At 42.9% G+C, this 144,179-nt stretch overlaps 2 protein-coding genes across 6 annotated transcripts; one reads left to right on the forward strand and one right to left on the reverse strand.

Moving 5' to 3' along the window:
- The first annotated feature begins 20,060 nt into the window (after nucleotides 1-20,060).
- BOC (BOC cell adhesion associated, oncogene regulated) lies at nucleotides 20,061-97,487 on the forward strand. 5 transcript variants are annotated; one of them, XM_075848339.1, is made up of 19 exons: nucleotides 20,061-20,188; nucleotides 52,529-52,682; nucleotides 55,204-55,473; nucleotides 65,077-65,223; nucleotides 67,070-67,213; nucleotides 67,344-67,637; nucleotides 67,739-68,011; nucleotides 68,137-68,420; nucleotides 68,854-69,016; nucleotides 69,103-69,213; nucleotides 69,298-69,504; nucleotides 69,841-70,022; nucleotides 70,192-70,297; nucleotides 70,528-70,650; nucleotides 70,924-71,136; nucleotides 72,578-72,786; nucleotides 73,371-73,444; nucleotides 73,782-73,957; nucleotides 96,455-97,487. In XM_075848339.1, the coding sequence occupies exons 2-19, from the start codon at nucleotides 52,568-52,570 to the stop codon at nucleotides 96,598-96,600; spliced, it is 3,237 nt and encodes a 1,078-aa protein (XP_075704454.1). In that variant the 5' UTR covers nucleotides 20,061-20,188; nucleotides 52,529-52,567; the 3' UTR covers nucleotides 96,601-97,487. The 5 variants fall into 5 exon arrangements, with proteins under 5 accessions (XP_075704454.1, XP_075704452.1, XP_075704456.1 ...); XM_075848337.1 differs by lacking the exon at nucleotides 20,061-20,188 and adding an exon at nucleotides 23,335-23,526; XM_075848341.1 differs by lacking the exon at nucleotides 20,061-20,188 and adding an exon at nucleotides 23,335-23,526 and having other exon boundaries at nucleotides 70,948-71,136.
- A 31,650-nt stretch (nucleotides 97,488-129,137) lies between these two features.
- Nucleotides 129,138-130,686, reverse strand: LOC142707600 (uncharacterized). Its single transcript, XM_075848342.1, has one exon. It carries the CDS (start codon nucleotides 130,547-130,549, stop codon nucleotides 129,242-129,244), a length of 1,308 nt encoding a protein of 435 aa, XP_075704457.1. The 5' UTR covers nucleotides 130,550-130,686; the 3' UTR covers nucleotides 129,138-129,241.
- Between the last annotated feature and the right edge of the window lie 13,493 nt (nucleotides 130,687-144,179).

Genomic DNA, 144,179 nt, shown 5'->3' on the forward strand with positions numbered 1-144,179 from the left:
GTCCTAAGCGTAAGAATGCAGCCAGAGAACTTCCGCGCCTAAGTGATCATCGGGGAGGTCACTTGGGCGCACAGGTATTTCCCGTAAATATGAAACGTAATAAAATCTTGCTTCCCTTTCAGGTCTCTTTTGGTGGTAGGTCTGCTACCGGCAGTGCCTTCGTGGATTCAGGGTCCTCTACTAATATTATGTCTGTGGAATTTGCTATGTCTCTAGCTATGCCATTGATTGATTTGCCTAAACCTGTCCCGGTAGTGGGTATCGACTCCACTCCTCTTGCTAATGGTTATTTTACACAGCATACCCCTGTTTTTGAACTCCTGGTTGGCTCCATGCATTTGGAGCAGTGCTCTGTACTGGTGATGCAGGGATTATCGTCCGATTTGGTTTTAGGCCTTCCCTGGTTGCAGTTGCATAATCCCACGTTTGACTGGAATTCTGGGGAGCTAACCAAATGGGGTAATGAATGCTTGACGTCATGTTTTTCTGTTAATTCTATTTCTCCCCCTGAGGTGGTGAACACGCTACCTGAGTTTGTTCAGGACTTCGCTGATGTTTTCTCTAAAGAGGCCTCCGAAGTGTTACCTCCTCATAGAGAATACGATTGCGCAATTGATTTGGTACCAGGAGCTAAGCTCCCTAAGGGTAGGATATTTAATCTCTCTTGTCCCGAACGTGAAGCCATGAGAGAGTATATCCAGGAATGCCTGGCCAAGGGTTACATTCGCCCCTCTACTTCTCCGGTAGGTGCTGGCTTCTTCTTCGTAGGGAAGAAGGGTGGTGGTCTTAGGCCATGCATTGACTACCAAAACTTGAATAAGGTCACTGTAAGGAACCAGTATCCCCTTCCTTTGATTCCTGATCTCTTGAATCAGGTTCAGGGGGCCCAATGGTTCTCTAAGTTTGATCTACGGGGGGCTTATAACCTTATCCGCATCAAAGAGGGGGATGAGTGGAAGACTGCGTTTAACACGCCCGAAGGTCATTTCGAATACCTCGTCATGCCCTTTGGGTTGTGTAATGCTCCCGCGGTCTTCCAGAATTTCATAAATGAGGTTTTAAGAGATTACCTGGGGGTATTTCTTGTAGTGTACCTTGATGACATACTGGTGTTTTCCAAGGACTGGTCCTTCCACATTGAGCATGTCAGGAAGGTGCTCCAGGCTCTTCGGGAAAACAAACTGTTTGCTAAGACCGAAAAATGCGTGTTTGGGGTGCAGGAGATACAGTTTTTGGGTCAAATCCTCACTCCTCATGAATTCCGCATGGACCCCGCCAAGGTCCAGGCTGTGGCGGAATGGGTCCAACCTGCCTCCCTGAAGGCGTTACAGTCCTTCCAGGGGTTTGCTAATTATTACAGGAGATTTATTGCTAACTCTCGATCATCGCTAAGCCTCTTACGGATCTCACTCGCAAAGGTGCTGATCTCCTCCACTGGCCTCCTGAGGCTGTCCAGGCTTTTGAGGTCCTTAAGAAGAGCTTTATCTCGGCCCCAGTGCTGGTTCAGCCCAACCAAATGGAGCCATTTATTGTGGAGGTTGACGCATCCGAGGTGGGAGTGGGGGCTGTCTTGTCCCAGGGTACCAGGTCCCTCACCCATCTCCGTCGCCGTGTCTACTTCTCCAGTAAGTTTTCGCCCACTGAGAGTAACTATGATATTGGCAACCGCAAACTCTTAGCCATTAAATGGGCATTTGAAGAGTGGTGCCACTTCCTGGAGGGGGCTAGGCACCAGGTAACGGTCCTTACCGACCACAAGAATCTGGTTTTCCTAGAATCTGCCCGGAGGCTAAACCTGAGACAAGGTCGATGGGCGTTATTTTTTACCAGATTCAACTTTTTGGTCACCTATAGGGCTGGGTCTAAAAATATTAAGGCTGATGCACTGTCGCGTAGCTTCATGGCCAGCCCTCCTTCGGAGGAAGATCCTGCTTGTGTTTTGCCTCCTGGTATAATCATTTCCTCTATGGATTCTGATTTAGTCTCTGAAATTGCGGCTGATCAAGGTTCAGCTACCGGGAACCTTCCTGAGAACAAGCTGTTTGTTCCCCTGCAATTCCGGCTAAGGGTACTTAGGGAAAATCATGACTCCACACTATCTGGTCATCCAGGCATCCTGGGTACCAAGCACCTCATTGCCAGAAACTATTGGTGGCCTGGGTTGCCTAAAGACGTTAAGGCCTACGTCGCCACTTGTGAAGTTTGTGCTAGGTCCAAGACTCCCAGGTTCCGACCAGCGGGCTTACTATGTTCTTTGCCCGTTCCCCAGAGACCTTGGACCCATATCTCCATGGATTTCATCACCGATTTGCCTCCATCTCAAGGCAAGTCGGTGGTGTGGGTTGTAGTAGACCGCTTCCGTAAGCTGTGCCACTTTGTGCCCCTCAGGAAACTACCCAATGCCAAAACGTTGGCTACCTTGTTTGTCAAACATATCCTGCGTCTCCATGGGGTCCCTGTCAATATTGTTTCTGACAGAGGGGTACAATTTGTTTCTTTGTTTTGGAGAGCCTTCTGTAAAAAGTTGGAGATTGATCTGTCCTTCTCCTCTGCCTTCCATCCTGAAACTAATGGCCAAACCAAGAGGACTAATCAGTCTCTAGAACAATATTTAAGGTGTTTTGTCTCTGACTGTCAATATGATTGGGTCTCATTCATTCCCCCACGCCGAATTTTCCCTTAATAACCGGGTCAGTAACTCGTCAGGGGTCTCCCCCTTTTTCTGTAATTTTGGGTTTAATCCACGGTTCTCCTCCGTTTCACCTGGTAGTTCCAACAATCCCGAGGTAGATGTCGTTCATCGGGAACTGTGCACAGTCTGGGCCCAGGTTCAGAAGAACCTAGAGGCGTCCCAGAGCATACAAAAGACTCAGGCAGATAGAAGACGTTCTGTTAACCCCTTGTTTGTGGTCGGGGATCTGGTGTGGCTATCGTCAAAAAATTTGCGCCTTAAAGTCCCGTCCAAGAAGTTTGCTCCCCGGTTTATAGGGCCATACAAGTCATTGAAGTCCTTAACCTTGTCTCCTTCCGACTGGAGTTGCCACCGTCTTTTCGAGTACACGACGTGTTTCATGCCTCCCTCTTTAAACGCTGCTCCCCGTCCTTGGCTCCCTCGAGGAAACCTCCGGTCCCTGTTCTCACCCCCGGTGGGGGGGTAGAATTCGAGGTGGCCAAGATTGTGGACAGCAGGATGGTCCAAGGCTCCCTCCAGTACCTGGTCCATTGGAGGGGATACGGGCCTGAGGAGAGGACTTGGGTACCCGCCCGGGATGTTCACGCTGGGGTATTGCTCAGGAGGTTCCACCTTCGTTTCCCCAATAAACCAGGTCCACCTAGAAAGGGTCCGGTGGCCCCTCAAAAATGGGGGGTTACTGTAAAAGATCTGCCAGACACAACTTCTGTGTCGACGCCCATAGTTAATCAGTCTGCACCTGCTTCTATGTCTGTGAGACTGACTCCATCTTCCACCACTCAGGGTGGCAGGCTTAGGAGTGGGAGAGCCTATCACAGCCTGGCCAGACGGAGCTAGCTCCCGCCCTCTGTCTATTTATACCTGCCTTTCCTGTTCCTCCTTTGCCTGTGATTCTTCTCTGTTTGTTTCCTGGCCCTGCTGCAGCTTCTTGAACTTCTGATCCTCTGCTTGTGATTGACCTTGGCTTTACTGACTACTCTTCTGCTCTGCGTTTTTGTACCTCGCTCATCTCCTGGTTTGACTCGGCTCGTTCACCTCGCTTGTTGCTCACGGTGTTCCCGTGGGCAACTTCCCCATTTCCCCGGCTTCTGTGTACCCTTGTCTGTTTGTCTGTCGTGCACCTATTGAGTGTAGGGACCGTCGCCCAGTTGTACCACGTCGCCTAGGGCGGGTCGTTGCAAGTAGGCAGGGACTGAGTGACGGGTAGATTAGGGCTCACTTGTCTGTTTCCCTACCCCAACATTACAGATTCAGTATCAATTCGCAGCTTGCCAATGAATAGTCCGAGGTCTGAGGTTTCTTAGAGACCGCCAACATGCCCCAATCGTGATCTATAGATGTATAAAGACTTGCAACATCGAATGAGGCAAGATATACCCCATCTGTATCACCCAGATCGACCTCTCCCAATTTATTTAGGAAATCCGTTGTATCACGTATGAATGACTTAGTTTGTGAAGCAAAGATCCCCAATGCCTTATCCAAGAATATAGCGATGCGACTCAAGATCGAGTCACATCCCAATACCATCGGACGTCCCGGAGGGTTATGTAAGGACTTATGCACTTTTGGAAGGATGTAAGTAACCGGAGTCACCGGATTCTCAACTGTCAAAAACCTACACAGATAATCATCAATGAGGTAAATAGTTTTGGCTTCATTCAATATAGATTTAATCCTACATGCAATTTCGAATTTGGGATCACATGATAGTTGTCTATACACATTAGAGTCACTGAGTGGCTGGCGAATTTCGGACCCATACATGACCCTGTCCATGACCACGACCGCACCACCCTTGTCAGCAGGTTTGATGGCAAGATCGTGGTCATGGACCACGTACGCAATTCTCCCGATCTCTTCTCGTTTCATATTGGGTTGTTTAAATCGACCAAAATCATGGTTCTCCCTCAAATTATTGATTTCATTCCTAATTATAGTCATGAATGTATCAATTGCCGGTGCAGTGGTGGGGGGTACAAAGTTACTCTTGTTATAAAGGCCAAATCGTTTCAATGTTACACCAGTACACAAATTTCTATCAGGGATGTCCCGTTCAATGGACCAAGTTTTTAGTTTAATCAATCGAAAAAATCTATACAGATCAGTTTCTATATTGAACCAATTGGTTCTAACATTCGGATAATATGCCAGTCCCTTATTCAGTCCATTTATTTGTGGTACGGTTAATTGTTTAGAGGAGATATTTACCACTAGATCTTTTCTTTGCTCCTCAATTTGGGGGTTCTGCTGGAGTTGTATCTGCTCTTCTGATTTTTGGATCTTACGTCTCCTGTTGTGTCTTCTCCCACCGCGTCTTGTAGGTTTGGGCTTAAATCCGCCGCTCCACCTGTTGCCCCTAAAAAAGGAGCCTGTCTCGTTCTCTGGTCCCGTTGTTCCTGTTGATATTGGGGTTCAATTTGTTTACGTCTCCGAGGTAGTCAAATTCCTATTCCCCGGGTCATCCATCTGCCAGTTGTATATCTGACCTTGCTGGTAGTCATCCAGATCCCGATACCACTTATTGCGTTTGGTGTCCTCAATCTCTGGCCGAAATTTCTGCAAATAAACTGCACAGCCGTCTTTGCATTTTCCATATTCTTCATTAGACATCACAGATTTTAACATTTCATCGGTGCCGTGCAATTTGTGTTGGACTTTCAATGACTCAATATGGAGGTGTTCAATATTTAAAGGCATCACATCCATGGCTGTATCGATTTGGTTGCAGGTTCCGTCTCATCCCCCTAGGGATTCTTTTCGCTTTGTAATATTCACCCAAGGTTGTAAGATGTAACGATAGATTAATATGTCTTCTAGACTCAACCTCATACCTTCTTCTCATGGCATATTTAGGAAGGAGGCGTCTCGCTCCAGGGTCCGCAGGGTTCGATGGACACCCTCCTCTGCATGAGCTGCTACACGGGGCGAAGGAGAAGCGCTGCTCGTAGTAAGGAACGACATGTTCTCAGGTAATAGCGCAACCTCGTAGATCAAACCTAGAAAAGGCAAAGGCGAGCAGCACTTACCGGCTCATAGCCCTAATAATGATTCATAGGGTGCAGGTCCCGGGACCCCGACCAGGATATATAGAAAAACAAAGGCGGGCAGCGCCCCACACAAGCTTCTCCACCGGGAGCCACGTTTTTATATCATACACGTGTCTGAGAATCGGTATATTTGGACTTTGTTCACTTTTATGATTATAATTATGTCATTACATATCGTATGTTATATAAATCACATGACACACATTATTACTGCTTGAGGAAGGCCCACGGCGGGGTGGAAACGTTGCACCGCTAATGGGCGGATAAAATGCTATTTTTCACTTGAAAGAATAGGATTAGATACATGGCTCAGCAGACAGTATCACACATGATAGGATTAGATACACAGCTCAGCAGACAGTATCACACATGATAGGATTAGATACATGGCTCAGCAGACAGTATCACACATGATAGGATTAGATACACAGTTCAGCAGACAGTATCACACATGATAGGATTAGATACACAGTTCAGCAGACAGTATCACACATGATAGGATTAGATACACAGCTCAGCAGACAGTATCACACATGATAGGATTAGATACACAGTTCAGCAGACAGTATCACACATGATAGGATTAGATACACAGTTCAGCAGACAGTATCACACATGATAGGATTAGATACACAGCTCAGCAGACAGTATCACACATGATAGGATTAGATACACAGTTCAGCAGACAGTATCACACATGATAGGATTAGATACACAGCTCAGCAGACAGTATCACACATGATAGGATTAGATACACAGCTCAGAAGACAGTATCACACATGATAGGATTAGATACAGTGGCTCAGCAGACAGTATCACAATGATAGGATTAGATACAGTGGGTCAGCAGACAGTATCACACATGATAGGATTAGATACAGTGGGTCAGCAGACAGTATCACACATGATAGGATTAGATACACATCTTATCAGACTGTATCACACATGATAGGATTAGATACAGTGGCTCAGCAGACAGTATCACACATGATAGGATTAGATACAGTGGCTCAGCAGACAGTACCACACATGATAGGATTAGAAACATCATTTCAGCAGACAATATCACACATGATAGGATTAGATACATCATTTCAGCAGACAATATCACACATGATAGGATTAGATACACTGACTCAGCAGACAGTATCACACATGATAGGATTAGATACACAGCTCGGCAGACAGTATCACACATGATAGGATTAGATACACAGCTCAGCAGACAGTATCACACATGATAGGATTAGATACACAGCTCAGCACACAGTATCACACATGATAGGATTAGATACATCATTTCAGCAGACAGTACCACACATGATAGAATTAGATACAGAAGCTCAGAAGACAGTATCACACATGATAGGATTAGATACACATCTCAGCAGACTGTATCACACATGATAGGATTAGATACATAATTTCAGCAGACAGTACCACACATGATAGGATTAGATACACATCTTAGCAGACTGTATGACAAATGATAGGATTAGATACACAGCTCAGAAGACAGTACCACACATGATAGAATTAGATACAGTGGCTCAGCAGACAGTATCACACATGATAGGATTAGATACACATTTTATCAGACAGTATCACACATGATAGGATTAGATACACAACTCAGCAGACAGTATCACACATGATAGGATTAGATACAATGGCTCAGCAGACAGTATCACACATGATAGGATTAGATACATAATTTCAGCAGACAGTATCACACATGATAGGATTAGATACACAGCTCAGCAGAGAGTATCACACATGATAGGATTAGATACACAGCTCGGCAGACAGTATCACACAGGATAGGATTAGATACACAGCTCAGCAGACAGTACCACACATGATAGGATTAGATACAGAATCTCAGAAGACAGTATTACACATGATAGGATTAGATACAGAGGCCCAGCAGACAGTATCACACATAATAGGATTAGATACACTGGCTCAGCAGAGAGTATCACACATGATAGGATTAGATACACAGCTCAGCAGACAGTATCACACATGAAAGGATTAGATACAGAGCTCATCAGACAGTATCACACATGATAGGATTAGATACAGCAGCTCAGCAGACAGTATCACACATGATAGGATTAGATACACAGCTCAGCAGACAGTATCACACATGATAGGATTAGATACATGGCTCAGCAGACAGTATCACACATGATAGGATAAGATACAGAAGCTCAGCAGACAGTATCACACATGACAGGATTAGATACACAGCTAGCAGACAGTACCACACATGATAGGATTAGATATATGGCTCAGCAGACAGTATCACACATGATAGGATTAGATACAGAATCTCAGAAGACAGTATTACACATGATAGGATTAGATACACAGCTAGCAGACAGTACCACACATGATAGGATTAGATATATGGCTCAGCAGACAGTATCACACATGATAGGATTAGATACACAGCTCAGCAGACAGTATTACACATTATAGGATTAGATACAGAATCTCAGCAGACAGTATCACACATAATAGGATTAGATACACTGGCTCAGCAGAGAGTATCACACATGATAGGATTAGATACACAGCTCAGCAGACAGTATCACACATGATAGGATTAGATACACAGCTAGCAGACAGTATCACACATGATAGGATTAGATACAGGGCTCAGCAGAGAGTTTCACACATGATAGGATTAGATACAGTGGCTCAGCAGACAGTATCACACATGATAGGATTAGATACACAGCTCCACAGACAGTATCACACATGATAGGATAAGATACAGAAGCTCAGAAGACAGTATCACACATGATAGGATTAGATACAGAGCTCAGTAGACAGTATCACACATGATAGGATTAGATACACAGCTCAGCAGACAGTATCACACATGATAGGATTAGATACACCGCTCAGCAGACAGTATCACACATGATAGGATTAGATACACAGCTCAGCAGACAGTATCACACATGATAGGATTAGATACACAGCTCGGCAGACAGTATCACACATGATAGGATAAGATACAGAAGCTCAGAAGACAGTATCACACATGATAGGATTAGATACAGAGCTCAGCAGACAGTATCACACATGATAGGATTAGATACACCGCTCAGCAGACAGTATCACACATGATAGGATTAGATACAGTGGCTCAGCAGACAGTATCACACATGATAGGATTAGATACAGAAGCTCAGCAGACAGTATCACACATGATAGGATTAGATACACAGCTCCACAGACAGTATCACACATGATAGGATAAGATACAGAAGCTCAGCAGACAGTATCACACATGATAGGATTAGATACACAGCTCAGCAGACAGTATCACACATGATAGGATTAGATACACAGCCCAGCAGACAGTATCACACATGATAGGATTAGATACACAGCCCAGCAGACAGTATCACAATGATAGGATTAGATACACAGCTCAGCAGACAGTATCACACATGATAGGATTAGATACAGTGCTCAGCAGACAGTATCCCACATGATAGGCTTAGATACTTTGGCTCAGCAGACACACAGGATTAGATACACCGGGTTATTAGCGCTGTGCTACCACCCAGGGAGCTGGCTCCTTCTCTATATACATATCTGATATCTTGATGTTCTCTGTGTATTATATAATGTGTCTCGGTGCGGGGTTCGTTACACTGGGTTATTATAACCCGGCTCTCTCTCCGCCTCCGCTGGGAGATCCTGGCTGGGGCACGGATTATACTAGTGCGGGAGCGGAGACACATTGTAATCGGCCTGGAATATAAAGTGCGGCTCCGGCATGGAACGTTCCTCCTTTTATGGGTCTCTCCATGTCTCTCGCTGTCATTAATATCAGACAAGTCGCTGGCAGAGCTGGGTCCTCCAGACTGTCCGAATCCACCATTGTCTACAAAATCTATCTTTATCTGGGAAAGCTGGGGAACAACCAATAGCTTGTCAGCTCCCACACGGGTTGTCATCCAGCTTTTTCTGACTACTGAAAAGCAAATCTGTCCAATTATGACGCAATACAAGGCGGGGATGTATGACTAGGTGCGTCAGTCACAGTTCTCATCTGTCATCCAACTTTCCAAGAGTCCTGAATGGCTCCTCATCCTTGTTATGCAGCAATGGTACCAGGAGAGGAGAGACATTCGTGCTGTTGCTGTGTCTAGCGGCACCTTCACTTTCTTGCGTGTTGCAGGGATTTCATTATTCCCGATGATTAGTGACGAGGATTATGGCTGCGTTCTCTACAAATAAACGTTTGCCTTTCACTGTCATCCTGGCATTAATCCTGACAGCCGGAAATGTTATACCAGGCTGTGCCCAGACACTTTACCTGTCAGTGACTGTAACACCCCCAGGACTGGGAGAACACAACTGCCACAAAATCAGTATAATTATCTATCAACCACTGCCTTCCTATATAGTACCCATAATCCAGCATATAATCCCAGCGGAGTTATCATGTCCCTGCTTATAAGTGGTAAACAGTTCCTAATTAATACCACCAACCAAAATAACAATACTATACAGAGCCTAAATAATACCACCATACAAAGTAACAATACTATACAGAGCCTAAATAATACCACCATACAAAGTAACAGTACTATACAGAGCCTAAATAATACCACCATACAAAATAACAATACTATACAGAGTCTAAATAATACCACCATACAAAATAACAGTACTATACAGAGCCTAAATAATACCACCATACAAAATAACAGTACTATACAGAGCCTAAATAATACCACCATACAAAGTAACAATACTATACAGAGCCTAAATAACACCACCATACAAAATAACAGTATTATACAGAGCCTAAATAATACCACCATACAAAATAACAGTACTATACACAGCCTAAATAACACCACCATACAAAGTAACAGTACTATACAGAGCCTAAATAACACCACCATACAAAATAACAGTATTATACAGAGCCTAAATAATACCACCATACAAAATAACAATACTATACAGAGCCTAAATAATACCACCATACAAAATAACAATACTATACAGAGCCTAAATAATACCACCATACAAAATAACAATACTATACAGAGCCTAAATAATACCACCATACAAAGTAACAGTACTATACAGAGCCTAAATAATACCACCATACAAAGTAACAGTACTATACAGAACCTAAATAATACCACCATACAAAATAACAGTACTATACAGAGCATAAATAACACCACCATACAAAATAACAATACTATACAGAGCCTAAATAATACCACCATACAAAATAACAATACTATACAGAGCCTAAATAATACCACCATACAAAGTAACAGTACTATACAGAGCCTAAATAATACCACCATACAAAGTAACAGTACTATACAGAACCTAAATAATACCACCATACAAAATAACAGTACTATACAGAGCCTAAATAATACCACCATACAAAATAACAGTACTATACAGAGCCTAAATAACACCACCATACAAAATAACAGTACTATACAGAACCTAAATAATACCACCATACAAAATAACAGTACTATACAGAGCCTAAATAATACCACCATACAAAATAACAGTACTATACAGAGCCTAAATAACACCACCATACAAAATAACAGTACTATACAGAGCCTAAATAACACCACCATACAAAATAACAGTACTATACAGAGCCTAAATAACACCACCATACAAAATAACAGTACTATACAGAGCCTAAATAACACCACCATACAAAATAACAGTACTATACAGAACCTAAATAACACCACCATACAAAATAACAGTACTATACAGAGCCTAAATAACACCACCATACAAAGTAACAGTACTATACAGAGCCTAAATAACACCACCATACAAAATAACAGTACTATACAGAACCTAAATAATACCACCATACAAAATAACAGTACTATACAGAGCCTAAATAATACCACCATACAAAATAACAGTACTATACAGAGCCTAAATAACACCACCATACAAAATAACAGTACTATACAGAGCCTAAATAACACCACCATACAAAATAACAGTACTATACAGAGCCTAAATAACACCACCATACAAAATAACAGTACTATACAGAACCTAAATAACACCACCATACAAAATAACAGTACTATACAGAGCCTAAATAACACCACCATACAAAATAACAGTACTATACAGAGCCTAAATAATACCACAATACAAAATAACAGTACTATACAGAGCCTAAATAATACCACCATACAAAATAACAGTACTATACAGAGCCTAAATAATACCACCATACAAAGTAACAGTACTATACAGAGTCTAACTAACACCACCATACAAAATAACAGTACTATACAGAGCATAAATAACACCACCATACAAAATAACAATACTATACAGAGCCTAAATAACACCACCATACAAAATAACAGTACTATACAGAGCCTAAATAATACCACCATACAAAATAACAATACTATACAGAGCCTAAATAATACCACCATACAAAGTAACAGTACTATACAGAGTCTAACTAACACCACCATACAAAATAACAGTACTATACAGAGCATAAATAACACCACCATACAAAATAACAATACTATACAGAGCCTAAATAATACCACCATACATAATAACTGTACTATACAGAGCCTAAATAACACCACCATACAAAATAACAGTACTATACAGAGCCTAAATAATACCACCATACAAAATAACAGTACTATACAGAACCTAAATAATACCACCATACAAAATAACAATACTATACAGAGCCTAAATAACACCACCATACAAAACAACAGTACTATACAGAGCCTAAATAACACCACCATACAAAATAACAATACTATACAGAGCCTAAATAACACCACCATACAAAATAACAGTACTATACAGAGTCTAAATAATACCACCATACAAAATAACAGTACTATACAGAGCCTAAATAATACCACAATACAAAATAACAGTACTATACAGAACCTAAATAATACCACCATACAAAATAACAGTACTATACAGAGCCTAAATAACACCACCATACAAAGTAACAGTACTATACAGAACCTAAATAATACCACCATACAAAATAACAATACTATACAGAGCCTAAATAATACCACCATACAAAATAACAATACTATACAGAGTCTAAATAATACCACCATAAATAATAACTGTACTATACAGAGCCTAAATAACACCACCATACAAAATAACAGTACTATACAGAGCCTAAATAATACCACCATACAAAGTAACAATACTATACAGAGACTAAATAATACCAACATACAAAGTAACAATACTATACAGAGCCTAAATAATACCACCATACAAAATAACAATACTATACAGAGCCTAAATAATACCACCATACAAAACAACAATACTATACAGAGCCTAAATAATACCACCATACAAAATAACAGTACTATACAGAGCCTAAATAATACCACCATACAAAACAACAATACTATACAGAGCCTAAATAATACCACCATACAAAATAACAATACTATACACAGCCTAAATAATACCACCATACAAAATAACAATACTATACGGAGCCTAAATAATACCACCATACAAAATAACAGTACTATACAGAGCCTAAATAATACCACCATACAAAATAACAGTACTATACAGAGCCTAAATAATACCACCATACAAAATAACAATACTATACAGAGCCTAAATAATACCACCATACAAAATAACAATACTATACAGAACCTAAATAATACCACCATACAAAATAACAGTACTATACAGAGCCTAAATAACACCACCATACAAAATAACAGTACTATACAGAGCCTAAATAACACCACCATACAAAATAACAATACTATACAGAGCCTAAATAACACCACCATACAAAGTAACAGTACTATACAGAGCCTAAATAACACCACCATACAAAATAACAGTACTATACAGAACCTAAATAATACCACCATACAAAATAACAGTACTATACAGAGCCTAAATAACACCACCATACAAAATAACAGTACTATACAGAGCCTAAATAATACCACCATACAAAATAACAATACTATACAGAGCCTAAATAACACCACCATACAAAGTAACAGTACTATACAGAACCTAAATAATACCACCATACAAAATAACAATACTATACAGAGCCTAAATAACACCACCATACAAAATAACAGTACTATACAGAGTCTAAATAATACCACCATACAAAATAACAGTACTATACAGAGCCTAAATAACACCACCATACAAAGTAACAGTACTATACACAGCCTAAATAATACCACCATACAAAATAACAGTACTATACAGAGCCTAAATAACACCACCATACAAAATAACAATACTATACAGAGCCTAAATAATACCACCATACATAATAACAGTACTATACAGAGCCTAAATAATACCACAATACAAAATAACAGTACTATACAGAGCCTAAATAACACCACCATACAAAATAACAATACTATACAGAGCCTAAATAACACCACCATACAAAATAACAGTACTATACAGAGTCTAAATAATACCACCATACAAAATAACAGTACTATACAGAGTCTAACTAACACCACCATACAAAGTAACAGTACTATACAGAGCCTAAATAATACCACCATACAAAATAACAGTACTATACAGAGCCTAAATAACACCACCATACAAAATAACAATACTATACAGAGCCTAAATAATACCACCATACAAAATAACAGTACTATACAGAGCCTAAATAACACCACCATACAAAATAACAATACTATACAGAGCCTAAATAATACCACCATACAAAATAACAGTACTATACAGAGCCTAAATAACACCACCATACAAAATAACAATACTATACAGAGCCTAAATAATACCACCATACAAAATAACAGTACTATACAGAGCCTAAATAACACCACCATACAAAATAACAATACTATACAGAGCCTAAATAACACCACCATACAAAATAACAGTACTATACAGAGTCTAAATAACACCACCATACAAAATAACAGTACTATACAGAGTCTAACTAACACCACCATACAAAGTAACAGTACTATACAGAGTCTAAATAATACCACCATACAAAATAACAGTACTATACAGAGCCTAAATAATACCACCATACAAAATAACAATACTATACAGAGCCTAAATAATACCACCATACAAAATAACAGTACTATACAGAGCATAAATAACACCACCATACAAAATAACAATACTATACAGAGCCTAAATAATACCACCATACAAAATAACAGTACTATACAGAGTCTAACTAACACCACCATACAAAATAACAGTACTATACAGAGTCTAAATAATACCACCATACAAAATAACAATACTATACGGAGCCTAAATAATACCACCATACAAAATAACAGTACTATACAGAGCCTAAATAATACCACCATACAAAATAACAGTACTATACAGAGCCTAAATAATACCACCATACAAAATAACAATACTATACAGAACCTAAATAACACCACCATACAAAATAACAGTACTATACAGAGCCTAAATAACACCACCATACAAAATAACAGTACTATACAGAACCTAAATAATACCACCATACAAAATAACAGTACTATACAGAGCCTAAATAACACCACCATACAAAATAACAGTACTATACAGAGCCTAAATAATACCACCATACAAAATAACAGTACTATACAGAACCTAAATAACACCACCATACAAAATAACAATACTATACAGAGCCTAAATAACACCACCATACAAAATAACAGTACTATACAGAGTCTAAATAACACCACCATACAAAATAACAGTACTATACAGAGTCTAACTAACACCACCATACAAAGTAACAGTACTATACAGAGTCTAAATAATACCACCATACAAAATAACAGTACTATACAGAGCCTAAATAATACCACCATACAAAATAACAATACTATACAGAGCCTAAATAATACCACCATACAAAATAACAGTACTATACAGAGCCTAAATAATACCACCATACAAAATAACAGTACTATACAGAGCCTAAATAATACCACCATACAAAATAACAATACTATACAGAGTCTAAATAACACCACCATACAAAATAACAGTACTATACAGAGCATAAATAACACCACCATACAAAATAACAATACTATACAGAGCCTAAATAATACCACCATACATAATAACTGTACTATACAGAACCTAAATAACACCACCATACAAAATAACAATACTATACAGAGCCTAAATAACACCACCATACAAAATAACAGTACTATACAGAGCCTAAATAATACCACCATACAAAATAACAGTACTATACACAGCCTAAATAACACCACCATACAAAGTAACAGTACTATACAGAGCCTAAATAACACCACCATACAAAATAACAGTACTATACAGAGCCTAAATAATACCACCATACAAAATAACAGTACTATACAGAGCCTAAATAATACAACCATACAAAGTAACAATACTATACAGAGTCTAAATAATACCACCATACATAATAACAGTACTATACAGAGCCTAAATAATACCACCATACAAAATAACAGTACTATACAGAGCCTAAATAACACCACCATACAAAATAACAATACTATACAGAGCCTAAATAATACCACCATACAAAATAACAATACTATACACAGCCTAAATAATACCACCATACAAAATAACAGTACTATACATGGCCTAAATAATACCACCATACAAAATAACAGTACTATACAGAGCCTAAATAATACCACCATACAAAATAACAATACTATACACAGCCTAAATAATACCACCATACAAAATAACAGTACTATACATGGCCTAAATAATACCACCATACAAAATAACAGTACTATACAGAGCCTAAATAATACCACCATACAAAATAACAATACTATACAGAGCCTAAATAACACCACCATACAAAATAACAATACTATACAGAGCCTAAATAATACCACCATACATAATAACTATACTATACAGAACCTAAATAATACCACCATACAAAATAACAGTACTATACAGAGCCTAAATAATACCACCATACAAAATAACAGTACTATACAGAGCCTAAATAATACCACCATACAAAATAACAATACTATACAGAGCCTAAATAATACCACCATACAAAATAACAGTACTATACAGAGCCTAAATAACACCACCATACAAAACAACAGTACTATACAGAGCCTAAATAACACCACCATACAAAATAACAGTACTATACAGAGCCTAAATAATACCACAATACAAAATAACAGTACTATACAGAGTCTAAATAATACCACCATACAAAATAACAATACTATACAGAGCCTAAATAACACCACCATACAAAATAACAATACTATACAGAGCCTAAATAATACCACCATACAAAATAACAATACTATACAGAGCCTAAATAATACCACCATACAAAATAACAATACTATACAGAGCCTAAATAATACCACCATACAAAATAACAATACTATACAGAGCCTAAATAATACCACCATACAAAATAACAATACTATACAGAGCCTAAATAATACCACCATACAAAGTAACAATACTATACAGAGCCTAAATAATACCACCATACAAAATAACAGTACTATACAGAGCCTAAATAACACCACCATACAAAATAACAATACTATACAGAGCCTAAATAATACAACCATACAAAGTAACAATACTATACAGAGTCTAAATAATACCACCATACATAATAACAGTACTATACAGAGCCTAAATAACACCACCATACAAAATAACAATACTATACAGAGCCTAAATAACACCACCATACAAAATAACAGTACTATACAGAGCCTAAATAATACCACCATACAAAATAACAGTACTATACACAGCCTAAATAACACCACCATACAAAGTAACAGTACTATACAGAGCCTAAATAACACCACCATACAAAATAACAGTACTATACAGAGCCTAAATAATACCACCATACAAAATAACAGTACTATACAGAGCCTAAATAATACAACCATACAAAGTAACAATACTATACAGAGTCTAAATAATACCACCATACATAATAACAGTACTATACAGAGCCTAAATAATACCACCATACAAAATAACAGTACTATACAGAGCCTAAATAATACCACCATACAAAATAACAGTACTATACACAGCCTAAATAATACCACCATACAAAATAACTGTACTATACAGAGTCTAACTAACACCACCATACAAAATAACAGTACTATACAGAACCTAAATAATACCACCATACATAATAACTGTACTATAGAGTGCCCAAATAGTAACAGCATACAATGCCAAAGAACTGTCCTATATATTCTTCAAATAATACCAATAGTCATTGCCTTAATAGTACCACCATATATTTCCAAAATTCTCTCATACAGTCCGTGCATAATAGTACAGAACAGTGAATACATACCAGTGTCGTTTCATGCCCAAATATCACTGCTTTACAGTGCTCAGATAATACCACCATACAGTGCAAATAACAGTACTAGAGATTGTCCACATAATAATGCTATCAAATTATTGCAGAACAGTATTCTACAAGGTCCAAATAATACCGCAATTCAGAGCCTAAAAAAACATGCAAAATAATGGCAAATTAATACCCCATATACAACTAATAAATAATACCACCCTACAGTGCCAAATAACAGCACCATAGAGAGTCCACATAATACTGCCATGCATATAATGGGGCAGACTTACCAGTCAGAAGATGCGCCAAATTTTTCAAATTGATCAATCTGGTGCATCTAGATAGACATGCTAGACACGGGGGGTGGGGGGGTTACATTTTAAGCCACCCCCCTTTGCAGTAGCCCATGCCTCCTTTGCTGCTACACCACGCCCCCTTGGCAAGCGTGTCAAAAAAAGTGTTTAAAACAGTTAGTAAATGTGGTGCACGGCATGTACGACAGAATGCTGCCTCAATTTAAGAGAAATGGAACATTTTAAATGCTAAATCTGCCCCACTGTATCCCCCAAATCATGCCAGTGTACAGTGATGGCGGCATGAGATACATTCAGAAGAACCCATTATGACCAGAGGGATTGTGGGCTGGGCACTCATTTTTGGCATGTAGGGGTTTGGTATAAAACTTTAATTCTCCCATGGGGGAGAATCCTTTGATAATTGCTCTTTAACGACCAGCGTCCGGTCAGAGAAAAATTGTCACAGCGCTGCTCAAATTGGGGCAAATGTTCCCTAGCATGTCTGCAAGAGGGGGCAGTAAAGATCCATATACACTCTTATGTACCCCATATAATATACAGTATAACAAATCAAAGTGAAACAAAAATGACAAACGAATAAAAAGAAAATGTAAAAATACAAAATTGTGAAAATACAAAAAAAAAAAGAATTTCAAATGCAAAAAAAATAAGAAAATGTAAAAATACAAAAATGGAAAAATACCAAAATGTAAAAATGCAAAAAAATGTAAAAATACAAAAAAAATGTAAAATACAAAAATGTAAAAATACCAAAATGTAAAAATGCTAAAAAATGTAGAAATACAAAAAATTTTTAAAATACAATGTCAAAATACAAACATTTAAAAATACAAAAAAATTTTACAATACAAAAATGTAAAAAGACAAAAATGTAAAACTGCAAAAAAAAGTAAAAATACAAAAATGTAGATACAAATTTTTTTTTAAATACAATAATGTAAAAATACAAAAATGTAAAAATACAAAAAAATGTAAAAATACAAAAATGTAAAAATACAAAAATGCAAAAATTTAAAAATACAAAAAAATTTAAAAATACAAAAATTTAAAAATACAAAAATTTAAAAGTACAAAAAATGAAAAATACAAAAAAATTAAAAAATACAACGAACAATAAAAATGAACACTGCAAACAACGTAATTTAGAAACGAAAATCTAAAAAATAAAATAAAAAGAAATGCAATATTCTAAACGAGACACAGTAAGCATCAAACCTGATATTTCGGCTTCTTAAAATTATTGAAAATTATTCATTTCTGCGCCCATTTTCAGCGCCAGACTTCAAAATGTTTTTGAATAACTGAAAATTAAAAAAGAAACAAACTGATATTTTGTCAACTATTTTGACACATATTATTTTGATACATATGTTGCATATCACCGAAGCGGCCGAAACTTCAAAGTGGGCGAAACTTCAAAGTGGGCGTGGCTTATGCAAATGTACGTTTATGGGAAGTATTGAACGGCAATTTTTCCTACAAGTTTGCACCATTTTTATATTTGTAAAGTTTGTACATTTATTTTTTAGGCTCCACGATGACTAAATGGCCGCGATAATGGCGTAAGATCGCAGTGTGATGCCCCGGCTCATGTATTCCTGTGGAGTCGCATGAAATCCCATGTGTACAATATTCAGAACAATTGGTAAAAATAAACAAAAAACAGGTAAAAAAAAAAATCGCCCCTCCCCCTCCTCAGATTTGGGACAACTGGTGGGATTTGTGCCTGGAGGTAAATTGTTAATTAACGCCGTTCTGTGTTAGTTTTGTTAAGGTAATTATGATGTCAATGCTAAACTGATAGCAGGACATCCAGCCGACAAATGGCCCGAAGCCCCCAACCCCTCCCCCCCCACTGATAACATTTACTATGTGTCATTTGCATGTTTATAAGGTAGAGAAGAGGTGACACAGATTATGGGCTCAATGAATACGTTTAGATTGCAAGCTCTTGGGATTATCCTGTATACAAATCCTTGATTCGTTCTCTTCTGTAAAGACGTTCAAAATTGTATTTCTTAGGGAAATCTGATTCTGGGAAAGCTGGGTGACAACCGATATAAGTGCGGTTATAGCTGCCACAGGGGTTGTCACCCACAATTCCTACAGAATCAGCAATGCCGGAGCCAAAGATAGATAATTGCATGACCAGGCCGGAATTATGGGTCTGGGAAAGCGGGTGAGGGGCCCTGAGGGTTGTGGTGATGGCCGAGTTGGTTGTTGTCACTCAGCTGCCTCGGAGTCCTGGTGGTATAATGGGACAACTGGTCAGTTTTACACCCCCCACCCCCGCATGACTTTCAGTGACTTTGCTAATATTTTGCTTTATTGGTTTTGTTTTTTTAGTTATTTTATGTCTCTTTCTCCAGTTACATCAAAAGCTGTTTTAAAAATTATAGTGGTATTACGAAATATACATGACATTATTACTTATCCTACACTGATCCTGAGTTATATCCTGTATTATACTCCAGAGCTGCACTCACTATTCTGCTGGTGGAGTCACCGTGTACATACATTACATTACTTATCCTGTACTGATCCTGAGTTACATCCTGTATTATACTCCAGAGCTGCACTCACTATTCTGCTGGTGGAGTCACTGTGTACATACATTACTTATCCCGTACTGATCCTGAGTTACATCCTGTATTATCCTCCAGAGCTGCACTCACTATTCTTCTGGTGGTGTCACTGTGTACATACATTACATTACTTATCCTATACTGATCCTGAGTTACATCCTGTATTATACTCCAGAGCTGCACTCACTATTCTGCTGGTGGACTCACTGTGTACATACATTACATTACTTATCCTGTACTGATCCTGAGTTACATCCTGTATTATCCTCCAGAGCTGCACTCACTATTCTGCTGGTGGGGTCACTGTGTACATACATTAAATTACTTATCCTGTACTGATCCTGAGTTATATCCTGTATTATACTCCAGAGCTGCACTCACTGTTCTGCTGGTGGAGTCACTGTGTACATACATTACATTACTTATCCTGTACTGATCCTGAGTTACATCCTGTATTATCCTCCAGAGCTGCACTCACTATTCTTCTGGTGGAGTCACTGTGTACATACATTACATTACTTATCCTGTACTGATCCTGAGTTACATCCTGTATTATCCTCCAGAGCTGCACTCACTATTCTGCTGGTGGGGTCACTGTGTACATACATTACATTACTTATCCTGTACTGATCCTGAGTTACATCCTGTATTATCCTCCAGAGCTGCACTCACTATTCTTCTGGTGGAGTCACTGTGTACATACATTACATTACTTATCCTGTACTGATCCTGAGTTATATCCTGTGTTATACTCCAGAGCTGCACTCACTATTCTGCTGGTGGGGGTCACTGTGTACATACATTACATTACTTATCCTGTACTGATCCTGAGTTATATCCTGTATTATACTCCAGAGCTGCACTCACTATTCTGCTGGTGGAGTCACCGTGTACATACATTACATTACTTATCCTGTACTGATCCTGAGTTACATCCTGTATTATACTCCAGAGCTGCACTCACTATTCTGCTGGTGGAGTCACTGTGTACATACATTACTTATCCCGTACTGATCCTGAGTTACATCCTGTATTATCCTCCAGAGCTGCACTCACTATTCTGCTGGTGGAGACACTTTGTACATAGTTTACATTACTTATCCTGTACTGATCCTGAGTTACATCCTGTATTATACTGCAGAGCTGCACTCACTATTCTGCTGGTGGAGTCACTGTGTACATACATTACATTACTTATCCTGTACTGATCCTGAGTTATATCCTGTATTATACTCCAGAGCTGCACTCACTATTCTGCTGGTGGGGGTCACTGTGTACATACATTACATTACTTATCCTGTACTGATCCTGAGTTACATCCTGTATTATACTCCAGAGCTGCACTCACTATTCTGCTGGTGGAGTCACTGTGTACATACATTACTTATCCCGTACTGATCCTGAGTTACATCCTGTATTATCCTCCAGAGCTGCACTCACTATTCTGCTGGTGGGGTCACTGTGTACATACATTACATTACTTATCCTGTACTGATCCTTAGTTACATCCTGTATTATCCTCCAGAGCTGCACTCACTATTCTGCTGGTGGAGTCACTGTGTACATACATTACTTATCCTGTACTGATCCTTAGTTACATCCTGTATTATCCTCCAGAGCTGCACTCACTATTCTGCTGGTGTGATCTTCTACAAGTTCAGGACGTATATTTTTGGAATTGTTTGAATGCCCCCCCAATACTCCACCCCAGCATAGCAGAGCTCAGTATCCTGCACTCACACAATGTCTGCACCAACTTGCTGCTGTGACCAATGAGTAAAATGTCATGTTTTTGTCCCAAGCAGCTGCACGGACCCCTCATGAATAGTGGGCGGATTACAGGTTCTTTCAGCCACCCCACAAAACACTGCGGGGGGGGGGGGGGTATCCGGCCTTCCATCTTCTCTCCCCCCCCCCCCCCCCCACCACCACCACAGGCTGCAGAACATCATTATCATTACTCTCCCTCCACCTCAGCCCCTTCATGTGGTTTCATCTGCAATTTGCAAAAACCATAATTCTCAAGTCTTGGGAGTGAAGTGGCCACTTGCTGGATTCCTGCTCCCCTCCACTCTGATGCAGGAGAAGAAGTTGTGTGTTTTGGTACAAGCCTCCTCTCCTGCGCCTTCCCTTCCCCCTCCCCTCCCCCTGCTCTCAGAGGGGAGGCTCCTATCCTGCTAAAGAAGGGGATTGTTTTAGGAGCCAGTCATCCAAAAAGAGGCGAGATCCCAAACACAGAGCAAATCTCAGCCCAGAACATGCTCACTGCAAACTTCCTCTAAACTTCCCTCAAACCCAACGAGCTCCACAATCAAACTCAAGGAGGGCCCTTTAAATCTGCAAAATTCCACCTATCTCCATGTATCAATAGGGAAGACGGATTGTTACATTGTGAAGAATTCTGCTACAATCTCATCCGGTAAGTGAAACTTTTTATTCCTTCCTTCAAGATTCCTTAGGGAAGAATCCTCTGTCTGGAGAGAGAAAACCCATAAAGGTCTTACAGTAAATCCTCGGGACATTGGATTCCTTAAGGTTTCCCCCAATTCTTGGAATCTGGGGAGAGTTTAGCTCCGGAGGTTTTCCAGGCTGGGCCTAGTTGTCTGTGGCTGATCCCGGTGTTCTGCGTCCTGAATGTTTTCATTCTGCCGGAAAGATGTGGCCAATACGAATAAGGAGAAGAAATTGGAATCCAAGTTTTTGGAAAGTTCTTTATGATGTTCGGTGACATTATGGGGTACGACGGGGGTGTCGGTGCTAGAATTGAGGTTGTTTTGGGTGATGTTGTGGGATGTTTTTCTGCAGAGACCTCCATCCTATATCTCCTGTCATCCATAGATTATACTACAAAAATATACAACTTTTTAAATTATTTTTCTACTTGAACTTTTTCAATTTATTTAAAATTGATTTTATTTGGTATTTTTTTAAAATTGAACTTAATTTCGAATGTCAAAAACAATAACCCCGTCAATACCCCAGTGGTCTGCTACATGAAATATTGTATATACCGTGTGTTATAGGACATATAAACCTGTAAAAGTCAGCAAAATCTACAAAAAAAAAGTTCAATATAACAATATAATTTATACATTTATTTACTAATGGAAAAAGAATTTCAATAAAATCTAAAATATTTGAAAACGATCTTAAAAATTATAATGATTAAATATTTATAAAAAATGTATTTAAAAAGAACAACAAAAAATATTTTATAGAAATTGACCCGATGCATGTTATTTTTTGTGGTTGTTTGTGAGGATTACGTGACATTATATTATTATTATTATTATTTATTTATTAGTTTTTTTTTTATTATTATTATTTTATTATTATTATTATTATTATTTTTTTTATTATTATTATTATTATTTTTTTTTTTTATTATTATTATTATTATTATTATTATTATTTGTATCATTGTCTATTGGGAATATTGACAAAGTCCTATGAAAAAAACGACACACACACATTTTCCGGAAGTGTAATAATTGGTCTGGGTATACGAGTGTGTACTGGGCTGTATATGGGATTGCATTATATAAACTTTACATGTAAATATCTACTTGACAATAAAACATTTTGAAAAAATTGAATCTTCAGGAGTCACCGAGGAGATTAATAATACATAAAATAGAACCGAAAAGACTCATCAGGGACCTGGATCCCCGTAATGTGATTTCTGCCTATTTTTTAGCTGTTTTTGGATTTTTCTAAAAGTTTTTGGTCACTGATAGTATCTGGTTGATGAGTCCTCCCGTACAGTGTCACCCCATTATTTATACCCCACGCTGATGTGCCGGACCCTGAGGTGTCATGACGGGGCCCAGTTCTGGAGTTTTTAGATGTTTTTGTGGCATTTTTGTTCGTGTGATTTTTGTATTGGATCTTAGTCCCGGGATTTACTGACAATTCTGGAGTTTCATTTTGGGTTTAGTGTTGGATCTTCTATTCTGCGCTGATGCCAATATTGGGGGTCTGGTCCTGTGATATTGGGGGTCTGGTCCTGTGATATTGGGGGTCTGGTCCTGTAATATTGGGGGTCTGGTCCTGTAATATTGGGGGTCTGGTCCTGTAATATTGGGGTAGTATCTGGTCTCCCTTTGTCACCCCTCTGGTTTGGATTGTTATTGGGTATTTTTGCGGGTTGCTTTATTTAGTCCTTGCTGTGGGTCGTGTATGAAAATCTTTTGGACGCCATTTTTGGTGGTTTGAGGAATTGGCCCAATTTTGTTTTAAACCGTGAGACATCTGTCCAAAAATTAAGGACCAACATTAAGGCCCCATGCACACGACGATTGCGGGCACGGCCGGCCGCCGACTGACAGCCACATTTTCGGGCCGTGCTCACATACAAAGTATGGGAGCACGGCCCGCAAAATGCGAAAGAACGGACATGTTCCATAATTACCGGAACATTTCCACGGCACGGACACCCTTCCGTAGTGCTACGGAAAGGTGTCAGTGTTCAATGAAAGTGAATGGCTTCGTTTTTGCGGACCGCAATTGCGGTCCGCGAAAACGGAGGTTTTTTGCTGTCGTGTGCATGGGGCCTAAGAGAATATGGCGTCCAGTATGTATGTGTGTGTGTGTGTGTATATATATATTTATATATATACCCAACCCGGGGCTCTGTAGTGGTTCCAGTGGTCACAGGTGGCACGTTCGTGTCCAGATAAGAAAATTGGTGTTATCTTCTACATGCCATGGATGGGTTAAAGAGTTATGACAGGGTCCTCAGGAGCAGAGCTGAGTTTGTCCAATGGAGCAGAGCTGAGTTTGTCCAATGGAGCGGAGCTGTGTTTGTCCAATGGAGCAGAGCTGAGTTTGTCCAATGGAGCAGTTGTGTTGATCTAATGGAGCAGAGCTGAGTTTGTCCTATGGAGCAGAGCTGAGTTTGTCCAATGGAGCAGGGCTTAGTTTGTCCAATGGAGCAGAGCTTAGTTTGTCCAATGGAGCAGGGCTGAGTTTGTCCAATGGAGCAGAGCTGAGTTTGTGCAATGGAGCAGGGCTGAGTTTGTCCAATGGAGCAGAGCTTAGTTTGTCCAATGGAGCAGAGCTTAGTTTGTCCAATGGAGCAGAGCTGAGTTTGTGCAATGGAGCAGGGCTGAGTTTGTCCAATGGAGCAGAGCTGAGTTTGTCCCGAAGGGGCAGAGCTGCCTAGAAAATATAGCAGAGCTAGGTTTGTCAAATGGAGTAGAGCTAAGTTTGTTGGATGGCGTAGAGCTGTTTACTAAATGTAGCAGAACCAGATGGGTCAGATGGACTAGAGCTGAGTTTGTTGAATGGAGTTCAGTTTGTCAGATGAAGAAAAGCAGAGTTTGTCCAATTCTCGAATAGAGAAAAGATGAGTTTGTCAAATAGACAGAGTTGAGTTTGTCTGAACGAGTAGAGCTGTTTGCTGGATGGAGACGAGCTGCCTGTAGGTTTCTTGGATGGTACAGCACTAAGTTTGTTTGATGGAGTAGAGTTGAATTTGTCAGATGGAGAAGACAGATGGTGTAGCGTTAGGTTTGTCGGATGGAGCAGAGTTAGGTTTGTCGGATGGAGCAGATTTGGGTTTGTTGGACTGAGCAGAGTTGATTTGGTTGGAAGTAGCCACTTACCAGATGTAGTGGATGGACTACAGTGGGTCAATTGGAGTTTTCATTTTGTGAGATGAAGCAGAGCTGTTAAATTTGTCAGATGAAACAGAGAAGAGTTTGTCATTTGTCACATTTCATGGTGATATCTCAAATCCCGGCAGGAAAAATCACTATATTAACAGTACTCGAGCGTTATCACTCTAGAGCCCCATTAAGATTTAAGAGGCAGCTTCAGCTCTGCTACATCTGCACATACTATATGTCTGTATGGCTGAATGTATTACACAATCCAAGAAGCTGCAACTCCTACACAAGTCACATACCTGCCCAGACAGCCCCACATTTTAATATCCTACAGGAGATGCGGCGGTGACAGGTGAAGTCACCGCCATATTGTGATGGTTCCATATACACACGTACCTGCCGATCGCCGCGTCCCCGTATACATCAGTTCAGGGTGGAGTTGCCCTTTAATGCCCCCCCCCATGGCCGCCAATAATCTATCCTGTGCTGCAGCAGCATGGACTGTATTACCTGTCACCCATGGAGGTGTTAGCAGTGTGTTACCATATGGTGCTAGCTGGTGGAGCAGACCTCGGTGTGGTGGAGTCCTGCTCTGTGTCATGGGTTTATGGGGGACTCAGAGGTGTGGGAATAGACTACAAAGCGGGCGAGGTGTATCACCAGATGCCGCCCGCCGCTGGTTTAATGGCTGTAATGTTTTCCCTGGGCTATTCCAATGCTTCTCTATGGGAAGTCCGGCCGTCACGTTCCAACATGGAGGCACATGGCACCTCATGCCTCAGCAGTGTCACTGGTGAATTATGGGTAAATGTGTAGGGAAGCTACTACCAAATCAAATCCCGGCTGGCCAAGATGGTTTTAAGGGCAGCAATTGGCACCTATTAATTGGGCACATTTGTTCCCGCTGCCCTATAAGGGCATGATATAACGAGTCTGTCCCTTTAATTAATAATTAAATGAATAATCACATTTACGTTAAATATTAGGTCGGCGTCCCTTGGCATTTAGGGTCATATAAAAGAAGTCACGTGACCACATATAAAGATCTTCGCTCACTAGGAAATAAGGAAACGAGCGGTGCCTGGAAACGAGCGGCGCCGCTTCATCCCTATAGGTAGAGATTGAGTGGCGCCACTTGCTGGTGGCAGAGCCTGTAGTGGGGTCTGCTGGAAATCGCGGCCAGATCTTCTGCCTCTTGTGCTTTAGGCCCTGTTCACACACCGTTTTTTTGCAGGCAGAAAAAATCTGCCTCAAAACTCCTTCAGGAGACTTTGAATTGCCTGCACGTATTTTTCAGCATTTTTTATTCCACGGCGATTTTTGCTCGCGGCCATTGAAGCTAATGCAAGGACCGCGGGCAAAAAAAACGCAGCGAAAAACCGCTCAGAAACAAGCGCCGTCGTTTTTTTCTGCCTCCCATTGATTTCAATGAGAGGTCAAAGGCGGAAACGGCGGCAAGAAAGGACATGGCAATTTTTTTTCGCGAGCAGCCAAAAGCCTCCCAGTGAAGTCAATGGAGGGCGATTTTGGCCGTTTCCGCTGATTCCGACCAGTTTCCGCATCAAAATCAGCGCCAAACGTCTCGGTGTGAACTGACCCTAATCATTCTGTGCCACACAATGTCGTTACATTGAGTCACAAAATACAATGTTTCATTTCTGTAATGAGAAGATACCAGAGCGCTGTTTAATCAGGGAGGGATCTGGTCACAAGAGCTTACAATCTAAACTTCTCCGGAAAGGCGTTACGTGAGCGCGCTTTATGGCGCTGAGATTCAGGTGGGTCCCGATTCTGTTCTCATGATGTAGAACTTTCCATCGTCGCTCCGATCAGAATTTATGAGATGATTTCAGCCAGAAGTCAAATGAGGACAGACGTGTGATTAACTATTCATGTGCCGGCAGCCAGTCATGGCGCCCATACAGCGATCACACCTGGGAAACCATTCACTGACTGAAATCTGACACTTTCCCGTTTGTTCGTGTTTATTTTCTTTCCGTCATTAAATTCAAGATTGACAGAAGACACTTTTTTTTTTTATATTTGTCAACACAGATGTAGCAGAGCTGAGTTTGTCATGTGGAAAAACAACTTTACAAACAACAATTCCACCTGCGGCCCCAAATATAGCAGAGAAGTAGCGCTATTAGATTCCTGTTGCAAAAGTCTGCGGCGGACGTGCCATAGAGCTCCACGGACTGGGCCGTTGTCACTTCCCTTCCCCCACTCGACTCTGCAGTTCATTCGTAATGTATTACAGGGGGCAGCACTGAGCACAGGAGAAAGCTCCTCCCACAAAACTGACCCCAGTCACCAATCAGGCCTGATGCCTGTGGCTCTATATGCAAATGAGTGGGTGGAGCAAAATTCAGCTGCATTCCAATAGGGTAAAAAGAGTCGTCACCATTATAATATTTGCCCCTGACCTGCTCAGAGCTCCAATATTTTTCCCTAAATACCCCCCAACATTTGGATCCCACCCGAGAACTCCCTCAAAGCTGCTTAAAAACGGTCCCTCTTTATGCAAATCTACATAAGCCCCGCCTCTTGGCTGCCCCATTCACGGGACAGTCCTACAAAAAAGGGACGCTGGTTCTTAAAGGGACATACACAGGAAATATGGGAATAACTTTCCATCGTTCTTTTAAAAAAAGGATCCACTTGTTTTTTTTTATGTTTCAGCGGATTTTATAAGGTCTTTTTGCGTCACGCCGATTGATCGCCGTTCATTATAATTGTAAACAAATCAAATATAAGCGGGGGCGGGATTACTATTTCTAGGCATTGTGTAGAGTTTCTATAGGGCCCAGTTTGTATTTATTAGTGCCGGACGCTGACGGTATTTTTACCGCTTGCAGGTTTATAAATCGCGTTACGTAATTGTGCAAACATTGCGCGCATTAAAGAATCGTCTAATTGCGTGATTTGATTGTGGCTCTTAATACGGCCGCCGTCGCTTTGGTCTGAGTGTTTCTCGGCTGAGATTTTAGGATTTTTTTTCCCTATCGCTAATTCCGTACAAAGTTATTTCACCAATTTACGGATCAGTGGGGGGCGGTTTTATTGCGCCCGTTGCGTTCACATCAGACGGCGTTAGAGGTGCGGAGTAGGGGAGCGGGTTTCCTGTAAGTTTCATTGTACTCCATGTTAATAATGGAATGGAGTCATTTACTGCGGCCTCCAGCTGTGGTTAATTAGAAGCCGGTGCGAGCGCGGGATAAAGGACGGGATTGTTCGCGGCGGCAGGTTATAATGTGTCGCCCACAAGTGCCTCCTATAATATCCCTCTTACAAGTCCACTATAGGATGCCCTATAAATGTAGGGTCCAGAATAGAAGATCCCAAATTCCTCCGCTCGCCCCCTCCCCCGCCTCTCCTCTGGTGACAGCTTTGGGGTTTTACAGGCTGATTTGCCTCAAGGGCTGAGATGCCACAAACCTTAAGAAAACAAGAGGTCGGGTCATTAATAACATCCCCCGGTCACCTGAAACCTCAAACCCCAAACCCCAGCGCCTCAAACCACTCAGGAGAAAAGTCAACGTCTCAAAAACTCCAGACTGCGCTGCGCGCCGGGGGGGTGAAGGAGCCTCCAGACCAATGAAGGAGCCTCACCGCTTATAATAGGGGCCATATATCTTTACATTGATAGAATTTACCTTTAAATTCCTTTAATCCGGCATCTAATAATTCAGCATCGACCCGTTATTTATTTTGTGCCTATTGTTTTACCCTGTAGTTCAGAATTTCTGCTAATCCGGCAATGGGTAAAAATAGTCCCAATGTTTGATAACCTGGAAATGGTCTGATAATCCGGCATAGTGACGGTTCTGCTCTATAGGGTCCGCTCTGACGAGAAGGGTGAGGGGTCGGGACCTCTGTAAATAGAGGACCTGGTTGCTGAGTATATTTCCACATTAAGGTAATGTCCTCTGGATATTTTTAGTATTTTTGATAATCCGACGCCGCGGAGGGAAAATTATAGAAGAGCAAATACTCTGAATATAATCACAAATGTCAGATAGGAAACACAGTTATTTGTCCACTGGATTTGCGCATGATATGGCAGTATAATTTATTCACTGTATGGCAGTATTATTTGGGCTCTGAATTGGTGGTATTATTTGGGCTCTGTATGGTGGTATTATTTGGGCACTGTATGGTGGTATTATTTGGGCATTGTATGGCGGTATTATTTGAGCTCTGTATGATGGTATTATTTGGGCACTGTATGGTGGTAATATTTGGGCTCTGTATGGTGGTATTATTTGAGCTCTGTATGGTGGTATTATTTGGGCTCTGTATGGTGGTATTATTTGGGCTCTGTATGGTGGTATTATTTGGGCTCTGTATGGTGGTATTATTTGAGCTCTGTATGGTGGTATTATTTGGGCTCTGTATGGTGGTATTATTTGGGCTCTGTATAGTGGTATTATTTGGGCTCTGTATGGTGGTATTATTTGGGTTCTGTACGGTGGTATTATTTGGGCACTGTATGGTGGTATTATTTGGGTTCTGTATGGTGGTATTTGAGCTCTGTATGGTGGTATTATTTGGGCTCTGTGTGGTGAAATTATTTGGGCATTGTTTGGTGGTATTATTTGGACACTATAGAAGTATTATTTGGGTGCTGTATGGTATCATTTGGATACTCTATGGGGGTCTTATTTTAGCACTGTAGGGGGATACTATGTTTTGACTGTATGGCGGTATTGGGTGCTGTATGGGGTTATTAATTGGGCACCATATAGAGTTATTTGGAAATTTTATGGTGATATTTGGGCACTGTATGGCAGTATTATTTGGATACTCTATGGGGGTATTATCTGGGCACTGTATGGTACTATTTGCATATGATATGGCAGTATTATTCAGTCACTGTATAGAGATGTTAGTTGGGCACTGTCTGGAGGTGTTATTTGGGCCCTCCATGGGGGTATTGGATACTGTATGTGGACATTGTAGGGTACTGTTATTTGCGCATGATATGGCAGCACTATTCAGTTGCTTTATGATGGTATTATTCAGTCACTATATGAGGATATTATTCGTGCACTGTATCGTACTGTTATTAAGGCATTATATGGAACTGTTATTCTTTGTCATTTTATGATATGGTGGTATTATTCATTCACTGTATGGGGATATTATTTGGGCTCTGTATGGGGATATTATTTGGGCTCTGTATGGTGGTATTATTTGGGCTCTGTATGGTGGTATTATTTGGGCTCTGTATGGTGGTATTATTTGGGCTCTGTATGGTGGTATTATTTGGGCTCTGTATGGTGGTATTATTTGAGCTCTGTATGCTGGTATTATTTGGGCACTGCATGGTGGTATTATTTGGGTTCTGTATGGTGGTATTATTTGGGCACTGTATGGTGGTATTATTTGGGCTTTGTATGGTGGTATTATTTGAGCACTGTATGCCAGTGTTATTTGAGCTCATATGTTGCCATTCTATGAGCACTGTATGGCGGTATTATTTGAGCTTGTATTTTGCCGTCCTATAGGCACTGTATGACGCTGCTGTTTGGGCACTGTATGGCGGTATTATTTGAGCACTGTATGCCAGTGATATTTGAGCTCGTATGTCGCCATTCTATGGGCACTGTATGGTAATATTTGGATGACCATTGTTATTGTTTGCGATCTTGTAGTTTAACAATTTTATTTAGCCCAAAGGCCTCCAGACTGTGACCCGACCCCGTATGTTAGCGCTATATAAAGGACTATAATAAGGAAATATTGTGTGAATTCAGGGAGTCGGTGTAGGTCAGAGATTGCACCGCGCACAAGAGCTCACAATCCATGAACAATATACTCTCTATATCAGGCAGAAACTAGGCCTAAGCTGTAGCTTCTTCGAGGGACCTGTTACTTTGTGAGAAGTCCGTGTCAGTCCCCTCCCTATACTGTGATTAACCTCCAGAGGTAGACGAGGCGTTCTATCTATATACTGTATACTATAAGCCGCCATATTGTAGCGTTGTATCCTTGGCTGGGATCAGAGTTCTGGTATATTAATAGCCTGGTACTGTCTGTGAGGGGTCGTCCTATCGATCTTCCAGGATGGCAGAAGGAGAAGATGGATCAATGATTCGCTCTCTTCCTGAAGTGAAGTTCCGTCGCATCGAACACGCAGCCGGCAGAACTTTTAATAACTCAGAAGGGAAGTGTCACAGACCCGTCTTCTACATCAAGTACATGGATGCCAAATATTCAAGGACAAACGCTGAGCAATTTGACAGATATTTTGCTTTATCTTTTGCTACAAAGCTAATACTCCAGTCACATCCAGAGCTGCATTTTCTCTGGTTTCTTATATATCTAGTTCTTATATCTCATTGCTGCTCCCTGCTAGTTCAGTGACTATGCAGAGTTGGGTCTGCTGTGGCGTGTTTCAGGAAATCTTATGTTGGAAAACACTATATCTCCCGCAATGCAATGTACCATGATCGAACAGGAACAGGAAGACTAAGGTCCACGTGTCAGAGACCACTTATGTGTAAAGATTCTATAGAACACGCCATCATTATATAAAGTGCATGCAATGTCATTGGCAAGTTGTGCAAGGTCAAGGAAACTGGAATAATGTTTGCATTGTGCAGCTTTGGATGTGACTAGAGTATAAGATATAAAATAATGCAGGATCACATGAGTGATGATGTCTTCTATAGTGCAGGGGTTATATATAATATAATAGAGTTACTGGCATTGTACTGGCAGTGTTAGGGCACCGTGTTGGCACAGCTGCTGTAATTCTAGAGTCCCCGGGTGGTTTGGTAACTGGAGATTCTCTGGGAGTTCGTCTTCTGCCCGAGTTTTGTAGCTTGGCTCTTATTTATGTTATGACTCAGAAAATTCTTCTTTTTTCCAGTATGTGGGCACAGATAGTCACCCACATAATATATATCACTGCCGCATTGTGCGCAGTAACCCCTTCATTCCCGGTATGCCAACTCCTGTCATTCATCCTTCTTCTGCAGCAATCAGATAATCAAAGTCCTGACCTGATGTTATCAGATAGAAATGTTAGATACACAGCTCAGCAGAGAGTATCACACATGATAGGATTAGATACACAGCTCAGCAGACAGTATCACACGTGATAGGATTAGATACACAGCTCAGCAGACAGTATCACACATGATAGGATTAGATACACGGCTCAGCAGACAGTATCACACATGAGAGGATTAGATACAGTGGCTCAGCAGACCGTATCACACATGATAGGATTAGATACACGGCTCAGCAGACTGTATCACACATGAGAGGATTAGATACAGTGGCTCAGCAGACAGTATCACACATGGTAGGATTAGATACACAGCCCAGCAGACAGTATCACACATGATAGAATTAGATACACCGCTCAGCAGACAGTATCACACATGATAGGATTAGATACACCGCTCAGCAGACAGTATCACACATGATAGGATTAGATCTACAGCTCAGCAGTCAGTATCACACATGATAGGATTAGATACAGTGGCTCAGCAGACAGTATCACACAAGATAGGTTTAGATACACAGCTCGGCAGACAGTATCACACATGATAGGATTAGATACACAGCTCAGCAGACAGTATCACACATGATAGGATTAGATACACAGCTCAGCAGACAGTATCACACATGATAGGATTAGATACACACCTCAGCAGACAGTATCACACATGATAGGATTAGATACACAGCTCAGAAGACAGTATCACACATGATTAGATACACAGCTCAGCAGACAGTATCACACATGATAGGATTAGATACAGCGGCTCAGCAGACAGTATCACACATGATAGGATTAGATACACAGCTCAGCAGACAGTATCACACATGATAGGATTAGATACACAGCTCAGCAGACAGTATCACACATGATAGGATTAGATACACTGACTCAGCAGACAGTATCACACATGATAGGATTAGATACAGTGGCTCAGCAGACAGTATCACACATGATGGGATTAGATACACAGCTCAGCAGCCAGTATCACACATGATAGGATTAGATACACGGCTCAGCAGACAGTATCACACATGATAGGATTAGATACACAGCTCTGCAGACAGTATCACACATGATAGGATTAGATACAGTGGCTCAGCAGACCGTATCACACATGATAGGATTAGATATACAGCTCAGCAGACAGTATCACACATGATAGGATTAGATACACAGCTCAGTAGACAGTATCACACAATAGGATTAGATACAGCGGCTCAGCAGACAGTATCACACATGATAGGATTAGATACAGTGGCTCAGCAGACAGTATCACACATGATAGGATTAGATACAGCGGCTCAGCAGAGAGTATCACACATGATAGGATTAGATACAGCGGCTCAGCAGACAGTATCACACATGATAGGATTAGATACACAGGTCAGCAGACAGTATCACACATGATAGGATTAGATACACAGCTCAGCAGACAGTATCACACGATAGGATTAGATACACCGCTCAGCACACAGTATCACACATGATAGGATTAGATACACAGCTCAGCAGACAGTATCACACATGATAGGATTAGATACATGGCTCAGCAGACAGTATCACACATGATAGGATTAGATACACAGCTCAGCAGACAGTATCACACATGATAGGATTAGATACACAGCTCAGCAGGCAGTATCACACATGATAGGATTAGATACACAGCTCAGCAGACAGTATCACACATGATAGGATTAGATACAGGGCTCAGCAGAGAGTATCACACATGATAGGATTAGATACATGGCTCAGCAGACAGTATCACACATGATAGGATTAGATACACAGCTCAGCAGACAGTATCACACATGATAGGATTAGATACAGTGGCTCAGCAGACAGTATCACACATGATAGGATTAGATACAGTGGCTCAGCAGACAGTATCACACATGATAGGATTAGATACAGCGGCTCAGCAGAGAGTATCACACATGATAGGATTAGATACAGCGGCTCAGCAGAGAGTATCACACATGATAGAATTAGATACAGCGGCTCAGCAGACAGTATCACACATGATAGGATTAGATACACGGCTCAGCAGACAGTATCACACATGATAGGATTAGATACACAGCTCAGCAGACAGTATCACACATGATAGGATTAGATACAGTGGCTCAGCAGACAGTATCACACATGATAGGATTAGATACAGTGGCTCAGCAGACAGTATCACACATGATAGGATTAGATACAGCGGCTCAGCAGAGAGTATCACACATGATAGGATTAGATACACAGCTCAGCAGACAGTATCACACATGATAGAATTAGATACACAACTCAGCAGACAGTATCACACATGATAGGATTAGATACAGTGGCTCAGCAGACAGTATCACACATGATAGGATTAGATACACAGCTCAGCAGACAGTATCACACATGATAGAATTAGATACACGGCTCAGCATACAGTATCACACATGATAGGATTAGATACACAGCTCACAGACAGTATCACACATGATAGGATTAGATACACGGCTCAGCAGACAGTACCACACATGATAGGATTAGATACACACCTCAGCAGACAGTATCACACATGATAGGATTAGATACACCGCTCAGCTGACAGTATCACACATGATAGGATTAGATACAGCGGTTCAACAGACAGTATCGCACTTGATAGGATTAGATACACGGCTCAGCAGATAGTACCACACATGATAGGATTAGATACACAGCTCAGCAGACAGTATCACACATGATAGGATTAGATACACCGCTCAGCTGACAGTATCACACATGATAGGATTAGATACACAGCTCAGCAGACAGTATCACACATGATAGGATTAGATACACAGCTCAGCAGACAGTATCACACATGATAGGATTAGATACACAGCTCAGTAGACAGTATCACACATGATAGGATTAGATACACAGCTCAGCAGACAGTATCACACATGATAGGATTAGATACACAGCTCAGCAGACAGTATCACACATGATAGGATTAGATACAGGGCTCAGCAGAGAGTATCACACATGATAGGATTAGATACACAGCTCAGCAGACAGTATCACACATGATTGGATTAGATACAGGGCTCAGCAGACAGTATCACACATGATAGGATTAGATACACGGCTCAGCAGACAGTATCACACATGATAGGATTAGATACAGTGGCTCAGCAGACAGTATCACACATGATAGGATTAGATACAGGGCTCAGCAGACAGTATCACACGATAGGATTAGATACACAGCTCAGCAGACAGTATCACACATGATAGGATTAGATACACAGCTCAGCAGACAGTATCACACATGATAGGATTAGATACACAGCTCAGCAGACAGTATCACACATGATTGGATTAGATACAGGGCTCAGCAGACCGTATCACACATGATGGGATTAGATACACAGCTCAGCAGAGAGTATCACACATGATAGGATTAGATACACAGCTCAGCAGAGAGTATCACACATGATAGGATTAGATACACAGCTCAGCAGACAGTATCACACATGATAGGATTAGATACGCAGCTCAGCAGACAGTATTACACATGATAGGATTAGATACACAGCTCAGCAGACAGTATCACACATGATAGGATTAGATACACAGCTCAGCAGACAGTATCACACATGATAGGATTAGATACAGCGGCTCAGCAGACAGTATCACACATGATAGGATTAGATACACCGCTCAGCAGACAGTATCACACATGATATAATTAGATACAGTGGCTGAGCAGTCAGTATCACACATGACAGGATTAGATACACAGCTCAGCAGACAGTATCCCACATGATAGGATTAGATACAGTGGCTCAGCAGACAGTATCACACATGATAGGATTAGATACACATCTCAGCAGACAGTATCACACATGATAGGATTAGATACAGTGGTTCAACAGACAGTATCGCACATGATAGGATCAGATACACAGCTCAGCAGACAGTATCACACATGATAGGATTAGATACAGTGGCTCAGCAGACAGTATCCCACATGATAGGATTAGATACACGGCTCAGCAGACAGTATCACACATGATAGGATTAGATACACGGCTCAGCAGACAGTATCACACATGATAGGATTAGATACACAGCTCAGCAGACAGTATCACACATGATAGGATTAGATACAGCAGCTCAGCAGACAGTATCACACATGATAGGATTAGATACACGGCTCAGCAGACAGTATCACACATGATAGGATTAGATACATGGCTCAGCAGACAGTATCACACATGATAGGATTAGATACAGTGGTTCAACAGACAGTATCGCACATGATAGGATTAGATACACAGCTCAGCAGACAGTATCACACATGATAGGATTAGATACAGTGGCTCAGCAGACAGTATCCCACATGATAGGATTAGATACAGTGCTCAGCAGACAGTATCACACATGATAGGATTAGATACACAGCTCAGCAGACAGTATCACACATGATAGGATTAGATACAGTGGTTCAACAGACAGTATTGCACATGATATGATTAGATACACAGCTCAGCAGACAGTATCACACATAATCGGCTTAGATACACAGCTCAGCAGACAGTATCACACATGATAGGATTAGATACACAGCTCAGCAGACAGTATCACACATGATAGGATTAGATACAGTGGCTCAGCAGACAGTATCCCACATGATAGGATTAGATACAGTGCTCAGCAGACAGTATCACTCATGATAGGATTAGATACACGGCCCAGCAGACAGTATCACACATGATAGGATTAGATACAGGGCTCAGCAGACAGTATCACTCATGATAGGATTAGATACACGGCTCAGCAGACAGTATCACACATGATAGGATTAGATACATAGCTCAGCAGACAGTATCACACATGATAGGATTAGATACACAGCTCAGCAGACAGTATCACTCATGATAGGATTAGATACGCGGCTCAGCAGACAGTATCACACATGATAGGATTAGATACATAGCTCAGCAGACAGTATCACACATGATAGGATTAGATACACGGCTCAGCAGACAGTATCACACATGATAGGATTAGATACACAGCTCAGCAGACAGTATCACACATGATAGGAGTAGATACAGAGGCTCAGCAGAGAGTATCACACATGATAGGATTAGATACACAGCTCAGCAGACAGTATCACACATAATCGGCTTAGATACAATGGTCCTGTGAACACTATTTGTAGATGGCACTGATATGATGTAACTTCCAGAGAGTCGTCCCATCCGCATTGTACGGGTTGACTCCCTTTGTGTCAGTGTATAGTGGGGGGGGGCATGGTCCTAAACATCTAATTGTTCGGAGGTTAACGCCATCTCAGGACCCCCGCGGAGGCGATGGGATAAGCGCACTTGACTACAGCAAACTTCCAGATTACGGCCGTCTTTCTTTACTGTGTTTTTACGAGGGATTTAAAGGGCTTATGAGCCATGAGCGAGCACATCACCGCGATCCAGGGGTTGTTTGCGTCCTATCGGGGGGAGCCCTCTGTGGTCTGAAAGCCGCTTTATAAGGTGCGGTCGCCCTGCGAGTGCAGGCACGGAAATCGGAATGCCACATCCTGTTTGGGATAAAAATTTGTGAATTATTCGAAAACTCAGTCGTTAACCATTTTCTGACTGCGTAACTCGTGAATGGATAGGCTGCATTCTCAGTGATGTCACCGCTGCTCTCTAGTGAATGGATAGGCTGCATTCTCAGTGATGTCACCGCTGCTCTCTAGTGAATGGATAGGCTGCATTCTCAGTGATGTCACCGCTGCTCTCTAGTGAATGGATAGGCTGCATTCTCAGTGATGTCACCGCTGCTCTCTAGTGAATGGATAGGCTGTATTCTCAGTGATGTCACCGCTGCTCTCTAGTGAATGGATAGGCTGTATTCTCAGTGATGTCACCGCTGCTCTCTAGTGAATGGATAGGCTGTATTCTCAGTGATGTCACCGCTGCTCTCTAGTGAATGGATAGGCTGCATTCTCAGTGATGTCACCGCTGCTCTCTAGTGAATGGATAGGCTGCATTCTCAGTGATGTCACCGCTGCTCTCTAGTGAATGGATAGGCTGCATTCTCAGTGATGTCACCGCTGCTCTCTAGTGGATGGATAGGCTGTATTCTCAGTGATGTCACCGCTGCTCTCTAGTGAATGGATAGGCTGCATTCTCAGTGATGTCACCGCTGCTCTCTAGTGAATGGATAGGCTGCATTCTCAGTGATGTCACCGCTGCTCTCTAGTGAATGGATAGGCTGCATTCTCAGTGATGTCACCGCTGCTCTCTAGTGGATGGATAGGCTGCATTCTCAGTGATGTCACCACTGCTCTCTAGTGAATGGATAGGCTGTATTCTCAGTGATGTCACCGCTGCTCTCTAGTGAATGGATAGGCTGCATTCTCAGTGATGTCACTGCTGCTCTCTAGTGAATGGATAGGCTGCATTCTCAGTGATGTCACCGCTGCTCTCTAGTGGATGGATAGGCTGCATTCTCAGTGATGTCACCGCTGCTCTCTAGTGAATGGATAGGCTGTATTCTCAGTGATGTCACCGCTGCTCTCTAGTGAATGGATAGGCTGCATTCTCAGTGATGTCACTGCTGCTCTCTAGTGAATGGATAGGCTGCATTCTCAGTGATGTCACCGCTGCTCTCTAGTGAATGGATAGGCTGCATTCTCAGTGATGTCACCGCTGCTCTCTAGTGAATGGATAGGCTGCATTCTCAGTGATGTCACCGCTGCTCTCTAGTGAATGGATAGGCTGCATTCTCAGTGATGTCACCGCTGCTCTCTAGTGAATGGATAGGCTGCATTCTCAGTGATGTCACCGCTGCTCTCTAGTGAATGGATAGGCTGCATTCTCAGTGATGTCACCGCTGCTCTCTAGTGAATGGATAGGCTGCATTCTCAGTGATGTCACCGCTGCTCTCTAGTGAATGGATAGGCTGTATTCTCAGTGATGTCACCGCTGCTCTCTAGTGAATGGATAGGCTGTATTCTCAGTGATGTCACCGCTGCTCTCTAGTGAATGGATAGGCTGCATTCTCAGTGATGTCACCGCTGCTCTCTAGTGAATGGATAGGCTGCATTCTCAGTGATGTCACCGCTGCTCTCTAGTGAATGGATAGGCTGCATTCTCAGTGATGTCACCGCTGCTCTCTAGTGAATGGATAGGCTGCATTCTCAGTGATGTCACCGCTGCTCTCTAGTGAATGGATAGGCTGCAACTTCTAATAAAATGAGTGTAAATCTCCTTGTGATGTTAGTTCTGCGGTTTCCTTGCGTTCTTTAGATAATTTATTTGCTCAGTCGCACAAAAGGAAAAAAAAGTCAACAAGTTCTTGATGTGAAGAGCGGCATCACACAGAGCCGGAGATTAGTTAAATCCACATGAAGCTTTTCTCTGCGCCGTGCGCTCATGTTTGCTCTGAACACAGTGGGATGTGTGAATCTTTCTGCTGAAATGGGACTTGGTGGCAGCAGGTGACGCTAAGTACCAAAAGCAAACACGTGTACAATCAGCTAATCCGCAGAAAAATTAAAGGGATTGTCTACTTTAGGGCCTAATTACATAATGATGATGGGGGCGGCACCAGACAACACTCGTGATGGTGACTAAAAACCCCATGTGTGTAAAGCCCGAAACACGAGCTGCAACATCTGCATCACCATCACCGTACAGCACAAAGATCCGCACACTGATCGAGACACACCCGGGCGTAGAGGACCCTCCCCAGAACTAATGCAATATGAGTGGTAAGAGAACAGCGCCACCCAGTGGTCAGGTGGTAAGAATGTGTTCTAATCGCTGGAGTTCAGGTTTTCTTGGCCCTAGGGGATGAAGTTCACTTTTTATGGTGTTCTTGGTCCTAGGGGCTGACATTCAGGAATTTATGGTTCTAGTGGCTGAAGTTCAGTTTTTATCATTCTAGGGGCTTAAAGCGTCTCTGTCACCACATTATAAGTGGCCTATATTGTACATGATGTGATCGGCGCTGTAATGTAGATGGTTTTAATTTAGAAAAACGATCATTTATGATGGAGTTATGACCTATTTTAACTTTATGCTAATGAGTTTATCAATGGACAACTGGGCGTGTTTTACTATATGACCAAGTGGGCGTTGTACAGAGGAGTGTATGACGCTGACCAATCAGTGACCAATCAGCGTCATACACTTCTCCACATTCATTTACACTGCACTAGCGATATAGATATATCGCAATCTGCAGCCTCATACACAAACACTAACATTACTGCAGTGTCATGACAATGAATATACATCACCTCCAGCCAGGACGGGATGTCTATTCATTCTCCTGACCACTTCTGTAGCGTCTCTGTGAGTTACAGCATAGCCGGTGTAGTCTTGCCAGATTACACTGTAAGCTGTCATTTACAGCGAGATCTCGCTGTGCTGTGCTGTAACTCACGGAGACGCTACAGAAGTGGTCAGGAGAATGAATAGACATCACGTCCTGGCTGGAGGTAATGTATATTCATTGTCATGACACATGAGTAACGTTATAGTGTGTGTATGAGGCTGCACATAGTGATATAGCTATGTCGCTATCTGCAGTGTAAATGAATGGAGAGAAGTGCATGACGCTGATTGGTCAGCGTCATACACTCCTCTTTACAACGCCCACTTGGTCATATAGTAAAACACGCCCAGGTGTCTATTGGGAAACTCATTAGCATGAAGATTATATAGGTCATAACTCCGTCACAAATGATCGTTTTTTTAAATAAAAAACACTGCTGCAATCTACATTACAGCGCCGATCACATCATGTAGAAGATAGGCCACTTATAATGTGGTGACAGAGTCTCTTTATTACTAGGACCACTGTTATCTACATTACAGCGCCGATCACATCATGTAGAAGATAGGCCACTTATAATGTGGTGACAGAGCCTCTTTATTACTAGGACCACTGTTATCTACATTACAGCGCCGATCACATCATGTACAATATAGGCCACTTATAATGTGGTGACAGAGCCTCTTTATTACTAGGACCACTGTTATCTACATTACAGCGCCGATCACATCATGTACAATATAGGGCAATTATAATGTGGTGACAGAGCCTCTTTATTACCAGGACCACTGTTATCTACATTACAGCGCCGATCACATTATGTAGGAGATAGGGCACTTATAATGTGGTGACAGCCTCTTTATTACTAGGACCACTGTTATCTACATTACAGCGCCGATCACATCATGTACAATATAGGCCACTTATAATGTGGTGACAGGGTCTCTTTATTACTAGGACCACTGTTATCTACATTACAGCGCCGATCACATCATGTACAATATAGGGCACTTATAATGTGGTGACAGAGTCTCTTTATTACTAGGACCACTGTTATCTACATTACAGCGCCGATCACATCATGTACAATATAGGGCAATTATAATGTGGTGACAGAGCCTCTTTATTACTAGGACCACTGTTATCTACATTACAGCGCCGATCACATTATGTAGGAGATAGGGCACTTATAATGTGGTGACAGCCTCTTTATTACTAGGACCACTGTTATATACATTACAGCGCCGATCACATTATGTACAATATAGGGCACTTATAATGTGGTGACAGAGTCTCTTTATTACTAGGACCACTGTTCTCTACATTACAGCGCCGATCACATCATGTACCATATAGGCCACTTATAATGTGGTGACAGCCTCTTTATTACTAGGACCACTGTTATATACATTACAGCGCCGATCACATTATGTACAATATAGGGCACTTATAATGTGGTGACAGAGTCTCTTTATTACTAGGACCACTGTTATCTACATTACAGCGCCGATCACATCATGTACAATATAGGGCACTTATAATGTGGTGACAGCCTCTTTATTACTAGGACCACTGTTATATACATTACAGCGCCGATCACATCATGTACAATATAGGCCACTTATAATGTGGTGACAGAGTCTCTTTATTACTAGGACCACTGTTATATACATTACAGCGCCGATCACATTATGTACAATATAGGGCACTTATAATGTGGTGACAGAGACTCTCTAAGTCCAGGTTTTCTTGGTCCCAGGGGCTGAAAATCAGTTTTCACTGTTCTAGGGGCCGACGTTCAGGTCTTTATGGTTCTAGGGACCGATGTTCAGGTGTTTATGGTTCTAGGGGCCGACGTTCAGGTCTTTATGGTTCTAGGGGCCGACGTTCAGGTCTTTATGGTTCTAGGGGCCGACGTTCAGGTATTTATGGTTCTAGGGGCCGACGTTCGTGTGTCCATGGCTGGAAATACTCAGAGGTCTCATAGTTATAAATGCTACAACTGCAGTTTCCTGGTGCAGTTTGATCCTACAGATCTAAGTTGGTCATGATTGTCCTGGCGTACCGTCTACCATCTTCTGTGGGCACCAGTTCAGCTCCATACTTTGATGACTGTTCCTCTATTCTCATTACTTAGTCTGAACGTGGCGCCCTCCGTAGCGGCGCGCAGGTTGATGTCCGGTGACCAGATAACTGAAGTACAAAGGGCACAGATGGAGGAGGAGCAGAACTGTTCATTTTGGACCTTTCGAGTAGATGAAGTCCTCCGGACACTCTATCAAACTTCAGGGACTTTGTGCTGTGGTGCGGGGACCTGTGGCCATTGCACGGTTGGCAGGAGTTTTTTTGGCCTAGGACACGGCTTCGTGGCGGGTGGTCAGACATCGCGCTCGTCTTAAGCAGCTGTTTTTTCTATTACTCGTTAACCTTTTTCCATACCAGGCCTTTGTATCGTAAAAATACTTCTTCCAGCCAGCTATTTCAGGTTTTCTGCAGGCAGCTGCCACCTCTGCTTGCTTTTTAACTTTTTCAGTTTTGTTTTTTTTACATTTTTATTTAGCCTCCTATTTTTGCAACCTTACCCCTCCTCAATGCTCCCAAACTGGAGCAAAGTCTTTTCTCTTAGACCCCCGATCCTCTCCAGATTGGGACCCTTAAGCAACCTTGGTCTTTTGTCCCTTTTCAATAAAAGGAAGAAAAAAAATGAAAGGTGGGGGGGGGGGGGGTAGAGATATAAAGAAAAACGACCCACGGGGCAATAGTCTCTTGAGCCAGCTTGCTGCATTACAATGAATACGGACTCTATTAAGCCTCGTTCTGCCTGTTAGTGTTTCCATGGGCAACGTAGCCCCCATATGGAAAGCATGCAATATATTAGTGGATCCCATTGTAGGACCGATCCGTGACTGGCAGTTGTAGTCCCTCCTCACACTTGACACTGCCTGTGTTTATCTAATGCATAGAGGGGGGGCTGTTAGCTAACGTATTGTCCTATGCTATGAGAGGGGAAGAGGGAGGGGGGACCGAAGTGTAAGAGAGAAGAGTTCATGAATATTCAAGAAGCGTCGTCAATGGTGGTGAGGAAAAAAAAGCAGATGGAATTCATGTTGAGAGGCATAGCCCCCCCTACTATTAAACCAGTGGTCCCCCCCCCAAAAAAAAAAAAACAACCTCTCCCATCCTAACCCATCCAGTTCTCTGGCATCCCAAGAGTGTGGGATCTGCAGTTATCCAATTAGCAAGCTTGTCAAGTTGAGTTGATAGTCAGCAAAGGGACATAAATTCAAGAGAAATGGGGGAAAACGGGGAAAGTAAAGAAAACTTTTTGTACTTTTCCTCTTTATTCGGCCTTGAATGAGATTTAGCTAAAATAATTGTAGGGTTTAAGAAACGAAGACTGGGAGAAATTCCTCCTGTGCTGAGCGTGCGAGGGGAGAGTGCGAGGTTCTCTGGGACGAGACCTGAGACGTTGTGCTAGGAATTTGTTTATTTTTTGTGGATTTTCGTCCAAAATCCAACATATTTTTTTTTTCCCCCTTCTTTTTGGGATGCAGAATGGTCACACGTCTTCAGACACTCCAGTCTCTTTAGCTGGAACTTGACCCATTTCAAGGTGGTCTGTGTATTCTTGATTGTTGAGCTGGACATTGGCGCGCCACATCATATATCCCTTACAGGTCGCCGTCTGGAGCTTCTTCTGCCAAGCTGGAGTTGGCAGGCCTTACCCGGTACCCATCCGATCACACCTTATTTAATCTGTTCTCCGCTTCCTCTGGCTCAGATGGTGCTTTTTCCACCTCTCGAATGTTCGGATTGTCTTACCAGTCCTGGTCTACCTTTTCTAAAACCATCTCATCCTACCAATGTTCTTTCCCACCGATGCCTTCCTCCACTTTTTCAGGTCCTGTCGTCTCCCATAGTCACTTAGTTATGAGATTATGAGAGTTTTCATGGGTTTGAAAGAGGGTCTGGCTGTCGGCACAAGGATGTATTGCATTCCAGAAGATGTTCCATGTGTCCAACGTATGACCTGGCCCCTCCACCCATACTCAGGATATAATCCCACTGATAGAAAACAGAACTGGAAGAATTCTTCTCTTTAGTGGTCAACTTTATAAAGCTCCCAGGAACTTAGTTTATAATACAAAGTTATTAATTATGTAGGACGCCCAAGCCGGGCTTAGAGCCGGGTCTAAAAACCTCAATGACAAAGTAGACCTATGACCGTCAATGCAGATTCTTAAAGGGGGCTTATCTATGGTGTTCTCAGGTAGACGTTTGTCATTGTCCAGTGCTATCCATAATGGTCCCAGTAGAAGTCGGCAATAGCAAAGATAAAAATTAGGCCAGCACACTCCTAGTCACCCATGACAGAAGGTCCTGGAGCCCCCAACCCATTTTCATTACTCAGCTAACATCGTGGTACCGGTGGAGACCACATCCACGGTCTCATAACCCATTAAAATTGGGGAAAAGACCAACCTGCAACGCTCCCACAACCTTTAGGTGTGGCCTTTCTGGTATATACGACCTTGAGTGGTCCTTTGGTGGCCATCTTTAGAGATCTAGTCTACATTAAGATTTAGAATCAGCTAAACCCAACATTCTCCAGCCATCTCCTGGCTCCCAAGTGATCAGGGATCCAACATGATCAGGATCGGACAAATTTTGGAAACTGCTAAATTGGTTCAACCCCAAAAATGACCACCACCACATGGAGAGGTAAATTGAAAAATGTATACCCAAAATTCATTTTTTCTTTTTGAACACGTTGCTCTTGTTCTTCGTGTTACTTCTCCATTTTGGTGATAAAAGAGTTACTAGGAGTTTGGGTGGCGTAGCGTCCGCAATAATATTTCTGCATCACTTGTTTAGACTGAACTGCCAAGTATAAGAAGGAAAAATCAAGAAAAATGAAATAATAAAAGACGTCTCACAAGACGCAGACTTGTAAGGCCAAGTTTCCACGCAGTCATAAGCGTCCAACCTCCCACTAGCTAACCCCCCCCACCCCCGTACTCCTCCGAGTGCCAGAAATAGCCAAGCTGAGATAAAACAGAGCCCAGAATGAGGAGGATCTGGCTTTGCAGTTTGGGGATCTGTGCCAGGACTCTCTCTGGTGGGTATGAAATAAGGGGGGAAGGCTTCGAAACCTGACTTGATGTGCGTACATAGACAAAAAGTTTATTTCTATGAAGTGATCATCATCTTTAGGTGTGGAAAGTACAGAGTTTTTTAGTTATTTTCTTACATTGGACCCAATTATCTTTCTCGGCTCAAGTACGTTAGAAACCAGCCTTCAGGATTGGTGCATTATATTAAATTGTCTTTGATAGTCATTTTTGAAGTGAAATGCATTGCTCTCGGTCTATAATGCTGCAGGACCAGGATTAATGAGAGGTGTTTCCTTCAAATCTTATCGAAATACCCAGTTGCGTTTCTCACTTGCAGTACCACTTTCTGCCACAATTATTTTATATAGACACCAATGCAACAGCGCCTCCACCTGTCATCCAGCTGAGCTTTTACTACTGCGTATTCGTAAATGCAATAATTTACGCTAAAGATTGAACTCTAGAATCGCAACGAGACATGTTACAAAATAGAAAAATATAATGTTGGGATAAACAAATCTGGACGTTTTATATTGAGCGTGTAAATCCACTAAATGCCCAAACTTCACTGTAACCATTTCCACCTCTTGCTCTTCCCGGATCCATCTCGCAGCGCCCGTCCATATTAACCTGATGTACATTTATCCACTGGGATCCATAGATAGAAATTAGTCAATACTATGTAATACCCCCATCCCATGTATCTATGATGATGTCTACTCAGCTCCCCCAATACCCAGGGGTGCAATTTCTCAGCTCTCCCATAATCCACAGATGAAAGTTCCCTTGAACTACATCACTTCCCTAGCAAACTTCTACAGGTATTTCAAGCTTTCATCTGTATCTAGAACCTTAATATGAAGACGTTTGTATGAGTTTAGAACTAAATAATGACGTGACGCACTACAAGTCACATAGAGACATCCATTACTTATGATACACATAGCTTAAAGCTGGACATACATTCAGGTATATGTATATAATGTGGTAGATAGATAGATAGATAGATAGATAGATAGATAGATAGATAGATAGATAGATAGATAGATAGATAGATAGATAGATAGATAGATAGATAGATAGATAGATATGAGATAGATATGAGATAGATATGAGATAGATATGAGATAGATAGATAGATAGATAGATAGATAGATAGATAGATAGATAGATATGAGATAGATATGAGATAGATATGAGATAGATATGAGATAGATATGAGATAGATATGAGATAGATAGATAGATAGATAGATAGATGGATATTTGCACTCAATGTTTCCCTGGTTGTAAGATGGAACAGACTGCACCATGTAACAGTTGTGGAGGAACTTGCTGCATATTTAGGGGACCGGTTACAGCTCCCATGCAGCAGATGTTGCCCAACTAAATGTGTCATATGTGATTTTTAAAGTGACAGCAGCGTGGGATTTCACCTGGGGGTTTCACCTAGGGGTTTTACCTGGGGTTTCATCTGGGGTTTTACCTGGTCTTTTACCTGGGATTTCACCTGGGGGTTTCAGCTGGGGTTTTACCTGGGGTTTTACCTGAGCTTTTACCTCGGATTTCACCTTGGGGTTTCAGCTGGGGTTTTACCTGGGGTTTCACCTGTGATTCCCAGAGATGTTGCGACCAGCGCAGAATGATAGCGCAGGATCCTCAAACGTTACGTTCTATGGGGACATCATCGATATATCCTCCACTTGATGTGATTCTTTTTCATTAGGTCCAGTTTGGAAATGGTTAACTCCAGCAGGAGAGGTGGACATCTTCCAGGCCCTCCACTGTGGAGTGGTGAAATGTGATCCTCTGCTCCCCCCACCCCCTGCAGCCCCCATAGCAGTTGTGTCTTTTATACAGTTCCAGCCCTTGTTAATTTCACTCCACTAATGACTCCCCCCTGGGGTATGATTTACATGCCTGAGGCCAGAGGAGGAGGAGGGGGCTGGGGGGTGTAAAGAGAAGGGGTCTGCGGGTCAGGGGTCATCTAAACCCCCACTCACAGGAAATTGTTATTTTAACCTGGTGGGAAGAGTATTAAGGTTTCCAAACAGCTGCTATTGCCTTCATTATGAAGAGGGCACGGTCAGGACTTTACCCCCGGCAAGTAAGTCTAGTGGCCCCTCATGTGCCCCGGGAATGGGCTGGAAAGTCCCATCCATGGAGGAGAGAGGGGTGCTGCTCTGTGTTGGGGACTTTAAACCCCGACTCTCAGACACTTCATAGAGGATTTTTGTAACATTGTTTCTGGTGTTCCGTTTATTTTGACTTCTTTTTTTGGTGTGTTGTTTATTTTCCGACTGTTCCTTCCACTTGGAGTTTCTGTTTAGGCTGCTCACACGTCAGTAGCGCTGCCATTGTCGCAGTCACGTGACTTGGGCGTAACGCGTGTACCTTCTTGCACCCTCACGCTTTTCCCTTTTGAGTTTTTCTAATCTTGTTTTATCTGTATGGATTGCATGTAAAGGACTGCGTGCGCCCAATATATAGCCTGATGGGAAGATTTGGCGCAGCTGCGGCGCGGTTCACGTTGCGGCATAATACGCTGGACTTGCTGCACGTTGTTTCCTTGTATTCTGCTGCTTGTGACATTTCGATACATTATTGACCCCCCCCCCCCACAATATACAGCATCTATATTATATGGGCAGCCGTTCTCAACCGTCACCAAGCAAACATTGTGCCCACATCTATATCTGCCCCAGTGTGTTTACATGTGACCATATATATATATATGTATATTTCTAGATTTCTGATGTCTGTGGTGAAAGTTCTTGTTGGTTCCTAAAATCAAATTTTTCCCAAACGAGTCCTAATAATAAACCAGATAATAAGGCAGCAAATCGTGACCATCAGCATAGAAGGGTTCTTTACTGTAAGAGCAGTCACACTATGGAACATCTACTGTAAGAGCAGTCACACTATGAAACCTCTACTGTAAGAGCAGTCACACTATGGAACCTCTACTGTAAGAGCGGTCACACTATGGAACGTGTAATGTAAAAGCAGTAACACTATGGAACTCTCTACTGTACGAGCAGTCACACTATGGAACCTCTACTGTAAGAGCAGTCACACTATGGAACTCTCTACTGTAAGAGCAGTCACACTATGGAGCCTCTACTGTACGAGCAGTCACACTATGGAACCTCTACTGTAAGAGCAGTCACACTATGGAACCTCTACTATTACAGCAGTCACACTATGGAAACTCTACTGTAAGAGCAGTCACACTATGGAACCTCTACTGTAAGATCAGTCACACTATGGAACCTCTACTGTAAGATCAGTCACACTATGGAGCCTCTACTGTAAGAGCGGTCACACTATGGAACCTCTACTGTAAGAGCAGTCACACTATGGAACCTCTACTGTAAGAGCAGTCACACTATGGAGCCTCTACTGTAAGAGCAGTCACACTATGGAACCTCTACTGTAAGAGCAGTCACACTATGGAACCTCTACTGTAAGAGCAGTCACACTATGGAACCTCTACTGTAAGAGCAGTCACACTATGGAACCTCTACTGTAAGATCAGTCACACTATGGAGCCTCTACTGTAAGATCAGTGACACTATGGAGCCTCTACTGTAAGAGCAGTCACACTATGGAGCCTCTACTGTAAGAGCAGTCACACTATGGAGCCTCTACTGTAAGATCAGTCACACTATGGAACCTCTACTGTAAGAGCAGTCACACTATGGAGCCTCTACTGTAAGAGCGGTCACACTATGGAACCCTCTACTGTAAGAGCAGTCACACTATGGAGCCTCTACTGTAAGAGCAGTCACACTATGGAACCTCTACTATTACAGCAGTCACACTATGGAACCTCTACTGTAAGAGCAGTCACACTATGGAACTCTCTACTGTAAGAGCGGTCACACTATGGAACCTCTACTGTAAGAGTGGTCACACTATGGAACTCTCTACTGTAAGAGCGGTCACACTATGGAACTCTCTACTGTAAGAGCGGTCACACTATGGAGCCTCTACTGTAAGAGCGGTCACACTATGGAACCTCTACTGTAAGAGCAGTCACACTATGGAACCTCTACTGTAAGAGCAGTCACACTATGGAACCTCTACTGTAAGATCAGTCACACTATGGAACCTCTACTGTAAGAGCAGTCACACTATGGAACCTCTACTGTAAGAGCAGTCACACTATGGAACCTCTACTGTAAGAGCAGTCACACTATGGAACCTCTACTGTAAGATCAATCACACTATGGAACCTCTACTGTAAGAGCAGTCACACTATGGAACCTCTACTGTAAGAGCAGTCACACTATGGAGCCTCTACTGTAAGAGCGGTCACACTATGGAACCTCTACTGTAAGAGCAGTCACACTATGGAGCCTCTACTGTAAGAGCAGTCACACTATGGAACCTCTACTGTAAGATCAGTCACACTATGGAACCTCTACTGTAAGAGCAGTCACACTATGGAACCTCAACTGTAAGAGCAGTCACACTATGGAACCTCTACTGTAAGAGCAGTCACACTATGGAGCCTCTACTGTAAGAGCAGTCACACTATGGAGCCTCTACTGTAAGAGCAGTCACACTATGGAACCTCTACTGTAAGAGCAGTCACACTGTGGAGCCTCTACTGTAAGAGCGGTCACACTATGGAACTCTCTACTGTAAAAGCGGTCACACTATGGAACCTCTACTGTAAGATCAGTCACACTATGGAACTCTCTACTGTAAGAGCAGTCACACTATGGACCCTCTACTGTAAGAGCAGTCACACTATGGAACCTCTACTGTAAGAGCAGTCACACTATGGAACCTCTACTGTAAGAGCAGTCACACTATGGAGCCTCTACTGTAAGATCAGTCACACTATGGAGCCTCTACTGTAAGAGCAGTCACACTATGGAGCCTCTACTGTAAGAGCAGTCACACTATGGAACCTCTACTGTAAGAGCAGTCACACTATGGAACTCTCTACTGTAAGAGCAGTCACACTATGGAGCCTCTACTGTAAGAGCAGTCACACTATGGAACTCTCTACTGTAAGAGCAGTCACACTATGGAACCTCTACTGTAAGAGCAGTCACACTATGGAACCTCTACTGTAAGAGCAGTCACACTATGGAACCTCTACTGTAAGAGCAGTCACACTATGGAGCCTCTACTGTAAGATCAGTCACACTATGGAACCTCTACTGTAAGAGCAGTCACACTATGGAATCCCCCTTGTCTTTGAGTCTCAGACAGAGTTTATGACTTTGCTTCTTGTGGAACACAAGCTGACAATCACTGGACAGACTTGTGTTGTTTGGTATTTGTTAGCAATGAATGATCCTATAAACTGCGTTCTATATAAGTCCTGTGTGTATTGTCTCCATAGGTGTCAGCGGCTGAGGTGGAGGGACAGGGAGCGCGGTGAATGTGCCCAGAGTCCCCGGCTGCTGTATATGGAATCACAATGATACCCCGGATCACTGCGGTCACTGCCATCTGCTGCTGCCTGCTGTCCGCTGTCTGCTGCCAGGACCTGTCTAGTAAGTCTCTTCCTTTTTCCCCGGGGGGGGGGGGGGGGTGGGGGGGGGGTATGGGTCCTATGACTATATTGGCCCTATATGAATAGTGTTACTCCCAATACTTGGAACTCTCCCTTATCCCGTCCCTGCATCCCTGGGTCTATAGGTATGAACGTTCATTATTGGTCTTATTACTTGTGCATTAATTAGATGATGGAGTGGGACCCGACTGACCCTAAACTGCACAAAAACATAGTATTGCTGAGGCGGCATTTCCTGGGCACACGCGGGCATCGCTCACCTATTCCATATATTCCACTTTCTGGCCTGGAAGCAGCGCGGTATAACATCTCCATAGTCATCGGTGTACATTCAATTGAAGCTGTTGGATTCCAAGACTTGACACTTGACATACTGGACCAGAGAGCTGACAATCTAATTGTACCCACATATAGAGAAACCTAGACTGAGTTAATGATGCGAAAGTGAATGGGTTAATCTATAGCTGGATGCGGGCCAAACCATGCCCGGGAGATGGCTGCCACTGTTGTTGTTGGATCGGTGTGAAGATTTCGCTTGCCGCTGATGCGTTACATGTCACGTAGACGCTCTCCTGATCGATGGGCGGCAAGAAACAGATGAAACAAAGATCCCAACACAATTGTGAGCTCCGTCATCGACCTGATGAACATTAAATGCTAAACCATAGTACTTTCTTATAGACTTTGTGGTTCATTTCCAAGATCTCTGCTTGCTGTCCATGAATAGAAACATTCTTGTTTACGTCCAACTACTGATTTCATAATACTTCTCACAGCTCAGATATTGTTACAATTGTATCCAGTTCAGACTCCAGGCCTTTACATTTTGCCTGCACTGATACATTGTAGCAAACTATCATGACAGGAGAGAGATTTGTGCTGCTAATGTATCCGGATGCATTTATCTTATCCCAAGCTGTTGTACAAGATTTTAACCTCTGGATGTAAATCAGAATGATTTCATCCACTGACAGCAAGCAGAGATCTTGAAAATGTTGAAGAAATAAAACAAAGTCTATTAGAAAGTTGCTGAGCTTTTCATTCTACAATGACCAAGCTTTATTCATATAAGACGAGTGACAACCTATATGACTAAATCTGCCATGCGTTGCTCCAGGAAGTCGTAATGGCGGCCATTTTTTTTTTCACCCAGCTTTCCCAGAAACAGAAATCACAGAATAGAATTTTTAATAACTTCTGAGAACAGAATAATTTGAGGGGTTATATTTACTGTTGCGGTTTGATTTTAAAGGGGAATTCCATTTGAGTCCTTTAGGGTGGCAGCTCGGTATTCGCCAAAGCATCTGAGAACTCTGTCACTAATCACACGGAGATCACGCTAATGGTAATTGCTGGGTGTGATGTCATTGACACAAAACAGATGATGTCATAGCAGAAAGGTTCTAGTCCCTGAGAGTGCGGAGATGATGAGAAGCTTCATGCCGCCAGTAACGGGGGGTCGTCTTCATCACATGTGGAAGACATTGTGGGCTTAAGAGGATCGGAAACTGGGTCCAGGGCACCAAGGCGGCTCAGTTCTGTGTCGGGGCTCCTAATGACATCACCGGGTCAGAGGGCACAGACTGCAGTAAATGTGCGTTATATTCAGAGAGCTTCACTAAATGCCCAGCAGCAACTCTGAGGATTAACTTCAATCAACGACAGATCCCTGAAAATGAGATTTATTAAAGTCACTGGGCTGATTGTAGGGAAAAAGAGGGTCTGATGGAGGTCCCCGGGCAATACATACCCCCACCTCCCTTTTTATTTTCTTTAGAAACCAAGAAATGGAAGGTACCATATAGTGCCCACGTAATACTGCCATACAGTCCCTACATCAGTGCCACGTGTGCTACAATAAAATACCAACATCATACCACGACAGGGGGCACATAAGTGCCCCCATAATACTGCCGTACCTTACCAACATAATACTGCCATACCAACATGGTCATACAGTGAACCCATAAAAGTGCATTTGTATAGTGTTCATACAATACTGACATACAGTGCTAACATGGTACTGTCACACAGTGCTCAGAAAATACGGTGATATTGTGCCCACAATATACTGCCTTACAGTGCCCATATAAGTCTGATATACAGTGGGCACCTAATTCTATAGAGTTCCTATATAATACGGCTATACAATGCACACACAATGCCATACAGTGACCAAATAATACTGCTATATGCCACCTAAAATGTCATGATATAGGCTCAATTTAAGAGGGATGAAGTGGGTCACACATAGTGGGGACAGGGTGAAGGAGGGTGCTAAACAGTCAGGGCCATTATGTTTCCAGTGCTACAATACAACATAAAAGGCAAAGCAATAAATGATGTATAAATAAATGTTACATACATGACTGTCTGTGTCTATAGTATAACTCAGCTCTGTGCTCCCAAGCAATTTCCGTCTATCATTACAGTAAAGGGTTTAGTTGTCGAAGTTAAATTATTATTTACCCTACTAATTTTTGACCTTGATCTTTTTTTAGTCCAAGTCCCACAGTTCCTGGTCCAGCCTGTGTCTACATTCCAGAAATATGGTGGATCGGTCACTCTCAGTTGCGTGGTGGAACCATCAAGTGCTGCAATCTCTTGGAGGTTGAATGGAGAAGAGCTGGGAGAATTCCCAGGGATTTTGGTTTCAGGAGGAACCTTGGTGATTACCGGGCTGAAGAACGATACTGCAGGGAGATATCAGTGTGTCGCTCGCATCCCGGCTGGAGCCATGGCCAGTGTTCCAGCAATTGTCACACTAGCTAGTAAGTACAAACATCGATCACAAGACGACTGAAATGTGGAATGTAAAAGTGTTAAACCCCTGTGCGATCTTCTCATAAAACTAGCAGCATTTCATAATAATAGTAACGTGACAGTAATGGGGTCAAACCTCACCCCTTGACTCCATACTTAAGACTGCAATTGTGGCACTGCATGGTCTTAGTGTATGGGCAATGATCCTCTATATATCAATATACAGTAACATTCTTTGTAAGAGGTATGGGATCTATAAACAACCTATAATAATGACCAAGGGGTGAGGTTTGACCCCATTACCTTTCTTTGTGGACATTAGTTAATGCAAGGATTCTTGGCACACATTCTTGTAATTAATAGTACTAGTGTCACATATATTATTAACCCTATTGTACCAGGAACTCAGAGCATTGCTATTTGTAGATATAGGTTAGAAACACATACAGAGGTCCAATACTTATTATTCTGGTGCACAAAGTTAATGTTTTCCAGTAGCCTCAACTTCCCATCATAAAACGTCTTGGTAAGACATTAGGTCAGAATAAAAAAATCTTCAAGACACGATATACATATTTGATATTTTTTCAGTCCGTTTAATATTCAGTCATGATTAAATCCTCATGCAGCTGTAGGACACATATTATGGGAGCAGGGGGTCAGGAGCCAGCATGAAGAGTGTTTTGACGTCAGAACTTCCTTGGAATGCAGATCAGTCTGTGGTTTTCCCCCTCCGGCAAGGAATGGGTTAGACAAAGGTGATTGAATTTTGACAATTTCATGGATTGCAGCTGTGAGACCCTTCCCCAAAGCTTAGGATCAGTAACAATGCTGTATGCAGGTGAACATACCAAGAACTATATCCCCTTGAGATTGAAGTGCATAAGGGTGGGGGGTGTAAAGAGCCCCCTGTCATTAATCCCTGAGAGTTTTGGGACTTGGCCCAGGCTAGGAGAGTGGGATAGAGTTTCTGAAAACACATTCCTGAGCAGAATAGGGGTAGTGTTTTTGCTTGAGAGTTGATAAATGAGCATGCAGAGGACGGGTGGGGGGACATAGTTTTAATGAGAGATATGATTACACAGGAATGGAGGCCCATTTCTGTTAACCCCTCCACTGGGGCAGGTCAGATTCCTGCACAGGTTTACTATATATATATATATATATATATATATATATATATATATAATTATACTGCTGTTGAAAAGACTGTAAATGTATCCCTTTAAGAATTGACAATTCATGTAAGGGTGGAGAGAAAATATATTTTGTGTAATTTCAGGAGCTACTCTTTAAACCTCCTGCTCATATAGGTATCTGTAACAGGTTAACGTACCACAAATTATTTTGTTTCCATTATATTCAAATTTTGGGACTCCTGTAGGTCCTTACATTTATCTTCATACAGAAAGCCCCTTGTAAGGTAGAACAAATGGTCCATGTCGACAATTTTCATGACTGCTCCTTCTCTTGCATTGTGTACGTCCCCATGGCGGTCCCTCATAATGACTTGCAAGCTCTGTTTTTCTTTGAGGTGTGCATGGCAGAAATGCCACCACAGAAAAGATCGAGTCTGAAGGAAACACAAAGAACCATTCTTTTTCAGAGCAGGGCCCATCAGCTTACACACCTATCAGGTTTTCGGGGGACGGTCTCCAGAGCCCTTAATTGAGATGAATTTGTTCAAGGTATAGTCCAATGTAAATAGCAGTTACGATGACTTTCTTCCCGGTGGCCTGGAATGTATAACTGCGCTGGAGTAATGTCCCTGTCTCCGAGGGGTTCAGCTTCTGTATGACTAAAATACGAGCATTGTGAACAAGAAAACGTCAACTTACGGCCATAATTAGTCCAGGACTTTTCACCTTAATGAAATAACAAATTAATTTTTTAAATAATAACACATCTATTAGACATGTTGTTAGGATGGAGTTCTTAAAAAAAAATTTAAAAAAATTAAAGGGGCTGTCCACTTTTATGTGTTGCTTCCCCTGGTGACTACATAATTGCAGTGGTCCCACTGCTTGTTATATGCCAGTGAAATTAATGAGCACTGATTAAATGGATACCAGAGCAAGACCGTATTTTTGCCGCGGCATTCTGCTCTGGTTGAAGGGGACGTGCCGGATCAGGGACCCCCCATTACTTTTATATTCCCTTGAATACCCCTTTAAAATTACTGATTCAAAAGTTAATCACACTTCAGAATTGTATGAATCTTAATCATTAAGATTTCAGAGATGATTTTAGAATTTTCCCATTTAGTGTGATGAGAATGTGAAGGTAAAGAGATGTTTATTCCAGTAAGGGAATGTCCACACGGAGTAAACAGAGTTAACGTCCCGAAAAATCGGAAGCAGAATGCCCCCAAACATCTGCCCATTGATTTCAATGGGAAAAACGGCGTTCTGTTCCGACGGGGCGTTTTTTTGAAAAACGGCCGTGAAAAAGAAGTGCAGGTCATTTCTTGAGACGTTTTTGGAAAACGGCTGCGAAAATCGTGAGCTTGATTAAAAAACGTCTGAAAATCAGGAGCTGCTCCGTATTTTCAGACGTTTTTTGTTGTGTGTGCGCAGAGCCTTACGCTCATGTTCTATGATCACCTCCCCCCACATGATGTCCCGCATCACTTACTTTCCTAGAAAAATTCCTTTCCCCGATCTGGTCACTGATAAGTGTTTTACAGCCTCACACCGGGAGCCGGATCAGAGGATTCAGGAGGGGAGAAGGGATTTGTCAGGGTCGAGATTTGCAGAGTTACAGTGACCCACATTTTGGAGAATTCATTCAGCTCTGATACAGGATAATGACACTGACACTTGGGGTACAGGATAATGATACACTGACACCTGGGGTACAGGATAATGACACTTGGGGTACAGGATAATGACAGGCTGGCACTTGGTGTACAGGATAATGACATTGACACTTGGGGTGCAGGATAATGATACTGACACTTGGGGTGCAGGATAATGATATACTGACACCTGGGGTACAGGATAATGATACACTGACACTTGGGGTACAGGATAATGACACTGACACTTGGGGTTCAGGATAATGACACACTGACACTTGGGGTTCAGGATAATGATACACTGACACTTGGGGTTCAGGATAATGATACTGACACTTGGGGTACAGGATAATGATACACTGACACCTGGGGTACAGGATAATGACACTGACACTTGGGGTACAGGATAATGACACACTGACACTTGGGGTTCAGGATAATGATACACTGACACTTGGGGTTCAGGATAATGATACTGACACTTGGGGTACAGGATAATGATACACTGACACCTGGGGTACAGGATAATGATACACTGACACCTGGGGTACAGGATAATGATACACTGACACCTGGGGTACAGGATAATGACACTTGGGGTACAGGATAATGACAGGCTGGCACTTGGGGTACAGGATAATGACATTGACACTTGGGGCACAGGATAATGACACACTGACACTTGGGGTACAGGATAATGACATTGACACTTGGGGCACAGGATAATGACACACTGACACTTGGGGGTACAGGATAATAATACACTGACACTTGGGGTGCAGGATAATGACACACTGACACTTGGGGTACAGGATAATGACACTTGGGGTGCAAGATAATGACACTTGGGGTGCAGGATAATGACACACTGACACTTGGGGTACAGGATAATTACACTTGGGGTACAGGATAATGATACACTGACACTTGGGGTACAGGATAATGATACACTGACACTTGGGGTACAGGATAATGACACTTGGGGTACAGGATAATGATACACTGACACTTGGGGTACAGGATAATGACACTTGGGGTACAAGATAATGACACTTGGGGTGCAGGATAATGACACACTGACACTTGGGGTACAGGATAATGACACTTGGGGTACAGGATAATGACACTTGGGGTGCAGGATAATGACAGGCTGGCACTTGGGGTACAGGATAATGACACTTGGGGTACAGGATAATGACAGGCTGGCACTTGGGGTACAGGATAATGACAGGCTGGCACTTGGGGTACAGGATAATGACAGGCTGGCACTTGGGGTACAGGATAATGACAGGCTGGCACTTGGGGTACAGGATAATGACAGGCTGGCACTTGGGATACGGAATCAGGTCCTTTGCACATTTTCAGTGCAGATTCGGCTGTTTTGCTCTTCATCTTGGTCTCCTGTTACCAGTTTATCTCTTTGTGGCTGTTTTTGTAGAGAAGAATTTGAGCGATGACTGAAGTAAAAGCTGAAGATTAACCTAAAAAATTCTTTCTATGGTCAGAAATCATTTAATTTCCGGTGTTCAGCCGGGAAACCAGAATTGTCTTCTCATTCAGTCTCCCAGTTTAATAACTTTCCAGACTGGATAATACTCAGGACATAGTAATAATAATAATAATAATAATAATAATAATGAAATAATAATAATGTAATAATAATAATAATAATAATAATAATAATAATAATGAAATAATAATAATGTAATAATAATAATAATGTAATAATAATAATAATAATAATAATAATGAAATAATAATAATGTAATAATAATAATAATAATAATAATAATAATAATAATAATAATAATATTCTGGATTACATTTATAAAACCTTTTCAAACATTTTGCTATAAAACCCCTTTTTTTGTCTTATTTTCCCTCCAAATGTTGTGAAAATCGAACACCTCAACTTCACGACTCCTCGTTCTTCTGGAACACAAAGCGTTAACCTTTCCTGGCGTTATATTGCTGCGTCCACCCTGTCTTAAAGGATTAATCATTCTTTGGCGCAGGTGAAAACCTTTCCATTAGTCTTAAACATAATTGGAAGTCATTTCCAGCCGTGTCCGGGAATCTTCGGCTCCGGCCGCCGCCGTCTTTATGCAACTTTTTACTTTTATTTCACTTTTTCATGATTCTCCTTCCAACCAAAAATATCTGAATAGTCAAAGTCGGAGTTTGTTCTGGGACCTTTTAAGTTGGGAGACGAGGGAGGGGGATAATTGCCTTGATCAGGAGGTTGGAGGCAATGAGAGATTATCATTAGGAACCAAAAATGCAAAAACATTCTGTACATTGAGGCCTCCGCTCCACGTAATGAGAAAAACAGGTTCATGGTAATGATCCTCTCATTAAAGTCATTTCCTGGCCCGACCCCGTAATTCACCGATAAGTGGCTCTATTGATTGGTCTTGTGGAGCTCGTAATTACGCTGCATGTTCTTCCGGACTGGAGAGTTTCCACTGAATGACGTTAGAAATCCAGTTAAAAAATATATACGGCTACTCGGAAGAATATTTTTGTAAGTTTATAGGAAATAGAAAAAATATGGATCAAAGGGCAATCAAAAATTCTACTGTAAAGGTTCTTCCTATGGTGCCCACCAAACTTAGGAAAAACGGACTGGTCATAGAGTAGGTGTGGGCAAAACCCTGTAGACTTAGGGCCAGTTCGAATTTCTTAGTGGCCCACTAATAAGAATTCTCATGGACATCAATAGAAAAGAATCCAAAAACGTAGCCATTGGTGGCAAATTTCTAGCCACGTTGGCGTCAAGGATCCCGGGATTTGTGCAGTCCTTGAGCGGTGACTTTCAACACTTCTCAGAATAAAGACCCTGTAAAAGCCCCTGAAGGCCGTTCCTGATGCTATAAACATTTCCTTCACTCCAACTCTCAATGGGATCCCCACCAATGTCCTCCTTCGACATCTCAGGACCTTTTAAGTGTCCTGTCATTTTCAGAGCCAGGCAACTCGCATCTAACTTTTTGGATTGTTTTCTATTGATGGATGCAAATTCCCGTGACCTGGTCCAGGCTCTAAATGACTCCGAAAACACTTTCTTTTGGAGGTAAATGTTCCAGAAAGCGAGACCTGATTGATCAAAACGCGTCACCCAGGTTGGGTCTTTTTTTTTTTTTTTTGGGGGTCTATTGACCATTCACCGGCTTATCAGAGAATAGGTTTGTGAAATTGAGCATGTACTGAAGTCAACTTTTTGGAAGACCCACTTTTTGTTATAGGCCAAAATTTAAGAAATTATAAATTTGGTAATTTTTTTGTTCCGTTAATGCCCACAAAAATAAGAAACGGCCCGTTGTCCATGAGAAGCAGACGTCTGTCTCTGTGGGTGTCTAGGAAATAATCTTTTTAGGATGTATTGATTATCAGTTTTGGGGTGGAAACGTTGGTTCTGTATTATCTGGGAACAGGTCTGGATGGGTTGGTGGGGTTGAATGAGGGGCTACACTAGTGAAGGTGCCAAAACGATCTATCTGCCTATGGGGGTGTCCCGACTCTCCCCTGACGTTAGATGTCGAGGGGCAAAAGGATCGGGCACGGTGAAATCCAACATTGCCGATCCTTTGTTCCCGTGGGAAATAAGCCGCTGTCAGAGGTATCTGGATGGGACAGTGGGGTCTGGCAGTGGCTGGTATATGGGGGAGTCGGAAAGAATAGCTTTCGATGGAACGACCCCACATATTGAAGTTGCTGAATACTTGTCTTCTGTAGATCAGACGAGATCACAGACCAGGATTTTTTTTTCTTCAGAACATTGCTGAGCTTTTCATTAATACCAGAGGCTGAGACGAGACGGAGAGAAGATGCCAACTTTTTTTCTTCCATATTTTTCCTTTTCATGTGTTAAGAACTTCATCGGGGTTTGTTTTTCTCCCTCAGACGTTCACTAAAGAGAAAATGAAAAACTTTAGGAGAAAAAAATGAGAACTCGGAACTGGTTTTTATTTTCCGAATTGAAAATGTAAAACTTTTTTGAAATTCCTGCCGAATGATGTGCAATCTGATTGCCCTAAAAAAATGGGCTTTTTTTTTTTTTCCATAGGAACCGGGATAAAATTCTGAACTGCAAATGGAAGAGCAGGTTGGGGGCCCGGCTAAACTAGTCCTTGTGTAGTGAAACAAAGCAGCATTGCCGCTCCCTCTACTGGACCAGAAAAACCAAATAATAAATGTTTTTTATTTTTGTCGGAGAACCCCTTTAACTTTAATTGGAGGGGGTCTTCCAGGATTAGAAAAACATGGCTGTTCTCTTCCAAAAACAGCACAACACCCCTCTATGGGTTGTGTCTGGTATTGCAGCTCTATATTGAAGTGAATGGGGCTGCGGTGTAATACCACAGACAACCTGCGGACCGATGAGGTGCTGTTTTTGGAAAATAGTAGCCATGATTTTCTAATCCTGGGCAAACCCTTAAAGTTTCCATCACTCCTCCCCCATTTGGTGACCAAGCCAACACTCGCCTTCTTATTCTTTCTGTAGTTTCTAAACTGTTTTGAAATGTTTTTGAGTTTCGGTCTTTTCTTGGCGATGTTGTTATAAAGCGATGAGTTTTGGGTGATCCGCGGCTTTGCTGACTTCCAGGAATAACACCACATCACACAATGTATAGCAGACAGTTCACAGCTGAACTTTGTTTAATAACCACAGAAAACAGGCTTGAGTTGCAAAAACTTCCTCGCCCGGCATAGACCATCCCGAGGAGGAAATAATCGAAGACCAGAAGATGTCCAAAAAGTTGCTCCATCAACCGTTATAAGAATTGCATCAAAATCATCAAGTTCATCCCCTGGTGACCATATGAAGAGTCTCCAGAACGTTCTACTAGAGTCTTCAGACTTCCCAATAAGATGTTCCTGGTTCCTTAGATTGTCTCCAGTCATCGTGTAGAGTTTTTTATCGTCTTCCTCTCTCCTTTCAACTCTTTTTAGCAAAACTGTCTTCCACTTGTGACACGTCCAGGATAAGATAAAACCTCAGACTGGTCATTTGTGGACTCTTGGCCTAGATTTGGTCAAGTATCCACTTAATAGTTTATCTGCCTTCCATGATATTGTCAAAACTCTTCTTCACCACCAAGGTTCGAAGCCATCAATGTTTTGGAAGATCTTGAAGGACCTTTGAGATGGTTCTTCAATCTTTATTCCTGTCCATGTGAGACTCCATTATTCTCTCCGCAGACGATCAACCGGGGTTTTGGGAAAGACTTTTCTCTTTATCTGGATTTTTTTATGAGAAGATCCAACTTGGAAAAGACTAAAAGAGACGATGACCTACGACAAGACGAATGGAGACATCATAGAAATCATTGAGAACCGGAAGACTCAAAACACAAGACGGGGACCATCGGGATAACCGCGTTGGACACCAATGAGGTTCCTGAAGGAGTAAAGTGATACCGAGCTGGCTGGAGTCCATCCCAGACCTTCTGTGCCACCAGACGACTGCCCAGGTTCTTCGGTTGTGTTTTTGCTCCGGGCACTAATACTATTTACTGTTTAGTGGGAGACGTAATATGTTTGTTATAATGGACACTGTTCTGCCGTCAGACTAGTAAACACCGGCTTAGCGACATTCCACTCGGCGCACGATCCCAGTGTTTATATTTGATGGGTGGCTGTAGAAGCTTCTACGACCTGCCGGAGTAATGTCTGGAGGACGTGCGCTTTTCGGTATCCCCAGGACTTCTGCTAAGACCCTTTGTACCAGGGACTCCTTGAAAAATTGGTTCCAGCTTACTTCTGGAAAGTCATAAATAACCCAACGTGATTTACAAGGTCCACATCTTCTCAGTTTTTTTAGCCCCCCCCCCCCCCCCGCCCTCCTTTTCTTTACACAGAGAACTTTTTTACTTTTTTGGATTATTTTTTTTTTTTTTTACATTTAATTAAAAGCAGAAAGTTTCTTTACTTCTATCAGGTCACGGAGCAATGTGCGTCTAGAAATGAGACTCCACTAGGGATGTAAGGACCGTATGTTGGCCGGGAACTTGGTGTTGGCCTCTTTCGAGCCCCTTGGCCTTACTTCATGCCTGCTTTCCATCCAGGCACAGGAAGAGAAAGAAAGAAAGTCTCAGCTGCCAGGTCTAGGGAGGGGGGGATGTGACTGGAAGGGGAGACTGTTAAATTGGGGACCCGGCCAATGATGACAGAAAAAAAGCGGAGTGTCTGAGATGTGTATAGGAGCGGTGGAGAACAGGCCTGTGATTGATGGGTGCCGGCTGATAGGCCCAGAGCTTGGAATGTGCGCCGGGAGATTGCTACAAAAACAGTTCCTAATGGATTTCTCAAATGTACGAGTATGCAGGCCGGGCCAGAAACCAGATCCATCTTACCCCGATTTTTCCATTCTGCAGAAACAGAGGCCCTCCTCGCCCCACCCGGCAGTTTAACCGCTTGTTTGCCAAGTCTTTTACTATGATCCTTCACGGAGGCCACAGAGATTTTATATAATGTGTTCCATTCATATCCATGTAATACCAATGTTCCTCCGGCTTGAATATAATTCCGTAACGGCAGTAAAGACTGACACACAGGCAGTGCAGGAGAGAGGGAGCGAGATTATTTTACATGTGACCACGTCCTAATAGGAATTGGTATTCATCGTTTCATATACAAGTCATTGCGCTGCCATGTCGCCATGGACTTGAGTGAATCTGTTTTCTCAGATCGATCTTCTAGGGTTTGATAAGAATCACGGTTATGCACCCAGTGATTACCGCAGGAGGTAATGACGGCATCACATGGGCATTTCCAGGCTGCGTTCTCATTCTTCTTCCCTCTTTTTTCACAGATCTGCAGGATTTTAAGTTTGACACCCAGCACGTCATTGAGGTAGATGAAGGAAACACGGCCGTCATCGCCTGTAACTTGCCGGAGAGTCACCCCAAGGCGCAAGTGCGATACAGCGTGAAGCAGGAATGGCTGGAGACGTCCAGAGGTGAGGAAGGAATCTGACCTATTGCTGAAATCTATAGACGTCTGATGTCATGTCACAAGTTTATCACAAGGAGGCGGCATTGTAAGACATAAGGTGTATCTAAGCCCCTCGTGTAATGATACTTTCTCCTGAGCTAGTGTATCTAACTCTCTCATGTGGGATTATTGTCTTTTGAGCCATGTATCTAAACCTTTCATGTGTGATACTTGTATCTAAGCCTATCATGTGTGATACTGTCTGCTCAGCTGCTGTATCTAATCCTATCATGTGCGATACTGTTCATTGAGCTGGTGTGTCTAAGCCTCTCGTGTGATACTGTCTACTGAGCTGGTGTATCTAACTATCATGTGGGATACTGATCATTGAGCTGGTGTATCTAAGCCTCTCGTGTGATACTGGGCGTTGAGCTGGTGTATCTAAGTGTCTCATGTGCAAGACTGTCTGCTGTGTCGGTGTATCTAAGCCTCTCGTGTGATACGGTCTACTGAGCTGGTGTATCTAATTATCATGTGGGATACTGATCAATGAGCTGTTGTATCTAAGCCTCTCGTGTGATACTGGGTGTTGAGCTGGTGTATCTAAGCGTCTCATGTGCAAGACTATCTGCTGAGCTGGTGTATCTAAGCCTCTTGTGTGATACGGTCTTAAAGTCTTGTGCACTTGGCTTGGGTGGCGGTTGGTCTGGTGTATCTAAGCCTCCCATGTGTGATACGGTCTGCTGATCTCGTGTATCTAGCCGGTTGGGCTGGTGCGGGGCCGGGAGCGCAGGACACACCTCATCCACCGTGAACATGTCCAGAGCTGCACGCGCTGCCGGCCTGACAATCCTCACTGATTTGGAAAGTCAAAATACAGAAGAGACGCCTGAGGCTCCAGCGTGTTCTGCTCCGCCCGCAGCACCTGAGAGGGTAACCTGTCAAATCCCCCGCACTCACCCTTAACCCTAAAAATACCAGATATATCTATATACACATCTCTAAGAGGGGAGAACGGAACCTCCTATGGAAAAGCTTCATCTCCCCCTCCCCCCTCTCTGGGGTCACCTGTAATATCAGTATAATTGTCCGGGTGAGTAATGAGCTGCCCATAGTCCTGTGTAGTGTATTCCCTACACGTGGGCAGACACAGGCGGAAGAGGTTAACAGTCTGTACTGGGATTGGGAAGGGCATGGACTGGTGGTATCGGGTCTCTGGATGTCAGGTCTTGTCACGTAACTGGTGTCAAATAAAAAATAATAATCCTCGGGGCTGGCGCAGACAATGCCATCCTTACCTGCTGTCACTTCAGACTGACGCCAACCGGGGGAGGGGCAAAAATCCTTACAGGAAGCGTGGGAAGATATAACAGGGCATCATTAGGGCACCGTGCACATCTGATCAGGGAACTGATTGAGTATAATGTTATCATTCAATGCGAAGCCATGTCCCACAGGCTCTCATCCTATGACGATGATGCATGGCGTCCAATCAGAACTGGCAATCGTATGGGCACAAATGCCAATGAGTGGCCCAGATAAACTGAGTCAAGCCAGTATGACTCCCTAGACGCAGGACTGAAGGGCAGTGTGTCATGGGACTCATCTCGACGCTAATAAATGAATAAGAGGGCTCCTAGTGGGTGGGGCTTACATTTTCCAGCCTCTCTATTGGTGCTTTTGGTGGCATTACAGTGGGGACAATTCTTTCCACTAGTTTAGCTTTGATAGGAAGTTGGACTAATGCCATAATCTAATAGAAGCCACTGGTGACAGGTTACCTTCGTACCATCTACTTCATGTAATAGGCCACCCGTATAGATGGCTTGGATACTGATGATCGCTGACTTGTTCCTTCCACGTGTCCGCAGATAATTACCTCATCATGCCCTCTGGAAACCTACAAATAGTGAACGCTACTCAGGAAGATGAGGGAACATATAAGTGTGCGGCCTATAACCCAGTGACTCAGGAAGTGAAGACATCGGTTTCCAGTGATCGACTTCGTGTTCGACGTAAGTGAATGGCATCGTGAGTCCAACGAGGAAGTTCACAGCCCAACTTTTGCCAACCTAAGTGAAGTGACGGGATTTTGAATGTCCATTCTCTTCTGTGTCTAATCAATGTATTATTTTATCTCAATAGGTTCCACGTCAGAGGCCGCCCGTATCATCTACCCACCGGTGGCACAGACCATCATTGTCACCAAAGGACAGAGCCTCATTCTAGAGTGTGTGGCGAGTGGCATGCCACCTCCCAAAGTCTCCTGGGTCAAAGATGGGGCCGATGTTGGTGATCACAATAAAACACGATTCTTGCTCACCAACCTTCTGATAGAGGCCACAAGTGAGGAGGATTCTGGGACGTACACCTGTACAGCCACCAACGGAATTGGGGAGACAGGATCGGCCTTTATCTTCTATAACGTACAAGTTTTTGGTGAGTTTCTTGCATGTTTTCTAGACGTTGGACGATCGGTGGAGCTCACCTACCAATGATTGTACACCAGAAATATGTCAATACTTTTGTCCTCACTATAGAACCACCAGAAGTCAACATGGAAAGCTCCCAGCAGATCATCACATGGGGTCAAAGTGCAAAGTTCACATGCGATGTTAGGGGCAATCCCCAGCCCTCTGTGGTTTGGTTGAGGAATGCGGTGCCCCTTCTACCCAGTTCAAGACACAAGATTTCCAGGAGAATCCTACGGGTGAACACCGTGGGGCCCGAGGATGACGGCATCTACCAGTGTGTGGCCGAGAACGAGGTTGGAAGTGCACAGGCGTTGACTTTCCTAATGACCACAAGGACAGGTGAGGAGCATGGACCTACTGTATAGGTGTTCTTATAAATAGGATATTTTTTCCAAAAATTTGACAGATGGGTGAAGGTTCTTTATGTGTCGTGACCTCCTTGCCATGTTTTATATTCATACCAGGAGTTTTTCCAAATGTGGCATCGGAGATGGACGCTCTTCCTCCAACTGGGCCTCCTATCCCAGAAGACAAACAGCTGCTCTTAAAGGCTCAGTTGAAACCAAGACCTCCCACCCCAGGGTTACCTGTCCCATGTCCACCCGACAAGACCAACGTCCTACAGCCTGAGGCTCCAATAATACTCAGCTCTCCTCGGACCTCTAAGACTGATTACTACGAACTGACTTGGAAACCCCGACATAATGGTGGAGTTCCCATTCTGTTCTATACAGTCAAACACCGCAAGGTATTACGAATGTCCTGCTGATAACGAGACGTGGGTGAATTTATCCACTCAATTTGCTACTTTGCCAGGCTGGTGCTAAACAGATTTATCAATTTTTTTTAACTTAAGAGTGTACTGGTTATGTGGAACAACTAGTCCTTAGCATTGCCCATATAAGTTTGGTGGGGATCCCACCCCAGGGACCTCTATTAGTAAAACAAAAGGGCTGAGGTACCTGGCACAGGTATGTCCATACCCATGTGGCTAAGTCTGGTAGTGCAGCTGTGCGCCGTTCACTTGATCATTCTGCTGATCGGACTAACCCCCACCAATCAAACATTGATGCTCTTCAAGTATCACTTATATGTTCCCTCTTCTCCAAGTATCTCTTCCATGTCTTCTCTTGGCTATTTTATTCTCCAAGACGCCCATCTGACTTTGCCCTACTTTTCAGCAGGTGGTGAATGCTACAGATGATTGGACTGTGTCACGTGTTCCGGGTGCTCAGCATCGCCTAATACTCGCCAAACTGGACCCTGGCAGCTTATATGAAGTAGAGATGGCGACCTATAACTGCGCCGGGGAAGGACAGACGGCCATGATGACCTTCCGGACAGGTTACTTTCCTGTTTTTGTTGGGTTTAAGCCAGTTTTTAGTCTACCTTGGACCTTTGGTAATCATTCTGTTTCGTCTGCTTGGTAGGACGCCGTCCAAAACCTGAAATCATCGCCAGCAAAGAGATTCAAATCCAGAAGGACGATCCTGGAACGAGCACCGTGAGCAGCATCCAGTCTGACAACAACCGGCTATCTCGTAAGTAAATTGGTAAATGACGATGAGTCTGGGTCGAAAGGGAACTTGTCGGAAATATTGTGGTAATCTCTGTCCTGCTTACAGCTCCAGAGGCTCCGGACCGACCCACCATCTCCATGGCTTCAGAGACATCCGTGTTTGTGACGTGGATTCCAAGAGGTAACGGTGGATTCCCCATCCAGTCGTTCCGTGTAGAGTTCAAGAAGCTGAAGCAGCCCGGAGACTGGATTCTGGCCACAAGTGACATCCCACCATCCCGACTTTCCGTGGAGATAGCCGAGCTTGAGAAAGGTAAAGATTATACACAACCAAGCGCTCAAATACCATTCATGTCCATGTAGAAGATAACTTTCTGGGATGGTCTTCAAGGCTTAGAGGTGACCTTCACCCAATATACAAATCAACTGCTTAATACTAAGAAACATACTACTAAGACCATATCCTGGTCAACCTCCTCCATGTTGGACTAAACTCGTCTTCTTCGTTTGAGGATTGTATTGAATTGTCCACCATCATAGATGCTACAAAGAGTATATTTCTGGGTTACCAGCCGGTGATTTCATGCCTAGGATTACTACATGGCGGAGATGCTAGACACCTAATGTCTTTATTATATTCCCTTCATAGGAACCTCCTACAGATTCCGAGTTAGAGCCCTGAACATCTTAGGAGAAAGTCAACCCAGCGCCGCCTCCAGACCCTACATGGTATCCGGATACAGCAACCGCAACTACGAGCGGCCGGTCACAGGACCCTACATCACCTTTACTGAAGCCGTCAACGAGACCACCATTATGCTGAAATGGATGGTAAGATGTGTCCTACCCTTCAGTGCAATACCACACACAACCTGTGGACAGGTGTGGCGCTGTTTCTGGAAGAAAGTAGTCGTGTTTTACTAATCCTGTACAACTTCTTTAAGTATGTCCTTCCCATACACTATGACGAGGGTTTATTTATAATACCTTCTTCCCACAGTACATCCCAGCGAGTAACAATAACACTCCCATCCACGGCTTCTACATCTACTATCGCCCCACGGACAGCGACAATGACAGCGATTACAAGAAAGACATGGTGGAAGGTCAGTAATCATCTCCTCTTCTACCCTTAGGGAATAATATGACTCTAGAAGGATCAATCTCTGTGTAGAATACAGTCATGTCAGCAATATTTTCTCCACTAGGGGCGCTGTTCTGTTGCTCCTGTGGTTTTATTGAAGGAGGAGATGTTTCCTCCAGACACTGTAGATTTATAGACCACTCTGATATCTATCTGTAGAGTTAGATCTCTATTGTCTTCCCTTCCATCCAGGTGACCGTTACTGGCATTCAATTACCGATCTTCAGCCCGAAACCTCCTATGATATCAAGATGCAGTGTTATAACAAGGGAGGAGAGAGCGAGTTCAGTAACGTCATGATCTGCGAAACCAAAGGTAATTATGGCCTATTGTACATGGAGATAAATGGGTGCCCATTGTATAACAGTGAGGTACCATGTGCCTCGTGCCTCATTGCCATGACTATATCCTACTGGTAGGCAGATAACGTGGCTCTCACTATCTCTATGAGCAACTGATTTCTAGTGATTGACCAGTGGGGTTTTTTATGCATCCCCCGACTCGAGATGACGGGGTGCATCCTAATTAGGATGCCGGGGTACCTCATTGTGGTCGTTGTCATCATTTGCTGGTTCTCTTTCTCTGCAGCACGGAAATCTTCTACTCAACCAGGTCGCCAACCCCCGCCTGCTGTGCCATCGCCGCAACCGCCACCCAACAGAAACGGGGCTCTGGGAACGGCCACAATGGCGAGATCCAGTGACTTGCCGTATCTGATAGTCGGTGTGGTTCTGGGCTCCATTGTTCTCCTGATCGTTGCTTTCACCCCCATCTGCCTGTGGAGGGCGCTATCCAAGCAGAGTAAGTATCCAAGGGGTTACTTCCAAAAAGTGAATTTTGTTGTCACGACTGGTATTGATGATGTTGATGGTATTGAAGGTGTTGATGGTGTTTATGGTATTGATGGTATTGATGGTGTTGATCGTATCGATGGTGTCGATGGTGTTGAAGGTGTTGAAGGTGTTGATGGTGTTGAAGGTGTTGATGGTGTGGATGGTATTGATGTTGATGGTATTGTTGGTGTTGATGGTGTTGATGGTGTTGATGGTGTTGATGGTGCTGATGGTGTGGATGGTGTGGATGGTGCTGATGGTGTTGAAGGTGTTGATGGTGCTGATGGTGTTGAAGGTGTTGATGGTGTTGAAGGTGTTGATGGTGTTGAAGGTGTTGAAGGTGTTGATGGTGTTGATGGTGTTGAAGGTGCTGAAGGTGTTGATGGTGCTGATGGTGTTGAAGGTGTTGATGGTATTGATGGTGCTGAAGGTGTTGATGGTGTTGAAGGTATTGATAGTGTTGAAGGTATTGATGGTGTTGATGGTGTTGAGGGTGTTGATGGTGCTGATGGTGTTGAAGGTGTTGATGGTATTCATGGTATTCATGGTGTTGATGGTGTTGATGGTGCTGATGGTGCTGATGGTGTTGATGGTATTGATGGTGTTGATGGTATTCATGGTGTTGATGGTATTCATGGTGTTGATGCTGTTGAAGGTGTTGATGGTGTTGATAGTATTGAAGGTGTTGATGGTGTTGAAGGTGTTGATGGTGTTTATGGTGCTGATGGTGTTGATGGTGTTGATGGTGCTGATGGTGTTGATGGTGCTGATGGTGTTTATGGTGCTGATGGTGTTGATGGTGCTGATGGTGTTTATGGTGCTGATGGTATTGATGGTGTTGATGGTGCTGATGGTGTTTATGGTGCTGATGGTGTTTATGGTGCTGATGGTGTTGATGGTGTTTATGGTGCTGATGGTATTGATGGTGCTGATGGTGTTGATGGTGTTTATGGTGCTGATGGTGCTGATGGTGTTGATGGTGTTGATGGTGTTTATGGTATTGATGGTGTTGATGGTGTTTATGGTGCTGATGGTATTGATGGTGCTGATGGTGTTGATGGTGTTTATGGTGCTGATGGTGTTTATGGTGCTGATGGTGCTGATGGTGTTGATGGTGTTTATGGTGCTGATGGTGTTGATGGTGTTTATGGTGCTGATGGTATTGATGGTATTGATGGTGCTGATGGTGCTGATGGTATTGATGGTGCTGATGGTGTTTATGGTGCTGATGGTGTTTATGGTGCTGATGGTGTTTATGGTGCTGATAGTATTGATGTGTTTATGGTGTTCATTGTTCTAGAACATTGGCTGTTCTAGAGCATCGTACGAAGGTTCTGGAGCTTGTGATGGGGTCTCAGTGACGTCCTCTACATTTCCTAATAGTTTTCACCACCTTTTTGTTTTTGCAGAGCAAACTACAGACGTGACCTTTCCCAGTACAGGAGTCCTTAACCCCTCGTCCTCCTGCCAGTACACCATGGTGCCGCTCCGTGGGGCGCCGGCCATCAGCACCATTCCTTATTCTAACGGGTCTCTGGTGAATGGCAACTGCCCTCCTGCTAAACTGGCATATCCTGGGGGCAAGCAAAGAGATTACAGCTCCGAGACTCTGCACAAGGTGAACAACGGCTTACATTGTGTTTTTTACTCCAGTAACATCCAGAGCTGCATTCACAACTCTGCTTTTTTTTCCCTGGTAGCTCTCCTGCTGCAAATCCTTACATATCCCTGCTGCTACCGCCTCCTCTGACTTGGGGGCTATAGGGTGCTTGCCCTGCTGGCGTGGTAAATGCAGTGATTGTACCTGGCACTGAAAAGTAGACCAATGTTAAAAATAGTAACATCTCCCACAATGCACCATTTTGCACAGGCAAGCTGTTAGGGGTGTGTCTGTCAGCACACTGCTGACAGATTCCAAGTGGCAACCAGCAAAATATTTTTTTGAAAGCAGCTTTGGATGTGACTAGAGTATAAGATATATTAGAAAACAAGGTAATAATATGGGATGGAAGCATTAGATCACCACATTATAGAATGGGTGGTGGGTGATAAGGGATACCAGCGAGGAGGGACTCTTTTTTACTATTTTTTTGCTATGGGACCCTCCTAGTCCCTGTACACCCCCGCCCACTGGTTATAATAATAGCGACCTGCAGTTTCTAGAATGTGCTGAATATATTTTATTATGTTTTGTATAAACAGGATGAAGCCAGAACGCTGCTGGCAGAGAATGACCCCGGACGTCCCGAGCACACGGACCTTCAGCACCCCGCAGAGTACGTTTCTGTCCTGGTAGTCCCGCTCGTTGTGGATCATTAGTGTACAGGATAGGACAGCAGCGTACAATTTGGTCTTCCAATCTGGTGATGTACAATGTGATCTGCACATGTCATACAACGCCATCATACAGTCAGCAGGTTTTACATTAATGTCCGTAGTTCCATGTGATCTACTTGGATCTGTTTTCCAGGACACCACCAGTAATCTGTAGGACTTCCTTTCCTCAGTGCTGACTTTAGGGCGCCCCCAGTCTGTTCTTTGGGGGGCGTTGAGTGGGTACAGGTCTTATAATAGTATTTTAGGTGCTGTAACGTTACTTTGTATTGACAACAGGTTGTGTGAACGACAGAGCAACGATGTGACTGTGCTGTGCGACCAAGACCCTCCCGAGAGAGATCATCCCTATGTGGACCCCACCCCACCCGAGGGACCGGCACCACCCCGAATATCAGAAGCCAACCAGACATTCCCCATCCTGGCCATGCCCACCGAACACTCTATATGCCAAGGTACCATATACATAACATATATGTTGTATTATACAGCCCCTGGGATCCACTGCGTTATATATGATCCATGCTGCACAGACTCGGGATCCACTCTTTCATATATGATTAATTCTGCTTGTACCCGGGATCCACTGATTCATATATGTTATGTGCTGCACGGACCCGGGATCCAGTGCTTCATGTATGATCAATGCTGCATGGATCTGTGATCCACTGATTCATATTTGATCAATGCTGCAGGGACCTGGGATCTAGTGCTTCATATATGATCAATGCTGCAGGGACCTGGGATCTAGTGCTTCATATATGATCAATGCTGCAGGGACCTGGGATCTAGTGCTTCATATATGATCAATGCTGCAGGGACCTGGGATCTAGTGCTTCATATATGATCAATGCTGCAGGGACCTGGGATCTAGTGTTTCATATATGATCAGTGCTGCAGGGATCCGGGATCTAGTGCTTCATATATGATCAATGCTCCAGGGACCTGGGATCTAGTGCTTCATATTTGATCAATCCTGCAGGGATCTGGGATCCACTGTTTCATATATGATCAATGCTGCAGGGACCTAGGATCTAGTGCTTCATATATGATCAACGCTGCAGGGACCTGGGATCTAGTGTTTCATATATGATCAGTGCTGCAGGGATCCGGGATCTAGTGCTTCATATATGATCAATGCTGCAGGGACCTGGGATCTAGTGCTTCATATTTGATCAATGCTGCAGGGACCTGGGATCTAGTGCTTCATATATGATCAATGCTGCAGGGACCTGGGATCTAGTGCTTCATATTTGATCAATGCTGCAAGGATCCGGGGTCCACTGTTTCATATATGATCAATGCTGCAGGGATTAGGGATCCACTGCTTCATACATGATCCATTTAAAGGAGGAGATTTCAGTCCTGTTTAGTGATTCTGATGATTTTAGCAGCAAGCTAATTGAAAAATCCAAATAAGAGATCCACTAACTCTCCCAGTCAAGAATTTATAATACTGCTGGAGTGTTATAAGAGGAGCGGCTGATATCAGTCACACATATATAGATGTAAGGACTGGAGGATATAATAGTACAGCAGTGATATAAGAGGAGCGGCTGATATCAGTCACATATATAGATGTAAGGACTGGAGGATATAATAGTACAGCAGTGATATAAGAGGAGCGGCTGCTATCAGTCATATATATAGATGTAAGGACTGGAGGATATAATAGTACAGCAGTGATATAAGAGGAGCGGCTGATATCAGTCACATATATAGATGTAAGGACTGCAGCATATAATAGTACAGCAGTGATATAAGAGGAGCCGCTGATATCAGTCACATATATAGATGTAAGGACTGGAGGATATAATAGTACAGCAGTGATATAAGAGGAGCGGCTGATATCAGTCACATATATAGATGTAAGGACTGGAGGATATAATAGTACAGCAGTGATATAAGAGGAGCGGCTGATATCAGTCACATATATAGATGTAAGGACTGGAGGATATAATAGTACAGCAGTGATATAAGAGGAGCGGCTGATATCAGTCACATATATAGATGTAAGGACTGGAGGATATAATAGTACAGCAGTGATATAAGAGGAGCGGCTGATATCAGTCACATATATAGATGATAGGACTGGGGGATATAATAGTACAGCAGTGATATAAGAGGAGCGGCTGATATCAGTAACATATATAGATGTAAGGACTGGAGGATATAATAGCACAGCAGTGATATAAGAGGAGCCGCTGATAACAGTCACATATATAGATGTAAGGACTGGAGGATATAATAGTACAGCAGTGATATAAGAGGAGCGGCTGATATCAGTCACATATATAGATGTAAGGACTGCAGCATATAATAGTACAGCAGTGATATAAGAGGAGCGGCTGATATCAGTCACATATAGATGTAAGGACTGGAGGATATAATAGTACAGCAGTGATATAAGAGGAGCGGCTGATATCAGTCACATATATAGATGTAAGGACTGGAGGGTATAATAGTACAGCAGTGATATAGGAGGAGCGGCTGATATCAGTCACATATATAGATGATAGGACTGGGGGATATAATAGTACAGCAGTGATATAAGAGGAGCGGCTGATATCAGTAACATATATAGATGTAAGGATTGGAGGATATAATAGTACAGCAGTGATATAAGAGGAGCGGCTGATATCAGTCACATATATAGATGTAAGGACTGGAGGGTATAATAGTACAGCAGTGTTATAAGAGGAGCGGCTGATATCAGTCACATATATAGATGTAAGGACTGGAGGATATAATAGTACAGCAGTGATATAGGAGGAGCGGCTGATATCAGTCACATATATAGATGATAGGACTGGGGGATATAATAGTACAGCAGTGATATAAGAGGAGCGGCTGATATCAGTCACATATATAGATGTAAGGATTGGAGGATATAATAGTACAGCAGTGTTATAAGAGGAGCGGCTGATATCAGTCACATATATAGATGTAAGGACTGGAGGATATAATAGTACAGCAGTGATATAAGAGGAGCGGCTGATATCCATCACATATAGATGTAAGGACTGGAGGATATAATAGTACAGCAGTGATATAAGGAGGAGCGGCTGATATCAGTCACATATATAGCTGTAAGGACTGGAGGATATAATAGTACAGCAGTGTTATCAGAGGAGCGGCTGATATCAGTCACATATATAGATATAAGGACTGGAGGATATAATAGTACAGCAGTGATATAAGAGGAGCGGCTGATATCAGTCACATATATAGATGTAAGGACTGGAGGATATAATAGTACAGCAGTGATATAAGAGGAGCGGCTGATATCAGTCACATATATAGATGTAAGGACTGGAGGGTATAATAGTACAGCAGTGATATAAGAGGAGTGGCTGATATCAGTCACTTATATAGATGTAAGGACTGGAGGATATAATAGTACAGCAGTGATATAAGAGGAGCGGATGATATCAGTCACATATAGATGTAAGGACTGGAGGATATAATAGTACAGCAGTGATATAAGAGGAGCGGCAGATATCAGTCACATATATAGATGTAAGGACTGGAGGATATAATAGTACAGCAGTGATATAAGAGGAGCGGCTGATATCAGTCACATATATAGATGTAAGGACTGGAGGATATAATAGTACAGCAGTGATATAAGAGGTGCGGCTGATATCAGTCACATATATAGATGTAAGGAATGGAGGATATAATAGTACAGCAGTGATATAAGAGGAGCGGCTGATATCAGTCACATATATAGATGTAAGGACAGGAGGATATAATAGTACAGCAGTGATATAAGAGGAGCGGCAGATATCAGTCACATATATAGATGTAAGTACTGGAGGGTATAATAGTACAGCAGTGATATAAGAGGAGCCGCTGATATCAGTCACATATATAGATGTAAGGACTGGAGGATATAATAGTACAGCAGTGTTATAAGAGGAGCGGCTGATATCAGTCACATATATAGATGTAAGGACTGGAGGATATAATAGTACAGCAGTGTTATAAGAGGAGCGGCTGATATCAGTCACATATATAGATGTAAGGACTGGAGGATATAATAGTACAGCAGTGATATAAGAGGAGAGGCTGATATCAGTCACATATATAGATGATAGGACTGGGGGATATAATAGTACAGCAGTGATATAAGAGGAGCGGCTGATATCAGTCACATATATAGATGTAAGGATTGGAGGATATAATAGTACAGCAGTGTTATAAGAGGAGCGGCTGATATCAGTCACATATATAGATGTAAGGACTGGAGGATATAATAGTACAGCAGTGATATAAGAGGAGCGGCTGATATCCATCACATATAGATGTAAGGACTGGAGGATATAATAGTACAGCAGTGATATAAGGAGGAGCGGCTGATATCAGTCACATATATAGCTGTAAGGACTGGAGGATATAATAGTACAGCAGTGTTATCAGAGGAGCGGCTGATATCAGTCACATATATAGATATAAGGACTGGAGGATATAATAGTACAGCAGTGATATAAGAGGAGCGGCTGATATCAGTCACATATATAGATGTAAGGACTGGAGGATATAATAGTACAGCAGTGATATAAGAGGAGCGGCTGATATCAGTCACATATATAGATGTAAGGACTGGAGGGTATAATAGTACAGCAGTGATATAAGAGGAGTGGCTGATATCAGTCACTTATATAGATGTAAGGACTGGAGGATATAATAGTACAGCAGTGATATAAGAGGAGCGGATGATATCAGTCACATATAGATGTAAGGACTGGAGGATATAATAGTACAGCAGTGATATAAGAGGAGCGGCAGATATCAGTCACATATATAGATGTAAGGACTGGAGGATATAATAGTACAGCAGTGATATAAGAGGAGCGGCTGATATCAGTCACATATATAGATGTAAGGACTGGAGGATATAATAGTACAGCAGTGATATAAGAGGTGCGGCTGATATCAGTCACATATATAGATGTAAGGAATGGAGGATATAATAGTACAGCAGTGATATAAGAGGAGCGGCTGATATCAGTCACATATATAGATGTAAGGACAGGAGGATATAATAGTACAGCAGTGATATAAGAGGAGCGGCAGATATCAGTCACATATATAGATGTAAGTACTGGAGGGTATAATAGTACAGCAGTGATATAAGAGGAGCCGCTGATATCAGTCACATATATAGATGTAAGGACTGGAGGATATAATAGTACAGCAGTGTTATAAGAGGAGCGGCTGATATCAGTCACATATATAGATGTAAGGACTGGAGGATATAATAGTACAGCAGTGTTATAAGAGGAGCGGCTGATATCAGTCACATATATAGATGTAAGGACTGGAGGATATAATAGTACAGCAGTGATATAAGAGGAGAGGCTGATATCAGTCACATATATAGATGTAAGGACTGGAGGATATAATAGTACAGCAGTGATATAAGAGGAGCGGCTGATATCAGTCACATATATAGATGTAAGGACTGGAGGATATAATAGTACAGCAGTGATATAAGAGGAGCGGCTGATATCAGTCACATATATAGATGTAAGGACTGGAGGGTATAATAGTACAGCAGTGATATAAGAGGAGCGGCTGCTATCAGTCACATATATAGATGTAAGGACTGGAGGATATAATAGTACAGCAGTGTTATAAGAGGAGCGGCTGATATCAGTTACATATATAGATGTAAGGACTGGAGGGTATAATAGTACAGCAGTGATAAGAGGAGCGGCTGATATCAGTCACATATATAGATGTAAGGACTGGAGGATATAATAGTACAGCAGTGATATAAGAGGAGCGGCTGATATCAGTCACATATATAGATGTAAGGACTGGAGGGTATAATAGTACAGCAGTGATATAAGAGGAGCGGCTGATATCAGTCACATATATAGATGTAAGGACTGGAGGATATAATAGTACAGCAGTGATATAAGAGGAGCGGCTGATATCAGTCACATATATAGATGTAAGGACTGGAGGATATAATAGTACAGCAGTGATATAAGAGGAGCGGCTGATATCAGATATATAGATGTAAGGACTGGAGGATATAATAGTACAGCAGTGATATAAGAGGAGCGGCTGATATCAGTCACATATATAGATGTAAGGACTAGAGGATATAATAGTACAGCAGTGATATAAGAGGAGCGGCTGATATCAATCACATATATAGATGTAAGGACTGGAGGATATAATAGTACAGCAGTGATATAAGAGGAACGGCTGATATCAGTCACATATATAGAATTAAGGACTGGAGGATATAATAGTACAGCAGTGATATAAGAGGAGCGGCTGATATCAGTCACATATATAGCTGTAAGGACTGGAGGATATAATAGTACAGCAGTGATATAAGAGGAACGGCTGATATCAGTCACATATATAGATGTAAGGACTGGAGGATATAATAGTACAGCAGTGATATAAGAGGAGCGGCTGATATCAGTCACATATATAGATGTAAGGACTAGAGGATATAATAGTACAGCAGTGATATAAGAGGAGCGGCTGATATCAATCACATATATAGATGTAAGGACTGGAGGATATAATAGTACAGCAGTGATATAAGAGGAACGGCTGATATCAGTCACATATATAGCTGTAAGGACTGGAGGATATAATAGTACAGCAGTGATATAAGAGGAGCGGCTGATATCAGTCACACATATATAGATGTAAGGACTGGAGGGTATAATAGCACAGCAGTGATATAAGATGAGCGGCTGATATCAGTCACATATATAGATGTAAGGACTGGAGGATATAATAGTACAGCAGTGATATAAGAGGAGCGGCTGATATCAGTCACATATATAGATGTAAGGACTGGAGGATATAATAGTACAACAGTGATATAAGAGGAGCGGCTGATATCAGTCACATATATAGATGTAAGGACTGGAGGATATAATAGTACATCAGTGATATAAGAGGAGCGGCTGATATCAGTCACATATATAGATGTAAGGATTGGAGGATATAATAGTACAGCAGTGATATAAGAGGAGCGGCTGATATCAGTCACATATATAGATGTAAGGACTGGAGTATATAATAGTACAGCAGTGATATAAGAGGAGCCGCTGATATCAGTCACATATATAGATGTAAGTACTGGAGGATATAATAGTACAGCACTGTTATAAGAGGAGCGGCTGATATCAGTCACATATATAGATGTAAGGACTGGAGGATATAATAGTACAGCAGTGATATAAGAGGAGCGGCTGATATCAGTCACATATATAGATGTAAGGACTGGAGGATATAATAGTACAGCAGTGATATAAGAGGAGCGTCTGATATCAGTCACATATATAGATGTAAGGACTGGAGGGTATAATAGTACAGCAGTGATATAAGAGGAGCGGCTGATACCAGTCACATATATATAGATGTAAGGACTGGAGGATATAATAGTACAGCAGTGATATAAGAGCGGCTGATATCAGTCATATATATAGATGTAAGGACTGGAGGATATAATAGTACAGCAGTGATATAAGAGGAGCGGCTGATATCAGTCACATATATAGATGTAAGGACTGGAGGGTATAATAGTACAGCAGTGATATAAGAGGAGCGGCTGATATCAGTCACACATATAGATGTAAGGACTGGAGGATATAATAGTACAGCAGTGATATAAGAGGAGCGGCTGATATCAGTCACATATATAGATGTAAGGACTGGAGGATATAATAGTACAGCAGTGTTATAACAGGAGCGGCTGATATCAGTCACATATATAGATGTAAGGATTGGAGGATATAATAGTACAGCAGTGATATAGGAGGAGCGGCTGATATCAGTCACATATATAGATGTAAGGACTGGAGGATATAATAGTACAGCAGTGATATTAGAGGAGCGGCTGATATCAGTCACATATATAGATGTAAGGACTGGAGGATATAATAGTACAGCAGTGATATAAGAGGAGCGGCTGATATCAGTCACATATATAGATGTAAGGACTGGAGGATATAATAGTACAGCAGTGATATAAGAGGAGCGGCAGATATCAGTCACATATATAGATGTACGGACTGGAGGATATAATAGTACAGCAGTGATATAAGAGGAGCGGCTGATATCAGTCACATATATAGATGTAAGGACTGGGGGATATAATAGTACAGCAGTGATATAAGAGGAGCGGCTGATATCAGTCACATATATAGATGTAAGGACTGGAGGATATAATAGTACAGCAGTGATATAAGAGGAGCGGCTGATATCAGTCACATATATATAGATGTAAGGACTGGAGGATATAATAGTACAGCAGTGATATAAGAGGAGCAGCTGATATCAGTCACATATATAGATGTATGGACTGGAGGGTATAATAGTACAGCAGTGATATAAGAGGAGCGGCTGATATCAGTCACATATATAGATGTAAGGACTGGAGGATATAATAGTACAGCAGTGATATAAGAGGAGCGGCTGATATCAGTCACATATATAGATGTAAGGACTGGAGGATATAATAGTACAGCAGTGATATAAGAGGAGCGGCTGATATCAGTCACATATATAGATGTAAGGACTAGAGGATATAATAGTACAGCAGTGATATAAGAGGAGCGGCTGATATCAATCACATATATAGATGTAAGGACTGGAGGATATAATAGTACAGCAGTGATATAAGAGGAACGGCTGATATCAGTCACATATATAGATGTAAGGACTGGAGGATATAATAGTACAGCAGTGATATAAGAGGAGCGGCTGATATCAGTCACACATATATAGATGTAAGGACTGGAGGGTATAATAGTACAGCAGTGATATAAGAGGAGCGGCTGATATCAGTCACATATATAGATGTAAGGACTGGAGTATATAATAGTACAGCAGTGATATAAGAGGAGTGGCTGATATCAGTCACATATATAGATGTAAGGACTGGAGGATATAATAGTACAGCAGTGATATAAGAGGAGCGTCTGATATCAGTCACATATATAGATGTAAGGACTGGAGGGTATAATAGTACAGCAGTGATATAAGAGGAGCGGCTGATACCAGTCACATATATATAGATGTAAGGACTGGAGGATATAATAGTACAGCAGTGATATAAGAGCGGCTGATATCAGTCATATATATAGATGTAAGGACTGGAGGATATAATAGTACAGCAGTGATATAAGAGGAGCGGCTGATATCAGTCACATATATAGATGTAAGGACTGGAGGGTATAATAGTACAGCAGTGATATAAGAGGAGCGGCTGATATCAGTCACACATATAGATGTAAGGACTGGAGGATATAATAGTACAGCAGTGATATAAGAGGAGCGGCTGATATCAGTCACATATATAGATGTAAGGACTGGAGGATATAATAGTACAGCAGTGTTATAACAGGAGCGGCTGATATCAGTCACATATATAGATGTAAGGATTGGAGGATATAATAGTACAGCAGTGATATAGGAGGAGCGGCTGATATCAGTCACATATATAGATGTAAGGACTGGAGGATATAATAGTACAGCAGTGATATTAGAGGAGCGGCTGATATCAGTCACATATATAGATGTAAGGACTGGAGGATATAATAGTACAGCAGTGATATAAGAGGAGCGGCTGATATCAGTCACATATATAGATGTAAGGACTGGAGGATATAATAGTACAGCAGTGATATAAGAGGAGCGGCAGATATCAGTCACATATATAGATGTACGGACTGGAGGATATAATAGTACAGCAGTGATATAAGAGGAGCGGCTGATATCAGTCACATATATAGATGTAAGGACTGGGGGATATAATAGTACAGCAGTGATATAAGAGGAGCGGCTGATATCAGTCACATATATAGATGTAAGGACTGGAGGATATAATAGTACAGCAGTGATATAAGAGGAGCGGCTGATATCAGTCACATATATATAGATGTAAGGACTGGAGGATATAATAGTACAGCAGTGATATAAGAGGAGCAGCTGATATCAGTCACATATATAGATGTAAGGACTGGAGGGTATAATAGTACAGCAGTGATATAAGAGGAGCGGCTGATATCAGTCACATATATAGATGTAAGGACTGGAGGATATAATAGTACAGCAGTGATATAAGAGGAGCGGCTGATATCAGTCACATATATAGATGTAAGGACTGGAGGATATAATAGTACAGCAGTGATATAAGAGGAGCGGCTGATATCAGTCACATATATAGATGTAAGGACTAGAGGATATAATAGTACAGCAGTGATATAAGAGGAGCGGCTGATATCAATCACATATATAGATGTAAGGACTGGAGGATATAATAGTACAGCAGTGATATAAGAGGAACGGCTGATATCAGTCACATATATAGATGTAAGGACTGGAGGATATAATAGTACAGCAGTGATATAAGAGGAGCGGCTGATATCAGTCACACATATATAGATGTAAGGACTGGAGGGTATAATAGTACAGCAGTGATATAAGAGGAGCGGCTGATATCAGTCACATATATAGATGTAAGGACTGGAGTATATAATAGTACAGCAGTGATATAAGAGGAGTGGCTGATATCAGTCACATATATAGATGTAAGGACTGGAGGATATAATAGTACAGCAGTGTTATAAGAAGAGCGGCTGATATCAGTCACATATATAGATGTAAGGACTGGAGGGTATAAGGGTATGTTCACACGGCCTATTTACGGACGTAAATCGGGCGTTTTTGCCCCGAATTACGCCCGAAAATAGCGCCTCAATAGCGCTGACAAACATCTGCCCATTGAAAGCAATGGGCAGACGTTTGTCTGTTCATACGAGGCGTATATTTACGCGCCGCTGTCAAATGACGGCGCGTAAATAGACGCCCGCGTAGAAGAAGTGACCTGTCACTTCTTTGGCCGTAATTGGAGCCGCTATTCATTGACTCCAATGAATAGCAGCGCTAATTACGGCCGTAATTGACGCGGCGTTCAAGCGCCTGCACATGCCGGTACGGCTGAATTTACGGGGATGTTTACAGGCTGAAACATCCCCGTAATTTCAGCCGTTACGGACCCCCGCCGTGTGAACATACCCTAATAGTACAGCAGTGATATAAGAGGAGCGGCTGATATCAGTCACATATATAGATGTAAGGACTGGAGGATATAATAGTACAGCAGTGATATAAGAGGAGCGGCTGATATCACATATATAGATGTAAGGACTGGAGGATATAATAGTACAGCAGTGATATAAGAGGAGCAGCTGATATCAGTCACATATATAGATGTAAGGACTGGAGGATATAATAGTACAGCAGTGATATAAGAGGAGCCGCTGATATCAGTCACATATATAGATGTAAGGACTGGAGGATATAATAGTACAGCAGTGTTATAAGAGGAGCGGCTGATATCAGTCACATATATAGATGTAAGGACTGGAGGATATAATAGTACAGCAGTGATGTAAGAGGAGCGGCTGCTATCAGTCACATATATAGATGTAAGGACTGGAGGATATAATAGTACAGCAGTGATATAAGAGGAGCGGCTGATATCAGTCACATATATAGATGTAAGGACTGGAGGATATAATAGTACAGCAGTGATATAAGAGGAGCCGCTGATATCAGTCACATATATAGATGTAAGGACTGGAGGATATAATAGTACAGCAGTGATATAAGAGGAGCCGCTGATATCAGTCACATATATAGATGTAAGGTCTGGAGGATATAATAGTACAGCAGTGATATAAGAGGAGCGGCTGATATCAGTCACATATATAGATGTAAGGACTGGAGGATATAATAGTACAGCAGTGATATAAGAGGAGCCGCTGATATCAGTCACATATATAGATGTAAGGACTGGAGGATATAATAGTACAGCAGTGATATAAGAGGAGCCGCTGATATCAGTCACATATATAGATGTAAGGTCTGGAGGATATAATAGTACAGCAGTGATATAAGAGGAGCGGCTGATATCAGTCACATATATAGATGTAAGGACTGGAGGATATAATAGTACAGCAGTGATATAAGAGGAGCCGCTGATATCAGTCACATATATAGATGTAAGGACTGGAGTATATAATAGTACAGCAGTGATATAAGAGGAGCGGCTGATATCGGTCACATATATAGATGTAAGGACTGGAGGATATAATAGTACAGCAGTGATATAAGAGGAGCGGCTGATATCAGTGACATATATAGATGTAAGGACTGGAGGATATAATAGTACAGCAGTGATATAAGAGGAGCGGCTGATATCAGTCACATATATAGATGTAAGGACTGGAGGATATAATAGTACAGCAGTGATATAAGAGGAGCCGCTGATATCAGTCACATATATAGATGTAAGGACTGGAGGATATAATAGTACAGCAGTGATATAAGAGGAGCCGCTGATATCAGTCACATATATAGATGTAAGGACTGGAGGATATAATAGTACAGCAGTGATATAAGAGGAGCGGCTGATATCAGTCACATATAGATGTAATGTCTCTGGAGGATATAATAGTACAGCAGTGATATAAGAGGAGCGGCTGATATCAGTCACATATATAGATGTAAGGACTGGAGGATATAATAGTACAGCAGTGATATAAGAGGAGCCGCTGATATCAGTCACATATATAGATGTAAGGACTGGAGGATGTAATAGTACAGCAGTGATATAAGAGGAGCGGCTGATATCAGTCACATATATAGATGTAAGGACTGGAGGATATAATAGTACAGCAGTGTTATCAGAGGAGCGGCTGATATCAGTCACATATATAGATCTAAGGACTGGAGGATATAATAGTACAGCAGTGATATAAGAGGAGCGGCTGATATCAGTCACATATATAGATGTAAGGACTGGAGGATATAATAGTACAGCAGTGATATAAGAGGAGCGGCTGATATCAGTCACATATATAGATGTAAGGACTGAAGGATATAATAGTACAGCAGTGATATAAGAGGAGCGGCTGATATCACATATATAGATGTAAGGACTGGAGGGTATAATAGTACAGCAGTGATATAAGAGGAGCGGCTGATATCAGTCACATATATAGATGTAAGGACTGGAGGATATAATAGTACAGCAGTGATATAAGAGGAGCCGCTGATATCAGTCACATATATAGATGTAAGGACTGGAGTATATAATAGTACAGCAGTGATATAAGAGGAGCGGCTGATATCGGTCACATATATAGATGTAAGGACTGGAGGATATAATAGTACAGCAGTGATATAAGAGGAGCGGCTGATATCAGTGACATATATAGATGTAAGGACTGGAGGATATAATAGTACAGCAGTGATATAAGAGGAGCGGCTGATATCAGTCACATATATAGATGTAAGGACTGGAGGATATAATAGTACAGCAGTGATATAAGAGGAGCCGCTGATATCAGTCACATATATAGATGTAAGGACTGGAGGATATAATAGTACAGCAGTGATATAAGAGGAGCCGCTGATATCAGTCACATATATAGATGTAAGGACTGGAGGATATAATAGTACAGCAGTGATATAAGAGGAGCGGCTGATATCAGTCACATATAGATGTAATGTCTCTGGAGGATATAATAGTACAGCAGTGATATAAGAGGAGCGGCTGATATCAGTCACATATATAGATGTAAGGACTGGAGGATATAATAGTACAGCAGTGATATAAGAGGAGCCGCTGATATCAGTCACATATATAGATGTAAGGACTGGAGGATGTAATAGTACAGCAGTGATATAAGAGGAGCGGCTGATATCAGTCACATATATAGATGTAAGGACTGGAGGATATAATAGTACAGCAGTGTTATCAGAGGAGCGGCTGATATCAGTCACATATATAGATGTAAGGACTGGAGGATATAATAGTACAGCAGTGATATAAGAGGAGCGGCTGATATCAGTCACATATATAGATGTAAGGACTGGAGGATATAATAGTACAGCAGTGATATAAGAGGAGCGGCTGATATCAGTCACATATATAGATGTAAGGACTGAAGGATATAATAGTACAGCAGTGATATAAGAGGAGCGGCTGATATCACATATATAGATGTAAGGACTGGAGGGTATAATAGTACAGCAGTGATATAAGAGGAGCGGCTGATATCAGTCACATATATAGATGTAAGGACTGGAGGATATAATAGTACAGCAGTGATATAAGAGGAGCGGCTGATATCAGTCACATATATAGATGTAAGGACTGGAGGATATAATAGTACAGCAGTGTTATAAGAGGAGCGGCTGATATCAGTCACATATATACATGTAAGGACTGGAGGATATAATAGTACAGCAGTGATATAAGAGGAGCGGCTGCTATCAGTCACATATATAGATGTAAGGACTGGAGGATATAATAGTACAGCAGTGATATAAGAGGAGCGGCTGATATCAGTCACATATATAGATGTAAGGACTGGAGGATATAATAGTACAGCAGTGATATAAGAGGAGTGGCTGATATCAGTCACATATATAGATGTAAGGACTGGAGGATATAATAGTACAGCAGTGATATAAGAGGAGCGGCTGATATCAGTCACATATATAGATGTAAGGACTGGAGGATATAATAGTACAGCAGTGATATAAGAGGAGCCGCTGATATCAGTCACATATATAGATGTAAGGACTGGAGTATATAATAGTACAGCAGTGATATAAGAGGAGCGGCTGATATCGGTCACATATATAGATGTAAGGACTGGAGGATATAATAGTACAGCAGTGATATAAGAGGAGCGGCTGATATCAGTGACATATATAGATGTAAGGACTGGAGGATATAATAGTACAGCAGTGATATAAGAGGAGCGGCTGATATCAGTCACATATATAGATGTAAGGACTGGAGGATATAATAGTACAGCAGTGATATAAGAGGAGCGGCTGATATCAGTCACATATATAGATGTAAGGACTGGAGGATATAATAGTACAGCAGTGATATGAGGAGCGGCTGATATCAGTCACATATATAGATGTAAGGACTGGAGGATATAATAGTACAGCAGTGATATAAGAGGAGTGGCTGATATCAGTCACATATATAGATGTAAGGACTGGAGGATATAATAGTACAGCAGTGATATAAGAGGAGCGGCTGATATCAGTCACATATATAGATGTAAGGACTGGAGGATATAATAGTACAGCAGTGATATAAGAGGAGCGGCTGATATCAGTCACATATATAGATGTAAGGACTAGAGGATATAATAGTACAGCAGTGATATAAGAGGAGCGGCTGATATCAATCACATATATAGATGTAAGGACTGGAGGATATAATAGTACAGCAGTGATATAAGAGGAACGGCTGATATCAGTCACATATATAGATGTAAGGACTGGAGGATATAATAGTACAGCAGTGATATAAGAGGAGCGGCTGATATCAGTCACACATATATAGATGTAAGGACTGGAGGGTATAATAGTACAGCAGTGATATAAGAGGAGCGGCTGATATCAGTCACATATATAGATGTAAGGACTGGAGTATATAATAGTACAGCAGTGATATAAGAGGAGTGGCTGATATCAGTCACATATATAGATGTAAGGACTGGAGGATATAATAGTACAGCAGTGTTATAAGAAGAGCGGCTGATATCAGTCACATATATAGATGTAAGGACTGGAGGGTATAAGGGTATGTTCACACGGCCTATTTACGGACGTAAATCGGGCGTTTTTGCCCCGAATTACGCCCGAAAATAGCGCCTCAATAGCGCTGACAAACATCTGCCCATTGAAAGCAATGGGCAGACGTTTGTCTGTTCATACGAGGCGTATATTTACGCGCCGCTGTCAAATGACGGCGCGTAAATAGACGCCCGCGTAGAAGAAGTGACCTGTCACTTCTTTGGCCGTAATTGGAGCCGCTATTCATTGACTCCAATGAATAGCAGCGCTAATTACGGCCGTAATTGACGCGGCGTTCAAGCGCCTGCACATGCCGGTACGGCTGAATTTACGGGGATGTTTACAGGCTGAAACATCCCCGTAATTTCAGCCGTTACGGACCCCCGCCGTGTGAACATACCCTAATAGTACAGCAGTGATATAAGAGGAGCGGCTGATATCAGTCACATATATAGATGTAAGGACTGGAGGATATAATAGTACAGCAGTGATATAAGAGGAGCGGCTGATATCACATATATAGATGTAAGGACTGGAGGATATAATAGTACAGCAGTGATATAAGAGGAGCAGCTGATATCAGTCACATATATAGATGTAAGGACTGGAGGATATAATAGTACAGCAGTGATATAAGAGGAGCCGCTGATATCAGTCACATATATAGATGTAAGGACTGGAGTATATAATAGTACAGCAGTGATATAAGAGGAGCGGCTGATATCGGTCACATATATAGATGTAAGGACTGGAGGATATAATAGTACAGCAGTGATATAAGAGGAGCGGCTGATATCAGTGACATATATAGATGTAAGGACTGGAGGATATAATAGTACAGCAGTGATATAAGAGGAGCGGCTGATATCAGTCACATATATAGATGTAAGGACTGGAGGATATAATAGTACAGCAGTGATATAAGAGGAGCCGCTGATATCAGTCACATATATAGATGTAAGGACTGGAGGATATAATAGTACAGCAGTGATATAAGAGGAGCCGCTGATATCAGTCACATATATAGATGTAAGGACTGGAGGATATAATAGTACAGCAGTGATATAAGAGGAGCGGCTGATATCAGTCACATATATAGATGTAAGGACTGGAGGATATAATAGTACAGCAGTGATATAAGAGGAGCCGCTGATATCAGTCACATATATAGATGTAAGGACTGGAGGATGTAATAGTACAGCAGTGATATAAGAGGAGCGGCTGATATCAGTCACATATATAGATGTAAGGACTGGAGGATATAATAGTACAGCAGTGTTATCAGAGGAGCGGCTGATATCAGTCACATATATAGATGTAAGGACTGGAGGATATAATAGTACAGCAGTGATATAAGAGGAGCGGCTGATATCAGTCACATATATAGATGTAAGGACTGGAGGATATAATAGTACAGCAGTGATATAAGAGGAGCGGCTGATATCAGTCACATATATAGATGTAAGGACTGAAGGATATAATAGTACAGCAGTGATATAAGAGGAGCGGCTGATATCACATATATAGATGTAAGGACTGGAGGGTATAATAGTACAGCAGTGATATAAGAGGAGCGGCTGATATCAGTCACATATATAGATGTAAGGACTGGAGGATATAATAGTACAGCAGTGATATAAGAGGAGCCGCTGATATCAGTCACATATATAGATGTAAGGACTGGAGTATATAACAGTACAGCAGTGATATAAGAGGAGCGGCTGATATCGGTCACATATATAGATGTAAGGACTGGAGGATATAATAGTACAGCAGTGATATAAGAGGAGCGGCTGATATCAGTGACATATATAGATGTAAGGACTGGAGGATATAATAGTACAGCAGTGATATAAGAGGAGCGGCTGATATCAGTCACATATATAGATGTAAGGACTGGAGGATATAATAGTACAGCAGTGATATAAGAGGAGCCGCTGATATCAGTCACATATATAGATGTAAGGACTGGAGGATATAATAGTACAGCAGTGATATAAGAGGAGCCGCTGATATCAGTCACATATATAGATGTAAGGACTGGAGGATATAATAGTACAGCAGTGATATAAGAGGAGCGGCTGATATCAGTCACATATAGATGTAATGTCTCTGGAGGATATAATAGTACAGCAGTGATATAAGAGGAGCGGCTGATATCAGTCACATATATAGATGTAAGGACTGGAGGATATAATAGTACAGCAGTGATATAAGAGGAGCCGCTGATATCAGTCACATATATAGATGTAAGGACTGGAGGATGTAATAGTACAGCAGTGATATAAGAGGAGCGGCTGATATCAGTCACATATATAGATGTAAGGACTGGAGGATATAATAGTACAGCAGTGTTATCAGAGGAGCGGCTGATATCAGTCACATATATAGATGTAAGGACTGGAGGATATAATAGTACAGCAGTGATATAAGAGGAGCGGCTGATATCAGTCACATATATAGATGTAAGGACTGGAGGATATAATAGTACAGCAGTGATATAAGAGGAGCGGCTGATATCAGTCACATATATAGATGTAAGGACTGAAGGATATAATAGTACAGCAGTGATATAAGAGGAGCGGCTGATATCACATATATAGATGTAAGGACTGGAGGGTATAATAGTACAGCAGTGATATAAGAGGAGCGGCTGATATCAGTCACATATATAGATGTAAGGACTGGAGGATATAATAGTACAGCAGTGATATAAGAGGAGCGGCTGATATCAGTCACATATATAGATGTAAGGACTGGAGGATATAATAGTACAGCAGTGTTATAAGAGGAGCGGCTGATATCAGTCACATATATACATGTAAGGACTGGAGGATATAATAGTACAGCAGTGATATAAGAGGAGCGGCTGCTATCAGTCACATATATAGATGTAAGGACTGGAGGATATAATAGTACAGCAGTGATATAAGAGGAGCGGCTGATATCAGTCACATATATAGATGTAAGGACTGGAGGATATAATAGTACAGCAGTGATATAAGAGGAGTGGCTGATATCAGTCACATATATAGATGTAAGGACTGGAGGATATAATAGTACAGCAGTGATATAAGAGGAGCGGCTGATATCAGTCACATATATAGATGTAAGGACTGGAGGATATAATAGTACAGCAGTGATATAAGAGGAGCGGCTGATATCAGTCACATATATAGATGTAAGGACTGGAGGATATAATAGTACAGCAGTGATGTAAGAAGAGCGGCTGATATCAGTCACATATATAGATGTAAGGACTGGAGGATATAATAGTACAGCAGTGATATAAGAGGAGCGGCTGATATCAGTCACATATATAGATGTAAGGACTGGAGGATATAATAGTACAGCAGTGATATAAGAGGAGCGGCTGATATCAGTCACATATATAGATGTAAGGACTGGAGGATATAATAGTACAGCAGTGATATGAGGAGCGGCTGATATCAGTCACATATATAGATGTAAGGACTGGAGGATATAATAGTACAGCAGTGATATAAGAGGAGTGGCTGATATCAGTCACATATATAGATGTAAGGACTGGAGGGTATAATAGTACAGCAGTGATATAAGAGGAGCGGCTGATATCAGTCACATATATAGATGTAAGGACTGGAGGATATAATAGTACAGCAGTGATATAAGAGAAGCGGCTGATATCAGTCACATATATAGATGTAAGGACTGGAGAATATAATAGTACAGCAGTGATATAAGAGGAGCGGCTGATATCACATATATAGATGTAAGGACTGGAGGGTATAATAGTACAGCAGTGATATAAGAGGAGCAGCTGATATCAGTCACATATAGATGTAAGGACTGGAGGATATAATAGTACAGCAGTGATATAAGGAGGAGCGGCTGATATCAGTCACATATATAGATGTAAGGACTGCAGGATATAATAGTACAGCAGTGATATAAGGGGAGCGGCTGATATCAGTCACATATATAGATGTAAGGACTGGAGGATATAATAGTACAGCAGTGATATAAGAGGAGCGGCTGATATCAGTCACATATATAGATGTAAGGACTGGAGGGTATAATAGTACAGCAGTGATATAAGAGGAGCGGCTGATATCAGTCACATATATATAGATGTAAGGACTGGAGGATATAATAGTGCCGGAGCATTATAAGAGGAGCGGCTGATATCAGTCACATATATAGATGTAAGGACTGGAGGATATAATAGTACAGCAGTGATATAAGAGGAGCGGCTGATATCAGTCACATATATATAGATGTAAGGACTGGAGGATATAATAGTGCCGGAGCATTATAAGAGGAGCGGCTGATATCAGTCACATATATAGATGTAAGGACTGGAGGATATAATAGTACAGCAGTGATATAAGAGGAGCGGCTGATATCAGTCACCTATATAGATGTAAGGACTGGAGGATATAATAGTACAGCAGTGATATAAGAGGAGCGGCTGATATCAGTCACATATATATAGATGTAAGGACTGGAGGATATAATAGTACAGCAGTGATATAAGAGGAGCGGCTGATATCAGTCACATATATAGATGTAAGGACTGGAGGATATAATAGTACAGCAGTGATATAAGAGGAACGGCTGATATCAGTCACATATATAGATGTAAGGACTGGAGGATATAATAGTACAGCAGTGATATAAGAGGAGTGGCTGATATCAGTCACATATATATAGATGTAAGGACTGGAGGATATAATAGTACAGCAGTGATATAAGAGGAGCGGCTGATATCAGTCACCTATATAGATGTAAGGACTGGAGGATATAATAGTACAGCAGTGATATAAGAGGAGCCGCTGATATCAGTCACCTATATAGATGTAAGGACTGGAGGATATAATAGTACAGCAGTGATATAAGAGGAGCGGCTGATATCAGTCACATATATATAGATGTAAGGACTGGAGGATATAATAGTACAGCAGTGATATAAGAGGAGCGGCTGATATCAGTCACATATATAGATGTAAGGACTGGAGGATATAATAGTACAGCAGTGATATAAGAGGAACGGCTGATATCAGTCACATATATAGATGTAAGGACTGGAGGATATAATAGTACAGCAGTGATATAAGAGGAGTGGCTGATATCAGTCACATATATATAGATGTAAGGACTGGAGGATATAATAGTACAGCAGTGATATAAGAGGAGCGGCTGATATCAGTCACCTATATAGATGTAAGGACTGGAGGATATAATAGTACAGCAGTGATATAAGAGGAGCCGCTGATATCAGTCACATATGATGTAATGTCTCTGGAGGATATAATAGTACAGCAGTGATATAAGAGGAGCGGATGAGATCAGTCACATATATAGATGTAAGGACTGGAGGATATAATAGTACAGCAGTGATATAAGAGGAGCGGCTGATATCAGTCACATATATAGATGTAAGGACTGGAGGATATAATAGTACAGCAGTGATATAAGAGGAGCGGCTGATATCAGTCACATATATAGATGTAAGGACTGGAGGATATAATAGTACAGCATGATATAAGAGGAGCGGCTGATATCAGTCACATATATAGATGTAAGGACTGGAGGATATAATAGTACAGCAGTGATATAAGAGGAGCGGATGAGATCAGTCACATATATGTAAGGACTGGAGGGTATAATAGTACAGCAGTGATATAAGAGGAGCGGCTGATATCAGTCACATATATAGATGTAAGGACTGGAGGATATAATAGTACAGCAGTGATATAAGAGGAGCGGCTGATATCAGTCACATATATAGATGTAAGGACTGGAGGATATAATAGTACAGCAGTGATATAAGAGGAGCAGCTGATATCAGTCACATATATAGATGTAAGGACTGGAGGATATAATAGTACAGCAGTGATATAAGAGGAGCGGCTGATATCAGTCACATATATAGATGTAAGTACTGGAGGATATAATAGTACAGCAGTGATATAAGAGGAGCGGCAGATATCAGTCACATATATAGATGTAAGGACTGGAGGATATAATAGTACAGCAGTGATATAAGAAGAGCGGCTGATATCAGTCACATATGATGTAATGTCTGGAGGATATAATAGTACAGCAGTGATATAAGAGGAGCGGCTGATATCAGTCACATATATAGATGTAAGGACTGGAGGATATAATAGTACAGCAGTGATATAAGAGGAGCCGCTGATATCAGTCACATATATAGATGTAAGGACTGGAGGGTATAATAGTACAGCAGTGATATAAGAGGTGCGGCTGATATCAGTCACATATATAGATGTAAGGACTGGAGGATATAATAGTACAGCAGTGATATAAGAGGAGCGGCTGATATCAGTCACATATATAGATGTAAGGACTGGAGGATATAATAGTACAGCAGTGATATAAGAGGAGCGGCTGATATCAGTCACATATATAGCTGTAAGGACTGGAGGATATAATAGTACAGCAGTGTTATAAGAGGAGCGGCTGATATCAGTCACATATATAGATGTAAGGACTGGAGGATATAATAGTACAGCAGTGATATAAGAGGAGCCGCTGATATCAGTCACATATATAGATGTAAGGACTGGAGGGTATAATAGTACAGCAGTGATATAAGAGGTGCGGCTGATATCAGTCATATATATAGATGTAAGGACTGGAGGATATAATAGTACAGCAGTGATATAAGAGGAGCGGCTGATATCAGTCACATATATAGATGTAAGGACTGGAGGATATAATAGTACAGCAGTGATATAAGAGGAGCGGCTGATATCAGTCACATATATAGATGTAAGGACTGGAGGGTATAATAGTACAGCAGTGATATAAGAGGTGCGGCTGGTATCAGTCACATATATAGATGTAAGGACTGGAGGATATAATAGTACAGCAGTGATATAAGAGGAGCGGCTGATATCAGTCACATATATAGATGTAAGGACTGGAGGATATAATAGTACAGCAGTGATATAAGAGGAGCGGCTGATATCAGTCACATATATAGATATAAATTTCTCATCACTGGAGATCTGTGACATGAACTCTTGATCAGTAGATTGTATTCCCCTCTTCTAGAGACAGACGTTTCCCAGCCTGAAATCTGTCTGATAACGGGAAGCAATAGATTATATTCATCAATGCTATAGTCAGCCTCTCCCCAGTCTGTATGGCTGATAACAGGGAGCAATGGATTGCATTAATCTGTATAGCAAATGGAGACAAATGGACTGCAGATGTAGTGTCCCTTTAAATCTCTGTACATTTCTGTCTGTCGTTGCAATGTGTTGACATTTCTCTCTTCCTGGCAGACTGCTCGTACCTCCTGCCCCCGGTAGAGATGGCGGAGACTCTGGGGAAGCCGAATTCTCTCTCCGACCCCCAGTTCCATTGTAACCCAATACAGACCAGCGATACAGAGAATTCCCAGCCCACGTCCCGGACAGCGGCCACATAATGGACTAAGGACTGAATAATGGACGATGACGGAGCAGAAACACATAATTCTACTGAGAATCTGGACACAATGTTACAACCTGTGGGCTGGATAATTCGGTGAACCCCACTGTGTTATCGTTGGCACCCCCATACATGATCCCCCTTAAATGTGGCCGCCATGGTTTACAGCTAATCCCCCATGATGCACTGCCCTGCTCCGAAGTCTTCTGTACTGTGCCCGGTGTAAACCCTACATCTCCTACAATGCACTACAGCAGGGCAGAGACACCAGCAGAGAGCTACAGTAAGATCTAGCACCCCGAGAGTTAATATAACACCAGTTATGGAGGTAAATCATAAACTTCTGTGGCCCCACAACTGCCAGGTGTCGTTTTTAGTACTGCAGCCCTCCTCCGGTAGTAATACGGTACCGGGTATCAGTAATCTTATGTCTTCCAGCTCATTTATCCCCGAGAAGAAGAGAAATACATGGAGTTTATTTTTATACTATAGATATTTATATATTTATGCTTTGTACATAGATTTATTTTCTTTCTAAGGAAAGATTTGTATGGTCATAATCCCACGACCGCTGTATCCCACGATTCCGCAGGACAGTAGACCGCCTACATTCCCTGAGATCTAATAACGTATAGCTTACGCTAGCATGTGAGCGCAGCGAGGCACGAGGCACAGCGTGCACCACGAGAGACGCCTCCGGACCCAATCTCCGGAGGCTCCAGTCATCCAAGGACCGAGCAACGTCTGCAGGCCGCACGTGCGCCCCCGGCTGATGAGTGCACCTCCGCATTATGTATACGCCTTGATGCCATGTCAGACATTTGGCTGCTTTCAATATAATTGTAAGAAATCCCAAGTGAAAATAAATACGTATCATAAAATCAAGACTTCCTGGTCGTGTCTTCATTGTTGTGTAAAGTCCCGTGTCCGCAGGTGGAGCAGCAAAATATCTGGAGAAATTGCAATGTTCAGTATATTGTCACTTTGGACTGCAGTCCCTTGTACGGCCAGAAGGGGGAGCTCCGGCTCATGTCAGAGAACAGACCGCCCACAATGGTGAAGCGATCAATATTGGTCACTCCCTTATGAAAACTTCGAGACTGCTCTAGACAAGGTAAAAAGAGGGGGTTCTCTGCCCCCGAATGTTAGGAATAAGGGGGTGCTTTATTCAGTGTCTCTAGTCAAAAAGTAAGAGTTACAGCACCACAAAAAAGAGGTTGTCAAGTGTCAATAAATCTTTATCCTTGAATAATAAAATGTTCTGCAGCTTTCTAATATACTTTGTTTCAATTCCTCACAATGTACAAAATCCCTGCTTGCTGTCTGTGAACGAGGACATTCTAGAGAAGTGACATCTGCTTTACGTGCTCAACTGTGATTGTGACGTCTCTTCCTCCATATATGAGAGGCTTATATGGTGTCCCTTGCTGCAAAGACTCATGGGTAAATGGAATCTTGGGACTATTAAAAATACATATTAGGTGTAAAACAGGAAACAGGGTGCCCCAAAACAGAACCCCGGAAGTGCGCGCGCGCGCACACACGCACACACGCACACACACACACACACACACACACACACACACACACACACACTTCCACAGTAGATTATCAAATGGGAGAGACTAGACATGGACCGCACATCCACTGTATACTATGATCAATTGCGGCTAGGCAAAATATTTAAATATGAACGAGAGGTTCTTTGTAACATTTTGATCAAATTGTATGCAAGCCCACTTGCCACTTCACAGCGACCTCTAAAAGTGGGTCCCTACTCTATCGGTTGCACCACCGCGTGGCGGTCACCGATACTGCAACACCGCTCCTGCAGAGGGAGCAACCCAAAGGCCAAAAAGCACTATAGAGAGTTCCATAGTGTGACTGATCTTACAGTAGAGGTTCCGTAGTGTGACCGCTCTTACAGTAGAGGTTCCATAGTGTGACTGCTCTTACAGTAGAGGTTCCATAGTGTGACTGCTCTTACAGTAGAGGTTCCATAGTGTGACTGCTCTTACAGTAGAGGTTCCATAGTGTGACTGTTCTTACAGTAGAGGTTCCATAGTGTGACTGCTCTTACAGTAGAGGTTCCATAGTGTGACTGATCTTACAGTAGAGGTTCCATAGTATGACTGATCTTACAGTAGAGGGTCCATAGTGTGACTGCTCTTACAGTAGAGGTTCCATAGTGTGACCGCTCTTACAGTAGAGGTTCCATAGTGTGACTGCTATTACAGTAGAGGTTCCATAGTGTGACTGATCTTACAGTAGAGGTTCCATAGTGTGACCGCTCTTACAGTATAGGTTCCATATTGTGACTGCTCTTACAGTAGAGGTTCCATAGTGTGACTGCTCTTACAGTAGAGGTTCCATAGTGTGACCGCTCTTACAGTAGAGGTTCCATAGTGTGACCGCTCTTACAGTAGAGGTTCCGTAGTGTGACCGCTCTTACAGTAGAGGTTCTATAGTGTGACTGTTCTTACAGTAGAGGGTCCATAGTGTGACTGCTCTTACAGTAGAGGCTCCATAGTGTGACTGCTCTTACAGTAGAGGTTCCATAGTGTGACTGCTCTTACAGTAGAGGTTCTATAGTGTGACCGCTCTTACAGTAGAGGTTCTATAGTGTGACTGTTCTTACAGTAGAGGGTCCATAGTGTGACTGCTCTTACAGTAGAGGCTCCATAGTGTGACTGCTCTTACAGTAGAGGTTCCATAGTGTGACCGCTCTTACAGTAGAGGTTCCATAGTGTGACTGCTCTTACAGTAGAGGTTCCATAGTGTGACTGCTCTTACAGTAGAGGTTCCATAGTGTGACTGCTCTTACAGTAGAGGCTCCATAGTGTGACTGCTCTTACAGTAGAGGTTCCATAGTGTGACTGCTCTTACAGTAGAGGTTCCATAGTGTGACTGTTCTTACAGAAGAGGTTCCATAGTGTGACTGCTCTTACAGTAGAGGTTCTATAGTGTGACTGCTCTTACAGAAGAGGTTCCATAGTGTGACTGCTCTTACAGTAGAGGTTCCATAGTGTGACTGCTCTTACAGTAGAGGTTCCATAGTGTGACTGCTCTTACAGTAGAGGTTCCATAGTGTGACTGTTCTTACAGAAGAGGTTCCATAGTGTGACTGCTCTTACAGTAGAGGTTCCATAGTGTGACTGCTCTTACAGTAGAGGCTCCATAGTGTGACTGCTCTTACAGTAGAGGCTCCATAGTGTGACTGCTCTTACAGTAGAGGCTCCATAGTGTAACTGCTCTTACAGTAGAGGCTCCATAGTGTGACTGCTCTTACAGTAGAGGTTCCATAGTGTGACTGATCTTACAGTAGAGGTTCCATAGTGTGACTGCTCTTACAGTAGAGGTTCCATAGTGTGACTTATCTTACAGTAGAGGCTCCATAGTGTGACTGCTCTTACAGTAGAGGCTCCATAGTGTGACTTATCTTACAGTAGAGGCTCCATAGTGTGACTGCTCTTACAGTAGAGGTTCCGTAGTGTGACTGCTCTTACAGTAGAGGTTCCATAGTGTGACTGCTCTTACAGTAGACGTTCCATAGTGTGACTGCTCTTACAGTAGAGGTCCCATAGTGTGACTGCTCTTACAGTAGAGGTTCCATAGTGTGACTGATCTTACAGTAGAGGCTCCATAGTGTGACTGCTCTTACAGTAGAGGGTCCATAGTGTGACTGATCTTACAGTAGAGGGTCCATAGTGTGACTGCTCTTACAGTAGAGGTTCCATAGTGTGACTGCTCTTACAGTAGAGGTTCCATAGTGTGACTGTTCTTACAGTAGAGGCTCCATAGTGTGACTGATCTTACAGTAGAGGTTCCATAGTGTGACTGCTCTTACAGTAGAGGTTCCATAGTGTGACTGTTCTTACAGTAGAGGTTCCATAGTGTGACCGCTCTTACAGTAGAGGTTCTATAGTGTGACTGCTCTTACAGTAGAGGTTCAATAGTGTGACTGCTCTTACAGTAGAGGCTCCATAGTGTGACTGCTCTTACATTAGAGGCTCCATAGTGTGACTGCTCTTACAGTAGAGGTTCTATAGTGTGACTGCTCTTACAGTAGAGGTTCCATAGTGTGACTTCTCTTACAGTAGAGGCTCCATAGTGTGACTGCTCTTACAGTAGAGGCTCCATAGTGTGACTGATCTTACAGTAGAGGTTCCATAGTGTGACTGCTCTTACAGTAGAGGTTCCATAGTGTGGCTGCTCTTACAGTAGAGGTTCCATAGTGTGACTGCTCTTACAGTAGAGGTACCATAGTGTGATTGCTCTTACAGTAGAGGTTCCATAGTGTGACTGCTCTTACAGTAGAGGCTCCATAGTGTGACTGCTCTTACAGTAGAGAGTTCCATAGTGTGACTGCTCTTACAGTAGAGGCTCCATAGTGTGACTGCTCTTACAGTAGAGGCTCCATAGTGTGACTGATCTTACAGTAGAGGTTCCATAGTGTGACCGCTCTTACAGTAGAGGTTCCATAGTGTGACCGATCTTACAGTAGAGGTTCCATAGTGTGACTGCTCTTACAGTAGAGGTTCCATAGTGTGACTGCTCTTACAGTAGAGGTTCCATAGTGTGACTGCTCTTACAGTAGAGGTTCCATAGTGTGACTGCTCTTACAGTAGAGGTTCCATAGTGTGACTGCTCTTACAGTAGAGGCTCCATAGTGTGACTGCTCTTACAGTAGAGGTTCCATAGTGTGACCGCTCTTACAGTAGAGGCTCCATAGTGTGACTGCTCTTACAGTAGAGGCTCCATAGTGTGACTGCTCTTACAGTAGAGGCTCCATAGTGTGACTGCTCTTACAGTAGAGGTTCCATAGTGTGACTGCTCTTACAGTAGAGGCTCCATAGTGTGACTGCTCTTACAGTAGAGGTTCCATAGTGTGACTGCTCTTACAGTAGAGGCTCCATAGTGTGACTGCTCTTACAGTAGAGGTTCCATAGTGTGACTGCTCTTACAGTAGAGGCTCCATAGTGTGACTGCTCTTACAGTAGAGGCTCCATAGTGTGACTGCTCTTACAGTAGAGGTTCCATAGTGTGACTGCTGTTAAAGTAGAAGCTCCATAGTGTGACTGCTCTTACAGTAGAGGTTCCATAGTGTGACTGCTCTTACAGTAGAGGTTCCATAGTGTGACCGCTCTTACAGTAGAGGTTCCATAGTGTGACTGCTCTTACAGTAGAGAGATCCATAGTGTGACTGCTCTTACAGTAGAGGTTCCATAGTGTGACCGCTCTTACAGTAGAGGTTCCATAGTGTGACTGTTCTTACAGTAGAGGTTCCATAGTGTGACTGCTCTTACAGTAGAGGCTCCATAGTGTGACTGCTCTTACAGTAGAGGTTCCATAGTGTGACCGCTCTTACAGTAGAGGTTCCATAGTGTGACTGCTCTTACAGTAGAGAGTTCCATAGTGTGACTGCTCTTACAGTAGAGGTTCCACAGTGTGGCTGCTCTTACAGTAGAGGTTCCATAGTGTGACTGCTCTTACAGTAGAGGTTCCATAGTGTGACTGCTCTTACAGTAGAGGCTCCATAGTGTGACTGCTCTTACAGTAGAGAGTTCCATAGTGTGACTGCTCTTACAGTAGAGTCTCCATAGTGTGACTGCTCTTACAGTAGAGGTTCCGTAGTGTGACTGATCTTACAGTAGAGGTTCCTTAGTGTGACCGCTCTTACAGTAGAGGTTCCATAGTGTGACTGCTCTTACATTAGAGGCTCCATAGTGTGACTGCTCTTACAGTAGAGGTTCCGTAGTGTGACTGCTCTTACAGTAGAGGCTCCATAGTGTGACTGCTCTTACAATAGAGGTTCCATAGTGTGACTGATCTTACAGTAGAGGTTCCATAGTGTGACTGCTCTTACAGTAGAGGTTCCATAGTGTGACTGCTCTTACAGTAGAGGCTCCATAGTGTGACTGCTCTTACAGTAGAGGTTCCATAGTGTGACTGCTCTTACAGTAGAGGGTCCATAGTGTGACTGATCTTACAGTAGAGGCTCCATAGTGTGACTGCTCTTACAGTAGAGGTTCCATAGTGTGACTGCTCTTACAGTAGAGGCTCCATAGTGTGACTGCTCTTACAGTAGAGGTTCCATAGTGTGACTGCTCTTACAGTAGAGGGTCCATAGTGTGACTGATCTTACAGTAGAGGCTCCATAGTGTGACTGCTCTTACAGTAGAGGTTCCATAGTGTGACTGCTCTTACAGTAGAGGCTCCATAGTGTGACTGCTCTTACAGTAGAGGTTCCATAGTGTGACTGCTCTTACAGTAGAGGCTCCATAGTGTGACTGCTCTTACAGTAGAGGTTCCATAGTGTGACTGCTCTTACAGTAGAGGTTCCATAGTGTGACTGATCTTACAGTAGAGGCTCCATAGTGTGACTGATCTTACAGTAGAGGTTCCATAGTGTGACTGATCTTACAGTAGAGGTTCCATAGTGTGACTGATCTTACAGTAGAGGTTCCATAGTGTGACTGATCTTACAGTAGAGAGTTCCATAGTGTGACTGATCTTACAGTAGAGGTTCCATAGTGTGACTGCTCTTACAGTAGAGGTTCCATAGTGTGACTGCTCTTACAGTAGAGGGTCCATAGTGTGACCGCTCTTACAGTAGAGGTTCCATAGTGTGACTGCTCTTACAGTAGAGGTTCCATAGTGTGACCGCTCTTACAGTAGAGGCTCCGTAGTGTGACCGCTCTTACAGTAGAGGTTCCATAGTGTGACTGTTCTTACAGTAGAGGTTCCATAGTGTGACTGCTCTTACAGTAGAGGCTCCATAGTGTGACTGCTCTTACAGTAGAGGCTCCATAGTGTGACTGCTCTTACAGTAGAGGGTCCATAGTGTGACTGCTCTTACAGTAGAGGCTCCGTAGTGTGACTGCTCTTACAGTAGAGGGTTCCATAGTGTGACTGATCTTACAGTAGAGAGTTCCATAGTGTGACTGCTCTTACAGTAGAGTCTCCATAGTGTGACTGCTCTTACAGTAGAGGTTCCGTAGTGTGACTGCTCTTACAGTAGAGGTCCCATAGTGTGACTGCTCTTACAGTAGAGGTTCCATAGTGTGACAGTTCTTACAGTAGAGGCTCCATAGTGTGACTGCTCTTACAGTAGAGGTTCTATAGTGTGACTGCTATTACAGTAGAGGTTCCATAGTGTGACTGCTCTTACAGTAGAGGTTCCATAGTGTGACTGATCTTACAGTAGAGGCTCCGTAGTGTGACCGCTCTTACAGTAGAGATTCCATAGTGTGACTGCTCTTACAGTAGAGGTTCCATAGTGTGACTGATCTTACAGTAGAGGGTCCATAGTGTGACTGCTCTTACAGTAGAGGTTCCATAGTGTGACTGATCTTACAGTAGAGGCTCCATAGTGTGACTGCTCTTACAGTAGAGGGTCCATAGTGTGACTGATCTTACAGTAGAGGCTCCATAGTGTGACTGCTCTTACAGTAGAGGGTCCATAGTGTGACTGATCTTACAGTAGAGGGTCCATAGTGTGACTGCTCTTACAGTAGAGGTTCCATAGTGTGACTGCTCTTACAGTAGAGGTTCCATAGTGTGACTGCTCTTACAGTAGAGGTTCCATAGTGTGACTGCTCTTACAGTAGAGGTTCCATAGTGTGACCGCTCTTACAGTAGAGGTTCCATAGTGTGACTGATCTTACAGTAGAGGCTCCATAGTGTGACTGCTCTTACAGTAGAGGCTCCATAGTGTGACTGCTCTTACAGTAGAGGTTCCATAGTGTGACTGCTCTTACAGTAGAGGGTCCATAGTGTGACTGATCTTACAGTAGAGGCTCCATAGTGTGACTGCTCTTACAGTAGAGGTTCCATAGTGTGACTGCTCTTACAGTAGAGGCTCCATAGTGTGACTGCTCTTACAGTAGAGGTTCCATAGTGTGACTGCTCTTACAGTAGAGGGTCCATAGTGTGACTGCTCTTACAGTAGAGGTTCCATAGTGTGACTGATCTTACAGTAGAGGCTCCATAGTGTGACTGATCTTACAGTAGAGGTTCCATAGTGTGACTGATCTTACAGTAGAGGTTCCATAGTGTGACTGATCTTACAGTAGAGGTTCCATAGTGTGACTGATCTTACAGTAGAGAGTTCCATAGTGTGACTGATCTTACAGTAGAGGTTCCATAGTGTGACTGCTCTTACAGTAGAGGTTCCATAGTGTGACTGCTCTTACAGTAGAGGGTCCATAGTGTGACCGCTCTTACAGTAGAGGTTCCATAGTGTGACTGCTCTTACAGTAGAGGTTCCATAGTGTGACCGCTCTTACAGTAGAGGCTCCGTAGTGTGACCGCTCTTACAGTAGAGGTTCCATAGTGTGACTGTTCTTACAGTAGAGGTTCCATAGTGTGACTGCTCTTACAGTAGAGGCTCCATAGTGTGACTGCTCTTACAGTAGAGGCTCCATAGTGTGACTGCTCTTACAGTAGAGGGTCCATAGTGTGACTGCTCTTACAGTAGAGGCTCCGTAGTGTGACTGCTCTTACAGTAGAGGGTTCCATAGTGTGACTGATCTTACAGTAGAGAGTTCCATAGTGTGACTGCTCTTACAGTAGAGTCTCCATAGTGTGACTGCTCTTACAGTAGAGGTTCTATAGTGTGACTGATCTTACAGTAGAGAGTTCCATAGTGTGACTGCTCTTACAGTAGAGTCTCCATAGTGTGACTGCTCTTACAGTAGAGGTTCCGTAGTGTGACTGCTCTTACAGTAGAGGTCCCATAGTGTGACTGCTCTTACAGTAGAGGTTCCATAGTGTGACAGTTCTTACAGTAGAGGCTCCATAGTGTGACTGCTCTTACAGTAGAGGTTCTATAGTGTGACTGCTATTACAGTAGAGGTTCCATAGTGTGACTGCTCTTACAGTAGAGGTTCCATAGTGTGACTGATCTTACAGTAGAGGCTCCGTAGTGTGACCGCTCTTACAGTAGAGATTCCATAGTGTGACTGCTCTTACAGTAGAGGTTCCATAGTGTGACTGATCTTACAGTAGAGGGTCCATAGTGTGACTGCTCTTACAGTAGAGGTTCCATAGTGTGACTGATCTTACAGTAGAGGCTCCATAGTGTGACTGCTCTTACAGTAGAGGGTCCATAGTGTGACTGATCTTACAGTAGAGGCTCCATAGTGTGACTCCTCTTACAGTAGAGGGTCCATAGTGTGACTGATCTTACAGTAGAGGGTCCATAGTGTGACTGCTCTTACAGTAGAGGTTCCATAGTGTGACTGCTCTTACAGTAGAGGTTCCATAGTGTGACTGCTCTTACAGTAGAGGTTCCATAGTGTGACTGCTCTTACAGTAGAGGTTCCATAGTGTGACTGCTCTTACAGTAGAGGTTCCATAGTGTGACTGATTCCACAGTAGAGGGTCCATAGTGTGACTGCTCTTACAGTAGAGGTTCCATAGTGTGACTGCTCTTACAGTAGAGGTTCCATAGTGTGACTGCTCTTACAGTAGAGGTTCCATAGTGTGACTGCTCTTACAGTAGAGGTTCCATAGTGTGACCGCTCTTACAGTAGAGGCTCCATAGTGTGACTGCTCTTACAGTAGAGGCTCCATAGTGTGACTGCTCTTACAGTAGAGGCTCCATAGTGTGACTGCTCTTACAGTAGAGGTTCCATTGTGTGACTGCTCTTACAGTAGAGGCTCCATAGTGTGACTGCTCTTACAGTAGAGGTTCCATAGTGTGACTGATCTTACAGTAGAGGTTCCATAGTGTGACTGCTCTTACAGTAGAGGCTCCATAGTGTGACTGCTCTTACAGTAGAGGTTCCATAGTGTGACTGATCTTACAGTAGAGGTTCCATAGTGTGACTGATCTTACAGTAGAGGCTCCATAGTGTGACTGCTCTTACAGTAGAGGCTCCATAGTGTGACCGCTCTTACAGTAGAGGTTCCATAGTGTGGCTGCTCTTACAGTAGAGGTTCCATAGTGTGACTGCTCTTACAGTAGAGGTTCCATAGTGTGGCTGCTCTTACAGTAGAGGTTCCATAGTGTGACTGCTCTTACAGTAGAGGCTCCATAGTGTGACTGCTCTTACAGTAGAGGTTCCATAGTGTGACTGATCTTACAGTAGAGGCTCCATAGTGTGACTGCTCTTACAGTAGAGGCTCCATAGTGTGACTGCTCTTACAGTAGACGTTCCATAGTGTGACTGCTCTTACAGTAGAGGCTCCATAGTGTGACCGCTCCTACAGTAGATGTTCCATAGTGTGACCGCTCTTACAGTAGAGGCTCCATAGTGTGACTGCTCTTACAGTAGATGTTCCATAGTGTGACCGCTCTTACAGTAGAGGTTCCATAGTGTGACTGCTCTTACAGTAGAGAGATCCATAGTGTGACTGCTCTTACAGTAGAGGTTCCATAGTGTGACCGCTCTTACAGTAGAGGTTCCATTGTGTGACTGCTCTTACAGTAGAGGCTCCATAGTGTGACTGCTCTTACAGTAGAGGTTCCATAGTGTGACTGATCTTACAGTAGAGGTTCCATAGTGTGACCGTTCTTACAGTAGAGGTTCCATAGTGTGACTGCTCTTACAGTAGAGGTTCCATAGTGTGACCGCTCTTACAGTAGAGGTTCCATAGTGTGACTGCTCTTACAGTAGAGGTTCCATAGTGTGACTGCTCTTACAGTAGAGGTTCCACAGTGTGGCTGCTCTTACAGTAGAGGTTCCATAGTGTGACTGCTCTTACAGTAGAGGTTCCATAGTGTGACTGCTCTTACAGTAGAGGCTCCATAGTGTGACTGCTCTTACAGTAGAGAGTTCCATAGTGTGACTGCTCTTACAGTAGAGTCTCCATAGTGTGACTGCTCTTACAGTAGAGGTTCCGTAGTGTGACTGCTCTTACAGTAGAGGTCCCATAGTGTGACTGCTCTTACAGTAGAGGTTCCATAGTGTGACAGTTCTTACAGTAGAGGCTCCATAGTGTGACTGCTCTTACAGTAGAGGTTCTATAGTGTGACTGCTCTTACAGTAGAGGTTCCATAGTGTGACTGCTCTTACAGTAGAGGGTCCATAGTGTGACTGCTCTTACAGTAGAGGTTCCATAGTGTGACTGATCTTACAGTAGAGGCTCCATAGTGTGACTGCTCTTACAGTAGAGGGTCCATAGTGTGACTGATCTTACAGTAGAGGGTCCATAGTGTGACTGCTCTTACAGTAGAGGTTCCATAGTGTGACTGCTCTTACAGTAGAGGTTCCATAGTGTGACTGCTCTTACAGTAGAGGTTCCATAGTGTGACTGCTCTTACAGTAGAGGTTCCATAGTGTGACTGCTCTTACAGTAGAGGTTCCATAGTGTGACTGCTCTTACAGTAGAGGTTCCATAGTGTGACTGATTCCACAGTAGAGGGTCCATAGTGTGACTGCTCTTACAGTAGAGGTTCCATAGTGTGACTGCTCTTACAGTAGAGGTTCTATAGTGTGACTGCTCTTACAGAAGAGGTTCCATAGTGTGACTGCTCTTACAGTAGAGGTTCCATAGTGTGACTGCTCTTACAGTAGAGGTTCCATAGTGTGACTGCTCTTACAGTAGAGGTTCCATAGTGTGACTGATCTTACAGTAGAGAGTTCCATAGTGTGACTGCTCTTACAGTAGAGTCTCCATAGTGTGACTGCTCTTACAGTAGAGGTTCTATAGTGTGACTGATCTTACAGTAGAGAGTTCCATAGTGTGACTGCTCTTACAGTAGAGTCTCCATAGTGTGACTGCTCTTACAGTAGAGGTTCCGTAGTGTGACTGCTCTTACAGTAGAGGTCCCATAGTGTGACTGCTCTTACAGTAGAGGTTCCATAGTGTGACAGTTCTTACAGTAGAGGCTCCATAGTGTGACTGCTCTTACAGTAGAGGTTCTATAGTGTGACTGCTATTACAGTAGAGGTTCCATAGTGTGACTGCTCTTACAGTAGAGGTTCCATAGTGTGACTGATCTTACAGTAGAGGCTCCGTAGTGTGACCGCTCTTACAGTAGAGATTCCATAGTGTGACTGCTCTTACAGTAGAGGTTCCATAGTGTGACTGATCTTACAGTAGAGGGTCCATAGTGTGACTGCTCTTACAGTAGAGGTTCCATAGTGTGACTGATCTTACAGTAGAGGCTCCATAGTGTGACTGCTCTTACAGTAGAGGGTCCATAGTGTGACTGATCTTACAGTAGAGGCTCCATAGTGTGACTGCTCTTACAGTAGAGGGTCCATAGTGTGACTGATCTTACAGTAGAGGGTCCATAGTGTGACTGCTCTTACAGTAGAGGTTCCATAGTGTGACTGCTCTTACAGTAGAGGTTCCATAGTGTGACTGCTCTTACAGTAGAGGTTCCATAGTGTGACTGCTCTTACAGTAGAGGTTCCATAGTGTGACTGCTCTTACAGTAGAGGTTCCATAGTGTGACTGCTCTTACAGTAGAGGTTCCATAGTGTGACTGATTCCACAGTAGAGGGTCCATAGTGTGACTGCTCTTACAGTAGAGGTTCCATAGTGTGACTGCTCTTACAGTAGAGGTTCCATAGTGTGACTGCTCTTACAGTAGAGGTTCCATAGTGTGACTGCTCTTACAGTAGAGGTTCCATAGTGTGACCGCTCTTACAGTAGAGGTTCCATTGTGTGACTGCTCTTACAGTAGAGGCTCCATAGTGTGACTGCTCTTACAGTAGAGGTTCCATAGTGTGACTGATCTTACAGTAGAGGTTCCATAGTGTGACTGATCTTACAGTAGAGGTTCCATAGTGTGACTGATCTTACAGTAGAGGCTCCATAGTGTGACTGCTCTTACAGTAGAGGCTCCATAGTGTGACCGCTCTTACAGTAGAGGTTCCATAGTGTGGCTGCTCTTACAGTAGAGGTTCCATAGTGTGACTGCTCTTACAGTAGAGGTTCCATAGTGTGGCTGCTCTTACAGTAGAGGTTCCATAGTGTGACTGCTCTTACAGTAGAGGCTCCATAGTGTGACTGCTCTTACAGTAGAGGTTCCATAGTGTGACTGATCTTACAGTAGAGGCTCCATAGTGTGACTGCTCTTACAGTAGAGGCTCCATAGTGTGACTGCTCTTACAGTAGACGTTCCATAGTGTGACTGCTCTTACAGTAGAGGCTCCATAGTGTGACCGCTCCTACAGTAGATGTTCCATAGTGTGACCGCTCTTACAGTAGAGGCTCCATAGTGTGACTGCTCTTACAGTAGAGGCTCCATAGTGTGACTGCTCTTACAGTAGAGAGTTCCATAGTGTGACTGCTCTTACAGTAGAGGCTCCATAGTGTGACTGCTCTTACAGTAGAGGTTCCGTAGTGTGACTGATCTTACAGTAGAGGTTCCTTAGTGTGACCGCTCTTACAGTAGAGGTTCCATAGTGTGACTGCTCTTACATTAGAGGCTCCATAGTGTGACTGCTCTTACAGTAGAGGTTCCGTAGTGTGACTGCTCTTACAGTAGAGGCTCCATAGTGTGACTGCTCTTACAATAGAGGTTCCATAGTGTGACTGATCTTACAGTAGAGGTTCCATAGTGTGACTGCTCTTACAGTAGAGGTTCCATAGTGTGACTGCTCTTACAGTAGAGGCTCCATAGTGTGACTGCTCTTACAGTAGAGGTTCCATAGTGTGACTGCTCTTACAGTAGAGGGTCCATAGTGTGACTGATCTTACAGTAGAGGCTCCATAGTGTGACTGCTCTTACAGTAGAGGTTCCATAGTGTGACTGCTCTTACAGTAGAGGCTCCATAGTGTGACTGCTCTTACAGTAGAGGTTCCATAGTGTGACTGCTCTTACAGTAGAGGGTCCATAGTGTGACTGATCTTACAGTAGAGGCTCCATAGTGTGACTGCTCTTACAGTAGAGGTTCCATAGTGTGACTGCTCTTACAGTAGAGGCTCCATAGTGTGACTGCTCTTACAGTAGAGGTTCCATAGTGTGACTGCTCTTACAGTAGAGGCTCCATAGTGTGACTGCTCTTACAGTAGAGGTTCCATAGTGTGACTGCTCTTACAGTAGAGGTTCCATAGTGTGACTGATCTTACAGTAGAGGCTCCATAGTGTGACTGATCTTACAGTAGAGGTTCCATAGTGTGACTGATCTTACAGTAGAGGTTCCATAGTGTGACTGATCTTACAGTAGAGGTTCCATAGTGTGACTGATCTTACAGTAGAGAGTTCCATAGTGTGACTGATCTTACAGTAGAGGTTCCATAGTGTGACTGCTCTTACAGTAGAGGTTCCATAGTGTGACTGCTCTTACAGTAGAGGGTCCATAGTGTGACCGCTCTTACAGTAGAGGTTCCATAGTGTGACTGCTCTTACAGTAGAGGTTCCATAGTGTGACCGCTCTTACAGTAGAGGCTCCGTAGTGTGACCGCTCTTACAGTAGAGGTTCCATAGTGTGACTGTTCTTACAGTAGAGGTTCCATAGTGTGACTGCTCTTACAGTAGAGGCTCCATAGTGTGACTGCTCTTACAGTAGAGGCTCCATAGTGTGACTGCTCTTACAGTAGAGGGTCCATAGTGTGACTGCTCTTACAGTAGAGGCTCCGTAGTGTGACTGCTCTTACAGTAGAGGGTTCCATAGTGTGACTGATCTTACAGTAGAGAGTTCCATAGTGTGACTGCTCTTACAGTAGAGTCTCCATAGTGTGACTGCTCTTACAGTAGAGGTTCTATAGTGTGACTGATCTTACAGTAGAGAGTTCCATAGTGTGACTGCTCTTACAGTAGAGTCTCCATAGTGTGACTGCTCTTACAGTAGAGGTTCCGTAGTGTGACTGCTCTTACAGTAGAGGTCCCATAGTGTGACTGCTCTTACAGTAGAGGTTCCATAGTGTGACAGTTCTTACAGTAGAGGCTCCATAGTGTGACTGCTCTTACAGTAGAGGTTCTATAGTGTGACTGCTATTACAGTAGAGGTTCCATAGTGTGACTGCTCTTACAGTAGAGGTTCCATAGTGTGACTGATCTTACAGTAGAGGCTCCGTAGTGTGACCGCTCTTACAGTAGAGATTCCATAGTGTGACTGCTCTTACAGTAGAGGTTCCATAGTGTGACTGATCTTACAGTAGAGGGTCCATAGTGTGACTGCTCTTACAGTAGAGGTTCCATAGTGTGACTGATCTTACAGTAGAGGCTCCATAGTGTGACTGCTCTTACAGTAGAGGGTCCATAGTGTGACTGATCTTACAGTAGAGGCTCCATAGTGTGACTGCTCTTACAGTAGAGGGTCCATAGTGTGACTGATCTTACAGTAGAGGGTCCATAGTGTGACTGCTCTTACAGTAGAGGTTCCATAGTGTGACTGCTCTTACAGTAGAGGTTCCATAGTGTGACTGCTCTTACAGTAGAGGTTCCATAGTGTGACTGCTCTTACAGTAGAGGTTCCATAGTGTGACTGATTCCACAGTAGAGGGTCCATAGTGTGACTGCTCTTACAGTAGAGGTTCCATAGTGTGACTGCTCTTACAGTAGAGGTTCTATAGTGTGACTGCTCTTACAGAAGAGGTTCCATAGTGTGACTGCTCTTACAGTAGAGGTTCCATAGTGTGACTGCTCTTACAGTAGAGGTTCCATAGTGTGACTGCTCTTACAGTAGAGGTTCCATAGTGTGACTGATCTTACAGTAGAGAGTTCCATAGTGTGACTGCTCTTACAGTAGAGTCTCCATAGTGTGACTGCTCTTACAGTAGAGGTTCTATAGTGTGACTGATCTTACAGTAGAGAGTTCCATAGTGTGACTGCTCTTACAGTAGAGTCTCCATAGTGTGACTGCTCTTACAGTAGAGGTTCCGTAGTGTGACTGCTCTTACAGTAGAGGTCCCATAGTGTGACTGCTCTTACAGTAGAGGTTCCATAGTGTGACAGTTCTTACAGTAGAGGCTCCATAGTGTGACTGCTCTTACAGTAGAGGTTCTATAGTGTGACTGCTATTACAGTAGAGGTTCCATAGTGTGACTGCTCTTACAGTAGAGGTTCCATAGTGTGACTGATCTTACAGTAGAGGCTCCGTAGTGTGACCGCTCTTACAGTAGAGATTCCATAGTGTGACTGCTCTTACAGTAGAGGTTCCATAGTGTGACTGATCTTACAGTAGAGGGTCCATAGTGTGACTGCTCTTACAGTAGAGGTTCCATAGTGTGACTGATCTTACAGTAGAGGCTCCATAGTGTGACTGCTCTTACAGTAGAGGGTCCATAGTGTGACTGATCTTACAGTAGAGGCTCCATAGTGTGACTGCTCTTACAGTAGAGGGTCCATAGTGTGACTGATCTTACAGTAGAGGGTCCATAGTGTGACTGCTCTTACAGTAGAGGTTCCATAGTGTGACTGCTCTTACAGTAGAGGTTCCATAGTGTGACTGCTCTTACAGTAGAGGTTCCATAGTGTGACTGCTCTTACAGTAGAGGTTCCATAGTGTGACTGCTCTTACAGTAGAGGTTCCATAGTGTGACTGCTCTTACAGTAGAGGTTCCATAGTGTGACTGATTCCACAGTAGAGGGTCCATAGTGTGACTGCTCTTACAGTAGAGGTTCCATAGTGTGACTGCTCTTACAGTAGAGGTTCCATAGTGTGACTGCTCTTACAGTAGAGGTTCCATAGTGTGACTGCTCTTACAGTAGAGGTTCCATAGTGTGACCGCTCTTACAGTAGAGGTTCCATTGTGTGACTGCTCTTACAGTAGAGGCTCCATAGTGTGACTGCTCTTACAGTAGAGGTTCCATAGTGTGACTGATCTTACAGTAGAGGTTCCATAGTGTGACTGATCTTACAGTAGAGGTTCCATAGTGTGACTGATCTTACAGTAGAGGCTCCATAGTGTGACTGCTCTTACAGTAGAGGCTCCATAGTGTGACCGCTCTTACAGTAGAGGTTCCATAGTGTGGCTGCTCTTACAGTAGAGGTTCCATAGTGTGACTGCTCTTACAGTAGAGGTTCCATAGTGTGGCTGCTCTTACAGTAGAGGTTCCATAGTGTGACTGCTCTTACAGTAGAGGCTCCATAGTGTGACTGCTCTTACAGTAGAGGTTCCATAGTGTGACTGATCTTACAGTAGAGGCTCCATAGTGTGACTGCTCTTACAGTAGAGGCTCCATAGTGTGACTGCTCTTACAGTAGACGTTCCATAGTGTGACTGCTCTTACAGTAGAGGCTCCATAGTGTGACCGCTCCTACAGTAGATGTTCCATAGTGTGACCGCTCTTACAGTAGAGGCTCCATAGTGTGACTGCTCTTACAGTAGAGGCTCCATAGTGTGACTGCTCTTACAGTAGAGAGTTCCATAGTGTGACTGCTCTTACAGTAGAGGCTCCATAGTGTGACTGCTCTTACAGTAGAGGTTCCGTAGTGTGACTGATCTTACAGTAGAGGTTCCTTAGTGTGACCGCTCTTACAGTAGAGGTTCCATAGTGTGACTGCTCTTACATTAGAGGCTCCATAGTGTGACTGCTCTTACAGTAGAGGTTCCGTAGTGTGACTGCTCTTACAGTAGAGGCTCCATAGTGTGACTGCTCTTACAATAGAGGTTCCATAGTGTGACTGATCTTACAGTAGAGGTTCCATAGTGTGACTGCTCTTACAGTAGAGGTTCCATAGTGTGACTGCTCTTACAGTAGAGGCTCCATAGTGTGACTGCTCTTACAGTAGAGGTTCCATAGTGTGACTGCTCTTACAGTAGAGGGTCCATAGTGTGACTGATCTTACAGTAGAGGCTCCATAGTGTGACTGCTCTTACAGTAGAGGTTCCATAGTGTGACTGCTCTTACAGTAGAGGCTCCATAGTGTGACTGCTCTTACAGTAGAGGTTCCATAGTGTGACTGCTCTTACAGTAGAGGGTCCATAGTGTGACTGATCTTACAGTAGAGGCTCCATAGTGTGACTGCTCTTACAGTAGAGGTTCCATAGTGTGACTGCTCTTACAGTAGAGGCTCCATAGTGTGACTGCTCTTACAGTAGAGGTTCCATAGTGTGACTGCTCTTACAGTAGAGGCTCCATAGTGTGACTGCTCTTACAGTAGAGGTTCCATAGTGTGACTGCTCTTACAGTAGAGGTTCCATAGTGTGACTGATCTTACAGTAGAGGCTCCATAGTGTGACTGATCTTACAGTAGAGGTTCCATAGTGTGACTGATCTTACAGTAGAGGTTCCATAGTGTGACTGATCTTACAGTAGAGGTTCCATAGTGTGACTGATCTTACAGTAGAGAGTTCCATAGTGTGACTGATCTTACAGTAGAGGTTCCATAGTGTGACTGCTCTTACAGTAGAGGTTCCATAGTGTGACTGCTCTTACAGTAGAGGGTCCATAGTGTGACCGCTCTTACAGTAGAGGTTCCATAGTGTGACTGCTCTTACAGTAGAGGTTCCATAGTGTGACCGCTCTTACAGTAGAGGCTCCGTAGTGTGACCGCTCTTACAGTAGAGGTTCCATAGTGTGACTGTTCTTACAGTAGAGGTTCCATAGTGTGACTGCTCTTACAGTAGAGGCTCCATAGTGTGACTGCTCTTACAGTAGAGGCTCCATAGTGTGACTGCTCTTACAGTAGAGGGTCCATAGTGTGACTGCTCTTACAGTAGAGGCTCCGTAGTGTGACTGCTCTTACAGTAGAGGGTTCCATAGTGTGACTGATCTTACAGTAGAGAGTTCCATAGTGTGACTGCTCTTACAGTAGAGTCTCCATAGTGTGACTGCTCTTACAGTAGAGGTTCTATAGTGTGACTGATCTTACAGTAGAGAGTTCCATAGTGTGACTGCTCTTACAGTAGAGGTTCCGTAGTGTGACTGCTCTTACAGTAGAGGTCCCATAGTGTGACTGCTCTTACAGTAGAGGTTCCATAGTGTGACAGTTCTTACAGTAGAGGCTCCATAGTGTGACTGCTCTTACAGTAGAGGTTCTATAGTGTGACTGCTATTACAGTAGAGGTTCCATAGTGTGACTGCTCTTACAGTAGAGGTTCCATAGTGTGACTGATCTTACAGTAGAGGCTCCGTAGTGTGACCGCTCTTACAGTAGAGATTCCATAGTGTGACTGCTCTTACAGTAGAGGTTCCATAGTGTGACTGATCTTACAGTAGAGGGTCCATAGTGTGACTGCTCTTACAGTAGAGGTTCCATAGTGTGACTGATCTTACAGTAGAGGCTCCATAGTGTGACTGCTCTTACAGTAGAGGGTCCATAGTGTGACTGATCTTACAGTAGAGGCTCCATAGTGTGACTGCTCTTACAGTAGAGGGTCCATAGTGTGACTGATCTTACAGTAGAGGGTCCATAGTGTGACTGCTCTTACAGTAGAGGTTCCATAGTGTGACTGCTCTTACAGTAGAGGTTCCATAGTGTGACTGCTCTTACAGTAGAGGTTCCATAGTGTGACTGCTCTTACAGTAGAGGTTCCATAGTGTGACCGCTCTTACAGTAGAGGTTCCATAGTGTGACTGATCTTACAGTAGAGGCTCCATAGTGTGACTGCTCTTACAGTAGAGGCTCCATAGTGTGACTGCTCTTACAGTAGAGGTTCCATAGTGTGACTGCTCTTACAGTAGAGGGTCCATAGTGTGACTGATCTTACAGTAGAGGCTCCATAGTGTGACTGCTCTTACAGTAGAGGTTCCATAGTGTGACTGCTCTTACAGTAGAGGCTCCATAGTGTGACTGCTCTTACAGTAGAGGTTCCATAGTGTGACTGCTCTTACAGTAGAGGGTCCATAGTGTGACTGCTCTTACAGTAGAGGTTCCATAGTGTGACTGATCTTACAGTAGAGGCTCCATAGTGTGACTGATCTTACAGTAGAGGTTCCATAGTGTGACTGATCTTACAGTAGAGGTTCCATAGTGTGACTGATCTTACAGTAGAGGTTCCATAGTGTGACTGATCTTACAGTAGAGAGTTCCATAGTGTGACTGATCTTACAGTAGAGGTTCCATAGTGTGACTGCTCTTACAGTAGAGGTTCCATAGTGTGACTGCTCTTACAGTAGAGGGTCCATAGTGTGACCGCTCTTACAGTAGAGGTTCCATAGTGTGACTGCTCTTACAGTAGAGGTTCCATAGTGTGACCGCTCTTACAGTAGAGGCTCCGTAGTGTGACCGCTCTTACAGTAGAGGTTCCATAGTGTGACTGTTCTTACAGTAGAGGTTCCATAGTGTGACTGCTCTTACAGTAGAGGCTCCATAGTGTGACTGCTCTTACAGTAGAGGCTCCATAGTGTGACTGCTCTTACAGTAGAGGGTCCATAGTGTGACTGCTCTTACAGTAGAGGCTCCGTAGTGTGACTGCTCTTACAGTAGAGGGTTCCATAGTGTGACTGATCTTACAGTAGAGAGTTCCATAGTGTGACTGCTCTTACAGTAGAGTCTCCATAGTGTGACTGCTCTTACAGTAGAGGTTCTATAGTGTGACTGATCTTACAGTAGAGAGTTCCATAGTGTGACTGCTCTTACAGTAGAGTCTCCATAGTGTGACTGCTCTTACAGTAGAGGTTCCGTAGTGTGACTGCTCTTACAGTAGAGGTCCCATAGTGTGACTGCTCTTACAGTAGAGGTTCCATAGTGTGACAGTTCTTACAGTAGAGGCTCCATAGTGTGACTGCTCTTACAGTAGAGGTTCTATAGTGTGACTGCTATTACAGTAGAGGTTCCATAGTGTGACTGCTCTTACAGTAGAGGTTCCATAGTGTGACTGATCTTACAGTAGAGGCTCCGTAGTGTGACCGCTCTTACAGTAGAGATTCCATAGTGTGACTGCTCTTACAGTAGAGGTTCCATAGTGTGACTGATCTTACAGTAGAGGGTCCATAGTGTGACTGCTCTTACAGTAGAGGTTCCATAGTGTGACTGATCTTACAGTAGAGGCTCCATAGTGTGACTGCTCTTACAGTAGAGGGTCCATAGTGTGACTGATCTTACAGTAGAGGCTCCATAGTGTGACTCCTCTTACAGTAGAGGGTCCATAGTGTGACTGATCTTACAGTAGAGGGTCCATAGTGTGACTGCTCTTACAGTAGAGGTTCCATAGTGTGACTGCTCTTACAGTAGAGGTTCCATAGTGTGACTGCTCTTACAGTAGAGGTTCCATAGTGTGACTGCTCTTACAGTAGAGGTTCCATAGTGTGACTGCTCTTACAGTAGAGGTTCCATAGTGTGACTGATTCCACAGTAGAGGGTCCATAGTGTGACTGCTCTTACAGTAGAGGTTCCATAGTGTGACTGCTCTTACAGTAGAGGTTCCATAGTGTGACTGCTCTTACAGTAGAGGTTCCATAGTGTGACTGCTCTTACAGTAGAGGTTCCATAGTGTGACCGCTCTTACAGTAGAGGCTCCATAGTGTGACTGCTCTTACAGTAGAGGCTCCATAGTGTGACTGCTCTTACAGTAGAGGCTCCATAGTGTGACTGCTCTTACAGTAGAGGTTCCATTGTGTGACTGCTCTTACAGTAGAGGCTCCATAGTGTGACTGCTCTTACAGTAGAGGTTCCATAGTGTGACTGATCTTACAGTAGAGGTTCCATAGTGTGACTGCTCTTACAGTAGAGGCTCCATAGTGTGACTGCTCTTACAGTAGAGGTTCCATAGTGTGACTGATCTTACAGTAGAGGTTCCATAGTGTGACTGATCTTACAGTAGAGGCTCCATAGTGTGACTGCTCTTACAGTAGAGGCTCCATAGTGTGACCGCTCTTACAGTAGAGGTTCCATAGTGTGGCTGCTCTTACAGTAGAGGTTCCATAGTGTGACTGCTCTTACAGTAGAGGTTCCATAGTGTGGCTGCTCTTACAGTAGAGGTTCCATAGTGTGACTGCTCTTACAGTAGAGGCTCCATAGTGTGACTGCTCTTACAGTAGAGGTTCCATAGTGTGACTGATCTTACAGTAGAGGCTCCATAGTGTGACTGCTCTTACAGTAGAGGCTCCATAGTGTGACTGCTCTTACAGTAGACGTTCCATAGTGTGACTGCTCTTACAGTAGAGGCTCCATAGTGTGACCGCTCCTACAGTAGATGTTCCATAGTGTGACCGCTCTTACAGTAGAGGCTCCATAGTGTGACTGCTCTTACAGTAGATGTTCCATAGTGTGACCGCTCTTACAGTAGAGGTTCCATAGTGTGACTGCTCTTACAGTAGAGAGATCCATAGTGTGACTGCTCTTACAGTAGAGGTTCCATAGTGTGACCGCTCTTACAGTAGAGGTTCCATTGTGTGACTGCTCTTACAGTAGAGGCTCCATAGTGTGACTGCTCTTACAGTAGAGGTTCCATAGTGTGACTGATCTTACAGTAGAGGTTCCATAGTGTGACCGTTCTTACAGTAGAGGTTCCATAGTGTGACTGCTCTTACAGTAGAGGTTCCATAGTGTGACCGCTCTTACAGTAGAGGTTCCATAGTGTGACTGCTCTTACAGTAGAGGTTCCATAGTGTGACTGCTCTTACAGTAGAGGTTCCACAGTGTGGCTGCTCTTACAGTAGAGGTTCCATAGTGTGACTGCTCTTACAGTAGAGGTTCCATAGTGTGACTGCTCTTACAGTAGAGGCTCCATAGTGTGACTGCTCTTACAGTAGAGAGTTCCATAGTGTGACTGCTCTTACAGTAGAGTCTCCATAGTGTGACTGCTCTTACAGTAGAGGTTCCGTAGTGTGACTGCTCTTACAGTAGAGGTCCCATAGTGTGACTGCTCTTACAGTAGAGGTTCCATAGTGTGACAGTTCTTACAGTAGAGGCTCCATAGTGTGACTGCTCTTACAGTAGAGGTTCTATAGTGTGACTGCTCTTACAGTAGAGGTTCCATAGTGTGACTGCTCTTACAGTAGAGGGTCCATAGTGTGACTGCTCTTACAGTAGAGGTTCCATAGTGTGACTGATCTTACAGTAGAGGCTCCATAGTGTGACTGCTCTTACAGTAGAGGGTCCATAGTGTGACTGATCTTACAGTAGAGGGTCCATAGTGTGACTGCTCTTACAGTAGAGGTTCCATAGTGTGACTGCTCTTACAGTAGAGGTTCCATAGTGTGACTGCTCTTACAGTAGAGGTTCCATAGTGTGACTGCTCTTACAGTAGAGGTTCCATAGTGTGACTGCTCTTACAGTAGAGGTTCCATAGTGTGACTGCTCTTACAGTAGAGGTTCCATAGTGTGACTGATTCCACAGTAGAGGGTCCATAGTGTGACTGCTCTTACAGTAGAGGTTCCATAGTGTGACTGCTCTTACAGTAGAGGTTCTATAGTGTGACTGCTCTTACAGAAGAGGTTCCATAGTGTGACTGCTCTTACAGTAGAGGTTCCATAGTGTGACTGCTCTTACAGTAGAGGTTCCATAGTGTGACTGCTCTTACAGTAGAGGTTCCATAGTGTGACTGATCTTACAGTAGAGAGTTCCATAGTGTGACTGCTCTTACAGTAGAGTCTCCATAGTGTGACTGCTCTTACAGTAGAGGTTCTATAGTGTGACTGATCTTACAGTAGAGAGTTCCATAGTGTGACTGCTCTTACAGTAGAGTCTCCATAGTGTGACTGCTCTTACAGTAGAGGTTCCGTAGTGTGACTGCTCTTACAGTAGAGGTCCCATAGTGTGACTGCTCTTACAGTAGAGGTTCCATAGTGTGACAGTTCTTACAGTAGAGGCTCCATAGTGTGACTGCTCTTACAGTAGAGGTTCTATAGTGTGACTGCTATTACAGTAGAGGTTCCATAGTGTGACTGCTCTTACAGTAGAGGTTCCATAGTGTGACTGATCTTACAGTAGAGGCTCCGTAGTGTGACCGCTCTTACAGTAGAGATTCCATAGTGTGACTGCTCTTACAGTAGAGGTTCCATAGTGTGACTGATCTTACAGTAGAGGGTCCATAGTGTGACTGCTCTTACAGTAGAGGTTCCATAGTGTGACTGATCTTACAGTAGAGGCTCCATAGTGTGACTGCTCTTACAGTAGAGGGTCCATAGTGTGACTGATCTTACAGTAGAGGCTCCATAGTGTGACTGCTCTTACAGTAGAGGGTCCATAGTGTGACTGATCTTACAGTAGAGGGTCCATAGTGTGACTGCTCTTACAGTAGAGGTTCCATAGTGTGACTGCTCTTACAGTAGAGGTTCCATAGTGTGACCGCTCTTACAGTAGAGGTTCCATAGTGTGACTGCTCTTACAGTAGAGAGATCCATAGTGTGACTGCTCTTACAGTAGAGGTTCCATAGTGTGACCGCTCTTACAGTAGAGGTTCCATAGTGTGACTGATCTTACAGTAGAGGTTCCATAGTGTGACCGCTCTTACAGTAGAGGTTCCATAGTGTGACTGATCTTACAGTAGAGGCTCCATAGTGTGACTGCTCTTACAGTAGAGGCTCCATAGTGTGACCGCTCTTACAGTAGAGGTTCCATAGTGTGGCTGCTCTTACAGTAGAGGTTCCATAGTGTGACCGCTCTTACAGTAGAGGTTCCATAGTGTGACTGCTCTTACAGTAGAGGTTCCATAGTGTGACCGCTCTTACAGTAGAGGTTCCATAGTGTGGCTGCTCTTACAGTAGAGGTTCCATAGTGTGACTGCTCTTACAGTAGAGGTTCCATAGTGTGACTGCTCTTACAGTAGAGGTTCCATAGTGTGACTGCTCTTACAGTAGAGGTTCCATAGTGTGACTGCTCTTACAGTAGAGGTTCCACAGTGTGGCTGCTCTTACAGTAGAGGTTCCATAGTGTGACTGCTCTTACAGTAGAGGTTCCATAGTGTGACTGCTCTTACAGTAGAGGCTCCATAGTGTGACTGCTCTTACAGTAGAGAGTTCCATAGTGTGACTGCTCTTACAGTAGAGTCTCCATAGTGTGACTGCTCTTACAGTAGAGGTTCCGTAGTGTGACTGCTCTTACAGTAGAGGTCCCATAGTGTGACTGCTCTTACAGTAGAGGTTCCATAGTGTGACAGTTCTTACAGTAGAGGCTCCATAGTGTGACTGCTCTTACAGTAGAGGTTCTATAGTGTGACTGCTCTTACAGTAGAGGTTCCATAGTGTGACTGCTCTTACAGTAGAGGGTCCATAGTGTGACTGCTCTTACAGTAGAGGTTCCATAGTGTGACTGATCTTACAGTAGAGGCTCCATAGTGTGACTGCTCTTACAGTAGAGGGTCCATAGTGTGACTGATCTTACAGTAGAGGGTCCATAGTGTGACTGCTCTTACAGTAGAGGTTCCATAGTGTGACTGCTCTTACAGTAGAGGTTCCATAGTGTGACTGCTCTTACAGTAGAGGTTCCATAGTGTGACTGCTCTTACAGTAGAGGTTCTATAGTGTGACTGCTCTTACAGTAGAGGTTCCATAGTGTGACTGCTCTTACAGTAGAGGCTCCATAGTGTGACTGCTCTTACAGTAGAGGTTCCATAGTGTGACTGCTCTTACAGTAGAGGTTCCATAGTGTGACTGATCTTACAGTAGAGGGTTCCATAGTGTGACTGATCTTACAGTAGAGGCTCCATAGTGTGACTGATCTTACAGTAGAGGTTCCATGGTGTGACCGCTCTTACAGTAGAGGTTCCATAGTGTGACCGCTCTTACAGTAGAGGTTCCATAGTGTGACTGATTCCACAGTAGAGGGTCCATAGTGTGACTGCTCTTACAGTAGAGGTTCCATAGTGTGACTGCTCTTACAGTAGAGGTTCCATAGTGTGACTGCTCTTACAGTAGAGGTTCCATAGTGTGACTGCTCTTACAGTAGAGGTTCCATAGTGTGACTGCTCTTACAGTAGAGGTTCCATAGTGTCATGGAAGCCCCCTTCAGGTAGACTGTGTTTGTCAGAAGCAAAATGGACTTCCCTTCTTTGTTGAGTGGTGTTCAAATTAATGTCGGCCTTGAGAAATATATACGGGCCCTCTGTACATCAAATCAGGCACAGCAGTCATGATTGTCTGTCAGAATATCTCTCTGATTTATTGGCAAGCATAACACATATATATATATAGGACAAAACCACAATTACTCAGCAAAACGTGGTCAAGCTGTTTGCTGAAATGTACAGATAAAGGCGGGGTCTGTCTAAGATGTCTGACCACCCAAGATAAGCTAAGCAGAGAAATGTTACACAAGTCACGCAATGTCAGATAAACATCGTCCTGACACGTAGGCATAAAAAGATATTACACATAGAATAATATGAAAATTAAATAATTGTTCATCCTTCCTTATTAACCCCTTCCCGACATTTGCCGTACATGTACGTCATGGAAAGCATTGACTTCCCGCATCTTGCCGTACATGTACGTCAAATGCAGAAGGGGTTACCGTATCAAAAATAAAAGTTTTAAAGTAAAGATGGCTGCTGTTCATAACAGCAGGACATCTGTACACGATGCCCAGGGGGGTGTCGCCTCCCCCCCGCATCGGCGATCGCCGCCATTGGCCGTTCAATTCAGACCGGCCAATTGCGGCTGTTTGCGGCTTTTGCCAATCACTGTGCCACAGGGCACAGTGATATGGTGGTGATTGGTGCTGTCTAGGACAGCACCAATGACTACCATGTTCCATGTAAAAAATGGCGGTGATGCCAGCCCCCAGATCGCTATGGTTGGTCGGTCAGCACCGACCGACCAATCGCAGCCATGGCGGGTGTTTGAAACACCCTACACCAGCCCTGCCCACCTCATTCCGGTTAGGAACGGTGAGCAGAGCTGGTGTGACCGTCTGTGAAGCCAACTTACCGAATCTGAGGCCTTCTGTGCTGCGATCCTGCTGTGACGTCTTCATCCGACTGCTTCCTGCAGAAGAGTGAACCGTCATCATCATCAACTGTGCTGCTGCTGATTTTTTTTTTTTTTAGCAGCAGCACTTGTTTTTTTTCCTAAACTTCTTATCCCTGTACCCTCCCCCCCCATCCCACCCTCCCCATCTTTCCCTTTTTACGTCCTGCGGCCGCCGAGTGCGGATCAGTGACCGCCATCACTGACCGCCAATTTTTGGCACAGGACTTCCTTTTTTTTTGTATTTTGCACCTCCCTGTGTGCGCCCTGCGGCCACTGAGTGCTGATCAGTGACCGCCATCACTGATCAGCATCCGTGGTAATTTTTTTTATTTTTTGGCCTTTTTTATTACTGCACCTTTTTTTTGCGTGCGCCCTGCGGCTACTGAGTGCTGAGTCTAATAATCAGCCTCAGTGGTAATTTGTTTACGCAGGTTTTTTTTTGGCCTTTTTTTCTTCATTTTATAAAACTGTAAAAAAAAAAGACTAGCATTAGAGTAGCGGACGTTTACTGACGTCCGTTTTGTAAAAAAAGATATATAGCAGAAGTTCTAGCTATATATTTTTTTATACAGTTTGAATAAATTGACTTCTTATAGTTAGCGTCCATTTAGTGACGGACATTCAGTTTTTTTTAACTGAAGTTCGTTCACTAAATTTTTGATAGCGTAGCGACAGTTAGTATAAATTTATAGCGTTATAGTCAGCGTCCATTTAGTGACGGACATTCAGTTTTTTTTAACTGAAGTTCGTTCACTAAATTTTTGATAGCGTAGCGACAGTTTTAGTATAAATTTATAGCGTTATAGTCAGCGTCCATTTAGTGACGGACATTCAGTTTTTTTTAACTGAAGTTTGTTCACTAAATTTTTGATAGCGTAGCGACAGTTTTAGTATAAATTTACATCTTATAGTCAGCGTCCATTTAGTGACATACATTCAGTTTTTTTTAACTGAAATTTGTTCACTAAATTTCTGATAGCGTAGCGACACAGTTGTAGCTCAGTTTTTTTTACAGTTCTATATTGAACGTTCAATAAATTTCTTTCTCCTAAATTTTTCTTATTCTTCTCTTCTTTTTCTTTTTTTTTTCCTATAAATTTCATATTACACGTGTAAAAGCACAACATACAAAACCACCTCTATAAAGAGTATTACACGTGTTGAAGCACTACATACCCCCCTAATAAAAATGGCCCAATCATCTCAAAGGCTCTACTCCGCTGAGGAGGCATACGCCATCCTGGCCTCTGACACTGAATCGGCCAGCGAGGGAGAAGAGGAAATTGCCCCATTCATCTTGACCTCATCATCCTCATCCAGTGATGAGGAACCCCCGCAAAGACGCCCCAGGACATCAGCTGAGGCAACCCCCCAAATGAGCGATACCCTGTGGAACCCACCCCCTGATAATTATGAGCCTCACATTCCAGATTTCACAGGGAGCTCTGGAATTCTATTTGAGACTGTAGGCCTCGCAGAAATTCACTATTTCAATCTGTTTTTCACTGAGGATTTTGTTAATGTAATGGCGGCCCAAACAAATTTATATGCCCAACAATTTTTAGCCCAAAACCCCACGTCATCATTTGCTAGGTGGACCCCCATAGAGGCAGCGGAGATGATGAAATTTTGGGGCCTTGTCCTACATATGGGCCTAGTAAAAAAACCAGAGATTAGGCAATACTGGAGTGCGGACATTTTATACAGCACCCCATTATACCACATGGCAATGACCCGGGCACGATTTGAAATTATTCTGAAATTTTTGCATTATAATGATAATGCACAGTGCCCGCCCCGTGATGACCCCACATACGACCGCCTATTCAAAATCAGGCCAATGATTGATTATTTCTGCACCAAATTTCAGGAAGTGTACACCCCCGAAAAGAACATAGCAATACACGAGTCCCTTGTACATTTTAAGGGGAGACTAAAATTCCGCCAATACCTGCCAAGCAAGAGGGCGAGGTATGGAATTAAAATGTACAAGCTGTGCGAGAGCAGCTCAGGGTACACCTACAGGTTTCGGGTTTATGAAGGGAAGGACACCAGGATAGAACCTCCAGAATGCCCCCCTGTCCTGGGAGTTAGTGGAAAAATAGTGTGGGACTTGATGCACCCACTGCTGGACCAGGGTTATCACCTTTACGTGGATAACTTCTATACCAGCATCCCACTATTTAAATGCCTCTCCACCAGAAGTACTGTAGCATGCGGCACCGTGCGCAAAAATCAGAGAGGCCTCTCTAAAAATCTGATTGGGCAACCCCTAAGAAAAGGAGAAAGCAGGGCACTACACAGCGATAACTTGTTGCTGGTCAAGTATAAGGACAAGAGGGACGTCCTTATGTTGACCACAATACACGGTAGTGGCATCACCCCTGTCCCTGTCCGAAGTAGCACCACAATGACCCCCAAGCCAGACTGCATCCTCGGCTACAATAAGTACATGGGAGGTGTTGATCTCTCTGATCAAGTACTGAAGCCGTACAGTGCCATGCGTAAAACAAAGACGTGGTACAAAAAGCTGGCCGTGCACGTGGTACAGATGGCATTGTATAACGCTTACGTGCTATACCGATGTGCAGGCCGGACAGGGACATTCCTTCAGTTTCAAGAAGCGGTTATCAAGGCCCTTGTATTTGGGGACCAGGAAGGGGAGAGCCCCAGTACTTCTAGAAGCGATGGTCCACGTATTGTACCAGGGCAACACTTTCCTGGCGAAATCCCCCCCACTGGTAAAAAGGGAAGGAGCCAAAAAAGGTGTAAAGTGTGTTACAACAGAGGGAGAAGACGAGACACAACTTATCATTGTGAAACCTGTCCCGACAAACCTGGCCTGTGCATAAAAGAGTGCTTCAAAGTTTATCACACATCCATGGATTTTAATTGAAACATTTTTTTAAATGCTCACTATACCCCTAGATAATTTACTCAAGGGGTGTAGTTTCCAAAATGGGGTCACTTGTGGGGGGTTTCCACTGTTTTGACCCCTCAGGGGCTTTGCAAATGCGACATGGCCACCGCAAACCATTCCAGTTACATTTGAACTCCAAATGGTGTTCTTTCCCTTCTGAGCCCTGCCGTGTGTCCAAACAGCCGTTTATGACCACATGTGGGGTACTGTTTTACTCAGGATAAACTGCTCTACAAATGTTGTGGTGCTTTTTCTCCTTTAGTCCTTGTGGGAATGAAAAAAAATTTTGCTAAACCTACGTTTTATTGGTTAAAATTTACATTTTCATTTTCACGGCCTACTTCCAATAAATTCTGCAAAAAGCCTGTGGGGTCAAAATGCTCACTATACCCCTAGATAATTTCCTCAAGGGGTGTAGTTTCCAAAATGGGGTCACTTGTGGGGGGTTTCCACTGTTTTGTGCCCTCAGGGGCTTTGCAAATGCGACATGGCCTCCGCAAACCATTCCTGCTAAATTTGAGCTCCAAAAGCCAAATGGGGTTCCTTCCCTTCTAAGCCCTGCCGTGTGTCCAAACAGCAGTCTATGATCAAATGTGGGGTACTGTTTTACTCGGGACAAACTGCTCTACAAATGTTGTGGTGCTTTTTCTCTTTTAGTCCTTGTGGAAATGAAAAAAAATGAGCTAAACCTACGTTTTATTGGGAAAAATGTAGATTTTCATTTTCACATCCTACTTCCAATAATTTCTGCAAAAAATTTGTGGGGTCAAAATGCTCACTATACCCCTAGATAATTTCCTCAAGGGGTGTAGTTTCCAAAATGGGGTCACTTGTGGGGGGTTTCCACTGTTTTGTGCCCTCAGGGGCTTTGCAAATGCGACATGGCATCCGCAAACCATTCCTGCTAAATTTGAGCTCCAAAAGCCAAATGGGGTTCCTTCCCTTCTAAGCCCTGCCGTGTGTCCAAACAGCAGTCTATGATCAAATGTGGGGTACTGTTTTACTCGGGACAAACTGCTCTACAAATGTTGTGGTGCTTTTTCTCTTTTAGTCCTTGTGGAAATGAAAAAAAATGAGCTAAACCTACGTTTTATTGGGAAAAATGTAGATTTTCATTTTCACATCCTACTTCCAATAATTTCTGCAAAAAATTTGTGGGGTCAAAATGCTCACTATACCCCTAGATAATTTCCTCAAGGGGTGTAGTTTCCAAAATGGGGTCACTTGTTGGGGGTTTCCACTGTTTTGTGCCCTCAGGGGCTTTGCAAATGCGACATGGCATCCGCAAACCATTCCTGCTAAATTTGAGCTCCAAAAGCCAAATGGGGTTCCTTCACTTCTAAGCCCTGCCGTGTGTCCAAACAGCAGTCTATGATCAAATGTGGGGTACTGTTTTACTCGGGACAAACTGCTCTACAAATGTTGTGGTGCTTTTTCTCTTTTAGACCTTGTGAAAATGAAAAAAAATTAGCTAAACCTACGTTTTATTGGGAAAAATGTAGATTTTCATTTTTCACATCCTACTTCCAATAATTTCTGCAAAAAATCTGTGGGGTCAAAATGCTCACTATACCCCTAGATAATTTCCTCAAGGGGTGTAGTTTCCAAAATGGGGTCACTTGTGGGGGGTTTCCACTGTTTTGTGCCCTCAGGGGCTTTGCAAATGTGACATGGCCTCCGCAAACCATTCCTGCTAAATTTGAGCTCCAAAAGCCAAATGGGGTTCCTTCCCTTCTAAGCCCTGCCATGTGTCCAAACAGCAGTCTATGATCAAATGTGGGGTACTGTTTTACTCGGGACAAACTGCTCTACAAATGTTGTGGTGCTTTTTCTCTTTTAGTCCTTGTGGAAATGAAAAAAAAATGAGCTAAACCTACGTTTTATTGTGAAAAATGTAGATTTTCATTTTCACATCCTACTTCCAATAATTTCTGCAAAAAACCTGTGGGGTCAAAATGCTCACTATACCCCTAGATAATTTCCTCAAGGGGTGTAGTTTCCAAAATGGGGTCACTTGTGGGCGGTTTCCACTGTTTTGGCACCGCAAGAGTCCTTCAAACCGGATATGGTGCCTAAAATATATTGTAATAAAAACAAGGCCCCAAAATCCTCAAGGTGCTCCTTTGCTTCGGAGGCCGGTGCTTCAGTCCATGAGCACGCTAGGGCGACATGTGGGATATTTCTAAAAACTGCAGAATCTGGGCAATAAATATTGAGTTGCATTTTTCTGGTGAAACTTTCTGTGTTACACAAAAAATGGATTCAAAATGAATTTCTGCAAAAAAAAACGAAATTTATAAATTTCCCCTCTATATTGCTTTCATTCCTGTGAAACGTCTAAAGGGTTAAAACACTTTCTGAATGCTGTTTTGAATACTTTGAGGGGTGCAGTTTTTAAAATGGGGTGACTTTTTGGGTGTTTCTAATATATAAGGCCCTCAAAGCCACTTCAGAACTGAACTGGCCCCTGTAAAAATAGCCTTTTGAAATTTTCTTGAAAATGTGAGAAATTGCTGCTAAAGTTCTAAGCCTTGTAACGTCCTAGAAAAATAAAAGGATGTTCAAAAAACGATGCCAAACTAAAGTAGACACATGGGGGATGTTAATTAGCAACAATTTTGTGTGTTATAACTGCCTGTCTTACAAGCAGATACATTTAAATTGATAAAAATGCTATTTTTTGCAATTTTTCACTATATTTTGGTGTTTTTCACAATTAAATACTGAATGTATCGGGCAAATTTTGCCAGTAACATAAAGTCCAATGTGTCACGAGAAAACAATCTCAGAATCGCTTGGATAGGTACAAGCATTCCGACGTTATTACCACATAAAGTGAAACATGTCAGATTTGAAAAATGAGGCTTGGTCAGGAAGGTCAAAAGTGGCTAAAGAGGGAAGGGGTTAAACCCTCCTGTTTTTCATATTCATTCTCATTGTCCAGCTACTTCACTTGGTGTTTCCATCAAATGGGACCTGAGTCCATTCACCGGTAAATGATCTTGAATATTACTTCAGGACATAGGGTATTGGTCGTCAAAACTTTTCGGCTTAGGTTTGTGATGAACAATCTTTTTGGTCTTCTTACATATCATTGGTACTAAATAAATGACTAGTTTAACAAGTATATATAATACTAATATAATGAGTAGTATGTGTAAAATCCCCTGTATTATTCCTGCAATCCATCCTCCTATACCCTTAAACCAATTTGCAGGGTTCAAGAATGAGAAGGTGTTTCCCCACCAGCTGTCCTCATTCTCTTTATGTTCCTTTAGCCATTTCTCTCTGAAGTCAGCTACTTTTGTTATGCTAGCTTTAATACGGAGGTTTCCTGCGGGATCAATATAATGACAACAGGCTGGTCCCACAATCTGACACATTCCTCCTTGAGAGGCAGTTAGGTAATCGAGTACTATGGTGTGTTGATTGGCTACCACGATCAATTGTCTTTGTATTATATTGGTGGCATTTAGTAAGTTGAGTATCTCAAATATTTGCTGATCCAGATAGTCTGTAGCCTCTACTAGTTTATCCCACATCTGCGTAATCATGGGATAGACTAACAGGGTGCTTATAATTGCATTTGCAGTTCCTATGCTCACCACATGGGGTCGTCCATCTGGCCGAGGCCTATTGTCTGCTTTCCTTTTATATAATGTGTGTCTGGGCACTGCATTAACATTTATATCTACATGTGGTATGATGAACGTGGCAGGTGTTAGATAAGCCAGTGTACATGTACCTGTAAAGTTACTTGGGAGCCATTTATACGCCTGGTGTTCGCATACGATATACATGTTCTTTGGTACTCCTACGACTGACCCGTTAAATAAGTTTGCCACCCATTTGGCTACCATGTTACCCTCTAGTGCAGAGGAGAAGGCTGTAATGTTGGTGGTATTGTTAACCTGTAATAGTAGGGCTTCCCTGATCATTTGTAAGGTGGTAGTTACGCAGGGGGGCATCTGACCTAACGTGGCATCAATTCCTACACACTGAGTATCGATGGAACTGGTACCATTGCATTCTGTGTAGTTCATTAATGAAAAAGGTATTCTGCCGGATTTAATGTGTATACAGCTGCAGGATGAGAAGCTGGGATAACAGGCAAGGTCCACTCGCGCAGAAGCCCAAGGCGTCTGTGCCATCTTTAGGGGTGGACCACTCCTGTTAAACAACATCCACGGCTCTTCCATCCATGCAGCTACTGGCAATGGTACATTTTTATCCTTACTTTTCCCTGTCAGGGTAGTAATTACAGTGTTGTTACACAGTTCTCTAATTTCATTCAAGGTGACAGGGATGGCAAGGTAGGGCATACTTTTGGAGTTAACAGGGCTATGAATACAAGTCCAACAATCAGTCAGGTTATCCTGGCCCTTCAAGGCCTGATATAAAACTTGGTGGTGCTTGATGAATGTATTGTCCCAATCGTCCTTATTTAGGTAAGGCGGCAGTGTGTTGACTAGCATCAGGTTCAGGAGTGTCACTACCAGGTACCACATCTTGGCTCACTATCTTCTTGTAGTGGCTAGCGTGTATCCAAGTGGCTCTTCCTTGGAGTTTTACTGAAGTAGCGGTCACCAGCTGCACTTGATGAGGTGCTGTATAGCGAGGCTGTAGGCTGGTGCGATCGTGGATCTTTACCACAACCCAATCTCCTGGTTGCAAGGAGTGGGTTCCTGCAAGAGAGTTAGGATCTGGAATAGAAGACAGTGTCAATTTGTGCACTCTTTCGAGTCGTTTATGTAAGGCCATCAGATATTGTGTCATCTTATCATAATTACTCTGCAATTGTTGGGGAAAATATAAACCAGTCTTTGGAGGACACCCAAAAAGAATCTCAAAAGGGGAGAGTTGATCCTTTCCCCTTGGGGTGCTTCTTACAGAAAACAGGGCCATAGGCAAGCATTTCGTCCATGGCAAGGAAGTCTCATCCATGGCTTTCTGAATTTTCAATTTCAATGTTCCATTTAACCTTTCCACTTTGCCGCTGCTCTGCGGATGGTATGGGGTATGAAATGCTTGCTCTATTACTAGGCTTTTTAAGATCTTCCCCAGTAACTCCTGAGTGAAATGTGTTCCTCTATCGCTTTCTATGGTCTCTGGGACACCAGACCTGCATACTATTTCATTTAGTAGCTTATCCCCTGTGCTAGCAGCATTTGCTTTTGATACTGGACAGGCTTCAGGCCATCCTGAAAACAAATCAGTACAGACTAGGACATATTTATATGGCCCCACCTGAGGTAGCTGTATGCAGTCCACCTGCAGTCCCTGAAAGGGGTAGTAGGACTTGGGTGTGTGTTTTGCTGGTGTTTTTACTACCTTTCCTGGGTTGTGCTGTGCACAGATCATGCCGCTTTGTACATATTACGCTGCAGCATGCTGGAATCCCGGGGCGTGCCAGGTTCTAAGTACTAATTGACTCATGGCTCCTTTAGAGCAGAGTGTCAGGCCATGCGCCAGGGCACACATCATGGGAAACAAGCTTTGGGGCAGGCATACATTACCCTTTACACGCCATAGCCCTCCTTCACCTTTAACAGCCCCCACCTCCTGCCACAGTTTATGCTCCGGGGTCGGTGCTTGGGTTTGGAGAGCACATAGCAATTCCTCCGTGACAGGGGCCACCTGTTGGACCGTGAGCACGGGGAGGGTAGCAGCGGCGGCTACTTTTGCTGCTTGGTCGGCCAGTGCATTGCCTTCTGACTGGCTATCATCATTGTGGGTGTGCGCTTGTACCTTTATTATTGTTACCTTTTTAGTCACCTGTAGGGACTCTAACAGTGATTTCACTGCGTCTGCATTTTTTATAGCTTTACCAGCTGAGGTTAGGAAACCTCTAGTTCTCCATATAGTTCCAAAGTCATGAGCTACTCCAAAAGCGTACCTGGAGTCTGTATATATATTCACACACAACACTTTACCCAACTTACACGCTTCAGTGAGTGCTCTTAGTTCCGTCTCCTGTGCAGAGATCCTGGAGGGTAGGGACTGTTGTATGACGGCCTTACCATTGTGGACTACCGCATACCCGGTGAGAAAATGTCCTTTGTCTTCACTCCAGTATCGTGATCCATCTACAAAACACTCAGCATCAGGGTTAGTGAGTGCAACATCAAATACATTAGACATGCCTTCTGCTTCCATCTCATCTAAACTTTGACAGTCATGTTTATCACTATCTTTATCACTATCCCCCTTTTGATCCATATTCAGCGGACGTAGGGTAGCTGGATTTAGGACCACACAATGTTTTATGGTAATGTTCGGGGAGAGAAGAGTGAGCTCAATCTCTGTGAGTCGTGCAACAGACAAATGCTTGGTTTTTACAGTGCTCATGATCTCATGTACGGCGGGGGGTACCTGTTTCCTGAGCGCATGTGTCAACAGAGACACAACACAAAAGCAAATATTGCAATAGACAAGTGGTGGAGTGTTTGGGGGACCACTTATCCAGCAGCTCTTTCATTGTACGGGTGACAATATCAGGGGAATTTGCTGCACCCTGGGGAAGCGCCATCCAGAACAATCTGGAGACAGAGGGATAGAGAAAAATACACAATTATCAGTTTCCTTCAGAATAAATTAGCAATGTCATTTATGCAGACCGTGCGAGTTGTATTTCATTTGAGGAAAAGAGAGCAGCAATTTACATCCTCCTAACATTCTCACACACTGCCCCCCCCCCCTGTTTTTCACAACTTCCTTCATTATTTTTTTTTGTAGAACTAAAAGCCCCAGCAAACCAAAATGCTGAAAGGCAACTAAGTCTCTGCTATATTTATAACAGCTAACTTTCATTATTTAAACCTTATAGATAAGGTAAGTTAAAACGTCAGTCTATTTACACAATCTTGTACTTCAATTCAATGTTCTAGGACTTTTTACACAATATTTTTACATATAATAATGATTTAAAGTTCAATTAATTCAGCTCTCAATCTGGATTGAGAAAAACATCTCACATCAAACAGTACACAATTTCATTTGCTCCTCAGACTAGTCTGCGACACAAACACTCTGTATACACGGACACACACACTGTATACACGGACACACACACTGTATACATGTCTACATCATACTTCTCGTCATAATCCACATTACTCACTACAATATACCTAGCTGTATTAGTCTTAGTCACTCTTATCATAATCTATGTTAATCTAATAGTTCTGCTTTTCCTGTCAGTTCATTGTCTTTTTACCAGCCGGCATTCTGTTCTATGAAAGTTTTTCATCTTGAACTATATAAACAACTTCCTTTTGATATTCCTGATCATTTTAACATTCTGTCAGAACCTTCTACCGCCTCCTATGATTGCCAATGCATTTAACGTACCATTACTTCCTATCTTCATTTGTCTAAACATTCTTTTACAGTTTTTGACCACTTCCTCACCTTCCTTCAAGCGTTCCACACAAACCCACTCCCATCATTTTAAACATCCTTTTGCAATCTTTCACAGCATTTTTTTCCTTTCAAACCTTCTACTATATTGCAGGCTGATATCCATGCCACCGGATCACACCGGTGGGCAGTCTTACTATCTCCTGAGCCCATTTCCTAGGGATCACAGTTCCTTTCCGCAAAAAGAACTGACCTTGTGAGGACCTTACTGTCCTTCACGTTCCAGTGGTTTACCACTTATATATATACTCCTTATATATATATACAATCTCCTACGCTGGGAGATTATTCCAAGCCCTTTTACTCAGGGACTTTGTGAGGACCTTACTGTCCTTCACTTTCTAGTGGTTTACCTCATATATACATTCCCTTATATATATGCAATCTCCTACGCTGGGAGATTATTCCAAGCCCTTTTACTCAGGGACTTTATATCAACTGGGCCGCAGTTGAGTTATTTACCACTTCAATATCACTGTTGCTAGTAGTAAGACTACAAATCCTAACACAATGCCTTCTGTACAATCTATATCAACCAACAAATCTCATACCATTCACACAGGAGTGGGTCTCATTCATAGGCATTTGAGTAAGGGTGTTTCTGGGACAGTGTGGTAATTATACTATTACAACACCTTTTTAGCGGGAGGTTGGAAGTTATACTACTTCAGAACCTTTGGTTCCTAGGTTGTTATTTTACAACGAGGAGAATGTTCCCGGGCTAGAAGGAATTTTCCAGTATTGGCCGCTATTGACGTAGTGGAGGCAGTTATCAGAGGGAACGACGGGGAATGGAACGACGGGGAATGCCCCGAGGCTATCAGGTCTTTCCGTCCACCAGTCAATTCATGGGGCGTCCTCAATACTCTATTATTACCTTCTTTTTACTATTCATACTTGTTTCTCTAATTTGGGTTTGACAGAGTACTTGACTGTAATGTATATTGGGACTATAACAGCCTTTCACAATTATTTCCTCTAACTTTTGTCCCACAGAATCTGTCTGAGCATGCAGATTAATAATGTATTTTTACAATTAAGCCTTCTACTGACCCTCTCGTTTCCACATGTACACAACAAACACACAGACTGCAGGAATTAGGTGTTAAATGCAGGTTTCTTGATACCAACATTATATACATTTGCCACTAAAATATGCTAAACAGTTCTATGAAGATAATGAATATACACAATAACTGAAATTATTAAAATATATATTCTATACTGACTACTATAAAGATACCATGGGCTCTTTGTTGCTTTCTAAAAGATGCTACAATCCATCTACTCCAATCTGCTTTGTCATTTGACTCTGTGATTCTGGATTTACAATCCCCTAGTAAGCTTACACCATTTTAACAGGTGCTTGCTCACCCATATGCCATACCTCAAAATTCATCTTCTCCTGTGGGGTCAGAGAAGCCTGCGGACGCCCTACTCTGTAATCTGGTGATCGGCCAGACCCTCGTTTGCCGTGACTGTTGCCCATAGCCCTGCTATGATGGAGGGGACTCATACCCTTCTCTCTCAGTTTTTATTTTCACTAACAAACACTATGGCTATTGGCTGTTAGGGAAAGTCCCACACTATGTATCTCGTACGTACCCATATACACTATCCAACTGAGCCAAATTACAACCAACTAAACAATAATCCCACAAAGGGTCTGCTCATTATATCATCTATATCAAACAATCTAAGACAGGTATCTTCTAAGCAGTATGACTTTTCATGAGGGAGACAAGCCATGTGCAGCTTCAGGACACGCGCACTTTTTGTCCTTCTGCTGCTCAGGCAATGGTTAATATATGTGCGTTTAAGTTGTAGTGCTCGCTGATACCAAAACACAACTCTAGGATAGTGTGCTGCCCATCCAAGATGGCCACAGCCGGGTGTATGAACTATCCCAACCTCACACTGCGCAACTGTACAAATGTTATACAAGTTTATCAACGCTCATACAATCATACCAGACCAACTCAACAAAGGACCTGACTCTTAGTGGAATCTCTGTGCGGGGACACAATTACCCAGAGTCTTACCGGATATTCTGGCAGAGTATTTGAAACAGGTATTGTAACAAAAAGTAGTTACTTACCGCGCGGTTTTGGTTTCAATGACTCTTCCAGATGTTCCGGACTAGCAGACGCTAGGAAACGTTCCTCCGAGAGATCCCGGGTTTTCGGCACCATTTAAACTGTCATGGAAGCCCCCTTCAGGTAGACTGTGTTTGTCAGAAGCAAAATGGACTTCCCTTCTTTGTTGAGTGGTGTTCAAATTAATGTCGGCCTTGAGAAATATATACGGGCCCTCTGTACATCAAATCAGGCACAGCAGTCATGATTGTCTGTCAGAATATCTCTCTGATTTATTGGCAAGCATAACACATATATATATAGGACAAAACCACAATTACTCAGCAAAACGTGGTCAAGCTGTTTGCTGAAATGTACAGATAAAGGCGGGGTCTGTCTAAGATGTCTGACCACCCAAGATAAGCTAAGCAGAGAAATGTTACACAAGTCACGCAATGTCAGATAAACATCGTCCTGACACGTAGGCATAAAAAGATATTACACATAGAATAATATGAAAATTAAATAATTGTTCATCCTTCCTTATTAATAGTGTGACTGTTCTTACAGAAGAGGTTCCATAGTGTGACTGATCTTACAGTAGAGGTTCCATAGTGTGACTGATCTTACAGTAGAGGGTCCATAGTGTGACTGCTCTTACAGTAGAGGCTCCATAGTGTGACTGCTCTTACAGTAGAGAGTTCCATAGTGTGACTGATCTTACAGTAGAGGCTCCATAGTGTGACTGATCTTACAGAAGAGGTTCCATAGTGTGACTGTTCTTACAGTAGAGGTTCCATAGTGTGACCGCTCTTACAGTAGAGGTTCCATAGTGTGACTGATCTTACAGTAGAGGTTCCATAGTGTGACTGCTCTTACAGTAGAGGGTCCATAGTGTGACTGCTCTTACAGTAGAGGTTCCATAGTGTGACTGCTCTTACAGTAGAGGCTCCATAGTGTGACTGCTCTTACAGTAGATGTTCCATAGTATGACTGCTCTTACAGTAGAGGTCCCATAGTGTGACTGCTCTTACAGTAGAGGTTCCATAGTGTGACAGTTCTTACAGTAGAGGTTCCATAGTGTGACTGCTCTTACAGTAGAGGTTCCATAGTGTGACTGCTCTTACAGTAGAGGTTCCGTAGTGTGACTGCTCTTACAGTAGAGGCTCCATAGTGTGACTGCTCTTACAGTAGAGGCTTCATAGTGTGACTGCTCTTACAGTAGAGGTTCCATAGTGTGACTGCTCTTACAGTAGAGATTCCATAGTGTGACTGCTCTTACAGTAGAGGTCCCATAGTGTGACTGCTCTTACAGTAGAGGTTCCATAGTGTGACAGTTCTTACAGTAGAGGTTCCATAGTGTGACTGATCTTACAGTAGAGGCTCCATAGTGTGACTGATCTTACAGTAGAGGGTCCATAGTGTGACTGCTCTTACAGTAGAGGTTCCATAGTGTGACTGCTCTTACAGTAGAGGGTCCATAGTGTGACTGATCTTACAGTAGAGGGTCCATAGTGTGACTGCTCTTACAGTAGAGGTTCCATAGTGTGACTGCTCTTACAGTAGAGGTTCCGTAGTGTGACTGCTCTTACAGTAGAGGCTCCATAGTGTGACTGCTCTTACAGTAGAGGCTTCATAGTGTGACTGCTCTTACAGTAGAGGTTCCATAGTGTGACTGCTCTTACAGTAGAGATTCCATAGTGTGACTGCTCTTACAGTAGAGGTCCCATAGTGTGACTGCTCTTACAGTAGAGGTTCCATAGTGTGACAGTTCTTACAGTAGAGGTTCCATAGTGTGACTGATCTTACAGTAGAGGCTCCATAGTGTGACTGCTCTTACAGTAGAGGGTCCATAGTGTGACTGATCTTACAGTAGAGGGTCCATAGTGTGACTGCTCTTACAGTAGAGGTTCCATAGTGTGACTGCTCTTACAGTAGAGGTTCCATAGTGTGACTGTTCTTACAGTAGAGGCTCCATAGTGTGACTGCTCTTACAGTAGAGGTTCTATAGTGTGACTGCTCTTACAGTAGAGGTTCCATAGTGTGACTGCTCTTACAGTAGAGGTCCCATAGTGTGACTGCTCTTACAGTAGAGGTTCCATAGTGTGACAGTTCTTACAGTAGAGGTTCCATAGTGTGACTGCTCTTACAGTAGAGGTTCCATAGTGTGACTGCTCTTACAGTAGAGGTTCCGTAGTGTGACTGCTCTTACAGTAGAGGCTCCATAGTGTGACTGCTCTTACAGTAGAGGCTTCATAGTGTGACTGCTCTTACAGTAGAGGTTCCATAGTGTGACTGCTCTTACAGTAGAGATTCCATAGTGTGACTGCTCTTACAGTAGAGGTCCCATAGTGTGACTGCTCTTACAGTAGAGGTTCCATAGTGTGACAGTTCTTACAGTAGAGGTTCCATAGTGTGACTGATCTTACAGTAGAGGCTCCATAGTGTGACTGCTCTTACAGTAGAGGGTCCATAGTGTGACTGATCTTACAGTAGAGGGTCCATAGTGTGACTGCTCTTACAGTAGAGGTTCCATAGTGTGACTGCTCTTACAGTAGAGGTTCCATAGTGTGACTGTTCTTACAGTAGAGGCTCCATAGTGTGACTGCTCTTACAGTAGAGGTTCTATAGTGTGACTGCTCTTACAGTAGAGGTTCCATAGTGTGACTGCTCTTACAGTAGAGGTTCCATAGTGTGACTGCTCTTACAGTAGAGGTTCCATAGTGTGACTGCTCTTACAGTAGAGGCTCCATAGTGTGACTGCTCTTACATTAGAGGCTCCATAGTGTGACTGCTCTTACAGTAGAGGTTCTATAGTGTGACTGCTCTTACAGTAGAGGTTCCATAGTGTGACTTCTCTTACAGTAGAGGCTCCATAGTGTGACTGCTCTTACAGTAGAGGCTCCATAGTGTGACTGATCTTACAGTAGAGGTTCCATAGTGTGACTGCTCTTACAGTAGAGGTTCCATAGTGTGGCTGCTCTTACAGTAGAGGTTCCATAGTGTGACTGCTCTTACAGTAGAGGTACCATAGTGTGATTGCTCTTACAGTAGAGGTTCCATAGTGTGACTGCTCTTACAGTAGAGGCTCCATAGTGTGACTGCTCTTACAGTAGAGAGTTCCATAGTGTGACTGCTCTTACAGTAGAGGCTCCATAGTGTGACTGCTCTTACAGTAGAGGCTCCATAGTGTGACTGATCTTACAGTAGAGGTTCCATAGTGTGACCGCTCTTACAGTAGAGGTTCCATAGTGTGACCGATCTTACAGTAGAGGTTCCATAGTGTGACTGCTCTTACAGTAGAGGTTCCATAGTGTGACTGCTCTTACAGTAGAGGTTCCATAGTGTGACTGCTCTTACAGTAGAGGTTCCATAGTGTGACCGATCTTACAGTAGAGGTTCCATAGTGTGACTGCTCTTACAGTAGAGGTTCCATAGTGTGACTGCTCTTACAGTAGAGGTTCCATAGTGTGACTGCTCTTACAGTAGAGGTTCCATAGTGTGACCGCTCTTACAGTAGAGGCTCCATAGTGTGACTGCTCTTACAGTAGAGGCTCCATAGTGTGACTGCTCTTACAGTAGAGGCTCCATAGTGTGACTGCTCTTACAGTAGAGGTTCCATAGTGTGACTGCTCTTACAGTAGAGGCTCCATAGTGTGACCGCTCTTACAGTAGAGGTTCCATAGTGTGGCTGCTCTTACAGTAGAGGTTCCATAGTGTGACTGCTCTTACAGTAGAGGCTCCATAGTGTGACTGCTCTTACAGTAGAGGTTCCATAGTGTGACTGCTCTTACAGTAGAGGCTCCATAGTGTGACTGCTCTTACAGTAGAGGCTCCATAGTGTGACTGCTCTTACAGTAGAGGTTCCATAGTGTGACTGCTCTTACAGTAGAGGCTCCATAGTGTGACTGCTCTTACAGTAGAGGTTCCATAGTGTGACTGCTCTTACAGTAGAGGTTCCATAGTGTGACCGCTCTTACAGTAGAGGTTCCATAGTGTGACTGCTCTTACAGTAGAGAGATCCATAGTGTGACTGCTCTTACAGTAGAGGTTCCATAGTGTGACCGCTCTTACAGTAGAGGTTCCATAGTGTGACTGTTCTTACAGTAGAGGTTCCATAGTGTGACTGCTCTTACAGTAGAGGCTCCATAGTGTGACTGCTCTTACAGTAGAGGTTCCATAGTGTGACCGCTCTTACAGTAGAGGTTCCATAGTGTGACTGCTCTTACAGTAGAGAGTTCCATAGTGTGACTGCTCTTACAGTAGAGGTTCCACAGTGTGGCTGCTCTTACAGTAGAGGTTCCATAGTGTGACTGCTCTTACAGTAGAGGTTCCATAGTGTGACTGCTCTTACAGTAGAGAGTTCCATAGTGTGACCGCTCTTACAGTAGAGGGTCCATAGTGTGACTGCTCTTACAGTAGAGGTTCCATAGTGTGACTGATCTTACAGTAGAGGCTCCATAGTGTGACTGATCTTACAGTAGAGGTTCCATAGTGTGACTGCTCTTACAGTAGAGGATCCATAGTGTGACTGATCTTACAGTAGAGGCTCCATAGTGTGACTGATCTTACAGTAGAGGCTCCATAGTGTGACTGCTCTTACAGTAGAGGCTCCATAGTGTGACTGCTCTTACAGTAGAGGTTCCATAGTGTGACTGATCTTACAGTAGAGAGTTCCATAGTGTGACTGATCTTACAGTAGAGGTTCCATAGTGTGACTGCTCTTACAGTAGAGGTTCCATAGTGTGACTGCTCTTACAGTAGAGGGTCCATAGTGTGACCGCTCTTACAGTAGAGGTTCCATAGTGTGACTGCTCTTACAGTAGAGGTTCCATAGTGTGACCGCTCTTACAGTAGAGGCTCCGTAGTGTGACCGCTCTTACAGTAGAGGTTCCATAGTGTGACTGTTCTTACAGTAGAGGTTCCATAGTGTGACTGCTCTTACAGTAGAGGCTCCATAGTGTGACTGCTCTTACAGTAGAGGCTCCATAGTGTGACTGCTCTTACAGTAGAGGGTCCATAGTGTGACTGCTCTTACAGTAGAGGCTCCATAGTGTGACTGCTCTTACAGTAGAGGGCTCCATAGTGTGACTGATCTTACAGTAGAGAGTTCCATAGTGTGACTGCTCTTACAGTAGAGTCTCCATAGTGTGACTGCTCTTACAGTAGAGGTTCTATAGTGTGACTGATCTTACAGTAGAGAGTTCCATAGTGTGACTGCTCTTACAGTAGAGTCTCCATAGTGTGACTGCTCTTACAGTAGAGGGTTCCATAGTGTGACTGCTCTTACAGTAGAGGGTCCATAGTGTGGCTGCTCTTACAGTAGAGAGTTCCATAGTGTGACTGCTCTTACAGTAGAGGTTCCATAGTGTGACCGCTCTTACAGTAGAGGTTCCGTAGTGTGACTGCTCTTACAGTAGAGGTCCCATAGTGTGACTGCTCTTACAGTAGAGGTTCCATAGTGTGACAGTTCTTACAGTAGAGGCTCCATAGTGTGACTGCTCTTACAGTAGAGGTTCTATAGTGTGACTGCTATTACAGTAGAGGCTCCATAGTGTGACTGCTCTTACAGTAGAGGTTCTATAGTGTGACTGCTATTACAGTAGAGGGTCCATAGTGTGACTGCTCTTACAGTAGAGGTTCCATAGTGTGACTGATCTTACAGTAGAGGCTCCATAGTGTGACTGCTCTTACAGTAGAGGGTCCATAGTGTGACTGATCTTACAGTAGAGGGTCCATAGTGTGACTGCTCTTACAGTAGAGGTTCCATAGTGTGACTGCTCTTACAGTAGAGGTTCCATAGTGTGACTGCTCTTACAGTAGAGGTTCCATAGTGTGACTGCTCTTACAGTAGAGGGTCCATAGTGTGACTGCTCTTACAGTAGAGGTTCCATAGTGTGACTGCTCTTACAGTAGAGGTTCCATAGTGTGACTGCTCTTACAGTAGAGGTAACATAGTGTGACCGCTCTTACAGTAGAGGCTCCATAGTGTGACTGCTCTTACAGTAGAGGCTCCATAGTGTGACTGCTCTTACAGTAGAGGCTCCATAGTGTGACTGCTCTTACAGTAGAGGTTCCATAGTGTGACTGCTCTTACAGTAGAGGCTCCATAGTGTGACTGCTCTTACAGTAGAGGTTCCATAGTGTGACTGATCTTACAGTAGAGGTTCCATAGTGTGACTGATCTTACAGTAGAGGTTCCATAGTGTGACTGATCTTACAGTAGAGGCTCCATAGTGTGACTGCTCTTACAGTAGAGGCTCCATAGTGTGACCGCTCTTACAGTAGAGGTTCCATAGTGTGGCTGCTCTTACAGTAGAGGTTCCATAGTGTGACTGCTCTTACAGTAGAGGCTCCATAGTGTGACTGCTCTTACAGTAGAGGTTCCATAGTGTGACTGCTCTTACAGTAGAGGCTCCATAGTGTGACTGCTCTTACAGTAGAGGCTCCATAGTGTGACTGCTCTTACAGTAGACGTTCCATAGTGTGACTGCTCTTACAGTAGAGGCTCCATAGTGTGACCGCTCCTACAGTAGAGGTTCCATTGTCTGACTGCTCTTACAGTAGAGGCTCCATAGTGTGACTGCTCTTACAGTAGAGGTTCCATAGTGTGACTGATCTTACAGTAGAGGTTCCATAGTGTGACCGTTCTTACAGTAGAGGTTCCATAGTGTGACTGCTCTTACAGTAGAGGTTCCATAGTGTGACTGCTCTTACAGTAGAGGGTCCATAGTGTGACTGCTCTTACAGTAGAGGGTCCATAGTGTGACTGATCTTACAGTAGAGGTTCCATAGTGTGACTGATCTTACAGTAGAGGGTCCATAGTGTGGCTGCTCTTACAGTAGAGGTTCCATAGTGTGACTGATCTTACAGTAGAGGGTCCATAGTGTGGCTGCTCTTACAGTAGAGGTTCCATAGTGTGACTGCTCTTACAGTAGAGGTTCCATAGTGTGACTGCTCTTACAGTAGAGTCTCCATAGTGTGACTGCTCTTACAGTAGAGAGTTCCATAGTGTGACTGCTCTTACAGTAGAGGTTCCATAGTGTGACTGCTCTTACAGTAGAGGTTCCATAGTGTGACTGCTCTTACAGTAGAGAGTTCCATAGTGTGACTGCTCTTACAGTAGAGGTCCCATAGTGTGACTGCTCTTACAGTAGAGGTTCAATAGTGTGACTGCTCTTACAGTAGAGGTCCCATAGTGTGACTGCTCTTACAGTAGAGGTTCCATAGTGTGACAGTTCTTACAGTAGAGGCTCCATAGTGTGACCGCTCTTACAGTAGAGGTTCTATAGTGTGACTGCTCTTACAGTAGAGGTTCCATAGTGTGACTGCTCTTACAGTAGAGGTTCCATAGTGTGACCGCTCTTACAGTAGAGGTTCCATAGTGTGACTGCTCTTACAGTAGAGAGTTCCATAGTGTGACTGCTCTTACAGTAGAGGTTCCACAGTGTGGCTGCTCTTACAGTAGAGGTTCCATAGTGTGACTGCTCTTACAGTAGAGGTTCCATAGTGTGACTGCTCTTACAGTAGAGGCTCCATAGTGTGACTGCTCTTACAGTAGAGAGTTCCATAGTGTGACTGCTCTTACAGTAGAGTCTCCATAGTGTGACTGCTCTTACAGTAGAGGTTCCGTAGTGTGACTGATCTTACAGTAGAGGTTCCTTAGTGTGACCGCTCTTACAGTAGAGGTTCCATAGTGTGACTGCTCTTACAGTAGAGGCTCCATAGTGTGACTGCTCTTACAGTAGAGGTTCCGTAGTGTGACTGCTCTTACAGTAGAGGCTCCATAGTGTGACTGCTCTTACAGTAGAGGTTCCATAGTGTGACTGATCTTACAGTAGAGGTTCCATAGTGTGACTGCTCTTACAGTAGAGGTTCCATAGTGTGACTGCTCTTACAGTAGAGGCTCCATAGTGTGACTGCTCTTACAGTAGAGGTTCCATAGTGTGACTGCTCTTACAGTAGAGGGTCCATAGTGTGACTGATCTTACAGTAGAGGCTCCATAGTGTGACTGCTCTTACAGTAGAGAGTTCCATAGTGTGACCGCTCTTACAGTAGAGGGTCCATAGTGTGACTGCTCTTACAGTAGAGGTTCCATAGTGTGACTGATCTTACAGTAGAGGCTCCATAGTGTGACTGATCTTACAGTAGAGGTTCCATAGTGTGACTGCTCTTACAGTAGAGGATCCATAGTGTGACCGCTCTTACAGTAGAGGTTCCATAGTGTGACTGATCTTACAGTAGAGAGTTCCATAGTGTGACTGATCTTACAGTAGAGGTTCCATAGTGTGACTGCTCTTACAGTAGAGGTTCCATAGTGTGACTGCTCTTACAGTAGAGGGTCCATAGTGTGACCGCTCTTACAGTAGAGGTTCCATAGTGTGACTGCTCTTACAGTAGAGGTTCCATAGTGTGACCGCTCTTACAGTAGAGGCTCCGTAGTGTGACCGCTCTTA

This window comes from Rhinoderma darwinii, unplaced genomic scaffold (genome assembly GCF_050947455.1).
Source record: "Rhinoderma darwinii isolate aRhiDar2 unplaced genomic scaffold, aRhiDar2.hap1 Scaffold_38, whole genome shotgun sequence".
NCBI lineage: Eukaryota > Metazoa > Chordata > Amphibia > Anura > Rhinodermatidae > Rhinoderma > Rhinoderma darwinii.

Bases quoted from the DNA above. Each gene is read 5' to 3' on its own strand.
- BOC (XM_075848339.1), top strand. From the start codon at position 52,568: ATGTGCCCAGAGTCCCCGGCTGCTGTATATGGAATCACAATGATACCC. The intron at 68,012-68,136 runs GTGAGGAGCATG...TATTCATACCAG, and splicing joins CCTAATGACCACAAGGACAG to GAGTTTTTCCAAATGTGGCA. The intron at 68,421-68,853 runs GTATTACGAATG...CCTACTTTTCAG, and splicing joins ATACAGTCAAACACCGCAAG to CAGGTGGTGAATGCTACAGA.
- LOC142707600 (XM_075848342.1), bottom strand. From the start codon at position 130,549: ATGCCCTACCTTGCCATCCCTGTCACCTTGAATGAAATTAGAGAACTG.